The following is a 143175-nucleotide window of genomic DNA, read 5'->3' as shown; positions in this document are numbered from 1 at the left end:
GGATGAGACAGTGAGTCTGTTTACTGCAGAAATAAACTCGGATGTATCGTTAAATGTTGCTTTGATGCGCTGATGCATGAAAAATTGATTTGTAATTAATAAACTTGTTATAGAAGAAAATAAAACAGATAAAATGTGTTTTTGTTCTCTGACACTAATTTGTATAGATTGAGGAGAAACAGCTGGCTGTTGATGAGAAACATTAAGTTGCTGAGATTATCTTCCAGTGTTTTTCATGTCTCTAATTTTCCCACATTTTGTTACAACCAGAAACTTTTATTTTATTGGCATTCATGCAATAGAACAAAAACAAAATACATCATAATTATGATGCTGAAGGAAGCAGATAAACATGTCACATTTCATCTGATGTTAAAGAAGATTATTTATTTATTAAAGGAATTAAAGAGAAGAAAAAACTGAGACGCTGAGGAAAACGAGAAGCAAAGTGAAAAAACTTCTGGAACAAACATGGAGACTCAGAGACGAAACGGCAAACAGAAAAGCAACAAACTGAACTCCCCTTTACTCTGATGCCCACAAATACAATTCAATCCTTCTAGTTGTCCAGCGGAGTCTAACTGCAGATGTTCTGGTTCTGTTAGTCAGTCCGTCCAGTTTTTCATGTCAGACATTTACGCAAAATCATCAGATCCTCCCTTTTTATTCTTTTTTTTTTTTTTTTTGCAGGAATGCATGATTGTGCTTTAGCTGTCAAAAACTTTGGGTTTAAGTGATGCTAACTCCCACCTGCAGGTGGCGGTGTTTCTTACAGTTCTGGTCTGATATGGAGAATAATAAAAACTGAGCTGTTTCTGTTCGTTAAAGAATGAAAATGTTTGGTTTTGTTTGCGTCTGAATCTTTTTTTTTTTTTTTCTATATATGAATTTTGGACAAAATGATTGTATTGTTTTGGTTGTAATTACCCAGAATGCTGTGCTCTGTAGTCCACTTCCGGCTGTTGGAGCGGTCTCCTGTCGCGTGATGCTCACATTCAAACCGAACCCAGACCGAGGTTTGCAGGACCAGAGTTTGTCTCGGAGTCCAATACTTTCCAACCGAACCGGACTCTCTGGACAGACGGACTGGAATCGGATTAAAGCGACTGAACTGAGTTCGTGGGAATCACGGCGGCCATGTTGACCGGACAACTCCACGTCCACTCCGTGAGGTACATTCTATGTTTGTATTTCTTCATGTTGGGTCATACTTCAGTGCTTAATTATTGCAGATCTTTGTGAATTTGCTTCTGTCAGACGGTTCCGGGGATCAACCTCGAGACCAGGCGAGGAAATTTAAATCCTGGCTGCAGCTGCCATGTGACTCATGAAAGAAAATCCACAAAAGCAGAAATTTCCTCTGTCTGAAGCAGCTGGAAAAGACGCACTAATGAGTTTCCATATCCTGGATTGCATTAGTTATTATCGGGGAGGCGCAGGGAGCAGCACGGCTGCAGGCCGGGGCTCGTATTGTTCTTCAGGATGGAGGGAGGTTTACACGAAAACACTCAGCGGCGACGCCGCCCGGAGCTGCACTGTCATCATGTCATAAATGCAAATGAAAGCAATCACAAGCTTATGAGCTTATATAAGGTTAGACTGAGGTGGGCAGGCTGTAAGAGCTTAATTTCCCTCTGTGGATGAGGAATGTGTTGCCAGATATGCTCCTTTTATCATGCGCCATATTTTAAAGCCATGCTGGGAAAATGGGCTCTTTTATCAGCACATATCACACAGCGGGCTGCAGAGCGAGGCTCCCATTTCCTTTAATTAAGTTGCCTCACTTCACCTTATTTGCTCAAACCAACGCTCCTGTAAGGTGGAGGCAAATGCTTCAGACAGGAAGTGAAGAAATGAAGCTGAAATAAAGGAGACACAGAGTGAGTCAGTGTTTCTTCTGAGCAGTAATTAGCCAGCAGCTCTGAGGACAGCGAAGGAGCGTCTGCTTCCTCTTCAGCTTCACAAAGTTTCAGCTGTTTTATGGCGAAAAACAGGAACAAATTTAACGAGATCACAGAGAAGCATCGCCAAGCTTTACATTAAAACTTCCATTATTTTAAACTCTGCAGTAATAAAGGTATTAGAAACGGGTCCAAGGTGAGATAATTTCACCTCAAAGCCTGATGATAACTTCTGGTTTATGAAATATCTCTGCAGACGGAGAAATGAGTCATCGGGTTTCGTCTCTCTGACACCGACGCTGCAGCCCCTCAGTTCATCCATGTTTTCTACAGCTGCAGATGAGTCCATCCAACGATCCGACACACAGCAGCAGAGGAGCTAAACGGGGGAAGGACCAGGGTGATGTAATGGTCTAGTCAAAGTCCAGACCTTTGTTTAAAGGCAGAACGGCTTTGCAGGAACATTTCTGCAGGCCGTAGGATCTGACTGCAGATACTGCTTACTACTGCTTACCCTGAGAAACCCCCATCGTTAATGTTGAATGTTTTGATGATTTTCAGAAAGTTTTCAACAATTAATCTAAAACCTTTTAATAACTTTTAGTACGTAGATTTTTTGTTGAATGAACTGAATTGTTTTTCTCCAGCTTTGGATTCACAAGAAGTTTTTGTTTGTCAAATTACAGCACAGCAAATGAAAATAAGCTTCAGATTTTATGAAATCAAACTGACTCTCAGAGCGACTCCTGAGAGTCAAACGGCTGAGGATCAGAAATCCTCCGCCGCCGCCGTCGTCAGTGAATCGTGGAAACGTTGCCGTCTGATGAGATGAAGCTTTTCAGACGTTCAGCTGTCAGAGGCCAATCTGTGTGAGAAGCTCTGCGCTCTGAGAAAAGAGCTTCAACCAGCAGTTTATCATCAATATTCACATTATTAAATCCATCCACATGACATGAAGCTGTGAAGAGGCTGAAATCAGACCTGAGATTCAGGAAGCAGGAGCGGCAACTTCAGATGATAACCGGTGAAAAACTCCAGCATCTGGATCTGGATTAGGAATAATCCTGAACGCTTCAGGTCGGATCTAATCCCAGATGAGCAAACAGACGGCGAGTGTCAGGAAATCCAAACGTTTGAACTTCAGCTGTTTCTGTTCGATTCTTTCTTTGAGGTTCATTTCCTTGGATCTGGTGTTGGACTGAAGAGTTAATTTCAGGGTTTAAATGTTTATAATTTACAAATCTGAGCTATTTTTAAACTTAAAGCTCAATTATTAGAAAAGATCATTTATCCTTCAAACTGATTTTCATCAAGACCAGTAGGGGGCGCTGGAAGCTAAAAAGTTAGCAAATATGTTTAGCTGGAGCTAAATGCTAAAGTGCTAACACTGAAAACTGAAGCCTGCAGAGCTACACGATGCTAAATCACGTCACATGACTGCTAATAGCTTCAGCTAACCACCATTGCATCGACCAATCGCGTCTTCACTTCAGTTTGTTCATTTTTTTAAACTTTATTCAGCTGAAAGATTATAAAGTAATCTTTATTAACACTTTAGGATTATTCTGTTTTCCTGAGTTTTATTCTTGTTTCCGTTTGGTTCAGTTCTTCCTCTGTGATTCTGGTTTATTTCTTATTTTTAGTTATTTAGTGTTAGATTTAGTCCTCTGTGTACTCTCCCTCGCCCCCTGTGCCACCTTTTCGCTCTCTCTCCCCTCACACCTGCAGTCTGTCAGCCAATCAGCTGCTTCATGTATTGAAACGTTTCTCCTGCTCCAGTTTAATCCCGTCTAATCTAGTCCAATCTGCCTGGTTGCCTTTTGTTCCTGTTGTTCTGCTCCGTCTCCCTGCATCGTAGTTTTCATTTCATCATAGAAACATGAAACCTGATCTGTGCAACCAGCTCCTGTCTACAAACTCACAACTCCTCAGAAATTATCTGGTCAAATAAATTTAGAGGAAGTTGCGCTAAATGTTTTCAAAGTTAGCAAACTATGCTAGTAGCGCGTTACTGGACTGATTCAGACATTAGGCTGAAACCTTTGATATATAAATATAATTTAACTCTTATGACGGGTCAGAACCTCCCACCCTGCTTCACTGCATGCTGGTCCAGTCAAAGTAAAGCCTGCTTCAGGTCATCAGTGCTTTCATGTCTCACTTCTCGCCGTAGCGTTTTATTCAGCAGGGATTTCTGGACCAACAGTCAGAGCCAGTCGGGTCAGAACCAAAGAACCGGTTCTGTGTGAAATCGGACCTGGAACCGGTTTGGTGTTGAGTCGGCTCTCTGGGAGCTGCTTTCATCGCCACTGTCATGCAAATGATGTGAAAGAGCTTCAGTCAGCAGGAAGGATGGAAGGTTACGTCCTCACCGAGCGCTTTGCTCCACTCTTCAAACACACACACACACACACACACCCGCACACACACACACACACACACACACCAACACACGCACCGTGGTGAACCATCAAGCTGCTCAGAGACACTTGCAGAACCTGCTGAGTGAGAAGGAAGCCCACGTGGACGTTCGACTTGTAAACACATTAAAACCTGAACTCCTGCAGCTCGCCCGCTCTGACGCTCCTGACTGTGTTAAACAAGCCCTTAAATCATCTCTGCCAAATGGAGGGATCAGAGGAACGAGAGAGCGGGAGAGGAGCAGCGATTTCCCTCGCAGGCAAAAAGCCGTAATATCTGTATTGTTTTCATGGTGAAAACCTGGAATCCAACCCTCGACTCCCCAGAGGAGCATGGCTCACTCTTCTAAGCTGTTTGCAATTTCAAATAGATTTCTGAGTGAGCTTGCCTTGAAATATGCATGTGAGAGGAAGATTGTTGGAAAAGGAAGCAGAGAGGGAGGCAGGGGACCGTTCAGGGAAGGAGAGGCAAAAAAAGCAGCAATTATATTCTCTGCTTCATTTTAATGAAGTGCAGAAGTAATTCCCTCATGAAAGCTGTGGTAATTGCCCAAACAGTCTTATTATGTGACAATCATACTTAGAACAAAATGCAGTATGAAATTGGGAGGGATTGCAAATCAAATAGCATCATTTTCTGCAAAACGCCTGACAAGCAAAGATAATTAAAATAAGTGTCGTTTTTATTTTGGGAACAGAACGATTCTCTCTGTTGTCTTCATGTTCAACTCGTCCTTTGGTCACACGTCTCATTGGCAGCATAATTAAAGTACATGAAGAGATTTGGCTCAAACGGACGAGGATGTCCTGCTCACCACAATGTGATCTGCTAGTCTGACTCTAATCTGAGCGTCTGGACAAAATGCTTTAAGAGCCGGAGCAGCGAAACGAGACGCTCACAGTCACTCCGGTCTCCACAAATCCGTTTCCACGTCTTGAAGCTACGCAGGATGAAGTGAACGGCAGGAATTCACGTTATTTAGAGGAGGAAATGGTTTCAGACATTCATTTATAAATGAACTAAATAATTAGTTAGCAGGCTCACTTTGCACAGGCTAATAGTTTGTAGCTAAATATTTAGTATAATTATAATTATTTAGTTTGAAATAAATAACGTGGTGAAATTGTGACTTTAAAAAATCATCCCCAATTTTTTCTATAAATCACCAAATACTATTTATTTTAAAGCTAAATATTTAGTTTGTAGCTAAATATTTATCTTCAAACTAAATATGTAGTTTGTTAATTAAATACTTAATTTCAAGCTAAATATTTAGTTTACGGATAAATATTTGGCTACAAACCAAATATTTTGTTATATTTTGCTAAATATATTAAATATTTAGTTTGAAAGTAAATGTTTTGTTGGTAATCTACTGAAACAGTTTTATTTGTAAATGAATGAATACATTAAATGAACCCCGTACATAAACCAAGCTGCTGCTGTTACTTTATGACAGCAGACCATAATCTGTTAAATCTGCTCATGTTAGCAGACATTTGAGGAATAATCTGGATTTGAGGCTCAAAGTGTGGAGCATCAGCAGGAAGCTTCTGTCCGTCCCTCAGCTGATTGCTATTCGTCCTGCGACTCGCTCCGTTTCTCTAACTGACCATCAGAGAACACCAACCTGCTGAGTTTCAGCTCTGGATTATATTTGTAGGTCGAGAGAGCAATTAGAGACGATGATTAAATGCGATGGAAAGATTCTTCAAGTCCCCTCGTGGCCCCGGGCTTCAAACGTGGCGTCTGAAGCGGCGCAGCAGCGTCTGCTGGAGTCACACAGGAAATGATTCCCTTCCTCGCAGAGCCGGGAAGCTCAGTGCATTATTACTGAGCGCAGCTGAAAGGAAACGCTCGCTCTCTGACAGATGCTGAAGCATTTATCATTCATGTTTTAGGTGGAAGGTGCAATCAGATTTCCTTCTAGCTGCAAAGAGCAGAGAGTAAAACAAGCCGCGCTGCAACCAGCCGCTCGGGAAAACTGCTGCAGAAAGTCAGAGCTGAACGTCTGCAGGCAGGAGCAGCACACCTGGATCAGACCAGAGACACCGACAGCTGGAAGGACAGAGGAACCTGGACAGGAGTAAACTCTGGAACCAGCAGAACAACCTGGAACCAGCAAAACAACCTGGAACCAGTAAAACAACCTGGAACCAGTAAAACAACCTGGAACCAGTAAAATAACCTGGAACCAGTAAAATAACCTGGAACCAGCAGAACAACCTGGAACCAGCAAAACAACCTGGAACCAGTAAAACAACCTGGAACCAGTAAAACAACCTGGAACCAGCAGAACAACCTGGAACCAGTAAAACAACCTGGAACCAGTAAAACAACCTGGAACCAGCAGAACAACCTGGAACCAGTAAAATAACCTGGAACCAGCAAAACAACCTGGAACCAGTAAAATAACCTGGAACCAGTGAAACAACCTGGAACCAGTAAAACAACCTGGAACCAGTAAAATAACCTGGAACCAGCAAAACAACCTGGAACCAGTAAAATAACCTGGAACCAGCAGAACAACCTGGGACCAGCAGAACAACCTGGAACCAGTAAAACAACCTGGAACCAGTAAAACAACCTGGAACCAGTAAAACAACCTGGAACCAGCAGAACAACCTGGAACCAGTAAAACAACCTGGAACCAGTAAAATAACCTGGAACCAGCAGAACAACCTGGAACCAGTAAAATAACCTGGAACCAGCAAAACAACCTGGAACCAGTAAAATAACCTGGAACCAGTGAAACAACCTGGAACCAGTAAAACAACCTGGAACCAGTAAAATAACCTGGAACCAGCAAAACAACCTGGAACCAGTAAAATAACCTGGAACCAGCAGAACAACCTGGGACCAGCAGAACAACCTGGAACCAGTAAAACAACCTGGAACCAGTAAAACAACCTGGAACCAGTAAAACAACCTGGAACCAGCAGAACAACCTGGAACCAGTAAAACAACCTGGAACCAGTAAAATAACCTGGAACCAGCAGAACAACCTGGAACCAGTAAAATAACCTGGAACCAGCAAAACAACCTGGAACCAGTAAAATAACCTGGAACCAGTGAAACAACCTGGAACCAGTAAAACAACCTGGAACCAGTAAAATAACCTGGAACCAGCAAAACAACCTGGAACCAGTAAAATAACCTGGAACCAGCAGAACAACCTGGGACCAGCAGAACAACCTGGAACCAGTAAAACAACCTGGAACCAGTAAAACAACCTGGAACCAGTGAAACAACCTGGAACCAGTAAAACAACTTACTTACTTTATTTACTGCTCAGTTTATTTTTTGTGCTTTTGCAGCTGGTTTGTTGTGAATCTTTATTTGTTTTGAGCTTCAGATCCGTCTGAGTGACGACGGATCATCAGAGCAACTTTAGCCGTTCAGGTGTTCTGAGTTTTTTCTGTGATTTGTTGTTTTCACACATTCAGGCGGATAATTGAGGGCAGCCCCCTCCTCCCCCACACAGCCTCCATAACCTGCACATGTTATTAATGCAAAGTGGTTTTTAGCTCACCGTTATTCCCCCATAATTTACTCTGATGCAACAAATGGAGCATGGTGCTGTTATGAATTCCCCTGAATCGTTCTCAGGTCCTTCAGAGAGCGCCTCCGCGTCGCCCCGGGGTAATGATCCAGAGGAAATTATTGCTGGGAAAATATATCAGAATCATTTGTGAAATGATGAACAGTATCTGGCAGGTGGGCGAGTGTTTAACGAGGCCGTCGTGTTTCTGAAGGTCACAGAAACACACAGACTGAATCTGAGAGAAAACAGGAAAACCTGCAGAGCCGACAGCCTGAGGAGCGACCAGCAGCAGAAGACATGAGAACTCAGTCAGATGATATATATATATATATATATATATATATATATATATATATATATATATATATATATATATATATACAGTATATATGTATATATATGTCAACTTTATGCAGAACATCAGCTTGAATGGATATTATTCTATATTTTTATTGTTGCCCTGCAGCACTCTGAGGCAACGTTTAGACTTTTAACATAAAACTGGTATTTTTATTCAGTCATCTTGCCGTAAACATGAAGTTTGATTTTATGTTTCCGTGACGTCGATGTCTCGTTTTCCTGCAGGCTGGGAGCCGAGCGACTCCCGGAGGACGAACACTGGCCCTCAGGCTGAAAGGCCTCGCCTCCCCGGGTCAGTGAACCCTTAGCTTAGCTTAGCTTAGCTTTAGATTAATGATGTTCATGTTGGCTCATTGGAGCAGCAACGGTTTAGTTTTTTCCTGCAGCAGAACTTTATGGACACATGAAAACTCCTCTGGCTGCGATCTGATCAGAAATGCTGCAGTTTAAATGCGTAAGATGTGGATGTGGAGCGTTATTTTTATTTTCCTGCTGCTACATGTTGCAGCTTTAAGCTGTGATGGAGGAAAGTGATTTTTACTCAGTCTGATCAGATTCTGTTGGTTTCTCCCAGAATCGTAATCCTGATGTTTCATTTCTAACGATGGGAAGATAAAAGCACCGACAGAAACCTCTGAGCAGCTCCTGCTCTTATTCCCGACGCTGATCCATATGAGATGTAATGATGGAGATTTGCTGCTTTACATGGCAGCTGTTTACATAATGAGCCAAATGAAGAAACGTTTGGAGCCTGATTGGATGAATCACCTGAGAATCAGCCTGAATCCCGTCAAGCAGCTACAGAATCAAACCTGCCGTAGAAACAAACCGCCTGGTGTCCACAGGTCGAAGCATCCGGTGCTGTAACCATGGCAACGGGAGGGCTCCCTGCAGACCATAATAAGCATATTTAGCACCACTGGTTGGAATCACCTGATTAAAACTGGCTTTGGTCTCTGTCAGCGTTCTGTTAGAAACGTTGCATCTTCCACATTCTTGAAACGATTAATCGCGATTAATCGTTTATTGAAAAAGTTGTCAACTAATTTAGTAATTGATTAACTGGAATATACAAACTCAAAAAAAGCCATTTGCTGAGCGAACAATGCTGCCACAGCTGTACAAAAATACATGAACATTTTGCCTTTAAGATAAAAACATGTTTTTAAACAAATCTGTAGTTATTTATATGACTGAAACGATTAATTGATTATTAAAATAATCATCAACTAATCCAGTTAATCTGTAAATCTGTTTTTCACCTGGTTCACATTCTGTAAAAATAAAATCTAGTTATTAATCACTTAATCCATAAATAATCAGCAGATCAATTTGTTGATGTTCAGTCCTGAGTTTTTCTCATGTTGGCCAACATGATCAGTGGATCAGTGGAGGAATGCTGCTACTGACTGCTAGATGAGTTTTCATTTAATTGTATTGTTTATTTACAACGTTCAATGTATTTCTCATATTGTATAAAAAAAGGCTGAACTCATTAAATGTGCAAATTCTTTATGCGATTAATCATCAGAATAATCAATTAATCAATAACTAATCGTTAGCTGCAGCTCCAGTGGAAACGTCTGAGAGATTCAGTTTTTTAAACGTAGAGTCTCACCAGCCAGGTGTTTATCACAACGTTTGATCATTTCTGATTGGAAAATCAGTTTTAATATCTGATTATTGCTGATCTGAGCCCACAGCCTCTCCATGTAACGCATCATCAGCCTCTCCATGTAACGCATCATCAGCCTCTCTCTTCTTTTTCCGTTCCAGTTTTTGCTTTTCCCTGAACCTTCAGTTTGTTCCTGTTTCTCCGCATCAGCGCGGTGGTTGCCACGGTAACCTTTCTTTAATCAAACATGTCAGTGTGACAGGATGTCAGCGGGTTCGACGTGCAATTACAGCCTGTGAAACATTAACGGAGAATTCAAACATATCTGAGCTGCAGAGCAGCGGGTCGAGTTGGATGAGCCAATTAAAGAGGAAAAACGATGGAAGGAGGTTAGAGCAACATTTATCAACTCAGCGTTTAACGAGTTCGCCACGGAGACGCAACATCTGAGCAGCTGCAGAAAGGAAAGCGTTTCCTCTGACGGCATGAATGAAGATGTTTTCTTTGGTTTAATCAGAAACAGACAAGAAAAATATCAGGTGCTCTTGAAAACATTTCAGTCAGAGTTATCTTAGTGGACGAATCCGTTTATTGGGTCTGACGTAGCCGAGGAAACCCGGTTAAAAAGGTGGATCCAAACAACAACCAGAGTGAATCAGTATTTGGTAAAAAGTCACTTAAGTACTGAGTAACTGATCAAATTATCAATCATTTAATATTTTAAAATTACATCCTCAGATGGACCAAAATAACAAAATCAGGCGAAAGAAAATGTTTACAAGTCAGTTTCTTTTAATAAAAAAACTTCTTAAACTTACGAAACGCTGCAGTGTGTCTGAGTTTAATAAAACGTTTGTTTTTTATTCAGTGAGTAGAAATTGTATTAAATAAAAAGATACTTAATAAAATGACTCAATAAAAGTACAGCGCAGTAAAAATACTCCTAAATGTACATCTTTTAAAGAAGTTACTCACGTAAATGTAACTGAGTAAATGTAACTAGTTACTTCTGGTTAAGTGACAGTTTGCTAGTCAGATGAAGGCTAACCGGAAATGATGGCGATCTGAAGGTTCAGGGTTTCCTCACAAACCCAAACCCTCCCGTGTGTGTAGGTGTGTGTGGGGGGGTGGGGTGGGTGTGTGTGTGTGTGTGTGTGTGCGTGTGTGTGTGTCCACTGTGGCTGAATGGATGGATTGAAAATCGTCTGACGGACTTTGAAAGTCTCCAGGCTTCATTATGGTCTCAGCTCAGTTTCCTCAAACCTGGTGAAGAACAAAAGGATGAATCTGCGTTTTCAGCGACACAGCGACCCCTAGAGGGAGTAAACTGATGGGTTTTCTGTTTGGGTGACAGAAGTTTAACTCGTTTAAAATGTCAGAGTAAGCAGAGACTTCCTGCAGCTCCTCAGACAGAAAACAGCTTTTAAACAAATGAGTTTAAATCTGATTTGTCTGATTGTTGATTCATTTCCTCATTAACTTCACATGAAATAATTACAGGGTAATTATTCCAGTAGTTAGCTCCAGCTCAGAGGGCTGACAGCATGAATTGTTTTCTATAACATTAACAGAACAAATCCGTCATAAATAGTTTCATTTCTCAGAAATCTTTACCTCCTGTTCCCTCCGTCTCACCCCTGTTCCCTCCATCTCCCTCCTGTTCCCTCCGTTCCCTCCGTCTCCCCCCTGTTCCCTCCATTTCCCTCCTGTTCCCTCCATCTCCCTCCTGTTCCCTCCGTTCCCTCCGTCTCCCCCCTGTTCCCTCCGTTCCCTCCGTCTCCCTCCTGTTCCCTCCGTCTCCCTCCTGTTCCCTCCGTTCCCTCCATCTCCCCCCGTTCCCTCCATTCCCTCCGTCTCCCCCCTGTTCCCTCCATCTCCCCCCGTTCCCTCCATTCCCTCCGTCTCCCCCCTGTTCCCTCCATCTCCCTCCTGTTCCCTCCGTTCCCTCCGTCTCCCCCCTGTTCCCTCCGTTCCCTCCGTCTCCCTCCTGTTCCCTCCGTCTCCCTCCTGTTCCCTCCGTTCCCTCCATCTCCCCCCGTTCCCTCCATTCCCTCCGTCTCCCTCCTGTTCCCTCCATCTCCCCCCCCTGTTCCCTCCTTCCCCTCCGGGTCAAGCGCTCCATATCATCACATCTTCCTCCGCTCTGATGTTGGTTCAGTAAAGGTCGAACTGAAACCTATAAAACCTTGATGGCTTCGTTGCCCTGCGGTGCCGCGGCGCCGCCTCCGCTCCGTCCTGGAAGGTCGTTCGCAATAAAACGGCAGAGAAGAAGAAAAGATTTCAGAACCAAATATATCAGAGACCGATCACCGTCACCAAAGGCTCAGACCGAAAGTCATAAGAATGAAGACGCTGCGCCCTGATTGGCTGTTAGATCAGGAAGATCGTCTGCTGCTCAGTTAGAATAAAAATATCCTTTACTGTTACACAATGAGGACATTTCTGTTCAAATAGATTCATAAAAGGATGAAACAAATTTATAAAAGCAGGATTAAGAATAAAATAAAAACAGTGAGGGTAAAGTTTCAGATACTGTTCAGTTATTAAAGTAAATAGCTGCTTTTATCTAAGGAATGTGCAGCTGAACAGGTTAATCTGAAAATGTACACAAGGTGCATCTCAGCGTTAAAAGGTCAGTTTATTTATAACAAGTAACAATAAAAACAGCAGAGATGTGGATCCGTTTTCTGCCTCAGTGATGAGAGGAAGGATCTGCGGGAACGCTCCTCTGTTCACCCAGGATGCAGGACGTTTTCCTCAGAAAACCCAACTTTCACCAAGTATTTTTGTCCAGTTTCTAGCACAAATATCTCAATACTATCTTCAAAGTAACTTTTCAGTAAGATATTGGAGATTATTTTAAGTCAATAATTCTTAATATTAATGTAAAGTTCTGGTTCTGGTGGCAGATTTGTTTCATTTATAACAAGAGATTTTCTGGAATAATCTATTAACTTAAAACAATCCATCTTACTGAACAGTTACGTGAAAGTTAAATGTACTCTGACATCTGCACCACAGACAGAAATACTTGGTAAGATTGTGTGTTTTTGCAGTTTTGAATAAATTTCTTCTCTTAAGCAGATCATTAAAGTTAAGTGGATTGTTGTGGAGCTGAATAAGGAGTCATGTGAGATATATCCAGGTCTGAACATCCAGAAAACTCCAGCAGGTAAAGTTTACCTGAAAGTTTGGAGAAAAACAGAAAAAGTTCTGCAAAGATCTGCAGGAGCTGAGAGATGCATCACACTGAGCTGGTTTTCAGAAAGATGACAGTTTCTCCAAAAACAGAAATGGGTCAGAACTTTCCCAGCTTTTTTAGTCCCTGAATCAGCAAAGAGAACGGCTCGGTGTGAAGATCCAGACTCAAAACAAAGAATCTGATTCTGGGATTTTCATCTGGGTGAAACCCAAACTGGTGTGGAAGCAGAAGGAGCAACGAGGCTGGAAACCAACCTGCTGCGGATTAACTATTTAGACCTTAAGATTAGAAGATGGCCTGAATTATTAACATGGCAGTCACTGTTGAAACACACACACACACACCTGAGGTGATGGAAATGAGGCAGGACAGGTAGAAAGACGGAAAAGAAGCAGAAAGTCTGTAAAAAAAAATGAAGGAAAGAAGCAGAAAAGGTGATGAAGTTGTTGGAAATGTGGGCGAAGAGGACAGATGTTCAGATCCATCGGGTGTTGAGATCCATCAGGTGTTGAGATCCATCAGGTGATGAGATCCATCGGATGTTCAGATCCATCGGATGTTGAGATCCATCGGATGTTGAGATCCATCGGATGTTGAGATCCATCAGGTGATGAGATCCATCGGATGTTGAGATCCATCAGGTGTTGGGATCCATCAGGTGTTGAGATCCATCAGGTGTTGAGATTCATGGGATGTTGAGATCCATCAGATGTTCAGATCCATCGGATGTTGAGATCCATCAGGTGTTGGGATCCATCAGGTGTTGAGATCCATCGGGTGTTGAGATCCATCAGATGTTCAGATCCATCGGATGTTGAGATCCATCGGATGTTGAGATCCATCAGGTGATGAGATCCATCGGATGTTGAAATCCATCAGGTGATGAGATCCATCGGATGTTGAGATCCATCAGGTGTTGGGATCCATCGGATGTTCAGATCCATCAGGTGTTGAGATCCATCGGATGTTGAGATCCATCAGGTGTTCAGATCCATCAGGTGATGAGATCCATCGGATGTTCAGATCCATCAGGTGATGAGATCCATCGGATGTTGAGATCCATCAGGTGATGAGATCCATCGGATGTTGAGATCCATCAGGTGTTGAGATCCATCATCGGCTCAGCAGGGAATCCAGAGGATCCACTGGATTTCCAAACGGCGAGACGAAATGACAGAACAGAGTAAACTTTGATACCTGGAAGGTTCTGGATGAGTCGATGGAGTTCTGGTGGTCCAGAAGTCCAGAACCATGTTTAATGATTTCTGATGACATTCAGTTTGCTTCCAGCATGTTGGACTTTTATTGCTCTGGTTTAATATTTTAAGCTTAAATCTTGTTTTTATTGGCTGGAAGCAGGAAGTGATCATAATTAAAAAGCGTCAGCTTGTGATTAATGGATCTATATGATGTTTCACTTCCTGAACTTTTCTGTAATAATCAGATTTATTAATATTCATCTGCATGGCCAGACGGCCGTTCTTTATTAAAAACAGATTCTTGCTGCAGATGATGGAACCATTAAACATTATCGCCGCGTTCGTCTGGAAATCAAAGGTTCAATAATTCAATAAACAGATGATTTTCTGCTTTGATCCAAACTGAAGAATATTATTTTCAGACTATAAACCGGCTTCAGTCCAGAAAGAAACCACATGACCTTTGACCCCTTATTGTCTCTTCTTTATGTCAGAACTTCCTGCTCAGCTCTCTGAAGGCTCCACTGTAGGGTCTGGACTTTAACTAGACCGTTGCAGCATCTTAACTCTTTCTGTTGGTTCTGTCCATCAGCGTCCATCGTCCCTCTGTCCAGAGGACATTGTCCTTCAGAGCAGCCATGACCTTTGACCTTGCGGAGCGGCAGTGAGACACGATGCATTTAAACAACTTCAGCTCGTTTTGGTCCCGCCCCCATCCTTCCTGACCAATGGGAGCAAAGGTCGCCGCCCACATGGCTTTGTGTACAAAACTCAGTCCGGTTGTAAAACAGAGCAATGTGAAAGCAAACGGGTCAAACAAAGTCCGGTTTAATTTAGCTCAACCTGATATTTAAACTCAACAGAAATCAGATGAAATGTTTATTTTTATTTTTCCATCTTCTTCTTGTTTTTAGTGACAATAATCCCAGTTTTTTGTGCTGCTCATGAAGCCAGCAGCTTGTTTCTGCGCTGCTGTGGAAACGGTTTACAGTGAAGCTGCTCTCATTCAGGTCGGACTCTCCGTGTTTATACCGTCTCCTCTTCCGTCCGGTCGGGATTTCAGTTTGGCTTTGAGCAGTAATTGAAATTCCCAGGAGGGGGGTGGGCCGGCTTTGGGACCGCCTCTGAAGCCCCCCAGGTCTGTCCTCTCCGTAAACCCGGCCTGGAGCCGCTCCGGCCTCCGCGGGTCAACCAACCTTGACTCTGATTTAATCCAGCGCCAGTGGAGCGACGCAGCATTCCTGGTGGCGCGTGGTCGCTTTAAGAGCTCCTGGATGCAGACTCATCCTGCACACACACACACACACACACACACACCCCTACACACACACGCCCACACAGACTTCAAAGAGAATTAGGTTCAATTGACTCGACATTTAGCAGCTTCAAAGGCTGGGAGGACGATGCTTTGATGAGACAAACTTCAGCTGAACTTTCTGGGTTTGATACTTTTTATGTTAATGTGAGGAAGAAAAATACAACCAAACATTGTTTCTGATTTCTTATCGTTTTATTGATGCAGTTTACGATATTCTGAAGTAATCAGGTTTTCTATCAATTATTCTGATGATTAATCAATTAATCAACTTAGAAAGTGAAGTTTTTTCAACATATTATAACTACATGAAAAATGAAGATAAACAAATAATTCAGCTTATTTTTAAATATGAAAATAAACATTTTGCTGCCTAAAGTGCAACAGCAGCTCTTTAGTAAAATATTGATCATTTGTATCAAAGGATTCATCTGCAGCTTTTAAGTCCTTCAAACATCAACATGAGAAAAACTCAGGAATTTCTGCTGAACTGAACATCAATACGACATATTGATCTGTTGATTATTTTATTGATTGGCAGATTAATAATGAAAGAAAAATGTGTTTAATCTGAGATTCTTCTTAAATGCAAAATGTTTTTGGTTTTACTGCTCTGACTATATTGATCTTTAATCAGATTCCTTTTTTTGTCTGCAAACTTCAGTTAATGATTAACCGATTACTGAATTAGATGAGGATTATTTCAGTAATAGATTTCTAATAATTAATTGTTTCATCCCTATAAATAAATAACGATGCAAATTTAAGTTAAAAGTGATTTTAACTTAAATCAGACCAACGGAGCTGCAGCTGTGCGACCCAACAGAACCAAGCACCGGGTCGCTCCAGCTATCAGAATGTAACAGGATGGGAATAATCGGAACCGGGAGACCCGTGTCCGGATTTGTTTGGTCTGGTTCCGACCTCGCTGTGGCTCATGCTGGCAGCTTTCAGCGGCTGGTACCGGTACCAGCGCCTGCTGGAAGCAGATAGGTGGAAGTTTTAAGCCTGTTGGGAAATAATCCAGCCTGAGACGGATTCTTCATGACTGTCGGGTCGGGTCGGGTCGGCCTGCTGAATGTTTTCATCCACTCCATCTTGCGGTTCTGCTTCTAAACTTTACGTTGGGTTTCTGTAGAACCGAAGACCCTCCGTTGTTCCCAGCTGTTGGGAGCTTGCTGAGCTGGTTCCCAGCGGGTTTTAGTTTATCTGCGCTGAAATATTTTCTTCTTCTTCTGTAAAATATTCTGCGTCTGATGATCAGCGGCTGCTTTTCCCCCCATCAATTCTTTTTCACTAAGATCTCGATGCTCGGTTCTGATTTTTTGCTGAAATCAGATTTTTTAATTTTTGCTGCTTATTAAATGAAACTGCATTCAGACTCCGGTGTGAACGGTTTGGGAGCCGCATGTGCAGCGCTCTGCTTTGGTAATGATGGACATCAAAACCATTTCATGATGGCTCTGATTCGCCCATCCAGTCTAACATTGCTGTCATTAGGAAACCAGTAATCTGTCAGTCAGCGACTACATCAGAAGAAAACTAAAACTTTTCTCCTCTCTCTTATTCCCATTGAAGCCTTTCAAGCTTTTAGTCCCTCTTTCATTTAAACGTTGCATTAATTAGTGATCGTCCTGTTTTAGGGCCACATAGGTCTGAGTATCATCTGCATAAACAATGGAAAGAAATATTTTTCTTTCTGTAACTGGAGTCAAGGGGCAGGAGAAACAGGGAAACATCAGAGATCCAACCATCGAGCCCTGTGGGACGCCAAGAGTCAACAAAGACAAACAGGTAAAATTAACAAACCATTTTTAGGATTTGTCTGTCTTCAGCCGCCTGAGACCGGAAGAATAAATCAGATTTTCAATGCGTCCCTGGATTCTCCATCTCCACCGTCTGATTGTGGATTCTGCTTCCAAGGAATCGAACTACCGACTCCCAGGCCCAGATATTTCTCACCACAAAGTTTCAGTGTTTCTGACAGGATGGAGCAGCTGCTGTTTATCACTGAGGTTTCATTCAACTCAAAGCTGAAATCCATTTAATCTGAATGAGTGAGCAGAGAACAGGAAATATTGCATTAATGATAATGAGATTCAGTGCAGTTTTCCCTCAATGCATCTGTGAAGTGCATGGGAACATGTTGAGAGCAGCCTGTGGGAATATTAAAATGTAAAAGCTGAAGTCATTAAAAGAGTTTATTAGAACAAATCAATTCTAAACCTCCATTATTTCCACCTGGCAGCGACCAAACATCCTGAGGTCCTCAGGTTTAATGACGGCCGCCTGCTGGAGGGAACATCAGCATTTTTCATTTCACATCCTTCAGGTCCGCAGGAAAACGCTCCGCCCCGTTAAAACAAAGTGTTTGTAGGGATCTAATCCACGTTGTTGTTTCTGTTGATCAGTTCAGTCAGAGCTGGATGTGTTTCTGCACCAGTAAGAGGAACCAGTTCCTCTTACTCATTACTGGATAAGATCTAAAAAACAACATCCCAAAATTATTCATACCAGATTAAAGTTGATGTTTTCATTTAAACCATGTTTCTTCTGAATGGAAGTAAAATTAAATCTCTGACTGGACCTGGAGTTAAAGGATAAATCAGAAGAGTTTTCCAAGAACCAACAAGTTTCATGAGGATCTGGAATCTGAACTGCACAAAACTCCACTGCTGGAGGAAATCCATGTTGAAGCAAGTTTAAAGTTCAGGGCAGAACATCCGCAAGAACTTAATCTGGTCGGACGAGATCAACGTGACTCTGCAAAAAGCACCGTATGGTTGGAGGCGGCAGCATCATGCTGAGGGCCTGCTTTTCCACAAACCTCATAAGAATTAATGAAGAGGGACATTCTGGGTAAAAGTCTGATCCCAGACAGACAGAACCTGTCCTGGTGGACCGGCCCGGGTTGAATGGTCCAAATAACTGCAGATCAGAGAATCAGGCCAGGAGACATCTGATCCCCCAGACAGAAGAACAAAAGGATGATTTAATAAATCCTTCTGCAGTTGGACTGTGGATCAGAACCGTTTTCAACAACACCTGCAGCTCTGATGGTTCAGGTTATGAAAAATGCTTCTGCTCAGCAAACAGCTTGAAAGAGGTGGATGTGTCACGAGGCTCCTTCCTCTGAGCTGATCCCAGACCTGAGGATCAGAGGAAGAGAGGAGGGCTCACATCTCTGAAGGGGAAGTAAAGAGTTCCTCACAGCTGTGCATGAACTCAGGTCAGCAGGAACATGGGATTGATTTCACAGCTCAGTCCTGAAACGTTCAGGTCCAACAAAGAGCAGCTACAGCCTGTGGGGGCGCTGCGCCAAGAACCACTGAAGGAAACAACACAAAAACCAACGAAGAAAACACTGAGCCGCAACTTCCTTTTTCAACTGGAAACAAGATGGAGGCGTCAGATTTTAGCGGTTGGAGGATTTCTCTTTAGTCTTTGGCTGAAGACCAGGAGCCATTTCTGCTGCTAGCGCTAGGCTAGCACGTTAGCTTTGGTTGTATTTACCCAGAATGCCCTGTGCTGAAGTCCACTTCCTGCTTTTGGAGCGGTCTCCCTCCAACTGAACCCAGACTGAGGTTTATAGGCGGACCAGAGTTCACTTTTTGGTTTGCATCAGAGTTTGATTAAACATTCAAACGAGCCGGACTGGAGTTGGATTAGAGCGGACTGAACTGCGCTGCTGTGAATTCAGCCTTAAAGGGAGACAATTTCTATAACTTCTTTAACAGATTATTTTGCACATATCTGACCATTTAGACAAGACCTATTTCTAACACTGAGTCAGAAAGGAGTTGATGTTTTAAGTGTTTTGGATTTCAGGAAGGCCATCAGGATGGGATGGATCCAGTGTGGCCGTGTTGAAGGAAGCAGTAGTTTGGTTTGGTCTGAGCGTTTTGTTGTCGCCACATCTGAATCATGATGTTTATTCATGTGAGCCAAACATCGTCCTTCATTTCTCTGCCGGGTTCCTCAACCCGACTCGGGTTGGATGAACATGCTGAGAACCTGTTTAAGGTTTGGAGAAGGTTTTGGTCCAGGTCTCACTCTGACTGGACGGTTCCTCACCAGAACCACCCAGTCCAAGTTGGGTTGGGTGAACACAGTCAGCGTTCTGGTTTTAAAATATTAAATATTAAGTTAAATTTAAAATATTTCATGCATCCAGGCTCTGCAGCGACTGCCTGACTGGGCTGTGAGACACCAAATAAATGGCATCTTTTGGGCATCTATACCATTTAACACAGAGAACAGAGAAAAAACAGAGAAAACAAAAATGATCATCTAATCCAGAAACTCACTGAAACAGAAATCCAGAAACTCGCTGAAACAGAAATCTGATCCAGAATGCACCAGAAACAGGAACAGAATACAGATAACATGGAAAGACCAAAGTGTTGAAAACAGACCTGAAGAAAAAGAAGTAAGACTGAAACTCAAACTGGATCTTTTATAAAAGGTGAGAGAGCGCCATCTGGTGGCTGTCATGAAACCCTTCAGTGGATTTATTTCTGCAGCTTCTGATCAAAATGAACCAACTTCTCTTCTTCATCTCTATCATCCAACAGGTTTTACAAAACACAAAAACAGAGCAAAATTAATTTAAACAACTACAATTCTCATAAATCCAACCAGATCCTCAGGAAAAACATTAGTAATCAATATCTAACATCCACTTTAGAGCGTAGTGTGTGTCAGATGAACCAGCATCCAGCCTGTTGGTTGGAGTTTCATATCTGATAAAAATAAGGAAATATTAGTATAAAATGTCTGATCCAGTCCAGCTCTGCTTCCTGATTGGCTGAGAAACACCAGCTGGTGTTTGAGGAGGAGCTGAAAACCCATCAGGACAAAATTAATCAAAACCTCTCCTGACATCATGTCTAAAGGTCAGGAGGTCGAGAAAAGAAGGAAGATTGTTTTTAATCATCATGTGGATAAAAACTTAGATTTGTGTTTGATTCATCCAGGCTGCTGTTTATCATGGATATAAATGTAAATATTGATATTAATATTTATTTCTCATGTTGTGGTTTTAAATGTGTCAACTTGACCTGGTTTTCCTACGTTCTCTTAAGACATTCCCTGTTGGAATATTACATTTTTATAAAGCTGTAAATTCATGGACTCCTAGGCTTCCAGGTTCTGGTTCTGGTTCTGATGGAGGTTTCTTACTGTTAAAGGAACTTTTCCTTTCCACTGTCGCCACATTCGTGCTCCAGGAATTACTGTAAAGTCAAAGATACAATGCAAGCAGTTTGCTGCTGTCGCCCCCTGCTGGTCAGGAGGAGTGAACGCTGCTCTGCTGGGTTTCCTTAGAAACTTTTTATGTTTCTTTTAATAATAAACTGAACTGAACTTCATGCACTAACTGGGATCAGCTGGAGCGTATGGATGATTGGACTGAAATGATTTTTCTGTGAAGAGCGTCATGCTGATGGATGTTCTTGGAATAATCATGTAAACTATCAGGCAGAACCATGAGACGTGTCACATTCATCTCCTTTATCAGCCGAGCTAAATTAGGAAGGAGCACCTGTCCACCGCCACACACACACACACACCTACACACACACACACACACCTCAAAGCAGCAGGCTGCTCCTAATAATAACCAGGTTACCAGCGGATCACTGAGCTTCGCAGGCCGACATTCTGCTCTCATTCCTGTCTCCTCATGTTTGTTCATGTTGGTCGCGGCTCGCATGCCCGGCCTTTGTGTTCAGGTGATGCCTTCACTGACGGCTCAGAGTAAATAAACATACCCAGATCACAGAGAGCCTGAGCTCTTCCTGGTATCTTCAGTTCTTTTCTGGGTCATTACGCGTCATTTCTTCTGCAGTTATGCTGCCACTGGAGGACAAGATGGCTACTTCTCACTCTGCTACTCTTTCCTACTACTCTCCAGCTATTGCATCATCATTCGCTAATGCTGAGCCTGGTTCTGGTTTCTTACTGTGAGAACAGACAGTTCCTCTCCACGGTCGCCTCATGCTTGCTGAGCATGAGAGACGGTGAAGATTTGATATAATCTGCGGCTCTGGAGCTAAAAATCATAAAGGTCCAACAAATGATTTTAAATATCGGTTTTAGCTGTTTTTAGTGTTTTAGTTTTTTCATGGAGAAGCTGAATTACATTTTCACCAATCATATTTTTTAATCTTTAGAAATATCAAAATCCTATTGAAAAAAAGCTTTCTTCATGTTTTGCAAAGTTTTTATGTTTTTCTGTATATTAAAACTTAAAAATAAAAATAAATTTCTTGTTTTTATGTGACGGAACAACAGGAAGTAGAGTGGAACAGAGAAGGAAGGAAAACCAAACAGATTATTACAAATACAAAAGGTTTATTAGTTTAATAATATTATTCTTCCTATTTTGAATTTTGCATCACTTCCTGTAGATCAGCTGCATAAAATCCTAATTAAACCCTCAGAGGTTTGTGTAGAGAAGCTCTGGTGGATTAAATAAAAACTCAGCTGAAATTATGCAGTTATTGATTGTTGTGTTTCCTGATGTCTGCCGCTAGATGGCGCCAGCTGCTCCTGTAATCTCAGCTCTGCATATTTAACAGAGGAGGAAACCTGGGGGGCGGAGGGGGGGGCAGTATGAGTTATGTTTTAATTATTTTAATATTATTTCTGATATTTTTGAGGGTTTTCTGGTGAAATGGCTCCTCCTCCCTGAAGCTCAGACTCATCCAGCTGAAACACTGACGGTCTGATTTCCTGCAACAATCAGTCCCTCTGTTTCTAATTGGCTGAGGTGGCGCCCCCCGCCCCCCTCCCCTCTTCCTCTTCCTCCTCCTCCTCTCCGGGTTATTGTCACTGACAGTCGGATTATTCCTCAGCAGCAGCAGCAGCAGCAGCCTCTTCCTCCTCTTCCTCTTCCTCTGCTCTCCGGCGGACATGCGGACTCTCGGGGCGGATCTATGATTCCCGCAGCATCGCGGCTTCTCTGCACGGTAAGCGCAGCTGCTCCCGGTTCCTCCGGTTCCTCCGGTTCCTCCGGTTCCTCCGGTTCTTCCCGGTTCCTCCGGTTCTTCCCGGTTCCTCCGGTTCTTCCCGGTTCCTCCGGCGTGTCCGCGTCCTGTCTGTGTGCGCCCCTGGCCGCTGAGCCATGTGCGCCCGGGGGAACGGAGTTCTGCTGGGTCTGCTGGTTCTGAGGAGTTAAACTTCTGAGCTCCTGCTGAGCCGCCGGGGTGGGGGGGCTGGAACCAGGGGCGCACATTAAGCCCCAGTTACCCCCCAGGGTGGCATGTGGCCCCCAGATTTTCACCCCCCTCCCCCTGCAGTGGAGGTTTGGATCAGAGGGTTGCTCACCTGAGAGCTATCATCCTCATCATCCTCTTCATCCTCTTCATCCTCATCATCCTCTTCATCCTCAGCTCTGATGGAAACTACTGAGATGTTAGAGAATGTCTCCCTGCGGGGGGGGGGGGGGGGGGGGGGGGGGGGGTGTCAGGAAACAACCGATATTCTCAGCAATAATTAGGATTAATCTCCTTTTACCTCAGATTGTTGCCTCCAGGAGCAGCGAGTGAAATTTCGATTGAGTTTGTTTCTCTGTGTGGGGAAAACAGCGGCTGATGATATTTTCTTTTTCTCTCATCATAATCTACGTCATAGATCTGCTGATGATGAATATTTGACCCAAAACAAAATGTTTTACATTCAAATCCACAACAAAGTCTGAATCCGAATGTTTGTTGCATAAAGGTTTCTGAAGAATCTGCTCTGTTGTCGTTTTATCTGAATAAAAACAGGAACAATCTCCTCTCCATTTAATGATTCTGTTTAGATTCGATACGTTTTCTGCACAAGACGTTGAATTTCAGTCGTCTTGGTATCTGAGTGTGAAAAATAACAGCCAATATTTGGTAGGATATAATATTTAGGGTGTCCTGCACCCAAACGTTGCTTTTTAATAAAATAAATTTGGGATATGAAAATATTTCTAGAAAAATAACAGGGCTAATATCAACATTTGATATTAAAATTGGTGATAACCAATGTTTATAACATCATCAATATTAGAGTTTACTTATTTCTCTAGAACATGACTCCAAATTGAAAATTTATCTGTTTTACAAAAATAATTTAAAGGAAATTCGGCTTATAAAGCTGGAATATTTTCTCGGTGCATCGTGACACTCTACTGGCTAACATTTCCAAAGCAGCCAATCCAGGAGGACCACTATTTGCCTTGGTGCTGATTGGATGAGCAGAAATAAGGAAGGTTGTGGATGCTAACCTCTGCAGCAGCGCTAAGACTTTGTGTATTTGGTGTTTGAACTGCTGAAGCAGGCAGGGAGCCTCCAGCTCTGCGCCAGTTCTGGTACTCCGTCCTCCTCACTTCTCAGGTTTTACATGTTTGTTTTCATCAGGTTCTGTTTCTTTATTGCCTATTTTTCATTGTTTTACTCCAAACTGGTGAAGCTGTTGGTGGTTCCAGTCAGCTGTTCTGGTTCAGTTATAAAATAAATGAATTTATGTCTGTTTAAAGTCAGTGCTGCTGTCTGTCTGTATCGGATCGGTACCGGCTGATTCTAAGCCTCAGATATCAGAAATGAAAACAGTGGATCAGAGGTCTGAGCTTCATGCTCTGACCTCTGACCTCTGACCTGGGCTTTGACCGAACTCTGAGTCATCATGTTCCTGTAAGAAACAGGAATAATAGAAATTCATTCTGTTCATGTTTCTGAAACCATTCAGCCCAGAGCCTCATGCTGGTTCTGTACCGACCCGGACCTGGTCTGTACTGGTCCCTGTCTTTAATGGACCCAGTCTGTACTGGAGTCCCAGTCTGTACTGGTCCCAGTCTGTACTGGTCCCGGTCTGTACTGGTGCCGGTCCGGTTGTCGGTCTGTACTGGTCCTGGTCTGTACTGGTCCCGGTCCGGTTGTCGGTCTGTACTGGTCCCGGTCTGTACTGGTCCCGGTCCGGTTGTCGGTCTGTACTGGTCCCGGTCTGTACTGGTCCCGGTCCGGTTGTCGGTCTGTACTGGTCCCGGTCTGTACTGGTCCCGGTCCGGTTGTCGGTCTGTACTGGTCCCAGTCTGTACTGGTCCCGGTCCGGTCGTCGGTCTGTACTGGTCCCAGTCTGAACTGGTCCCGGTCCGGTTGTCGGTCTGTACTGGTCCCGGTCTGTACTGGTCCCGGTCCGGTTGTCGGTCTGTACTGGTCCCAGTCTGAACTAGTCCCGGTCTGGTTGTCGGTCTGTACTGGTCCCGGTCCGGTTGTCGGTCTGTACTGGTCCCGGTCCGGTTGTCGGTCTGTACTGGTCCCAGTCTGGTTGTCGGTCTGTACTGGTCCCAGTCTGAACTGGTCCCGGTCCGGTTGTCGATCTGTGGCGATCCTGACTCGCCCTCCGTCGTTCGGTGCAGGAATCCTTCCCGAGTCGGTTCTTCGTGTCCGTCTGCTGATCAACCGGATGTTTCCCGTCGGTCCAGATGGTCCAGAACCAGCTGACGGAGTTGTCGGATCCGCCCCGCCGAAGAACCGGCCGTGTGTGACGGAGATCAGCAGAAACGTTCCTTCAGCGTGTTTCAGTTTTCACTGTCTGGGTTCCTGCTTTAGGTTTTTATCCTCAGCTTTAAAGAAAATATTCCAGCTTCTGTTATTTCATCTCCAGCTGTTCTGCGTTTCACTGGTTCTGATAGTTTGGTTGGAAAAATGAAATAAAAAGTGCTGAAAACCAGCTGAACCCAGAGGGAGGAGGAGAGCTGGACTTTTTAAAATATGATTTGTGTTATTGGAAGACATTATTGACAGTCTGTAAACATAAACTACTGAGTCTTCAAAAAGGCAAAAAGATAAAATGCAATAAAGCAAATAATTTTTTGCACTTCAGTTGCTTCCACTGTAAGTAATCAGCCAATGTAATGTTTGTCATATTTTAGTTAAATAAAAGTATTGCCTAAAATGGAAAATGATAAATGAGTATTTATGACATGAAGTTTTCTTGTGATTTCTGATTCCTCCTGTTTGTGTCGCAATGGCTGCCGCTGGATGCAGCGTTCTGATTGTGTGATGGCTGCAGTTACAGCCACACAAATGTGGTAATATTCACTCTCACCACACGCAATAAGTTCATTTCACTTATATTTGGATTTCTTTAAGTTTAGGATTTAATTTACAGAATAACTGGTTTTGTTTAGAAAGCAACACATAACATTGTATTCTAGAATAAGTGCGCACATTCTAGTTTATATTGTTGTGTTTTGCTTGATTTAATCTTTGTTTTGTTTCTGAGTTTAAGTGCTGGCTGCCCAATCCTTAGGAGAGCAGAGAGGTGGAGAAGGGGTGGAGCAAGCCAGCTGACACTGCAAATTGGTTCACACCATTACTCATCATCCAGAGGGGGGGAATGGGATTTGCTATGTTAGTTTCAGTTAGGTTTCTGTGTATTTTCCCCTTTGTGTTTTGTATGTGGCCTGATCAGCCAGTATTTAAGTCCCCTTTTGTCTCTGTTTGAGAGGTCTGTTTTTTGAGTTAGTCTGAGTGGATGTCTGTTACTTTGACCTCTTTTATGGGCCCAAATTTTGTCATTTTTTCTATTATTTACCCAAGTTTTGTTTTGGGTTAAATAAAAAACAACTATTTTGACTTTAAACCGGTGCCTGGCTGTTCCTTAACTGCTCGGTCCATCACAGATTGGCTGGTTGTTTATCTCAAGTAAGGATGAAAAATTCATCTGATTGGATGGAAAAGAGCTGTCTGTGATTGGCTGGTGGTGTGGCTCATTTACATAAACTTCACCAAGCTTCAGATACAGAGCTGAGCCACAAGCAGACGGATCGAGTGTGTGTGTGTGTGTGACGTGAAAACACACAAACACACTTGTATCTAAGGAACAGAGATGCTACTTAAACTGGGAGGAAGCTGGAGTACCCAGAGAAAACCAACGGCTGCAGAAAGAGCCCAGGCTGGGATTCAAACCCACAACCTTCCTGCTGCCAGGCGGCATCATTTATTTGAGAGGTGTGAATAAAATGTGATTTGTTGGTGATGTTTGGTTGGTTGGAAGGTTCCAGTCAGTATTCTGAGGAAGTCGGAGAAGCTGTTTGATATTCATCACCACTTTCTCTGTTTTCTTTCTCAATCTCGTCAGCACTCCTGAGATGAAGCACAGATCTCAGAACCAAGCATGAACTCAGTCACAGCAGCCAACATCACAGACTGCATATCAACCAGACACACACACACCCGCACACGCACACACACACACACACAGATGCTGTTTAAGGCTCAGGTTTAATCTGGTCCGGTTCTGGATGCTTCATGCGTGTTTATGTGTGTTGGGGGGTCAGGGGTCACGTTTAGTATTTCTTAGTAATGTTCTATTTATAGAGCAGATGAAGGGGGGGGAGGGGGTCCTGCACTGGGGTCTGTGATGGAACCTGACTTAGATCTATACCTAACAGATCTAGATCTGTAGATCTGCATGCTGTTCCTCCTCATCAGGCCGGAAGTTGAGCTGCTGTGAGTCTGAGTCTAATCGCTGGAAGATGATTTAACTCGCCTCGGAGTGGAACCAATCACAGATACTGAATGCATGCATGTTTGCATCAAAGAGCCCAGATAGCGATCAGCGCCACGCATGCGCAGCGGCGCCGGCCCGGGGCGCAGACGTGACTCCTCGGATGCCTAAACAAATCAGCGCGGCTGCTTTGGGTATTCAAATCAGTCGGATGTGAGGGAGGAAAATGTCAGGGAGGCGAGCTGCTCTCCGGGAGAGGTGTGTGGGGGGGGTGTGTGTGTGTGTGGGGTGGGGGGGGGGGTTGCCTTATAAGAAAACAGATTTAACAAGCTCTGATTGATCAAAACATTTCCAGTCGGAGAGGCCGGTTTGTTCTGCTGCTCTGGGGAATCGCTGCATGATCTTCTGATTTATTCTAGATTAGTAAAAGTTCATAAATGTAGGGAATCAGTTTCTGGAAGGAAATGATGCTGCCCCCTGCAGGGGGGAGGATCACTGTTTCAGTCAGAGCGCTGAGCTCAGCTTCCTGCCTCAACTTCTCCTCACCAGATGAAGGTTTGGCAGATGTGTGTTTATGTGTTTCCTAATATTCACCTATTGCAGCAGCACAAAAAGTGAGTACGTAATATATGAGACGCATGGGGCGCCGCGCTAGAGGGGTGCCAAAATAATGGTGGAAAATTATTTCTAATCTGCCTTTTCTTTACTGAGCTGCTGGTTGTTTGTGTGTTAATGATCTGACCAATCAGAGGCGCTGATCCAGACGCCGAAAACGCTCCGGCTGTTCAGAAGCAGCTGCAGGCCAGACGCTTCGTTTGAATCATGTTTTCTGATGATGAGGCGTTTTTCACGCGTCTCTGATGCGTCACAGTTTAACACCTCCTGTCATCATGCAGCATAGACCACTCTGACCCAGACAGAACCAAAACCCAGTAATATCTGTTTGACCTTATAATAAAATAAGTTAATACCAGAATAAATTGAGCTGAAATTCAAACAGAATCGATGGTTCTAGATTCTGATGACATGGAAACCTTCAGATTTATAATCTGTTTATCCGATTCCATCGGCTCTCATTCATATCTCACATATTGTAAAAGTAACGATTATTAAAGCTGCGATTATTAATATCCATCCATTTCCTCTACCTCCATGGGAGCGTCTCCTCCTCTAGTCGCCATAGTAACCAGTCCGTCATCCACTGGTTTCTCAGCTCCAGTTTCTTCTTTAAAAGCCGTTTCGCTAACCGTACTCCGTTCAGTCCTTTTTAACCAAAACCATTTCCTGTTCTGCTGAACCACAGCAGTCCGTTACAGAAACAGAATAACAGTAAATATTGATTACTGATTTGACCAGTTGTTTGTTTGTGGGTTAATAAATATGGTTAAAATGGAAAACATGGAATTTTGACAATAATAAAACGGGTTTTCTGCGGCGCCTCGCCTGTCCAGCTGCAGGACGCTGTTAGCCGTCCAGTCGGTTCTGTTCTGGTCCCGGTCCGGTTGTCGATCTGCTGCCTGTTGTGGGTTTTTGTCTTTAAAGTGGCCGATTGGCCTTTTGTTGTAAACTGACTTTCTGTCACCATCAACACTGAATGAAGCTTCGACTAACTGAGTTTTCCTGCTACAATCACTGCAGTTCCTCTGATAAACAGCAGGTGATGCTGTTCAGAACGACAGGGAGCAGTGGCAGCAGAAGAAGAGTTGAACGGTTTGACCTCTGACCTCTTCCTAACAGGAAGCTGGACATCGTCTTCCTGACCTTCAGGTCTGACCCGGTTCTGATCCAAAGCTGAACGTTTCGTCGTCTCCAGGCAACCAGAGGAAGGTCTGGTTCCACAGCAGAGACGTCCGCTTTAGGTTTTTATCTTTCCTGCATAAAACCAGGTCAGTTTTAATTAAATTCAGAAATGTGATAATTGGGTTTGTTTTCTGTCGTCTCCTCTGTGACTCCAGAATAAACCTCATTTCATACAGCTTCAGTATATTAATAACTTATTTAATATTTTCCACTGACTTGAGTAAAAAACTGACCGTCACATAAAGTTTTAGGTTTTTGTTTTAATATGATGAGGAACTAAAGAGCATTTTTATTAATGTTCTATTCATTTTTAGCATTTTTTCTCTCCTATTGATCACCTTGAAAGCTGAGATATTCTGACATATTTCAGGATAAAAGTGGTTAATAAATATTTTTAAAATGTTTAATGTTGCAAGTTTCAGACGGTGGATTTAAAAACACGCATGAAGCTGCAGGAGTTTTTCCTGTCTCTGCTGGACTTCTGAGGTTCTGCTCACTGAAATCAATCGGCTCATTGTTCTTAGAAATATGTGAAATTATTGAAATCATTTTCTGAGCCTCCAGTCCGGCCCGGTCCGGGTCAGCACGGTTCTTCAGTCTTTGGACATTCGTCTTCTGAAAACTCATTTTCATCACCGATAAATAACAACTGGAAGCTGCAGGAAAACTCCCACAGGCTCTCTGGGACAAATGTTCTCCAGAACCGAGCCCCAGCAGAACCCTGTGAACGGTTTCTGTCTGTAGCTGTAACGCATCCAGCCAGCTCTCTGCATGAAATCCCACATTTCTGTCATATTTGTGAAGCGCTGCTGTGACTCTGCTGCAGAGCCTGGAGGAAGACCTGAAGAGGCGGAGAGCCTTTTATCCTAATGCACTTCAGGTCTCCAGAGGCGGGGGGGGGGGAGAGAGAGACGGGAACAGAGAAAAGGCTTGGAAGAAGAAGAAGGAGTGATGTTTGGAGGAGGAAAAGAACAGGAAGCTCAGTGACAGATGATCCTGACGGAGCATCAGATGAAGGTCAGAGGTTAATCAGTGATGGGGGGAGGGGGGGGTGATGGTCTCAGGGGTATCAGGACTCAGAGTTCAAACATGATCCTTCAGGAGACGATCTGAGGACGAACCTCTTCCTGACGCATCACTGGAGCAGATCTGTTATCTGAGTCAGAACCACACAGGTTCTGGTTCTGGTTCTACAGAGTGTGAGGGCAGCGGGGGTCAAAGGGCAGCGGGGGTCAAACTGAACATTGACCCTGGCCGGCTGCCAGTGAGTCAGAGCGATCGCTGCTTCCTGAAAACCAGAAAAGGCAGCGTGGTTTTATTCTCTAAATAAGAGATAAATCTCCGTCTGAAGGTTCCTGTGATTCTGTGACCGTCAGCAGGAGGAAGACGGGGCGGGTCGGAACCAGAGCGTTTATTCTGGATCAAACTGCTGCTCTTTAACCCGGACCAGTCGGACCATCAGATCCCAGTTTTCCGACCGTCGCTCCCTTCCTGGTTCCTGTAGAACCGGTGATCTGCAGGGCGATCCGGTTCAAAGAGACGCTGAATAAATCATTTTCTACTTTAATCTCTGAACTTGTCCCAAACTGGAAATGTGTTTCAGTGAAGAGATGAAACCTTGAAATGCCTTCAGGTCTCAGGCTCTGATGTTGGATGAATGGATGAAAAGGAAGCCATCTAATAACAGATTAATATTTCAAACTTAATCAATATGAAGGAGACACTTTAATGTCTCTGTTCTGCTATGGAAAGCAGACTGGAGTCGATCATGACTATCACCTATTGATTGAATCATTAAATAATTGATTTTGATTCGAATTAGGAAGGAGTTCAAGGTTCCAGGATGTCGATGCGTTAAAGTAACTCAGACCAGGAGTCGACGACCTTTACGACCCAGGAAGCCATTTTACCTGCTGCAGGAATCATTTTTAAAGAACCAACGTCTCCTTTGGGATGTTTTAGTGGGCTGCTTGCAGCCCAGGACCCTCATGTTGAAGACCCTGCTGCTGTTCTCATGACGTCCATCTTTATGATTTCATATCTTCAGGCCAGAACCAGCTGACATGATTTCCATCACATCTGGTTTCTCAGACGTTTCCGTTTCCCTGAAATATAAAACGAGTCGTGATCCGTCGGCGTGAAGCTGCTGCCGCCGAGCGCTCAGCTTTTTATTTACCCAACGTCCAGGAGGACGTCTTCACTCACACCTCACAGTGAGTGTGTGTGTGTGTGGGTGGGTGTGTGTGTCTGTGTGTGTCTGGACGTGCCTCTGCATTTATTGCAGTTAGTGTGTGTTTGATGTATCTGACCTATGCTTGACACCGAAGCTCCGCTGATTCCATCTATCAGGCCCGCTTCAATCTCCGGAGTCTGGGTGAGGCCGGTGTGTGTGTGTGTGTGTGGGGGTGTGTATGTAGGGGTGTGTGTGTGGGTGAGAGTGTGTTTGTGACACAGCGATCCTCCACAGAGCAGAGATTAGAAACCTTCATCACGTGTTTCTGGGTAATTAAAGGAACGTCCAGCCGTGTGTTTCTGATCTCAGAGTTTCAGTTCTGATATGAATCCATAAGTTTGTGTTTCTGCCTTATAAAGTATCTTTGCAGTGTTAATATTCCTGTGTGCAGATGGTAAATATCAGAGCAGGCTGCCTGGGCTTTAAGCTACAATATAACGAGATGAGTCGGTTTCATTTGGACCCATAACGGGAACCATCAATAATAAATCTCAGCAGAATCTAAATGCATGTTTAGACTTAATCTGAAACTGGAAATATTGCCTTTGTTATGCAATAATCAGCTGAATTAAACTAAATAACTCAGATTTTTATAAACATGTCTTCAACATGGGGGTCTCAAACCTGAGGAGGTTCACAGATGTACCTCAGTGGGGTCACAGGGACCCCACCTCATGACCTCAGTGGGGTCACAGGGACCCCACCTCATGACCTCAGAGGGGTCACAGGGACCCCACCTCATGACCTCAGAGGGGTCACAGGGACCCCACCTCATGACCTCAGTGGGGTCACAGGGACCCCACCTCATGACCTCAGAGGGGTCACAGGGACCCCACCTCATGACCTCAGTGGGGTCACAGGGACCCCACCTCATGACCTCAGAGGGGTCATGAAGTTTCAGAAAAGACACTTTTTAAATATATATTTCTAAATTCAAGGTTATTTCCTTTAAATACACATTAACATGAATCCAAAATGAAACAAATTAAAGGAAAAAAATGTTTCAGTCAGAAATGAACATATTTAAAAATCTGTCCTTTACATTAAACATTCTGCAAAACGTTCATTATTGGGATTCAGAGTTATTTTTAAAATAAAAACATGACATATGAGGAAAAGAAATGTTTTAGCTCTACGTTAGACTTGAACTACATTCCTGGATAAAATCCGGTTGTTGCTCCGTCTCTCCACCAGTTTCTGGTTCCAGACTGAAAAACGTTAAAAGCTTCAGGTTTAAACGGTAATAAAATAAACGGAGAGATGAGGCGTGTGCAGATCTCCTGCCTGACAGAATAAAGTAAAAATGAAACAATAAGAGAAAGAGTAAATGCGCATGCAGCACTTCCTGCCAGCTGAGCCCAGAACCGGAGGAACCGGGCCCAGCAGAACCTTTAATAAGGCTCTGATTAAAGTCAGAGCAGATTACTGGTTTACTACTGGAAACCAGCAACAACCATCTTCCTCACAGATCAACCAGAACCAGGAAGCCGGGTCCATCAGGCTGCCATGACGACCCGGCTTAGCAGAACCCACCAGAAACTTTTTATGCCAACAGACATTCATCCACATCAGGACAAACGATTATTTTAGTAAATAATTATTCTGTCAATTCATCAGATAAACAAACTGCCACATTCTGCGGAGTTTTATTGTTATGCAAAATTATAAATACATTATAAGATTCAAATAAACAATTTAATAAATTTTTAAATAAAAAAATAAACATTTTATTACCTAAAATGCAAACACAGCGCTCCTTTAGTGAACGTTTGGTCATTTGTAGCAAAGGATGAATCTGCAGCTGAAACAGGTGAAAAACTCAAACATGTCGGCTGAACATCAGAACAGTGTAGAGATTATTTATGGATTTATTAATTAGTAATTGATGCTTAATAGATTATTTTGCTCCAGAAGCTGAACCAGGTGAAGCTAAACCTGCACCAGAGGAGTTCTGGTTGCAGCAGATTAACAGATAAAGAATGATTTTCAAATTAAATGTTTTTATTTTCCTGATGCTTTCAGCTAATGACCGAGTTAATGATTAATCAATTACTAAATTAGCTGACAATTATTTCAATAATCAGTTCATCACGATTAATAATTTCATCCCTAATTCAAATATTACCATAAATTCATACAGTGATCGGATTTGTTCAGTGAAATTTTTTTACGTTTCTCCATAGTGATGCAAACTAAAGATGGAGGATTTCTGGTCTGACCGCTGCAGATGGAGCATCAAACAGAAACTAAACTTTCAACTATTTTAATAATCAGACCAAACTGGGTTCAGAGACGAGGTTATCAGAGGTCAGCTGAGGTTGTTTTGTGGTCCTGGTGTGGTGCTGAACAGCTGTACTGTCCGTGTTCAGACACACAGGTTGTTGTTTCTGTGCAGCGGTTCACGGCTCAGCTGCGTCTGGCGCCACAAGGCCGATCTTTGTGTCGCCGTCTCTGCAGTTCAGTCACGTCTCTCCCTCCATCAGCCGTCCGGCTCCCGCTTTATGAACCAGCAACAAAGAAATAAAAACTCCATCATCACAGGAGTTGGTCTGTTTTCTATAATGGAGCCAAGAAACAAAACACTGGTTTATTTAATGAAATGAGTTTCAGACCTTCAGTAAACGGCAGCAGGTCGGATGTTTGTTCAGGTCTGATCCGGTTTCGTGTTCAGATTCTGGAGTCGTTTTACACTCCGGTCCAGCAGGAGGCGCTGCTGTTCTGGTGTCAGCCATGTTGTGACTGAGCAGTTTGTGCTGCTGTGGTTCCTTTATACAGATTAATGTAAATGTGACAAAGAGCTTAACTCCTTTAAATCCATTGTTTGTTTAGACTAGTGGTCAGTTATCAACAAACTGAGGAACATTTTCAATTCAAAAACCATTTCTGCTGCTAAATATCAGAATAAAGAGACGGATGAGCTCAACAACAGATATTTATTGTTTTTAATTTGTTCTTCAGGTTATTAAGTCATCAGATTGTTTTTTCTTTAAAGAAATTCTTTAGAAATGTGGACACTGACATTAGCGTTAGCCGCTACATGTTTAGCACTGAGATGCTATTTTAGGTTTGAATAGCTTCGCTCTTAGGCTAACTCTTTTTAGCACAACTTGAACCCAACAACAGCCTTTTCCGGCGTCCAATCAGATCGTTTAAAAGCAGAAACTAACCCCCAGGGGACCAGAGAAGCGATTTCGTCGTTCATGCGCTAACTACTGTTGGCAGATGTCGCTTGTGCGTCAGATTTACGGGCGTACTAGAAACACGGAAACACAAAGGTTCTGCTCAGGACGTCTTTATATAAAAATAAAAATGTTAATGTGTTAAAGTCTATATAATCAAAACTTGTGTTGAAGTCGCAGCCGTAGTTTAGAAATGCGTGGAGGAATGAAATTAAATCTGTCCAGCTAACCCCAACTCCTTTCAGTTGATTTCCAAAGCACTAACTCACTTTCCAAAAATAACTGATTCTGGTTATTAATCACAGCACCAAGACCAGTTTATTCTGAAGTTTTCTAACCTGCTCATGAACTCGCCGTAAAGGTTCAGAAAATGTTTTTCATCAACATAAACATATTTATAATAGATCAACTGTAAGCTGAGAAGGTTCTGCTGCTGGCCGTTTACTGATCACACGTTTCTGTTCATATTGATGATTACAGCAGAGCCACAGGCTGGTGGAGATGAAGATCTTTTTCCTCCATCGCTGGCTGAACCTCTCACTTCAAACCAGCCGAGTTCAGAAACCAACCAACAGATTTTCCTGCCTGGATAACAGAAAACGCCTTGAAGACGAGTTTCCACCTTCAGCTGATGTGTTTGTGTGATGATATGATCCTCCGCCATAAATTTATTTAACACGGAGCCAACAACATTCGGCCTTGTGCGATAAAGATGAGGAATATTTCCATCGGCAGAAAGCAGCAGACAGACATAAAACCGGACCGGAGGCTGATGAGATGCAGCCCAAAATGAGCTAAAGGCTCTGGAGAGGTAAACGCAAAACCAGCCGGCGGAGAAGATGGTGCAAGAGAGACGCCGCAAATGAGGGATGAAAACTGATAAAGTGGAGCAGCAGGGTGGAAGGAGGTAAAAGTGTGTGTGAAAATGACAATCACTGAAACGGAGATAAACAGAGAGCTGGAAAGCAGGAGGAGGGAAGGAGTCGCAGTGACGGAGAATCCTGATGAGCAGGCTTTGGAAATTCATTCCCTCTGAAGAAGAAGAACCAATTCAGGAGATGGAAAAGAAAAACCACTGAGGAAGATGAAAGGATGGGAGAGGAGTAGCTTAAGGGGAGCTGGCGCACGGACAGGTGGCGCTTCGCCTCCGCCGCCGTTTAATCACCTAATGCACAGCCTGGAGGACAGGGGGCGGGGCTAATGGGAGCTGGGGATGGATGGATGGATGGATGGATGGATGGATGGATGGATGGATGGATGGATGGACGGACGGACAGACGGACAGACCATCTTCTCCAGCCTGGGCTTGTTTTCTCCAGATGAATCCTTCATTGATCCTTTTAGCACCAGTAAATCATACTGGGAGTGCTTATGGCAGACGTCCAGATTTAAATGGTTTCCGGCTGTAGCTCACTGGTTGCCTTTCAAGTCAAAGATTGTCGGTTCAATTCCAGCTTCGTCCTCTGACATGTTGATTTTCATTTAAAGAGGGAGTTTGATGTCAAATCGGATTTGATTTGATTTTTTTCAGATTTCCATCAGGTTATACAATTATCCAAACATCAGAAACAAACCTGGAGTGTTGCTTTGATTGAGAAAAACTGTAATCTCTATGGCAACCATTCAGCTGTGCAAAACGTCAGAGTGGACCTGGCTCCGCTCCTCCCCCACTCAGCTCCTGCAGACTAGCCAGCAGCAGTTAGCAAACAGCTGCTGAGCTCATTTTAGGAGCTACTTCTGTAGTAAAAACGATAAAGGGTGAACAGAGGAGCCATGTTGGGACAACTTCCTGGAGGCGGAGCTTCAGAAAGAGCAGGAGTTTTTAAAGAGACAGAGTTTTAATTTCAAGGGCTTGCATCAGGAAGTAAAGTAAGTGTTAAGTCAAATTTGATGTATAGCATTTTTATAACATGTAGGTAACATTATTATTTAACTATGCTACATAGAGCTACAAAATGGCTCTATGTGCCTGGAAAACGTGTAATACTGCCCTTTGACCCCAGGCTGCCTCCTGCCTGCGTGACGGTTGGTTCTCACCATCAGCGAGTCTTCAGGGGAGAAACTGGGACTTTTAGTTCATAATTAACAGAATCCTTCATCCTTCCATCATCTTCCAGTTTTCAGAGAATCATGGAGGCCAGCCGGTCCTGATGGGACACCAGTCATCCGTCACCTTGGCAACGGATGACGGTTGCCAAGGCGACGGATGACCCATTCGGACCCATTCCGAATTCGAAAATCTGACTTGATCTTCATTAACATCCCGGCAGACTCAAGTCATCTGCAAGAGCTGACAGTGTGTCTAAGGGGTTTCCAAAGTGCGGCCCGGGGGCCATTTGTGGCCCCTGAACTGATTTTGTGTGTTTTCCAATAAAAAGGAAAAAATCCCTTCAGTTCACAGCCTGTACAGGTCAAAGTTTAAACTGGAATCGAACCCTGAACTTAATGGTTCCGGTCAGCTTCAGTTGAACTCTGAGGCTTCAGCTGATTTGATGTGAAGCTTTTGGATCTTCAAAACTTTAAACTCAGCAGCTCAGATGCCGACTTACAGCTGCTTCAGCACCAAACCAAGCAGAGCCGTCCTGGACCACACAGCTCAGCTTTCAACAACAACTGATCCATTAAATGAACTTTTCTCCTCTCTGGTGCTTTCTAATGTTTGGAGTCCAGATTAACTTGAATGTGAGTTGAACACTGAGGATGAAGAAGTGATCAGAAGAAGAAGAGTGAATGGAAGGAAGAGCATTAGAGGCGGCCGTAAAGAGCTGACCGACAGTCTGACCGCAGGATGCACTTCCTGGAACGGATCGATACGAGCTGACCGAGCCCTGCTGGAACCACTCCAGAGCCTCAGAGTGTGTGTGTGTGTGTGTGTGGGTGTGTGTGCGTGTGTGTGTGTGGGTGATGTCATAATGAAGCAGTAGAGATGGCGGTGTCTCCTCGCGGCTCCTTGTTTCTCTGTTCAGGTTCAGATTCTTTCCTCTCGGGTTCAGGTCTATTAAAGCAGATTTATCTGCTGATCATCGTCTCTCTGGCAGCCAATCAGAGCGCTGCATCGAGTTTTTATTCTTCTTCTCCATCAGACCTGCTCTCAGCTCTTTGACTCTTCCTAAACTTGTCCTTCTATTATTAGAACAAGATGTTGTGAAGCTGCTTCTGCTCTCTTGGCTTCGTTTATTCAGAAACAATTACAGCGAAGGAAGAAAGAGGAGCGGTTATTAGGAGGCGCCGTTTAAGCTACGCAGTCAAAAATGAACAGCAGCAATAATTTGGGTTATTAAAACTCATAAGAGTTTTCCATTTTTTAAAGTCATATTTTCACTGTGTTCATTTATAAATGTCACAGTTTCAAACACAGCTACATATTGCTCAAAGCTAGCTAAATATTTTGTTAGCATGCTAAATATTTAGCTCTTTAGCTACATATTTAGTGAGAAATTATTACATTTTGGTGGATTTTACGTCAACTGAAATAACCAAAATTATTGCTGTTCATTTTTGATTGCATAAGTTTAAAACCGACGCCTCATAGTTCGTCCTTAAATAAATGAAACTAAATCCAGTTTAAATGATTTCATCTCCTCCATCAGCAGCAGCATCATAATGAAATGTGGAGCATTCGGGTCTAAAAGGTTTCAGGTTTTTCTTTCTGCTCAGAACTGAATTTACAGGCGGAGTTTAAACAGACGGTGAATCCGTCCCAGAACCCGAGCGGATCCCGGCCGCCGCGACTGACGACATGAATAGTTCAGGACTTTGGGCCGTTTGGGCGTCCAAAGGGAAAATTTGTCCTAAAAACAGGAAGTGGTTCTGAGCTCATGGAGGAATCTGAACATTCGGACCAGGAGACGGACCTGGCAGCTACACCTCATTCTGCTGTTTTTATGTGGGGCTCACTCCTCTTCCTCCCAGGTCCTCCTCTTCCTCCCAGGTTCTCCTCTTCCTCCCAGGTCCTCCTCTTCCTCCCAGGTCCTCCTCTTCCTCCCAGGTTCTCCTCTTCCTCCGAGGTCCTCCTCTTCCTCCTCATGCTTCCATCTGAGTCACTGAAATATTTAAGAAGGCTTGAGCTATTTTGGGAATGTCTGTCATTCAGCCTGCAGCCTGGAATCACAACAGCACCGACTCCGGACCTCAGGATCCGGTGCTGGCAGGCGGCGCCGCCACAGATCCCGTTATCTGAACGTCCAGAACCTGGAAACGGTTTGGATCGATGCGGATTCTGCTTCAGCGCAAGATTTAAAATGAACACAAGCCAGGTCCAATGAAATATGCAACATTTATTTTAAAGAGGTTTTATTTTTATTGTAGGATTTTAATCTTTACATTTTAGAACAATTATATAAAGCAGGGAAAATAAGTATTGAACATGCCGACATTTTGTGCTATTAAGATCAAATTGAAAGCAGATTAACAATCCAAGAAATCTGAACAAAATGACCCATAAAAGTCAGCAGGAGCTGAAACCAGAGCCTGGCATGATCTGGTCAGAAAATACATCGCCTGAACCCAGTTAAAACCAGTAAAAAACAGTTAAAACCAGTAAAAACCAGCTGAGCCCAGTTAAAACTAGTTGAAACCATTTAAAACCAGTAAAAAAACAGTTAAAACCAGTAAAAACCAGCTGAGCCCAGTTAAAACTAGTTGAAACCATTTAAAACCAGTAAAAAAACAGTTAAAACCAGTAAAAACCAGCTGAGCCCAGTTAAAACTAGTTGAAACCATTTAAAACCAGTTGAAACCAGGTGTTTCTGGCAGAAGAAGAACTGTTCAGCTAGAATCATCAGATCCAGGTTCTACATAAAGTCAGCGACTCCTTTGTTCAGCCGCCGCCGTTTTAAAGGCATTTAAAGCTTCAGGACGTTGGGATACTGGGAATACTGGGAAGAGACATTCTGCTCAGAAAGGTCCAGAACTGGACACAGACACTAAAACCCAACAGGAAAGTTTGGAGGTGGACGCATCATGCAGCGGGCTTTTGTCAACATTTAGGACTGGTTAAAAAAACAGGTTGAAATCACACCTGAGCGAAGGAGAGGAGCAGCTCCTCCTCCAGTTTTCATTCATCGCACGATTTGTATTTCAAAAACAAATTGGTTTAATAAAAACACACCAATTGAGAAATGAACTCCTGTTTTTTTAATAAAAGGTTTTGGCACTAAGAAGAGGTGAAGTTTATTTAGCAGAATTGAAACTTTTTCACATCATGAGTCACATGATCAAAAACCGGATGTTTCCACTGGTGGAAACCACGAAGAAGGCGACAGGAAGTGGCAGAACTATGGCACAGTGAGCTTTTTAATAATTTATCGTGTGAACGAACTTATTCACGTGTGATTTTAATTGTATTTCTTATTTAATGGAGAAACCACAACTGTGAAAAGTATACTAGAACTTTGATAAATGTTTTTACTTCTCCTTTAGCGCATTTACTCTTTTTCAGAAAAGCCAAAAATCTCTTCAGGTGAGCATAAAAACTTTTTTTTTCCCGAGTGTGAGGAAGTTATTCTGTATTTTGTCACTTCCACCAACTTTTCTAAAACGATACTACAAAAATGCACTTAAAAAACCTTAATGGGAGCAGTTACTGTGAAGATTTTTACATTAATTTTTACCAACTATATGTAGCTTAATGCTAAAATAAACCTGGCTGATTCCACTACATAATTTATCATCTGATTTCTTCAGATTTTTTTGTTGAAGTTGATTCTCTGTGTTGTTTAAAGTCTGACTCTCATATCAATAGTTACATTAGAAGGATTTCATTATTCTCTCCATACTATAGCTGCTCTCTTTGTTTCTGTATTTTAATCTGAGTTTTACCGTTTAGATGTGAAAGCTGAGCAGGAACGTCTGAACCATCAGACACGATTCAGAAATAACTTCAGAGAAAAGAACGAAGCAGCAAATCTGCATGGAAATGTCTTTGTGTTTTCTGAAGCTCCGCCCGGCAGCGCGGCGATGCTGGAGGTGAAGACATGATCTGCGTTTCTGAATCCAGTTCATGATTTTATTAACCAGTTCAGTAAATTATGTCATAAATGTCTTTATGAAGCTGCAGCAACAGAACATTAAATGCAGACCTTAATGAAGGAGAGGAAGTTGCAGCGTCCCGACGCAGTTCATGTTAGAGAAGACATGCTTTTATTTACATATTAATGTTTATGAAGAGAGAGATGTTTGGGCCGCAGCGGGGCGGAGCCGGGCCGGGTCGCTGCGGGGCGGAGCCGGGCCGCAGCGAGGCGGAGCCGGGCCGCTGCAGGGCGGAGCCGGGCCGCAGCGGGGCGGAGCCGGGCCGCAGCGGGGCGGAGCCGGGCTGCAGGTTTACATCAGAATTCATGTGTTTGTCGTGTTTGAGCCACAGAACGACGGCCGTCTCAGATATTTTCCCTCCTGGCTGAATTTGTTTCTGTGCATTTAGGATTCCGAGTGATGAAAGTGTAAAAGGACGTGATGTAACGCCTCGGGTTCGCTCTGCTTCGTCTGTTTGCTCATTTGGGACAAACTTATTGACTCGACAGCATGGATTTTTCATCCTTCGGGCCCTCAAGGTCGATGTGTTTTGCTTGAAAAGCGGCGCTCTACTGCTCGTGTCTTTGTTTAATATAAATGCGGTGTTGTGCAGAGTCATCGACTGTCAGCCTCAGTTTGTCCTGCAGCCTGCAGAGACAGAAACAAGAAGACAAACCGAGGCGACTTTCTGACACTTTGAGTCCTCAGTCAGCAGAATCTTCCTCTGCGTTTCTCTTCAGGGTGAACGTTTCCTCCGAGCTTCACTTAGTCCCACATATTCTCGGCTCATCTCCTGGTTGTTTCTGCAGAAATCCAGATTCACCCAGGAAAATACTGTAAAAGCTGTCGAGCAGGAGATGTTCAGAGTAATTCGTCCCTCGGTTGAATTCAATCTCAACTTGTGCAGCAATATTGCATAACTCTGCAGATTAATGGAGCGTGGCTGAAAGAATCAGAGGAATGAAATAAACAGTTGGTGCTGCTCGACTGTCGACTCGTCTTCCAGATTAAAGAGCAACGATTCCCTCACAGAGAGCAGAACAGTATTAATATTTGCTCATATAATATGTTTTGTTTCCTCTGCTGCTGTTTGCAGATCCAACTCAAACTGAACACAGCATCGCTAAGACGGAAATGTTTGCTTGGATTTTCTGATTGTTTATATGAAAACCAACAATTCTTACAGCTGAGGTAATATGTTGATCATGATTTGATCATCAATATATTCCATGTTAGTGCTGTGCAGCTAAAATAACATAAAACAAAAGTTAAATGACAATTAAGACAAGAAATTAAAATGTCTGAGTGCCAAAAAACCAAAGAATAGAAATGAGATTTTAAAATGTCTGCAGCTGATGTGAAGAGGAAGTTTGTTCCAGATTAACAAACAACGACTACAAAGACCTGATCTGCTCTGAGCCGTAATCTGGACCAGGGATCAGAGGATCTGGACCTGGACCTGGGAATGTTCTCATTTAAAAATCAGAGAGGAAGGAAGGCACCAACCAATGCAATGCCTTAAGAGCAACTAATAAATCTTAAAATCAGTTCTAAAGCCAACCAGCAGCTGCTGTAAAGAAGCTAATCTGGAGGATTAGAGTGTCTGAGTGCCAGTTGTTAGCGATGCACTGACCCACTGTCCTGAGGTATCTGATACCGATCCCAATCAGAAAAACAGCTGAACTGACTTAAAACACTTATTTATTTTTTAAACACAGACATAATTTGCAGAGTTATAAATTCATTTGTTAACTGAAATCCACCAATAAGTAGAAGTTTGGTCAAACCTGTAAAACTTTAATTAGTTCAGTCGGTGCAGTTAGCAGTAAAACAGCCAACGTAAAATAAATGAGGCAAAAACAGGCTGACGACTTTAGTCAAACTAGTAAAAATAAACTAACAAACGATCAGATGTTCAGAAAATGCAATCAGGAATCCTAAATATAATGTAAAATAAATAAAGCACTCAGTTGAAAGAACAGAATTAGACTGAATAGATCTGGATTTTTTATTATTCAGAACATTGCCACTGATCTAGAATTATTATCAATATCTGCACCGATACAGATATTGATATGGAATCGGTGCGTCTCCAGAACTAAGGTGTTTTGTAGAAGCTGTAGCCATAGCGACGGACTGAAACCCGGATGAGGACGATTATAAGAAGTGGAGACGAAGGGAAGGCGTGGACACGTCAGCTGCGTTCTCACTGCAGGCGAATGCGACGGTCGATGTCACTTCCAGGTCTGGATCAGATCGGATTGGAGTCAAAGCGTCGCCTCCGATCCAGCTGGAGAAAGTTTTGGCAGCTCCACAGATTGATTTATTCTCAGCATCTGCTCAGGGGCTGGGTGTGTTCAGTGACCTGGTGACATCATCGTAAAGTGGGGCTGAGTGTCACCTGCGTAGTCATGGTAACTGATCTGGTTTCTTGTCACAACCTGAACATGCAGATATGAAACAGGAGGGTTCCCAGGACTGAGCCTTGGAGAACTTGGGATATTTTTTGTGCTCTTTTCTGTCTGTATGGATTATTATTATTATTTTTATTGTCTATTTGCTACTTACAGTAATCAGATGAAACGTAATTTTTAATGCATCATTTATGGCTGCAGTTATTGATGATTTTTCCATTAAGATGAGCAAATATCCGTTAAACCTCTGTGTAATGGAGTCATGTGAGCTGCATGATGTTAGTGGCTGTTAGTGTAGGGGTGTGTGTGTGTGTGTGTGTGTGTGTGCGGGTGTGTGGGTGTGTGTGTGTGTGTGTGTGAGATCTGAGAGCTCCTTCCTGCTAAAAGCTATCGATCCAGCCGTCCCTCCCGTCCGTCTCTCTCCTCGTCTTCGTCCGTGTCTCTCGACCCTGGGGGGGGGGTCGTTACCGTTGGAGACAGAAGGATGGAGGCATCGTATGACTCGGCGGCATGGGGGGGGATCATTGGAGACGTGTTGGTCGGGGTCGGGTTACGCAGGATAAAACCCAGATTGGAGAGCAGAGGTGCATGATGGGAAGTGACAGGAGGACGCTGCTGCTGATGGGAGTAATTTAACACTTCAGCTCGATTGAGGATGAGGAGAGGACCTGGAACCGTCCTTCCTCTTCGCCTCGCAGCTCCATTACGGGACGTGTTTAATATCTGGGTCCTTATCTTTAATATCCAGTTTAACCTTTGACCCTCAGCTCTCCTCCTCTCCGGCAGAAGCTGCAGTTTATCGGTTCATTAAGTATAATCACAATCAAATATATCGATCAGTATTTAGGTTATTATGAACCAAAAGCAGCTCTAACCAGCTGGGTTTTTAGTTGAGATTTGAAGGTACTCAGTGTTTCGGCTGTTTTTCACTTTTCTGGCAGTTTGTTCCAGATTTGTGCTGCATAGAAGCTGAGTTCTGCTTCTCTGTGTCTGGTTCTGGTTGCAGAGCAGAACCAGAACCAGAACCAGACTTGGTTCTGGTTCTTTAATCCGTTCAGTGATTTCTAAACTACCAGCAGTAGTTTACAGTCTGTCAGTGAAGGACTAAAGGTTGGTGTGCTCTACCTTCCTGGTTTTAGTCAGAACGCCAGCAGCAGCGTTCTGGATCAGCTGCAGCTCACTGAGTTACTAATGAGGAGGAATATCAGAACCAAGATAGACACCAAACTGGGTCCAGTCTGCTGACAAAGTTCTGACCCGGTCTAAGGCGTCCTGCTGCCAGATCTGAACGAAGATGAAAACATTTCTATGTTCATGCCAGCAGATAAATCCATCCTGTTGGAAGACCGACCTGAGCAGAACCAGAACCACAACACCGACCTGAGCAGAACTAGAACCGCTACACCGACCTGAGCAGAACCAGAACCGCTACACCGACCTGAGCAGAACCAGAACCACAACACCGACCTGAGCAGATCCAGAACCGCTACACCAACCTGAGCAGATCCAGAGCCGCTACACCGACCTGAGCAGAACCAGAACCGCAACACTGACCTGAGCAGATCCAGAGCCGCTACACTGACCTGAGCAGAACCAGAACCGCTACACTGACCTGAGCAGAACCAGAACCGCTACACCGACCTGAGCAGAATCAGAACCGCAACACTGACCTGAGCAGAACCAGAACCGCTACACCGACCTGAGCAGAACCAGAACGGTTCCACTGAGCTCTGGACTCGATGTGGAGAGTTAAACTCATCATTTCTGTTTCTATTTGCTGATCTTCGTCTCCATCCACCAGGAGTTGAATCTGATTCCCTCTCAGTGTTTTCTGTTCAGTCTGCAGATTATATAATAACTGCAGTTTAATGTGGTTGTTTCTGATAAGTGCGGAGCGGTGGAGTGGCTCCTGACTGAAGTGGTGAAGCTCTGATTGAACGCTGACCTTCCTCAGATGTTCTGCTTTCTTCGGCTCCAGATTCCCAGTCGGCCTCGGAGCCGCAGCCCGACTGAAGGACGTGCTTAAGGGCTCATTTAGCTGGAACTCTGCACCCAGCTATTACTCTGTCATCCACACCTCGCTGCAGTCTGACTGATAAGCTGTGAAATGTCACTTTGTCTCCCTGTGTGTGTGCTCACTCGGCTGCAGCGCTGCTGTTTGTGATTTTTAAATTTTAATCCGTGCCGCGGGGGACGGTGAGCCCAAATCCTCCTTCCCAGCAGAGCAGGAGATAAAACGGAAACGTGAGTGGAGACGAGTTCTCCAGCATCCAGCAGCTGATGCTTACCTGCAGGTCCTGGAGGTCCTGGAAGTCCTGGAGGTCCTGGAAGTCCTGGAGCTCAGAGTCTGAACCAGGCTAACAAACAAATCACTGATGTTTGAAAAACCCGATTAGCTTCATATCGTTTTCACTGTTATTTCAGCCAAACAGATCAATTAATTTCAAACGTGTTGGTTGATGCATCTGCCTCTCATACTAAAGTTGCTATTAGAAGAGCTTTGATACCATCTAGTGGTCGGAGTGTGAACTGCACGTTGTTCATGGAAGCGCATGACAGCAATGGGCTGACAGCATAGAATGTAGCCGATTTAGCTGATAAGCTCCACAAATAGTCTTAATCCCTCATTATGCAATAAAAATATATATTTAGGTTTAAATATATATTTAGGTTTTCTAATGTTTTCTATATGTAACATATTAAAATAACATGTGACCAAAATTCTGAACGTTATTTCTAACTTGGGTTTTGAAGCTTTTCAGCGACACTTGGCAGCATAAAAGAGTAAAAGCATAAAGAATATAAAATCAAGATATTATTGTAGAAATAGTAAACTATATGCGTGTATTTTGATTATGTAAATATGAATTAAAATAATTTAGATTATGAGAAACAATCTATAAATGTTGATGAATAATTTTTTTCACAATACCTTTTTTTATCATAAAACAGATGTTAGAAGCGTCTGATGCAGTTCAGTAATTGGATTTTTCAGTATTTATGTTTTCATATTGGAAACACTGCAGGAAGAAAACCAATTATGATGAAAAAATATATGTTAAAATTTAATTTATAACTGATTTCATTTTCCAAAAAGCAGCTGGGAGCTGATGGGACTCTGCAATGAAAGAACCTTACTGCATGTAGCTACATTAATAGTTAATTAATAGCTATTTTTTCATTTTTAATTAATAATGAACAAGTAAGAACTGATCAAAAACATACATGTTGACTCAGTTTCACAGTTTTGTTTGAGCAAAAACAGCATCAATAAAATAATCAGGATTTAAGACTGAACTCTGCTTCATTCCTTAAGCGTCTACATTATCCAATTAGCATCACAGCTAAAGAATGCAGGATTCTTTTTTTAAAATTACAATCTCTACAAGTAATACACTTTTTAAAATTAGATATAAATGCATTGATGAGTTAATAGAACTGTATCTTCACTTTGTAGTTTTCATCATGAAAAACCAGGATTTATTGGAACAGTTCCTGCTTAATGTGAGGAGACTGAAGTTTCCTTAAAGTTTCTTCTGCCAGATAAATGGGAGAAGATCAAACCTGCTCAACTTATGCTGACACCTGAGCTCCATGTTGGAGAAAATTCCTGCACAGCGTGGAGAAAACGAAGCTTCAAAAAGAAGCCTGGAGCTTTATTTTATTCCACAAGGGAAAACAAAAAGGATTTGATCTGAGATCAAAACGAGATGAGAGCGTGAAAAGAGTCACTGCCATGTTTGTGGACTAAATTCAGGCCGTCATGTGCTGCCAGAAATAGAAAAGAAGAAGGAGAGACGGGTCGAGCTGGAGCAGAAACATTCCCAGCATGGCGGAAAAAATCTCCAAATGAGGAAGAAATGAAATCTAAATGTGTTTGATGTTCCTGCTTCTCTTTAAATATATAAACGGTTTCCAGTCGAGGCGTTGACATGACGATGAGTGGCTGGGCAGGAAGGAGACCTGGATTTGTTTACTGGGATCTTCTCAGAGGACAGTTGGCTGCTGAAGACTGAAGTAGTGCTGGGCCATTTTAGCAATTTTAGCTTTTTAGCAATTTTTGGTTGTTGAAGATTTAATTTCTGGAACATCTGGATTTTTCTTTCTTCTTTTTCTTTTTAACCAATGCGCTCCTCGGTTTCCAGAGTTCACTGTATCAGCACGCCAAGGCGGCCATCTTGTTTGACAAGCTTTTTTTATTTTTTTACAGCTTTTATTATTTGGACTTCGGTTAATTCAGGTTAACTCTATGACAGAATATTACAGTCAGGCAATACATTTTTAATTTTTTAATTATTACAAAAAATGTATAATATTACCAGGATAAAATTCTGAAATTAGGAGACTAAAGTAGTAATTTTATGACTACAAATACCTAATCTTTTTAACACATCAGCGCCAAACTAAGAGACGATTGAGTCTATTTTGAAAAAAGAGTCGCAGGAACTGAGCTGCTCAAATGGACTTTTTCTCATAATTTTAATTCTGGTTAAATTGAATCATTATTCTGCTAATATTATGACTTTATTCTAGTAATTAAACAAAAACTCTCATAGCCTGACCCTGATACTCTGCAGGGATGATTGAATTTATTTTACTCATTTGTCATTTCCTTTTAGAAAAGAAAGTGAACAAGAAAAAACAAAACAAAATTATAAATCGGATCTGGTATGAAACAATAAAATTTTATTTTTAAGCCGTATCGCCCAGCTGCAGGCTGAAAGGCAAATATCCAACTGCTGTCCATCACTAGTTTGCATCCAGGTTCTCGTTCTTTCAGATCCATGTCTTCTGGATTCGGTCCAGAGTCCAGAACCACCTGATTCATTTAGTGTCAGCTGTTAACGCGTCTCGGTGTGTTCGCTGCCTTTTGTCTCCATCCCATCAGAAATCTTCTCCCCCTTTAGTCTCTTTAGCTCCTGCAGCTCTTCTCAGCTTCGCTCCAACAGTCTCCGGTGGTTTCAGGAAAGTTTTCCCTCCTGCTGGTTTTAACAAAGCTGATGAGATTCATGGAGCCATTAAAGACCAGAGCGGCTCAGCAGGAAGCGGCCGCCATTAATTACAGTCGCTAACTTCTTCCACTGTATTCAGAGCCGCGGCGTCGGGAAGGAGATTAGGATTAGATTTAATGTTTATGAAACGACGCTCCTCGCTGCGTTATGATTTTATGATGTGAACTCGCAGCTGCTGTCTCTGCTGTAACTAATCCTTTAACTGAGGAGAGAAAACATTTCAGGAACAGTTTGATCTGATTCTGCTTGATGAACGAGAAGAAAAGGATGAGTTATCGTTCTGAGAAGAACTGATCTGCTGGATCCCAGAGCGACGTCGATGAATGATCCGTTATGAGCCTGACAGACACCACTGGATAATTGGGGACGATGTTGTGACAGCGGGATAACGAACTGCTGTCGGCATGTCGGATCGGCCAACTCAATCAGCCGCATTAAAAACTAAATTCACCTGCCATAGAAACTCCAGCATTTATGTAGAAAATGTGATTCCTCTTAGAGAGGCAATACATGCATTAATTTAAGATTATTGAAATAACACCGAATGCAACATCAATACTACAAAGAGCTGCAGTAAACCTGGCTAATTATCACTCAGATTTGGTAAAGTTTGATTTAAATGCAACAGAAAATGGCGTTCAGATGTTCTGGTGACCCTGTTCACGCAGCCAGATATCTGATAAACTTTTATCTGATCTTTCATCCACATATAAACTCTGCTTAATAAAACGAAAAACGATTGATCATAAAACCTGCAGCCAAAGTGAATATTTGCAAATTCTCCTTCTTAGCATTTGTGTGGAAACATGACATGTTAATGCAATAAATAATGCTCTGCTGATGTCACGTATGTGACCATAGTTTGGTCATGCAGTGGAGGAAAGATGGCGGCTATCAGAGAGCTGCTGATTTCTACATTGGTTCATAAGCTTTTCTGTTTTTATAAGCCCAACTTTTTCAATTTGTTGAGTTGCAAAGGAGGGATTGGAGCTCAGCTGCTGTACAATCCAGGCTCAACGCAGCTCAGCCTCCTCATTGGTCCACATGCTGGTTTTACAGGGATCCACAATTAGTTAGAACAAGACTTTATTTTAGAAATATTTATTTTAAATGTCAAAACAAAACTGTAATACTGTAGGTTGTTTGGTTTTTATAAATGTTAATGAAATATTGTCACATGGTAGTCGCCATGTTGTTTACGCTGCAATGCATTCTGGGTGCTAGGACGATTGGACTAGCTCCATACAGCCAAAATAGCGATGAGTAACTTCAAGAGTTTTCAGTTTGGACCGGAGGCGTTGAAATGATGAGAATGTGGTAATGATTGAGGAGGAGGAAGAGGACAGGGTTGTCCAGCTGCTGCTGCCTTCAGCTTCATGAATGAAACCATGAACGACACGTACCTCTGGTCGGACTGCGTGGTCCAGTAAGTGGTTCTGTAGCTCTGTGTCCAGTCCGGTAACAGCTGTTTCGGGTCCGGTGTCGGTCCGTGTTTTCACATTCAGTACCAGCGACAGTAGCATTAGCTCCGTTAGCATCTAAAAGAGCTTCCAGCGCTTCCTGCTAATGTTTCTTCCGGTGTCTGTCACTCAATATCCGGTTTAGGCGCTTTGTGGATAAAAACTGTGGGCACATAATTTGGTTTAAGCTCGTTAAGGTAAGGACACCGAGGCCTAGAAGGTCCAATCAGCAATTTTTTACAAGTAACTTGGAATCACGTTCCAGACAAAAATCAGTAGGGGGCGCTCCATCTTCCATCTGATGTCTCTTACGTCACCTGAACAGATTCACTGCAGCCTCTCCCCTCGGCTCACTATCTTTATTTTCCTACTACTCTCCTATTCTGCAGTCGAACCCAAAACTCTGCAGATTAATTAAAACTAAAAGACTTGTATTTTCAATGTGTTTTAGAGAAAAAGCTTTGGTTGATGACTGCTTTTTTCCTTTAATTTTATTTAACTTTTACTACAACTTGTACAACTTGTTTTATGAATTCCTCAGATTGCTGTCGGCTGTCTGGTGTTTGTCTCAGTGGGAATAAAAATAGTTGGTGCTAAAGATAAAAAAACTAAGTGGTAAATTTAAAATCGGCTGAACTGTAGCTCTGAACGTCACTGCATGATGAACGGATGAAACGTTCATTAAAACATGAATCACTGATTTCTTCAGAGGCCGTAATGATCCTCCATCAGAACCGGTCAGCTTCATCTGGACCTTCATTCGTATCCCGTCCCTCCTCTGTTTCTGTTTCTACATTTATGTAGCAAAGAATCAGGCTTTAATTAAAACAGGTTGATTCATTATTCATATATTTATCTTCTAATCTTTCCTCAGTTTCTGAATATATTCATGTTTTTATTATCTTCACCTAAAAGCTTCTGCTTCTTATGGAATATCTGATAATCCTGGATTGTTTGGGATTTTTCAGATGCCTAAATATGTCTGAACTTCCTCTATTCATTATTGAAGTTTTTCCACTTTTTTCTCCTCCCTGAAAAGTTACTTTTAAGTTACTTTAGTCTTTTAGTCTTATTTGATGTATACTAAGACATCAGCAATAGAAACTGGATACTTGGTAAGACTCGATGTGTTTTTGCAGAGATGTGTTTCTGTGTTTGGTTCCAGGTTTGCAGAGTGTCAGATTCACATGGTTGTTGTTTCAGATTAAAAGTCTCTGCTGGTTGTTGTACCAGATTAATAGCCAGCGACTGTGTGTGTGTGTGTGTGCGCGTGTGTGGGTGTGTGTGTGTGGGTGGGTGGGTCAGGGTCGTGACTCTGTGTGTTTCTGATCAGAGACAGACAGGACGCCTTGTGTTCCCCTCAGACCTCATATCTCTGATAACACACACACACCCACACACACGCACATTGACATCTGGAAAAGGTCAGAGGACGTGTGTGTGTTCCCACCTCTCAGCCGGTTTACCGGCTACAACAACACGAGTCGACCCACCAAAACCCTCTGAGGAACGCAGAGCGGCGATCCGGAGATTCCAGCTGTCTCTACTGGGTCCGCCTCTGCTGTGCAGCAGTCCGTCTCTGTGTCCCTCTGTCCGTCTCTGTGTCCCTCTGTCTGTCTCTGTGTTCAGCAGCTGAAGAACAACAGACTTACTGGAAACATCTCAGATGCTCTTCAGCTGAACTGGGAACCAGTTTGGTTAGTGGGAGCAGTGGAGTTTAGTAGTGAGAGGAACTGGAAACTTAACGACTCTGAGTGTAAATCAGCGCTGCTGCTTTCTGTCTGCTTTTGTCCCCAGCTGATAATCTGGATTCCAGGAATTTTACACTTTTTGAACTTTGTCACCTAAAGAAACACAAAATTCAATGAATTTTATTGAGTTTTAATGTGAAGAAGGTGTTAATTAGTGGTGGGACCAGATTAAAATTTTAATGGATTTAATGTCACAGCCTGTAACTACTCTAAAATTATAGATAAAAAAAAAATGTAAGTCAAAAACCAATTTTTGCTGGTAAGTTGTTGAATAAATAAACAGATATTTATTCATTTGTTCTTCAACCATCAGATTGGAGCAAAGTGTTTTTCTATCCATTCATCTTTCCGGAGTTTCTCTGATCATTCATGGAGCTGCTTTAGAAATGTTTATTCTGGACGCTAGCATTAGCGTTAGCTGCTACGTGCTAGCATTGAGATGCTATTTTATGATAGGCTAACTCCTGGTAGCTCAACTTGAACACAAACATGGTCTTTTCCAGCGTCCAATCAGATCGTTTATAAGCAGAATTGAAGCCCAGTGGACCAGAAGACGCTTCGTCGTCCACCGTTGCTGTTGGCGTGTTAGCTGCTGTTGTTAGCTTGTGTACCAGAAATGCACAAATATGAAGGTTAAAATGGGAATCTTGGTATTAAAAAAAGTGATTAATTGCATAAAGAAATGTATAATTTAAAATCTATGTAATCAATGAATCAAATTGTTGTGTTAAAGTCCCGGCCCCAGTTTTAATTGAGTCAGATGATCATCAGTGTTTTTCTTCCTGCAGGGTTCTGATCCAGAGATGTTGCCACGCCTTCACACCTGATCCGTCAGATTGGTGAGTTCAAAACTTTTCAACATCCTGACGAACCTTCAGCTGATGGAAACCTCTGAGAATACGTTTGTTCAAAGACTCGCTCTTTAAGGCGGTTCTGTTGCCTCGGAGAACTATTTATCAATATTATCCTCCATACTAACCAAATGATTTTTTTATGGTGAAAATACTTTTTACCAAGTAAAGTAAAAAATAATGGAACCATGAATCCTGAACTTTGCTTCAGCTCCTCTGGATTCTCTGGAGTTTCTGCAGGACTTTGACTTTACTGCGTTTCCATCCAACTGTCATGCAAATTTTAAGCAAACTTTTAAAATGTCAGGGTACGAATAATGTGATTTAGTCAGATATTTACGCTACGCAGGGCTGGAGTAAACAGGAAGTCTCTAACTCTCCCACTTCTAACTTCCTGTCCTGGAATCAGACATTATTGAACTCATGGTTGTGTAGTTTATTTGTATTTATAAAATCCAGTCTGACATGTTGGACCAGGAGGTAAACAGTGAACCCGATCGGAGCATCACTGCAATGAAACAGCACGCATTCAATGGGACAACCGTCTGACTGAAACTCAACTGTAAAACACACACACACACACCCCCACACACACACACACACCTCTGGTGGTGACCCACCCGGCTCCCCTGGGTCACCACCAGAAACATCCCACTTTCTGAGGACTTCAACATGTTCACATGGGCTACAAACAATCTAACAAACATTTAATATGCAGAAAACATGTAACATTTTACAGTAGAAACTCGTTACAGTCGGTCTGACTAAATGTGATTTTCGCCATGCAGCTGCGATGACGATGGAAACTGATCCCTGATCCCCCCCGTTCAGAGCCTGGCGGATCGACCCACATTGCTGAAAGGTCAATACTGACATTTATAATGAATCTGACAACTTACCAGTAGTTCATGTGGAGATTCAGCGTATTTTCACACCTGAAGTCCGGTACCTCATGGTTCTGGTTCCTGAGGTTTGGTTGGACAGGAGAGTTTGACACGCCGACATGTTGCATTGCTTCAGTCAACCGGTTTGCTGCAAGTTGTGGTCACAGAGCTACTTAAACATTTTGTCAATGACAACTTTAAATACTCATAGCTGAATGTCATCAGCATAGAAAATGAAGAAGAATATCAGAAAACTGGCTGATATTTTGGCCTGGAGGGGAAATAAACAGTAGAATGAGAATATGTCCTGAAACTGAGCCCTGTGGTACGCCGCATGGCAGCTTCTGAGACTCTGAGATGATCTGGTTTGTGAAAACACTGAAGCTTCTGGCCGAACGACTAGAGGTTTATGTTTGTCGTTATTTCTGTTTGTCTCGTCTGTCATGACGTGCTGCTGCTTTTCTTGGTCAGGTCATCCTTAGTGAGGTTTTGATCTCGGTGAGTTTCTAAATAAAGTTTCATAAAAAATGGTAAAACATATTGTTTCATTGATGGACGGACTCATGTTGCGATCCACAGCATCAAATCTGGGATTCGTGTTGGTTTTTCCAGCAGGAAGCAGCAGCTTCATCCTCTAGAGAAACTTACCGCAAGTGTTCTTCATGCGGCTCGTTCACAAATTGTAAAATCCATATTTTCAATCCTTCATTGCTTCCTAAGTTTGTCCAACATGAAGCGGCAGGAAGAGCTCGTCTCCATCTTGTTTGGGATCAGCAGCTCTGGTTTCCTCTTTGTTATTTTCTCCTGTTTCTCTGCTGAGGTTCCAATAAGAGAGCAGAATAAAAGCTTCAATGAGAAACTTCAGAGCTTCTGCATCTGAAATCAGATGGATTTGGGTCACGCTGTGCAGAACTCTGTCGGAAGCAGAAAGATTTTCATATTTAACATCTAAAGTTGGTTTTCTGACGTAACATCAGCTCCTCTAAACGGGTCTGAGAGGAGGCGAATCGGCTCCGATTACAGATGAAGCCTGTCAGAAAGTCCGATCCGTTCCCAATTACTGGCAGAAGAAATCCCTGCCAGGGCTGGACGTGTGCAGAGCGGACGCTGAGGGACGGATTGGGGACACGTTGGACAGGATTAGTTCCTCAGAGGGCAGAGCGGCGCGCTGATCAGATATTCATCCCAAATGAGACATTTTTCCTTTGGCTGCTGTTCCCCCGGCTGCCGTGTTAACCACATCCCTGACATTTCATCCGTCCTTCCGCCGCCGCGCTTTGAGACGGACGCTGCAGAGGAGTGAGGTCATCGGGTCAAGTGAAGCAGCAGTCGTGTTGGGCGAGCTCATTTCCTGCAGACGCTGCCGCTGTTCGACCCGAGAGCAGCAGATTGTGACGGAGCGACACGTCTTTGTGTCAGACGATGGATCCTGCTGCTCCAGGCGACTTTTTAACGTCTTTGGTGAAGGAAACATGATGCATAAATTAAAATGTAGATATTGTTTCTAACGTGGACGGTTTGGCTGCACTTAGAGCTGCTGATGAACCTGAAGGCAGCAGAAAGCTTCTGCATAGAGTCAGATGTTGCACTTTGTGACTTTATCAAATAAAAACATCTCAGATCATCTCTGAACTCCTCCTGGATGGTTGGAAGCAAAGTTACTATAGTTAAATAAACCTAACCAAAAAGTGAAACTGAGAAAAAATAAATAAGTAAAAATGGTAATTAATGGGGAAAAACTAGAACATACTGATACTCCATATATAATATCCTTTCAAACTGATTATTTTTTCTTTTTTCCCCACATAAGCAGTTTGCATCAGCGATTGGCCGATTTCAGCACTTCATGTTTATCCTGGCGGCTAAGCTAGTCTACAAAATGGCGACAGCTACATTTGGGAAAAAACTCCAGAGTTAGTTGATGTTCAATAAAAATGTAATCCATTTTTTGCTGAGTATTTATTACTCAATCGACATACAATCCCAATAAAATACTTTTACGTAAAAATGAACTAAAGTATGAAAAACCAGAAACTATCCATCCCTCCATTTTCACACCTTTGTCCCTGGCGGGTCAGGAGGAGCTGCTGCCTCTCCAGCGAACGTGTCGGGCGAGAGGCGGGGTCACCTGGCCAGGTCGCCCGTCTGTCGCAAAACTAAAACTACTTTACCTGATAATAACCAAAACTAAACAATATTTAATTAATATTAAGTAATAAAAACTATGAAACCCTAAAAACTAATTGAAACTAACTCAATTAGAGAAACAAAAAGTAACAGCAAAATAAAACTAAATTATAGTGAAAAAGCCTAAAACTATGATAGTCCTGGTTTTTATTTCACTCTTTGTGTCAGAGTGAACACAAAGAGTGAAATAAAGCAACGCACACCTGGACCGCTGAATGAACTGGTTCTGTCCAAACGGTCAGAACCGATGGCACCGATCTCCTCTGGTCCATTGCAGAAGTTTTTTTGGACAGAAACATCGTCTTTGCCTCCATTGTCTCGCTACCTTGATGAGCAAGCTCTGCACTGGTGGCATCATGATTAGGAAGAGATTAATGATGAAGAATGTTGGCATCAGCAGCAGCTTCCTGTATATGAGGCTTTTTAAAGTTTGAGTTTTGAAAACGTTTTCTACCAACGCGTCTCCCTGCAGGAAGCCGCCGGGCCTCATCATGTCTGACTGAAACCTGGATCCGTTTTTATATTAAAATCTGTAACCTAGCATGAGTTCCAGTGAGAACTGCTTCATATGAAAGCACAGCTTTTGACGAATGGCTGCGCAGCCAATCGGGTTAATGGATCCTGTTATCGGCGCTGGTGTCAGGATCCCAGCTGGATAATAATGACTGCTCTGCATTTGCGGAGCATTTAATTCAATAAAGAGTCCATTACTTCCTGCCTGTTAGCCTGCAGCCTCTGCAGCCTGCTTCCCTCCCTTCACGTCTCCATGTCAGCCTCTTACTCTTCTAGATTTCATTAGGCTGACTCCTCATTAGGAAACTGGATTTCTGAGGAAGAAAGGCGACCGAAGCCTCCTGGCCTGCTTACAGGAGCATAAAATGCGACGTTTGGCATTGGGTTAATCCATTAGAGATTCTGCTTTCATGGAAAAATTCTCCCTTTTTTACAGAATTTAAACAAGCCATTAAATATAAAGCTGTTGTTGCAGATGCTTCTATGGTTTCCATGAAATGTTCATCAGGATTTGGTGGATGAAGCTGACGTCATGGTGACGGAGCGAAAATCTGCAAGAAGAAAAGATTTGCAGGCCGTCGGGTGGAGTGGCATCGCAGCAGACGCTTCACAGCTTACAGTCCCCAGCTGCAGCCCTCCGGGGTTCGATTCCTGACCTCACGACCTTTGATGCTTGTCTTCTCTCTGTCTCTCTGTCCATTTCCTGTCTGGTAGCTCACAGTAAAGGTCAGTAAAGTAACATTGTCAAGAAGGAAATTCATCCAGACCTGGAGAATTTCTGAAACCAGTGTTGGGCGGCGCTAACTAAAACGTCAGCAGGGCTAACTGCAAAGATCATAAACATTAACACTGCTAAAGCGCTACACCAACATGGCATTTAGTTTCAACCATGTTGTTACAACATAGCATAGCGCCCTCTACTGGGTCTTATTTGTCATTGCACACCTTTCTGTTTGGTTTACACTTCAGGACTTTTCACTCATGCTTTCAGTTTTATAGTTGTTGAGTTTTGCTAGCTCTGTTGCTTTTTACCTTAATTGACCGTGATAGGACTTCAGTCAGAAATCATGCAGGATATTAATGAAAGCGTGTCGATGACCGCTAACACCAAACTTTCCCATATACCTCAGCTCATAGCATATGAAGAGAGCGTTTTCAGTGTTTCAGGTATGAAACTGAGTCTGAAAAGCGTTTCCCTTTTTCTGCAGGAAGCTGCAACATCTGGATTCCCGTGTTTAAAAAGTCATGAACGCTCTGACTAAGCTTCTTATTTATAACAAATCAACAGAAACTGAGCTGCTGTTTCCATATCTGACAGAAAGTCAATCATACTTTTTTCATTGGGCTGTTTTATCTGTTTTTTTTCTGCTGCTGTTTGATTTTTCTTCATCGCCCTCCTCCTCCTCGCTCATGCTGCCCAGCAGGGAGTCAGACAGACGGATAATATCCATAGATGAGTGATGGAGTGGCTGAAGGACGGGATGAGTTGGAGATGAAGGGAACTCCAGATCCTTCTGGCAGAAAGGTTTCCTCTGCAGGAATGTTCCTCACCTTCCTCATCTTCTTCTTTGAGATAAATTTATCTCCATTTCTACGTCTTGCTGGAGCGTCTGGACGTCTTCGTCCTGCTGTTTGTCTTCTGATGCAGACAGAGGACTGCATTTCTAAAGTTATACAGCAGAAAATTAACAGCAGTAATTTGGGTTGTTTAAGAGGAAAAATGGCGGTTCATTTATCAATCAGTCATATTTTCAACATGTTATTTACTTATTTATGAATGTCACAGTTTCAAACTAAACATTTAGTTAGCGTAAACCTAAATATTTAGTTTACAAACCTAAATATTTAGCTTTGAACTAACTAAATATTCGGTTTGGAACAAAATATTTGGTTTACCAGCTCGGTTAGGAAGATAAATAATTAGCAAACTAAATATTCAGTTTAAAGCTAATTATTTAGATCTCAAACTATTTAGTTTTAAGTTAAGTATGTAGTCTGACACTAAATATTTAGTTTACATATTAGCTATATTTAGTTTATTTAGCTCTAAAATAAATATAAATGTGAATTTGAAAATCACACATTTAGCTGCAAGCTAAATATTTTTGTAGGAGCTAAATATTTAGTTTTTTTAGATAAGATAGATAAGATAAGATAAGATAAATCTTTATTGTCATTGTCACAAGAACAACAAAATTTAAAAAGTGCCATCAGTCAGTGCATATGCTTAAAAACAAAAAATAACTGTCTCACAATTTACCCACAATGTAAGAAATAACAAATAACTGGTAAAAAACAAAACAAAAAAAAACTAATAAATAAGAACAGCCACATTCTCACATACATCATTCATGATGATTAATGGTTGTTTTTGATTGCATTTAGTTTAGTTTAGTTTGAAAGTGTGACATTGGATAATAACAAATATAAATATATAATTCTGAAAATTGAACTGTCATATTTTTCTCTTCTGACAGACTAAACAACCCAGATTATTGATGCTAATTTTCTCCATATTCAGTTTGGTTCTGAACATTGTTCCTCAATAATTCAGCTCTGTTTATCCATCCCATAAAGGAACTGTCAGATTTAAACCTTCTTCAGCTGTCAGAACCAAACTGTGGAAGAGACTTGAAAAGGATTTCTAAATGTGGAATCCGACCCGAATCGGGTTGCAGATCCTGGATCTGGATCTTTAACCAGAGGAAAGCCGTTTATTAGAAATGATGATAAAACGCTGCAGTTCTGCTCCTGTTGGCTTCACAGCCTCTGCTGCTGCTGTCTGAGCAGAAACGTCCTGAAACAACAGAGGAAGAAATATTCTGGTGAAGCTGAAGTTTCTCCAGCCGAAGCCGAGGAGGATCTGGTTCTTAAAGGGGCAGTATCACGTGAAATCGACTTTTTAAGCTTTGCATCATGATATAAAGTTATTCCCTCATCGGAAACAGACCTAGAATGTTGCCTTGATTCTTTGATGCATGTTTGAGAAATTGTTAAATCTCCATGGCAACCATTCAACTGTTCAAAACGCCACTGAGCTCCTTCAGACTAGCCAGCAGCAATTAGCAAACATCTGCTGAGCTCATTATAGGAGCTACTTCTCAGAGCAACGCTGGTAAAAATGTTAAAGGGTTAATAGAGGAGCCACGTTGGGATGACTTCCTGGAGGCGGAGCTTCAGACAGAGCAGGAGCTTCTTAAAGAGACAGAGGCCCAATTTCAAGATGTTCAATTTGATATGTAGCACTTTTATAACAATTGAAGGTAATAGAGTTGCCTACTGCAATAACTCTGAAGAATTTGAATTAATATGAGTTACAGCAACATTTAATGAAAGCATGTTTGAATTGTAATTGAATTTGCCTATAAAACACATAATTCTGCTCCTTTAGTCTGTTTATATTTGGAGGATAAAGTGAAGCGAAACATTTTGCTGCCTGTTTTTGCAGGTCAGTTCTGTTAAGCTCGGTTTCTCCTTCAGTCAGTTCCTCCGCCTGGATCAGAACCACGATCAGCCTCCTCCCTGCCGGTGCTTTGCGCTGAAAGCCGATCTCCACTTCTTCCACCCAGGATTTGGGTTTTCTCTCTCGGTCCGGCACTGTTTAAGCCACTGGAACGTTTCTGACTCCTCCAGATAAACTCTGCTGAGTCTGAAGCTGCTCCTGATTCAGATGCTTCAGATGTTGGTGCTCTGCTTCAGACTCAAGCTGTGTGAGTGTGTGTGTTTCTTTGCATTAACAGTGAGTGTGTCCATTCCTGCTGTGAGTCCAGCCGTCCCCCCGGTGTGTGTGACGCAGACTGTGGGCGTGTGTGTGTGGGTGTGTGTGTGTGTGTGAGAGTTCCTGTTTGCTCCGTCAGCCCAGCCGTGTGCATGCAGCACATGCTTCACGCTCTATTTGTGTCTCAGTTGGTCTGTGTGTTCATGCCAGTTGTGTTCACATTGCTGTCTGCTGAGCGGTGTGTGGGTGTGTGTGTGTGTGTGGGGGGTGTGTGTGTGTGGGGGTGTGTGTGTTGAGACATCTGAAGGGCTTTAGTAAACACAGTGACAAACAAACCCTGTTTCAGCTTTAGCCTCCTAATCATCTGCTCATAATAAATATCGGCCCATAAACCTGTCAGATTAATAATAGCAGAACCAAGGAGTAAAAACTACATACACCCCATGACCCAACAGGGCCACCATACTTCACTGTATCTTTCTTTCTTTGTGGATAAATGCTGGTCTAATGCTGCTAAAAGCAGCTCTAACTTGCTGCTTTTAACCTTAAAGGAGCTCAGGGTTTCTGCGGTTTTTCAGTTTCCTGGAAGTTTGTTCCAGATTTGCAGAGCATACAAGCTGAATGCTGCTTCTCCATGTTTGATTCTGGTTCTGAACCAAGCATGGTTCTGGTTCCAGAAGAGCTGAGAGGTCTAGATCAGGGGTCTCAAACTCCAGTTCTCCAGTTGCTGTCCTGCAACTTTTAGATGAGCCTCTGCTGCACCTGAACAGAATAATGAGGTCATTAAGGCTCTGGAGAACTGATCTACACAAGGAGGAGGTCATGAAGCCGTTTCATTCCAGTGTTTGTACCTGTGGCACATCTAAAACCTGGACTGGAGTTTGAGACCTCTGGTCTAGAAGGTTGCTATGATGACAGCAGATCTTTAATGTATTTGGAGGCAAAACATCTTGACTTTGTTTTTTCTCCGGTTGGATCTTTAAAGCCTTGAAATGACTGTAAGTTGATGGTGGCAGCAGCTGCTCTGTTAGTTCTGATATTTTCTAAGCTTTATTTCATCATTCTCTGTTTGGGCAATTCTTCCCTCTGGTTCTGGATGCTGAGCAGCTGGAAGGATTTCTGCTTTTACTTTTTCTACTTTCAGACACCAGTTATGATGCGTAACCGTGGCAACAAGGTGGTGTTTTTATTCAACTCGGAGCAGCTGATTAGCATCTCAAAAGCTCAAATAACACCTGAACTTTGACTCCAAATCCCAGCGGAGTTGAAAAGCTTCATGGATTCAGAGAGACAGGAAGTTGCATCATCTCTTCCAGACAGAGTTTTCCATTTATCATGGCATTTAATGAATCTTATCCCCTACTCCAACATCTAGCATGTCAGGACAGACAGTTGTAAAGCAACAGTCTTCAGTCAGAGGCTTCTTCAGATTTGCTGCAGGCCTGACTGCTACTGGAGATCCTTCCAGCCAACAGCATCACCATCCACAGCGACTCTCTGAAGACTCTCTGATCAACATTTAATTTCCCTTCAGGATAAATAAAGGATTTCTGAACTGAATTTGCTAGCCTGAATCCGGCGGCCATCTTGTTTCTAGAGGAGAGGATTTCTCCTCCAACCCTCCCAGAGCGGTTCAGTGTCTCTCTGTTTCTCTGTCATGACCTTTAACTCAATCCCACTGATGGCGTTCTTAGTTATGGAGGAAAGAGAGAGGAGGAGGGCAGTGAACGTGTTGCAGAGAAGAAATGAGCAGAATGTGTCTTCACACCTACGGAGGAAACGAAGAGCTCACTCTCCAGATTCTTCTTGGAGGAATAAATGAGTCGGTGTGTGGAGGGTGGAGTGGATTTGATGAAGGTGTTAATTTGTGGATCCGTTGCTGGCGATGGCAGCTGTGTGGAGACGCCCTCCTGCTTCCTGGATGACCTTTCATTACTGTTAGCATCCTGCCATTATCCCGTCCCTTTAATTACAGTCATCAGAACCAGCAGGACCGGGTCGTCCGAGTCCGGCTTTGTCTTTTTCTCTCTCATACTTTGTTTTTAGCCGTTGTGTCTGCTGCAAACTTCAGCCTCACACACAAGCGATGATGTCAGCCTATTTTATAGACACACACCTCTACTTCGCTGCTGCTCAGCCATGACATCATTATCTCACACACACACACACACACCCACGCACACCCACACACACACACACCCACACACACACACACCCCCACACACTTAATGGAATAAGACACAGCAGGATCATAAACCTGGATTGTGTCCCATCAGGAGCTGGATGATGATCTGATGAACGATGGGATGTTTGTTTGTGTTCCTGGGACATAAATAAATCAGAATAGCTCTGATCTCATTTCTCCTTATTAAAGCCGAACGATTTATTAAACAGAAGCAGATATAATATCTGAGCTTGTTGCTGTTGAGTTTTTTAATTTAGGTTTAACATGGACTTTAACTTGTTCATTTAGACGAATTAATTGCGTTGATGTGTTAAAGTTGTTGACATAATTATTCGTTTGTTTTTACACTTCTTTCAGACGATTGGGGTTAATTTCTGCTTCTAAGCCGATCTGGTTGGACGCTGGAAAAGACTACTGTTGTGTTCAAGCTGTTCTAAAGGAGTTAGCCCACAGATACAATATTCTGATTCAGGTTTCCATCTCTTCCTTTACTGAAGCCGGTTTCTCTGCATCCTCCCAGGCTGATGAAAGGTTATTGCTCTGAGTTACAGCAGCTCGACATGCAGTCATAATTAAAGAAGACTCAGATCCAGACACTGACAGGACATTTTTACGCTCAGTTTGTCCTTGAGGACTTTGCCCAACATGGGTCATTTTTTTAATCCAATCAGCGTGAAGACACCAGTGGCTGTCTCTCTGTTTAATCCAATCAGGTTTTGGATGCAGTTTGTTGCCGGCCAGAATGAATCAGGGCCGTCCACCTGGTGTTCAGATCCAATGAAATCAAATCATGGACAACCGTGAAGTCGTGTCTCTGACCGTCTCCCGCAGTTCTGATCTTCTCTGCCGTGATTGGAGGAACGAACAGACTCCACCAGACAGAAAGAAGTCAGTCAGTCATTCGTTCATTTCCTGTTGGAAAAGTTAAAAACTAATTTATTTTCAGAACCGACTGAAACAACAGTGAAGTAAACAGCTTCTCTGTGTTCGGTCTCCATGGTAACAAACAGTTGTGTAGTAGTTCTCATGTGATGTCACACTTCCAGGAAATCTGTAGCTGGCAGCCATCTTGGTAGGTAGTTGCTATGGCAACAACAAACAAGCCACAAGCTTAGAATTAGCTCTCGATTTATTTCTATCTAACGTATAAACAATATAAGTACAACTATTACTTGATTATAATTTTTGAGTACTCTACCCCCCTCTGTGTAGTACTAAGATAAATATCGATGATATTTACTGTGGTAATTGCTTCAGAACTAGCAACGTTAGCACAGCTAATGTACTTACTCTGCCAGTCTCCAGAACCTTCGTTCGTCCTTTACAAATCCATTTAAACACTGATTGTATAGATGTCAGGCTAATTCTTTGTGTTAAGTAGTGAGCTATGGACTGACATCAGAGGCAGTTGGTCTACATCGTCTGACATGTTTCCATTCTCCGCCTTACACGGGTCGATCCTGACAGCAGCCATTTTGTGTATGTTATTCCACATATTTTCTTTTTGTTGGTCTGGAAGCCATGGGTCCGCTGTGCTTTGTGCTGCACTTGCCTACCAAGATGGCGCCGATCACGTCTGGTTCAGACTTGTGGGAACTATGTGCAGGCGTTCCTCAACACTTCTGTTACTGAACCATCAGGATGTTCAATCACTCGCCCACCGCTTCACCGTTCCCTGGTCTGTTCAGCTAAAGTCCTGATTGGTGTTCCTCTCAGATGGATCAGAACCTACTGGTGGACCAGCATTCCCAGTCGTCCAGGTTTTAATGGTTGTTTATTCCTCGTCTCCACCAGCGTTGTGTCCATCACAGAGTATCGCCGCCAGCATCAAACCTGATTCATTAGTAGTTACAAATAAAAAGGAATAATTAGACTCACAGTTTTCTTCGTGAAGATTTTGATTTCTCCATTTCTTCCACACGTTGCAGCAATTCAGTTTTAAAATGAGGGATTATAATCCAGATTGTTATGATGATGTAAAATAGATGAGGATTTACCACAAAGAGCAGAAAATGAAACATGTTGAGCCTTAAAAATATTTGCTGATGTGACTCTAAGTCGTCTTGATGTCATCTGGACGAGTTTCAGTGGTGACCTCACAAATTCAAGGTTCATTCAGTACGAGGCCACGCTGTGGGAGTGTGTGTGTGGGTGTGCGTGTGTGTGTTATATGACTCAGAGGGAGAAAGGCTGAAGCATCTGAAAGAGCCTCAATAATTTATAATGTTCTGGATTTACATCTCTCTCACACACAGGTTGCAGCGGAAAACTAAATGAATCTTTTTCGGTACCTGAAGTAACGAAGCGCTCACACACATCCACGTATCTGAACGCTGAGCCGATCCGTTAGCTCGCTGCTGTTGCCGTCGTTAAGCGCCGTGGTTTCCAGTCAGACGGAGAGAGACGCGTCGTCATGAGAAGCTGCTCGTCTCGCGTGCCAGACAGCCTGCATGCTGACCTACTTTGGTTCAGATTCTGTATTTTTTATGAGGCTGGAAGAAGCAGACGCTCTCAGCACAAATGGAGATGGATACATACGGCTCAATGCAATCAATACAATTCCATCACACACACACACACACACACACCTGAAGCTGACTTGGTATGAAGCAGAAATCTCTTCATGAATGTCTGTATTCACATGCACACCTTAATGCCACCAAGGATCCCGGTTGGCATAGAGACAGACGCCTGAAGGACAGACTTTCAGACACGAAGCATAAAATCACAGATGCTCAAGGAAATGTCAGCAGCTTCCTGGGAAAATGATCAAAGGAAGTCATGATGCGTGGGACACACACACCCACCCACCCACACACACCAACACACCCATAGGCTGCATGCAAACCACAGACAGCTTCTCATTAGCGCGCAGCAATGGCTGCCGGTTTTATTTGTTTGTTTCTACCTTCTTTGTGTAAAAGGAGAAGCTTAAGAGTCTTCACAGCTGAGTGGCATTTCAATGGCCGACAGCTTTTTCTTTTTTTCATTCAGGCGCTTTCCACGCTCCGCTCCCTGTTAGCTCATGAGCTACTGCTCAAACTCTGGTCATTTCCACGTTACTGCAACAGAACCAAACACACTGGGCGGGGTTCACACCAGAGGAGATTTAACTGGGAATGTTGTCTAAACTCCCAGCACACTGGGAGCAAACCAGTTCATACTGGTCTTAAACTGGGACCAACGGCCCAGAGGCTGAAACCTGAGCTTCTGGATTCACTTTCACTTTCTAACAACCATTTCCAGCCTACAAACATGTTTTGCTCCCTCTAGTGGCAGACAGAAGAAATGCTGACAGTTTCTGCAGTAGAAATACAATTTGACCAGAAGTTACATTCATGGCTTCTGGTGAATCTGCTGCACCAGATTGGATCCAACCGGCAACAGAACAGAACCAGCCTTTATTTTTTTTAAAGTAAAGAAATCCAGACGTACCAGCAGCAAAGCGACAGGCAGATGGAAGCGTGCTAATAAAATATAATAAAAAGATTAAGAAGAGACTTTGCAGTCGGCAAATTTACAACTGCAGTGATTTAAAAACAGTTGGATTCACAGAAATTTTCAACAACTTGTGCATGAATATTTGTGAGAAAAAAGTCAAACTGTGAAAATAACAGCTAAGACTGGCAAACACTGTACTGACTTCACTAATTTACTAATCACACATAAATTACATTTCAGACCCTAAAACCTTTTTGTTTTTACAGCAACATCCTGGTGTTCGTTGTCGATCATGTTGATGATAAACCTGCGCTGAACTGGGCCTGAACCAGGTCTTTGACTTGGTAGCAGGTTTTTCCCTTCTTACCAGAAGGTGGCAGCAATGCACCAAGCTGTTTGGCTGAACTGAATTTTATTCTCTACAGAAGGAAAATCTAAATAATCTGAAGGGTTTTTTTTCTTTCTGCTTCCTACAGAACAAGAAACGGGATAAAAACGATACTTCCCCTTCCACCAGTCTGACCAGTCTGACCAGTCCAGTTCCATCATCCAGACCTGGAACCCAGCCGTTGTTTTTCCGGGGCTTTCCATTGTTCCTCAGCGGGTTCTTCAGAGGTTCCCCGTGGTGTTCTGCTCAGCTCCTCTCGCCTTGGCGCCTTGAACCTTCATGCGTTTCTTAGCGGCAGACTCCGCCCACCACGCCGCCGCCGCCTGGACCATGAGCTGTGAACAGGAGTTTGGAGACGGGGCCATGGCGGTCACGCTCACGCTTCGCCTCCTCATGCACGGAAAGGTAAAGAATCCATGAGAGCAGGGCCGGCCCCAGGCATAAGAGAGTTAAACAGCTCCACACCACCAGGGGGCCCCCAAGAGCCCACGCTAGCATGATAATATATTTAAAATAATATTCAAACCAAATGCTATTACACATGGAAAAACATTTTCTATAGTAATTTTGAGGTTGTTACTCTCTGCCTGTTGATGGCTGCTGTCACTGTTAAGGAAATATAAACTTGTTTACTGTAAATCTAGTGTTGGAATCAAAATAATTTGGAATATTTAAATAACTCTGCATCTCAAAATCCAATTTTTTTTGTTTGCTACTTCTGTAAGGTTAAAATCATTAATCATAAAAACACTGAGCTAATCACAAATAATGCTAAATAATGATAGCAGCTCTGTTGCACACAAAGACTAGCTTAGGAATGATGAAGCACCTTGTTATGAGGGGACCCAAATGAAAATCTGCTTAGGGCCCCAAAAAGTTTTGGGCCGGCCCTGGATGAGCGCGTTGGTCCAGGGTCGTCCTGAAGGAACGCCTCCTGCTAGCTTACATGAACCCGGTGCTGCTGGAGTGAACACAAATCCAGGCTGAACAGAATCTTTTCTAACTGCTTGTTTTTCTTTCCTACACAGGAAGTTGGGAGTATTATTGGAAAGGTGAGTTCCTGACGGCTGTTTCCTTCACAGTCAGCAAGCTAAACAGCAGCTGCGTTTCCATTACATGCAGAAAACTTTAATATTCCGCTAATGTCAAAAAACGCAGGTGAGGTTTTTCCATTAAGTAAGAAACACAATTTAAATACTTTCTAATGATATGTTATTAAAAAACATGCTGCACCATCCTCCTCCTACCACTTCCTGTCTTCTTCATCTTTTCTGCCAGTAGTAATATCCGGTTGTTGATCATGTGACTTGTGTGATATAAAAAAGTTTTTCTTTTGTGAATACACTGATTTTATTACAGCCATAAAGCCATCTCATCCTAGCACAAAAACCTTCTATCCAAAAACGTAACTTTTTTTAAATAGCCATGTTTCCATTTGGTGAAGTTATTTTTGTAATTCTAAATGTTAAAGTCAGTGGAAACTGAGCCACTGCCATCCTGGTGAGGCAGGATTTCTGTTGAGATATATCAGGACCACATCATGGAATCTGTGTAGCGAATGGAAAACCAGGATAACAGGAAACGTTCCTCCTTTTGGCTTGTTAAAGCTGCAGATCTGAGCGCCGTTCAGTTTGATTCTACGGCACGAAGTTGGTGTGAAACGCTCTTTAATGGTGTGTCAGGTTTCCAGTCAGGCTGTCGTCTCTCTGAGGAAGCTGCTCCCGAACACGCAGAGAACGAGACGTGCAGGCACAATTATTCCTACATATTACAGGAAATTCTCCTGAAGCCTCTCTCAGGTGATTTCCTGCAGCAGATGTTGGGATTCTCCTCGTTTTCAGGCCTGATTTTCTAAAGCCTGAAGCAGAGCAGAGCGTGGTTCGTTAAGACCAAACAGAAACAGAACTGCAGATTCTTCCTCTGCTTGTTTACAACATGGACCTTTTTACTCCTCAGTGTGTTCCCGCTCTCGGAGCTCATTTTTATGTCGGAGTCGGACTCTCAACCTGTTGGCAGGTTGGAGTTTAAGGAAAACTGCTGCAGGGCATCCAGGTTCAGGAGGCCGGAAGCATCGATGAACCGAGAAAAACTCAACATAAAACAGCATCTCAGTGCTAAACATGTAGAAGCTAATGCTAATGTTAGCATCCACATTTCTAGAGAAGCTACATGAATGATCAGGACTTCCTGAAACAATAAATATGTTTGCTGTTGAGTTCATATTCTATTTATCCAATAATTTAGCAGCAAAAAGCATTTTTGAATTAAAAATGTTGCTCATTTTGTCAGCATATGGTTTTCGATTAATTGCAATCAGTTCATTACAGACCCTTCAGTTAACTTGATTAAAATTTCAATAGATTCCCAGCTCTAGTTTTTGAACTAATGAACTACATGGTTCATCAATAACTGCCTAAATATGGATCATATGTGAAGGTTTTCCCTTCAGCAGCGTGAAGGTAACAGATCAAAGTTGATTCAGTGATTAAAACATGAGCCTGGTTGGTTTTCAGTCACACACGAACATTTTATCTTCCATACAGAGAATCCGTCTGAACAGATGAATTTTATTAAACCTTTATTATTTCTGAGCTCCTCTTTCAACACTCGTCCCTGAAGCCTGTCAGGATATTTATGTCATTTGTTCCTCTTCTCTTTGCAGAAAGGAGAAACCGTGAAGAGAATACGAGAAGAGGTAAGACCTTCATCATCTCCCCTCCTCATCCTCTCCTGCTGATCCACGACAAGCCTTCATAAGCAGCCTGCATGTGTTGGGCTAATTACCGCCGCCCTGCCCGTCCTCGCTGACACCGCGACAAGTCGCAGGGTTTAGCTTAATCTCCTCTAATCAGCTGGATCCAGCATCATCACAGATTCTGTTGGGTCCCGGAAAGGTCCGGTTGTCGGTTCTGTCAGTGAGCGCGCTCAGACGGGCCACAAAGCTCGATCTGTATTGGTTCTACAAATGGAAACAGGAATAATTGAAGGTGTTCAGTATTTAAGAGCTCCTGCTGTGATTCTGCAGAACATAATGTGGACACGCCGAGCTGACAGGAGCTTTGTGGGTGTGAGTGGGTGTGGGTGTGTGTGTGTGTGGGGGTGTGTGGGGGTGTGTGTGTGTGTGTGTGGGGGTGTGTGTGTGTGTGTGTGGGTGTGTGGGTGTGCGTGGGCATGAGTGTGTGTGTGTAATTCCCTGTGGCATGTCTGCCTTCTCTCTTTGCAGTAGCTTCCATGTAAGAGAGACAAAAATTGGTAAATCAGACTAAAACCGGATTATAAAAAGTAGAAAGTTGGGAAATATTAACAGCTTTTAAAGAAGAGATTTTTTTCCCACAATGCAGTTTTTCCTGTTTGTGTTTTACTTTACATTCATAAAATCATAAAACAAAGTTTAGACATGAGCTCAAAACTTCTAATAAAATCTGTTAGAGACTCAGTCCAATCTGCTGAAAGTGTCTGATGGATGCAGGAACAGTTTGTCATCAGGAAGAACAGGTCAGAGGTCAGAGGTCAGTCCTCTGAAGCTCCTCGACTGAGGTGAAGTTCATCTGGCTTTAAACTAAAATTACATCTGTTCTTCTGTTCAGCTGAGAGTTAAAATTGGAGGAGAAAATTATAAATATGAAGACATGCATATGCATCTGCAGATATAAGAGCCTGTAGATTAATCTTGGTTGTCATGGTAACAGAGATCAGTGCCATGCGATACCTGCTGTGAATCATTATTTGGTTATTTGCTCCAAACTCGACTGGAGGTGAACTTGTTTCCCAGCAGGTCGGCTCAGTGAGAAAAGAGGCGGGGCTTAAACTTTGCTTACCTCAGCACTTTGTAATTATTCTCTGCAGTCGCAGCTAAATGCTACAAGTTAGCCTCCTGAAACTTTAACTTTTACACCAAATACGTCCCAGATTTAGTTTGTAAACTCTGAACTCATCTGAGATCGCGGCTTCAGGTCAGTCTGTAATAATAAAGCACTCAGGGCTCAAAGTTTCATCCAGAAACATCATTTTCTCCAAATCTGGACTGACGGGACCTTGATGTCAGGTCAAAGGTCAACCGGTCTGGAAATGTTAAAGCAGGTGGACAAGACAAGACAGACGTTGAAGATTCATTACAGACATGAGGATGAAACAAGTAGTTATTAGGCTTTAGGGTGAATATCTTTTCTCTTTCTCACTTTAAGGAAATAGGAAATGGGGGGATACTATGTGTTCTCCAGTCACATAGGCACATTTTATAGCACAATCAGTAACTATGTTGCCTTCAGTTCTTAAAAATCCTTTGTACAACAACAAATATGGCTTAAAAGAAACATTACTTTGTAATTTAACGGGTTGAAATTGGGCCTCTGTCTCTGTAAGAATCTCCTGCTCTTTCTGAAGCTCCGACTTCATGATGTCATCCCAACATGGCTCCTCTATTAACCCTTTAACATTTTTACCAGTGTTACTCTGAGACGTAGCTCCTATAATGAGCTCTGCAGATGTTTGCTAATTGCTGCTGGCTAGTCTGAAGGAGCTGAATGGGTGAAACACAGCTGATGAATGCTCTGTAAAGCAGAAGTTTGGTTCAATGGAGATTAAGGGATTTCTCAAACATGAATGAAAGAATCAAAGCAAAACTCCAGGTTTGTTTTTGATGCAGGAAAACAAAGTGGAAAAATACAAAAAGCAAATTCTATACGATAAAAAAATCTAATATTTACTTTTTGTTAATGTGAAACATCAACCAGGAGTCTGTAACCTTGTGCTTTTCATCAAACATTCAGCATCACTGATTCCACTTCCTGTTAACTTATCAAACTAACCAATGAGTGCAGCTGTATTTCCATTAGAAGCAGCAACATGAGCCGCATCGCGCCGCATCATGTTTATTTCTATAACGCCTCCTTGATCAGCCGCCGCGCTCGCATCGCCTCAGAAGACATTTATTTGCAATCAGGCTGCAGCTGCAGCTGGATGAATACTTAAACACTGGAATCGATAAGTTGAAGTGGTTTGCATTCATCTCGGTGAAAGCAGAACTTACCGGTGACTGACGATGTGCTGCACGCCTGCTGTGAATACCAAGGTTTCACGTACCGGAGCAAACGATGCCGAGAGTCTCTGAGCAGCGGCTGCAAAGCTGAGATGATCCGTCTGCAGCGACGCTCAGTCAGCTCAACATGCACTGTAAAAACAGCATATTTACATCTAAACCACACAAACAACAGTCTTCCTCTTGCTAACAATCTGAGGTTCTAACATCAATTTACCCCAGAAACATGAATTAATCATGAATGAAATGTGTAAATGTTATTTACGCTGCATGCTCCCCAGATAGGAAAAGTTATTTCATGAAAAAATTAAATTAACAGTCAAAGGATATGAGAGCAAATACATCATGAAAGTTGTTTCAAGCTGAAAGCGTGCCTGAATCAGCTTCTTCTGCCAAGTTTAAATAACAGGAACGACGTAGAATATTTAGTTAGACACTGAAATAAACGTCTGCCTTGCAAACCGAAGGTCCTGGGTTCAAATCCCAGCCTCCCTGCATGCAGTCTGCAACAGACTGTTGGGTTCATTTACTCTCAGGCCAAAGCAAAGTAGCCATGTGTTGCTTTCAAACCTTCATCTTATTGGCAGAAACCAACAGCTGAAGGTGTGGATAGCCGGCCAGGTCGGTGTGTTAGTCAGCTGTGAGTTTCCTCCAGTCCCAGAAACGGCTCTGATTTATTCTGCAAACAAGCTGAATTCAAACACAAAGTTTACCTTTTTAAAACCTGGAAGCTGTAAAGCATGGAGGGATTTCTTCATGACTTCACCTGATATATTAAGCAAAAGATGAGAGTCTCTATTTCTTTCAGAAATGTATGTTTTTTCTCCATTTCTGGTTTTGCGACTTGTTTTACTGTGGTGCTTCATATTTACTGAACATAAACGGCTCAATAAACCAGGATCGTCAGCCTCCGTGTCTGCAGACGATCATGTATGAAAAAGTTATTCTACAGATGAAAAGGAGAAAAAATGAACAATAATCAAACAAAAGTTTAAATTTGCTGTACAGAAAAAAAACAGGTAAAGAAAACCTACAAGACATTACAAGATATCAATCAATCAATCAATCAAATTTTATTTGTATAGCACATTTCAGCAGCAAGGCATTTCAAAGTGCTTTACATCATAACAAACACAGAATCACAATGCAATATAGAATCAATCATTAAGTCAAGTTACATCAATAAATTTGTAATTGATTACATTTCAAATACAATTCTAAACAGGTGGGTTTTCAGTTGAGATTTAAAAGAAGTCAGTGTTTCAGCTGTTTTACAGTTTTCTGGAAGTTTGTTCCAAATTCGTGGTGCATAGATGCTGAAAGCTGCTTCTCCTCGTTTGGTTCTGGTTCTGGGGATGCAGAGCAGACCAGAACCGGAAGACCTGAGAGGTCTGGAAGGTTCATACAACAACAGCAGATCTTTAATGTATTGTGGTGCTAAGCCATTCAGTGATTTGTAAACTAACAACAGTATTTTAAAGTCTATTCTTTGAGCTACAGGGAGCCAGTGGAGGGACTTTAGAACTGGTGTTATGTGCTCTATCTTCCTGGTTTTAGTCAGAACGCCAGCAGCAGCGTTCTGGCTCAGCTGCAGCTGTTTGATTAATTTGTTGGACAGACCTGTGAAGACGCTGTTGCAATAATCAATACGACTGAAGATGAACGCATGGACGAGTTTCTCTAGATCTGGCTGAGACATTAGTCCTTTAATCCTGGAAATGTTCTTCAGGTGATAGAAGGCCGACTTTGTAACTGTCTTTATGTGGCTCTGGAGGTTCAGGTCAGAGTCCATCACTAATCCCAGGTTTCAGGCCTGATCGCTGGTTTTCAGTTGTAATAACTGAAGCTGTGCATTGACTCTAGATCTATAACTCTAGATTGTTCCTCTTTAGGTCCAAAAATAATAACTTCAGTTTTGTTTCTGTTCAGCTGGAGAAAGTTTTGGCACATCAGATATGCGTTAAAAAACCCTGAAATTTTAAAAACAAAAGCTGAAAATTTCTAATTTAAAGCAAATATCTAAGAACTCAAACATTTACTGATAAACTAATATGTGATCTTGAGCAGCTGTCATGTTTTCTGTCTGGATTTAAAGACTCTGGTCCTCTGACATCAACTGTGACTGGTGCAGTGCATTCTGGGATTTAGAGTTTTCACCAGGCTCCTTTATCCTCAGTGTTGTTATCCGCAGGTGAACTCAGATGGCCGTCTTCATGATTTCAGCTCAAATTCTGTTAATGTTGCAGCCAGGAAGTTATTTTACTACAAAACTATGAACTGATTAAAAAACAAACTAACAGATAACAAGATAAAGGACAACTGGAGCAGGCTCTTTTTAAAAGACGTGTGGCATACTGAGGATTTAAATCTGGGAGCGGCAGATGAAATGAGAGCAGATTGTTTTTCTCGGTTATTTCAGCCTGACAGGAAGCATGAATATTTAAATAGATATTTTCTCCTCAAGGACAAAAAACACCTTAAGATACGCTTTCACCTCATTTCAAAGTTGCTCTTTTTTATCCCTGCAACTTGCAGCCTTCGTCTCTCTGATGCTGTTTATCTAAACTCAAACTAAAAACACAAAATACTATTAATTTTCTCAAGCAAGCTTCACATAAAAACAGCTCTTCCTCGTGGTTCCAGCCTGCAGGAGCGGATGTTTCGGTAAACAGGGAAGCACGCAAACAAGAGAAGACGATGTCCGTCTTCATCAAGTCAGAGGAAGCATTACTGTCAGGTTGCTGTTCTTCATCTCCGCTCCACAAACAGAGATGTCTGCACACATCTGGAGCAGCAAGAAGCCGGACGCTGGCAGCATGGCGCCCTAATAACCAGAGCAGAGCTCAGTAATCCAGTTGGATGACATGGCCGTCCGTCCTCACTGCGCTCCAAATCAAGAGTGATGAAGACAAGCGTCACACACAAACAGCAAACTGGGAACACTGGGGAGGAACGAGTGGGGGAGCTGGACGGAGAACCATCAGGTTCCAGTTCCTCTGGAGTCGATCAAAAACAGGAGACGGGTAGCAGGAACAATGAAATCCTCATCAGGTGAATTGTACCTGATCCATAAATTCATCTTCCATCATCGCTTGAAGAAACCGGCTCAGAAAAACCACACTGACTGAGTTACTAAGGTCACCAATAGGGTCGTTATGGTCAATTGGTCAATTGGTCCACTAAGGTAACTTATTTGCAAGCTGCAGATAAATCTTTGAGGTTCTAACATTCCTTCTGGCCCGTTTCCACGTGTCTTTAAACTTTTGTGGTTTTTGTGCGAGTCTGAAGCAGGCGACGTTCATCCTGAAGGTTTCAAACCGCAGGTCGCTGCGGACTGTCATGTGGACACGGAAACACTGCAGGTTTTTATTAAACCCTGAAGCTCTGTCCATGTTTCCATCAACATTTTTTATACAGATTTGAAGTATTGCAATAGAAACGGTTGATGGAAATGGCAAAATTCAAAATAACGTCGTCAATGTTGCATAACATTTTTTGTGCTTGCTTGAGGTTCTAAAAGGGAGATAGAAACAGATTTACTAAATTAGTTCTGACATAGCAAACATTTACCAATTTAACTTTTGCATTTTAAAGTTCAAAGAAAATTTACATGATGATTGGATGGAAATGAGAGGCAGGGATCTAAACGTCTGCTTTGCTCTCAGTTTCTGCTTTAAATTCAGACTGAGTTCATTTCAGCAGCTAATGGAGGAAGAGTTGATTGACTGTTTGCAGTTTCTCCATCCTGGACTTTTAGGAGTTAAATGGAACCAATGTCTCCCTTCAGACCAAAACACAGGAGACCTCTGAACTGGAGGTTGTCATGGGAACAGACTGCATCTAACAAGATGTGCATTAAAAAGGTGAGGAAACACTGTGAAACTATTTCTCACTCATGGAACCTGTGGAGGTAAAAATGGTTTCTACAGCAAAGCTTAAAGTTCAGCTTCTCTGCAAAGCAGGAACAATTCAGAGGGTTTGAGTTGATAAAGACAGGAAGGAGAAACTTTCAGTTCCATTAGCATTTCTTTCTCTGGGTCGGTGTGTTTGGGTTCTTTATGGGTCGGTGTGTGTTTGGTTTCTTTATGGGTCGGTGTGTGTTTGGTTTCTTTATGGGTCGGTGTGTTTGGTTTCTTTGGGTCGGTGTTTGTTTGGTTTCTTTATGGGTCGGGTAAAGAAACCATAAAGAAATGGTTTATGGAAGAAACCCAAAGTTTGGTTCCTTCAGGTCAGCGTGTGTTGGGTTTCCTGACCGAGCCGAACCAGAACTTGATCGAAGGGGATCCGTCGGTGTAATCCTCTCCTGAACTTTAATCCATTCTGTTTATCTATAATTTCCCTCCTCAGCTCCTCCATCCTCCTCCATATGGTTGTTTCTGCACCTTTTCTATATCTTCTCTTATTTCTCCTCAAATGTTTGCACTGCCTTCTCTCTCTCCTCTCCTCCTGATCCTTTTCCTCACTCCTTCCTTCCTACTTCCATCCCTTCTTCCTTCTCCTCTTCCGTCAATAAATCTCTTCTCTCCCTTTCCTGGGACTGAATCATATCTTTGTCCATCTGCCATCATTTAAATCTTCCTGAATGATTCCTCCCTCCTTCATTCCTCCCTTCCTTTCCTCCCTCCCTCCTTCCAGTCCCTCTCTGCTCCTTTACGATGGAGCAACGTCTCTTAGATAGTGAGGAAGAAGTAACTCTTCTCCTCTGACTTCTCGTATTTCCCTTCCTCCCACTAATGTTATTTTTCTCTCTTCCATGTATCCATTAACATCCATCCATCCATCCATCCATCCATCCATCCATCCATCATCCGTCCTGCTCCTGTTCTGTGATTCCTTTTCCTTGCATAACTATCATCATCTCCTGTCTCTCCTCCCTGACCTCCCTGTTCTTTGTCCTCCCTAATTCCCAAAAACAAAAAATCCCCACCTTGTTACTCCTCCCCTGCCCCTCCCCATTTCTCTCCATCTCTTCTCGACCCGACAGAGCGGCGCCAGGATCAACATCTCTGAGGGTTCCTGTCCGGAGAGGATCATCACCATCACCGGTCCGACAGACTGCGTGTTCCGAGCTTTCACCATGATCACCTTCAAACTGGAGGAGGTACACACACACACACACACACACACACGCCCACCCACACACACACACACAGGCCCACCCCTACGCACACAGTTGTGTTTTCATCACTTGTGGGGACTTCACATTGACTTCCATTAATTTCTACAACCATCACATATCTAACCACTAACCCAAAAACAACAATTTCCCTCATGGGGACCAAGAAAATGTCCCCACAAGGAACAATGGTCCCCATAACCCCACACTGTAGACAGAAATAGGTTCCCATAAGGATATGAAAACCTACAAACATAAAAATAAGATTTTATTACTTATTTAGTTACAGCACCTTCCAAAAGTATTAAAGTCATTAATGACTAGTTGGATATGTTATCATTTTCTCCGTTAGCTTTAAAGTTTTTGTTTGTGAAATATAAAAACTCATAATTGCTTCAAAGACTATATTTTATTTTTCACCTATGGAAGTCGACATTTTATCACCTGCGCTCTGCATACTGGGCCAATGACGCTATAGCTAATGCCATTAGCAGGAGCTAAGATCATTAACTAGAGCTAATGATGTTAGCTCAGGGTAACATCATTAGCTCTAGACAGTTTTAGCTAACAATATTGCTATGAAACGGCTGATTTTAGCTGGAATTAGTTGAGAAATGCTTCATAAAATGACTCTTCTGTCGTTAGGGGTTCTGTTTGAGATGATTTTAAATGCAGCGGGTCAGAACCTGGTCCAGAACCGTGTTGCTGGGTGCAGAATCATCTGAGAGCTGCTGATGGGTGTGAATAAGATGAAGTGAGAGCGGAGGATCGATGCGGAGAGCTTCATAGAGCGCTGAGCAGGCGGCAGCTGGGACTTAAGAAGAAGAGAGAGACGGACGATGAAGAGGAAGAAAGATCAGCTGTTATGAAAAGTTAATGAGAGGAAAATGGAGAGATTATAAAGACAAGGTGTGAGAGTGATCAGGGGATTAAAGGTGTGAGAGTGATCAGGGGATTAAAGGTGTGAGAGTGAAGTTTTCCTGATTTCTCCTCAGAGCCTCTGCATCCCTCAGCTGATCTCTGCCTGCTGATTATGACTTTTAACCCTGAAAATGAAGAATTGTGATGTCACAGTGAGTTTTCCATGATAAGATATGTTATCCAGCAGGGTGAGCAGCAGCAGGGTGAGCTGCAGCAGGGTGAGCTGCAGCAGGGTGAGCAGCAGCAGGGTGAGCTGCAGCAGGGTGAGCTGCAGCAGGGTGAGCTGCAGCAGGGTGAGCAGCAGCAGGGTGAGCTGCAGCAGGGTGAGCTGCAGCAGGGTGAGCAGCAGCAGGGTGAGCGGAGTTTAACCTCAGAGATGGAGCAGAAACTAAAGCAGCCAACATGCAGAGGAAAACGTTCAGAACGTCTGGAGAACAGCAGAGAGCTGCAGGATGGATGGATGGATGGATGGATGGATGGATGGATGGGTGGGTGGGTGGGTGTCTCAGCTGATCTCACCTCTAAAATCAGCTGTGGATTTCCTTCCTGTCAGTGATGTCATCAACATGGCTGCTGTTTCTCTCTCCTCCGACCCAGTGGGTTCGGTCCAGAAAAATTGGTTCTGATGGAGCTGCCAGCTCCCAGTGCAGGTTCTAACTGGTTCCGTCTGGTTCTAACTGGTTCTGGCTGGTTCCGTCTGGTTCTGTGGACTTCAGCTGTTTCCTGTTTAATCTTTTTCTTTGCCAACATGAACTAAAAGCATGAAAGTTATTTTTTTCTCCATCCTCTCTCCTTTCCTCCGTCTCGTCTTCACCTCTAAATGATCCCTCGTTCTAAATTTACTCGTTTTTTAATCAGCAGGACTTCTGTCGTTCGCTGGGGTTTTAATTTATCTGCCCCCGCCTCCTGTCCGGTCCGGCCTCTTTCTTTAATTAAGCGGGTAATAAATAACGGCCCGGATCTGCAGCTCTTAATGCGATTGGCCCAATCAATTAAATGGAGGCGGAGTGAAAACGGCGGCGCTGCGTGGTCTGGGCCGGCCAGAACAACGTGATCAGAATAAACTTTCCATGGGTCCCAGTCTCTGTGCTGAACTGGTTTCCTGTTAAACTGGAACAACATTCAGGAAAATCTGGATTCCTCCTGATCCAATCGGACTGTTTCAACCGATCCTGAAGGAAGTTTTTTTCATTTTCGTTCCCTAATCTGCTGATAAATCTCAACTTCTGCCGTTTGTTTCTGCATTAAGATGTGAAGGAAAAGTTAAATTCCTCTTTGTCTTTGATCTCCTCCTTTCATTGCATAATTTTTTTATTATTGATCACGCTTTAACTCCGTCAGCATTTCGTGCTTTGACTTAATACCAGCCTGGAAAACTTTAAGGTTCTTTCAGTCGTCTGGAGGTTTTTACTGAACACAAGCTCTGATTTTACCAGATGAACATGAACCTCTGACTGTCCTTTAGCCAGAGGAAGCAGGTTAAAGGTCAGAGGTGACCAGGCCCATGTCTGTTGAACTGATGGACGGACTTCCTGTCTGTCCTCAGGACCTGGCGGCGCTGGTAGCTAACGGCACGGTGACCAGCAAACCTCCGGTCACGCTGCGGCTCGTCATCCCGGCCAGCCAGTGCGGCTCGCTCATCGGCAAAGGAGGGTCAAAGATCAAGGAGATCAGAGAGGTGAGTCTGGACCAATCAGAGGCAGGCTTATGTCAGGAGGAACAGGTGAGACAAACACAGCGCCACCTGGTGGTCTAGGATGGCATATTCAGAAATATTGACAGGCTACGTTCACACAGTCAGTCTTGGTGCTAAGTTCTAGCCAGGTGAATCATGTTTTGTGTGTGTGTGTGTGTGTGTGTGTAGACAACAGGTGCGCAGGTTCAGGTGGCCGGCGACCTTCTCCCCAACTCCACGGAGAGAGAGGTGACGATATCCGGAGGGCAGGACGCCATCATCCAGTGTGTGAAGCTGATCTGCACGGTAATCCTGGAGGTACGTTTTCATCCTGAGGCTCCATCATGATCCTGATGGGACCAGGAGACAAAATCATTCATAAAATCATTTCTGATTCAGGGATGACTGGTGGGTCAAGGTCAAGGGTCGATCACTGAGATTACAGAGTATCGCATCAGAAGAGACAGATGCAATGTTCAAACTAAGTTTTTACGCTCGCTTGAGGTGGTTTTTGAATTTCCTGAAAGAGTTAATGCACTACCAGTGTTGTATAGTAACGAAGTAAAAATACTTCACTACTTTACTTAAGTATATTTTGGAGTACTTCATACTTTCCTGGAGTATGAAAATTTTTGATGACTTTCACTTTTACTTCACTATATTTCCGAACTTAATTGCGTACTTTTACTCCGATACATTTTCAATGTGTGGTTTAGTTACTCGTTACAAAAAAGCGAGAGAGAGAAACGCAAGTGCTTTGACCCCACCTACTGATTAGCAAGTAGCAAGTAGGCTACCGAACAAAGTCCGTAGCCTGCTTGCCTGGGCTTGTTCATCACCACCAATAGGATACTTCTTCTTCTTCTTCTTTTCTATTATGGCGGATCACAAGCAACTTTAAGGTGCATACCGCCACCTACTGTACATGAGTGTGTAGAAGCATTACTTCATATCTATTAAATTCTACTTTTTAATTTTGTATTCTTAAGATAAATAAACAATGCTTTCCTTAATTTGTGAATATCTGTTATGTTTCCTTCATTTCCTAATATACCTTTAAGATTCCATTCATGCCCCATATTTCTAACTATTCCCTTTAATTCTTCCCTTTCGAGTTCATTTGACTTACAGTTCATCAATATGTGTTCTACATTTTCTTTCTCTCCACATCTCTCACATTTATCATTATTTTTCCTCCCTATTGTATAAAGCATGTCATTTAAGTAGGTATGACCTACTCTTAATCTACTAATTATTATTTCTTCTCTTCTGTTTCGTTCATTAATGCTTCGAATTCAAACTGACTTTTGTACTTCATATAATCTTCTTCCTTTCTTATCTTCATTCCACATTTTTTGCCATTTCTTGATTTCTTTACTTTTAATTAGGATACACCTGTTTCGCTTCTCCCATTAAACACAAAGCAAGTCTCGCAATCAGTAGCAGTCACATGGAAATTCTATCTTACAAAAACTCCCCGTCCAACTTGAAGAAACACATCGAGGTAACTTCTTATGAAATGGTTATAATCCTCCTGTTTCAGTAACTATAGCTTGGTCACTAGGCACTACTGTATTGTGAAATCTTGACCATAAATGAACTTTGTTTGGCATTGTTTCAGTTCCACACGTGGTGTATTTAGCTGAGGCCTAATGTTGACTGTAGCAGGCTACCTAGACTCCTCTGTTCAAGGGGGGACAGAAGTCATAGCGATAGCAATTTAGACTAAATTTAACGAATATAGGAAAGGCATGCAAGTTCAAAACCAGGTTTACAGATGCCAATAAGCTGCATTTCCCTCCCAATTCTTTTTTTCTTTTGCATAATGACCAGTTGTGTGCACCACCTACTGACTGTAGGATTGACTGATTCACTGATTTGTGAAGTAGAGTAATCGTAACAGCTCTTTTTCTTCATGTTGGCCGCATTTTCTGTACTATTTATTTTTCTCATTTTCAGCACTGACCTTACTTGAAGGGAAAACTTAAGGCTTACAAAAACTTTGTATTTTCTGTCCTGGAGGGTATACTAAGAAGCTGGTTCAGTTGTAAAGCAGGTTAAGTTAACCTTGTGCTATAGGGAAAGCACCTAATTTTCTTAACTAAATGATGCCTGCAGGTATATCTATTAGCAGGTTTAATTTTGCCTGCACTTGGTTGGGTACATTATTTTAAGTGTATTTGACAAGTTTACCAAAATATAAAAAATGTCATTCAAACTGCATTTGCTTTGTTTTACTTTTTACTTGTACTTTTCATTACATTACTTGAGTACATCCATTTTTACAGTAATTTCCATACTTAAGTACAAGAAGTTTCAAATACTTTAAGACTTTTACTCAAGTAACATTTCAGTCAGTGACTTCGACTTTTACCAAAGTCATATTTTGGAGAGGTACTTGTACTTTTACTTGACTCTGAGATTTCAGTACTTTATACAACACTGTATAAAACAATAAAAACAATGACACTGTTTCATAGAATCTTGTTGCCTATCTTTAATTTTTTTTTTAATGTCTCTTCTCTACCGGAAAACAAGCCATTTAAAGGTGGGATGTTCTCACAATCTGTGGAAAATAAAAATGAATAAAAACCAGAAAATCCTGGGAGTTTGTCTTTGAATGTGAAGATTCGACATGAAGATGACAGAAAAAGAGCTACAGAAAATAAAACAATTGAAATCTGTATTGCTTTAAATGAACCCTTAGCTTTTTCTTTACCTTGAATATGTTTATCTGTATTTGTTTTTTCTTGAGGCAGAACAAATGAGGCATAACTCTGTCGTTATACAGTGTGTCTGCGAATAAAGTTTTAAAAAAAACAACATCCGCCCCCCTCTCCCTCCCCCTCACCCAACAGACTTCTTGTGGCTTTGACGTGAAGCTGTGATGTCACTCATCCTGTCTGTGACATCACAGCCGCCTGTCTTTATATTCCCAGATTCCACAGAGAAATTCATTTGCAGTCTTCAATCTCAAACAAAACTCAACGATGGCCGGACGAAATGTATTGCTGGAGAACGTGGAAAGTTTGGAGAAGAGCTGCCGGAAGCTTACAAAAGACAACAAGAAGCTTCAGAAAACTGTCGAAGATCTGAGGCTGAAGATTGAGCGACTGAATGCCAGGAAAAAAGATACCTGGCAGGTAGAGAATGAAAGGCTGGTCAACAAAAATGATTATTTGAAGCAACAATTCAGGACTTTGAATAGTGAATTGGACGAGGCTAAAGGGACAATTGAACAACTACAATCAGAAAGCAAAGCCTTGTCCACCCATAATAGGAAGATACAATGGGGAACAATGGTCGATAAAAGAAATTTTAACAATTCAATGAAAGAGAAATCGCAACAGTTGTACTGGATTGGCAAGGTGAACGAAGAGCTCACTCAAGAAATTGCTGGACTTAAATTAAAAATGGACAGACTTAAAGCCAGGGAAAGGGAAGAAAATTCAAAGGCTGAGCCACAAGACAAAGAAAAGATGGACAAAACAAAGAATCAGACCCCGGAAGAAGAAACTAAAGAAGAGAAATCAAATATATTTCAGACAATTGGGAGAACGTTCATCAAAATGTACCAATCAGGGACTTTGAGGTATTGGGTGCCACCCTGGATATTTTAATTTCGAAAAAACATTAAATAGCGACCACAAAAGCAGGGCTAGACTCAGATGTAGCTTGAGAGCAGAGGCAGAAATCTGCGGCTTCCAGAGGGAGGGACGGACATCAGAAGACCGTGACCACCGCAGGCTCCTAGGAGTCTCACAGATCCTTTCCAGGACTGTGTCTCCGACCCGCCTGCTGGAAACTATCCGTCGGATAGTCGAACCTCGGATCCAGGAAGAGCAGTGTGGTTTTCGTCCTGGTCGTGGAACACTGGACCAGCTCTACACCCTGCAGGGTCCTGGAGGGTGCATGGGAGTTCGCCCAACTCGTCTACATGTGTTTTGTGGACTTGGAGAAGGCGTTCGACCGTGTCCCTCGGGGAGCCCTGTGGGGGGTTCTCCGGGAGTATGGAGTACCGGGCCCTTTGATACGGGCTGTAAGGTCCCTGTATGACCGGTGTCAGAGTCTGGTCCGCATTGGCAGTAAGTCGGGCTCGTTTCCGGTGAGAGTTGGACTCCGCCAGGGCTGCCCTTTGTCACCGATTCTGTTCATCACTTTCATGGACAGAATTTCTAGGCGCAGCCAAGGTGTTGAGGGGATTCGATTTGGTGGCCTTAGGATCTCATCTCTGCTTTTTGCGGACGATGTGGTCCTTTTGGCTTCATCAGGTCGTGATCTGCAGCTCTCGCTGGAGCGGTTCGCAGCCGAGTGTGAAGCGGCCGGGATGGGGATCAGTGCTTCCAAATCCGAGGCCATTTTTTTGAGCCGGAAAAGGGTAGAGTGCCTTCTCCGGGTCAGGGGGGTGTCCTGCCCCAAGTGGAGGAGTTCAAGTATCTCGGGATCTTGTTCACGAATGAGGGAAGAAGGGAGCGGGAGGTCGACAGGCGGATTGGCGCAGCGTCTGCAGTCAAGCGGGCGCTGTACCGGTCCGTCGTGGTGAAGAGAGAGCTGAGCCAAAAAGCGAAGCTCTCGATTTACCGGTCGATCTACGTTCCCACCCTCATCTATGGTCATGAGCTTTGGGTCATGACCGAAAGAACGAGATCGCGGATACAAGCGACCGAAATGGGTTTTCTCCGCAGGGTGGCTGGGCTCTCCCTTAGAGACAGGGTGAGAAGCTCAGTCATCCGGGAGGGACTCAGAGTAGAGCCGCTGCTCCTTCACATCCAGAGGAGCCAGTTGAGGCTCGGGCATCTGGTCAGGATGCCTCCTGGACGCCTCCCTGGTGAGGTGTTCCGGGCACGTCCCACCGGGAGGAGGCCCCGGGGAAGACCCAGGACACGCTGGAGGGACTATGTCTCTCAGCTGGCCTGGGAACGCCTCGGGATTCCCCCGGAAGAGCTGGAAGAAGTGGCCGGGGAGAGGGAAGTCTGGGCCTCCCTTCTGAAGCTGCTACCCCCGCGACCCGACCCTGGATAAGCGGAAGAAGATGGATGGATAAATTGCTCCTTCGAAGCTGGAGTCCGATACGCCTGCGGTTTCCAGCGGGAGAGACGGACATCAGAAGACCGTGGCCACGGCAGGCCCCTAGGAGTCTCACATCTTTTCCAGGACTGTGTCTCCGACCCGCCTGCTGGAAACCAACGGCTGACGGGACGTCCGTGAAGGGGGGACAAGTGAGTAGCGTTTAAATTAAAAAGTGAGCGAACGATTGAGGGTCTTTGGGGTGTAAAACCCCATGAATCCTAGGCACTGATAGGTAACAGAAGGACTGAAAAATCCGTAACAGAAGGACGGCGGAGTCCGCGTAAACTGAAAAACCCGTAATACCAAGTGTGTGTGTGAGTGTGTATGTACTTGGAGGAATTTAAATACCACTAGGTATTTGTCCTCATACCAAACGGCAGGAGTGGAAGTATGACAGAAAACAAAAATCAAATCAAAAAAAATATGAGTAGTGAAGGAATGGGTGAGTTAGAAAAGTGGATGGAGGAGCTAAAAAGAGAGAAGAAGGAAATCAGAAAAGTTAGGATAAAACAGGAGAGCAAGAAGAGTGAAGCAGATCAGGCAGCAGAGCAGGGAGGAGCTCAGGTAGGAGTTATAAGAAAAAAGCAATGTCAAATTTATTTATATAGCACTTTAAAAACAGGCATAAAACTGCACCAAAGTGCTGCACAAGAATGACAATAACACAAATGAATAAAAACAGAGTATCAAAACACTAGTTCAATTAAATGCCAAGGAATAAAAATGAGTTTTAAGAAGCGATTTAAAATGATCCAGGCTGTGGGCAGATCTGATTTGGAAAAGTAGATTGTTCCATAGAAGAGGAGCAACAACAGAAAAAGCCTGATCTCCTTTCCTCTTAAGCAACCAAATACAGAAAGAAAATAAAAAGAAGATTTTGAAGATACAGAGTATAGATAAATAAATAAATGATTTAGTAAACAAAATGAAAAATAATGAATTATCTAAAAGCTGGAAAGAAAAGTAGGTGAGAGGAAGTTCATGCAAGGAGGGAGTGAGGATTGTTTTGTGGTCTGTCTGACAGTAGAGAAGTCATGATCATCGCATAAGGCAAGATTTTGATGTAGTTTTAGTTTTCTAAATTCAGAGAACAGTTTTCTCTTTAGAGTGGCTTGTTTAAGTCAGCAAATGATTTATGAGGAATGAAATAATATGGGAAGTTTTAAACGTTTCACAACTGCAAAGAAAATAATAATTTGGTATTGTGATGCCTTGAGTGGACATCCAGAGAGGTTGACAAGCAAGTGTTAAGGTGCCAACCTGAACATTATCCAGCTGAATACCTCAATTTAAGCTTTGATGAGAGGGGGAGGATAGGGGGGGTGTTATCTTTACTTTTCCGACACACACTCGCACACATAATGCAACGTGATTGGATTTGGGGAGAAGGGCGTGATTAATTTGCCATACAAAGGAACCTGGAATGGAGTAGTGGAACGGAGTGGCAATGTAATCACAATGCACTGTAAGCTGTAATGTGTTTTGAGGCAGTTGACCAAAATCCCGGACGATTTTTAGGTCTGAAAAGTAGGACATGTCCGGGAACAAGAGGACGTCTGGTCACCCTACCACCGAGGTAACGTCTTATGAAATGGTTATAATCCTCCTGTTTCAGTAACTATAGCTTGGTCACTAGACACTACTGTGAAATCTTGACCATAAATGAACTTTGTTTGGCATTGTTTCAGTTCCACACGTGGTGTATTTAGCTTAGGCTTAATGTTGACTGTAGCAGGCTACCTAGACTCCTCTGTTCAAGGGGGGACAGAAGCCATAGCGATAGCAATTTAGACTAAATTTAACAAATATAGGAAAGGCATGCAAGTTCAAAACCAGGTTTACAGATGCCAATAAGCTGCATTTCCCTCCCAATTCTTTTTTCTTTTGCATAATGACCAGTTGTGTGCACCACCTACTGACTGTAGCATTGACTGATTCACTGATTTGTGAAGTAGAGTAATCGTAACAGCTCTTTTTCTTCATGTTGGCCGCATTTTCTGTACTATTTATTTTTCTCATTTTCAGCACTGACCTTACTTGAAGGGAAAACTTGAGGCTTACAAAAACTTTGTATTTTCTGTCCTGGAGGGTATACTAAGAAGCTGGTTCAGTTGTAAAGCAGGTTAAGTTAACCTTGTGCTATAGGTAAAGCACCTAATTTTCTTAACTAAATGATGCCTGCAGGTATATCTATTAGCAGGTTTAATTTTGCCTGCACTTGGTTGTGTACATTATTTTAAGTGTATTTGACAAGTTTACCAAAATATAAAAAATGTCATTCAAACTGCATTTGCTTTGTTTTACTTTTTACTTGTACTTTTCATTACATTACTTGAGTACATCCATTTTTACAGTAATTTCCATACTTAAGTACAAGAAGTTTCAGATACTTTAAGACTTTAACTCAAGTAACATTTCAGTCAGTGACTTGGACTTTTACCAAAGTCATATTCTGGAGAGGTACTTGTACTTTTACTTGACTCTGAGATTTCAGTACTTTATACAACACTGAGGGAAACATGTGACAAACTGTCTCATCCTCTGGTGGCTCTGTGCCTTACCAGAGGCACCAAACTATGAAAATGTGGAAGTCCGAACCCCGGCAGGTTGGCGGACTCTCAGCGTTCTGTGCTCCAGGCTAGTTTTCATCCATCACTTCCTGTTTATTGCAGCCATTTTTAACATCTGATGAAATCGTCTAAGTTTTGCAGCCTGGTTGATTTTCTCCAAACCTGTAGATGGAAACACGACTAACTCTCTTCTTTTTTGTTGTTTTTTTTTTTGCAACATTTTAAAAGTTTGCTCAAAGTTCACATGACAACTGGAGGGAAATGTGGCTTATTATTTTCACGTTTATTTCAATTTTTCCTAAATTAATGATTCACATCTGAGGAATTTGTTTCTTTTCTGCAGTTGGGTTCCTGCTGTTAGTTCGGTTCATGTTTTGTTTTTAAAAATCTCTAATGAACATTAAGAAATTCACAGACCTTATTCTTTAGATCCTGGTGATTAATTCAATTACCAGGATTCAAGTATTTCTTGTTTTTATGCTTTAGGAGAGGAGGAGAAACTTCAGGACGTAGAGGAGGCTAGAGGATGTTGCCACCGGTGGCACAAAGTCAAGTTTATTTATATTTAAAGGCAGAAAAGAGACTCAGCAGGAAGAACAGAAGTTCATAAACCTGGAAGAGCAAAATGGTTTTTCAGTCTGGATCAGCTGAGATCAGAGAAATGTGATTAGTTTGAATTGATTTCATTTCCCTGTGAGCTTCGATGCTGCAGACGGTTCTGAATTACCAGCAGGTGAAACATGTTTTTCTGCTGGAGGAGAATCATCCAGCCGCTCTGTGCGTCTCTGCTGTTTGCTGCGGAGCAGGTGAGCTACGGAGGCTTTTTGTGGTCAAAAATAACACAGTGAAGGAGCAGAAACCTCCGAGCTGACAGCTGAGCGCCGAGCTGAAGCTCATTACAACGCGCAGCTGCAGGGGGGAAACGCTGAAACTCTGAGTTTCATCTCACAGCGTTCAGCTGGAAACAGGGAAAGACTCCGGAAGCTCATTGGTATTCCCAGCGTCGGGATCTGGGAGGAGAGACGGCAGGAAAACGCTGAGCTCAGCTGGATTTGATTCTCCCTAAAAGCCGTTGCTGCTTTCATCGTTTCAGTTCTCCCTCTCAGATACGGAACGTTATCGCTGCCACTTTCAGCCCAGGAAAAAACATTTTAATGTCATTTATTGGTTTGAAGGGTAAACAACTAAAGAAATCTACGGAAGCCTTTTACTGCCAGAGCTTAGAATTAAATTCAGAAGCAGAGCACAACAAAAAACATTTCTGATTTTAACAAAATTTTGAAAATCATTATAATGAGATTTATATCTCATTGAAACCAAAACATTTTCTCTTTTAAACGATAAAAGTTGTAGAAGTAAAACATCAAGAATTGAATATCGTCTGGAAGAAACAGGGTGAGAAACGGAAAGTTTTAATGAGCTAGTTGTGCCTTTTAACAAGGATCTCATGATAATAAAAAAACTTCTTCATTTTAATAAGTTTTGCATCTCGTAACGTAAAAGTTTCTTGTTCTAACAAGATTCTTCTCATGAGTTCATGTCTGAGTTCTGGCAGTTCATACATCCTCCACTTCCAGATCTGCTGCAACCGGAAACATTTTTATGCCAATTAATAAAAACCAGTCAAGTCTTAAATCTTTATCAGTCTTACCTGCACTGCTTCGGTGTGGAGTGCGATAGATCTCTGTCGACTCGTTTTCTGACAGAGTTTCAGCTCCAGAACTCAGTGAGCTGCTGAACCTTCAGAGTCAAAGTTCATCTTGATTCAGTCAATGAGTCGCTGTATGATCGGTTACTACGACGCTTTGCAACAAGGAACATCTGCAGCTGCCAGATGTTTCTCAGATCTTCCATCAGACAGAAAAAATTAAATTAATTCAGCTGAATCGAGGTTTTGGTTCTTTTGGAGAGAATCGCTCTGTGTCGACGTGATGATGTGGATACAACCAGCAGAGAGGTTTTATTTAACCCGCCGGTGCTGAGCTGCAGCTCCGGTTCTGCTCCAGATCCAGATCCTCAGCCTGCAGGCCAGAAAGGGAAGAAATGAATCTGAGCCAAACAAAGCAGACAGAAAACACGGAGCAGGAGGAGCTTCTGCTGCTTTCTAACCAAAACTGGGTCACATGCAGCAAAATCTGCAGAAACAAACACTTCCTGCTTTTAGTACTGAAGAATAGATAGAAACTGGCGTCTGGATGTTTCTACATGTTTAATGAAGTTTCTGCTCATCTGTTTGTTTCCCTCTGCAGTCTCCACCGAAAGGAGCAACCATTCCATACCGGCCTAGTCCAAGTCCAGGAACGGTGCTGCTGGCAGGAAACCAGGTGAGGACGAAAACGAGGCTTTTTCTGTTTCTGCTTCTGGATCAAAAAATGTTCAGTCGACTTTCAGATGAATTCAGGAATCTGCCAAAAACATAAAATTATTAAATACTTTGCCACATTTCTAATTCATTTATTGGTTTATTTCTTCAGGGTGTAAAATCAGAACAATTTGACTGATGATTTGCGTTTCATTAAAAAAAAAAGTTCCTCTTTTTGCAAGACCTCAGGTCCGGTTCTGATCCATGATTTCTAGTGAAGGAAGCTGGCTCTTTAAATCAACTCTAATATTTAGTTCAGATTATTTCCTTTTATCTAGAATCCAGTTTGGTTCAAATTCAGCTGCAATCAGTCAAACTTATTCCAATCCAGCCATTCATATCATCATATTTCAGGTGATTATAATACAATCCAGTCAGATCCAGTTCATAATTGATGCTGATTGATTATTGATCTAAAGATGTACAAGTTTACATCTTTAGATGTGAAAATCCAAAAGAAGAAAAGTCAAAGTTAATACCAACGATAGATAATCCATAAATGGAGATCAGTAAATGATCTGCATCTTTCTGTTGACGTCTGTAGAAAACAGGGAACATTTTAGGATGGAATCAGTAAAACATCTGAGGAAAGAAAGAAAATCATCTGCAGCGTCATTAAATATAACAATAAATAAATAAATAAACAACATTTAATTATGAACATTAACCAAGAAGAAACTCTCTGCTTCTTGATTAAAGCTGCAGTCTGTAACGTTTATATAAATATGTTTTTACGTTTTTATTAAAAGTGTCTCCATGTGGAAACTGTTCAATATGCGACAGATAATCTGTAAAAAAAAAAATCAATTTCCTCTATTGAGCTTTTCACAGATTATCTGTCTCATATTTTACTGTTTCCACCTGGAAACTGTTTTATTAAAAAGTTACAGACTGAAAGATTCAAAACAAACAGGAAATCAGTTTGAATATCAAACAGAAATAAAAAGTGAGATGTTCTCTAAGCTTAGTTAGAAACAAAATTAATCATTTTCAGAATGAAATATCTGAGAATAAAAGAAAAAAAAAGTTGAGATTTGATTCATTTTACATTTTCCTCGTTGCTGCTGAGGAGTTTTTAATCCAACGTTTTGTCCGGTTCTGAAACATGAATTTCTTGACTTTGGACCCGTCTGAGCGTCTCAGAGAAAGTCGCTTGTGAAGCTGAAAGTTTCTGAAGTTTTTGTAGAACTTCTTTGACCCGATCTCGGCTCCGATGGGTCGGCAGGAAGCGTGAAGCTGCTGCAGAACTCGGGTCATCAGCACCTCTAACTGCAGCGCTGGTTCTGTTCCATCCCGGTTCTAGGTGTTCGAGGCCTCGGACTTTGGATCTCACCCGCTGTTCTCCGTGGCTCAGGGCGGATTGGACCTGCAGCAGGTGAGTCATCAGAGCCCAGCGGCCGACCTTTGACCCGAATGCGACTGTGTTCTGACTCAGGATCAGGATCTTTTCTGGTTGGTTGGTTAAATGCTCCCAATAAACCATGAAATAAATGTTTCTGATGATGTTTAATCACATTTACATGTGAATTAAACGGTTTTCAATGAAACAGTCTATTGGACCCATATGAACTTCAGTTTAATTTGAATTTACTCAGTTTGTTTATGGCGTTGATTCCCAGTTTGTTTATGGCGTTGATTCCCAGTTAATGTCGTCTCATGCAGACAGATCCAAACTCAGTTCCATCCATTCTAGTTACAGTTATAAATTATTACAGTCAAGTTGAGTTTAAAAAGGTTTCATGTCAGGAAACCCAGCAGAAGGTCGTTAATTTACCCCATAATGAGCATGCATGTGGCGACAGCGGAGAGGAAAAACTTCCCTTTTACAAGAAGAAACCTCCAGCAGAACCAGAACCAGGAGACAGAACATTTCTCACTTGGAAAAGGAGATTAATTATTTATTCATTTACATCTTTCAATGTATTTCTGTTATTTTTATTAAAAAGGCTTAAGTGATTAAATAAGACAAAAATCTGCAGAATCTACCAATTTTTTATGCAATTAGTGTAAAAAAAAGTAGAATAAAAAGCTAGAAATAAACATTCGGTTACAGTTAATTTCCATCTGGAACTTCAGTTTATTTTTCTGTATTTTGTCTTGAAGTTCTGCAGAATCGAACTGTCAGATGTTCGGTCCGAGGTTCAGATCTCATCTTCCTCCTGGCAGCGTTTGTCAGAAACGATCTGAAGCTTTTCTGCTGCCTTCATTAAAGATGCACACCTTCCTCCTCCTCCTCCTCCTCCTCCTCCTGCCTCGCTCTTCGTCGGCCATCTTTGAAACGGTCGTTTATGTGAGAGCGGGCTGCGTTCGATCTGAGCGCGCTCCAAAACGTTACCTGGAGTCAGATCAGCTGTTTGAAATGCGAATGATGATTTATGATGCGCTGAAAACAGAATCATCTCTGTGGTCGTTGAGACTCCGGGTTCTGCTGCTCCAAACGGGCTCGGATCAGAACCAGAGGCTTAACTTTCATTTCTCAGTAATGATTAATTTATGACGAACCATCCGCATCTTTCTTTTTCTGATGATTAATGTCCTCAGAACCGCTCTGCCAGTCCGGATCAGAACCAGAACCAACCCAGCTGAGTCCGGCTGGTTGTGGATAAGCTGCGGTTCTGATCTCACCTGATCTCAGAGGCAGAACCCGGTTCAGATTTCTGAAGTCACGCCTTCTTTCCCTGAGATTGGTTCTGATCCAGTTCCTCCTCCCACTCACAACTTGAACGAACGGAAGGCCGTAAACGCGGCGCTGCAGCGCCCCCCGCAGGTGGAGAACAGACCCGCTCCCTTACTTTTGCTCCCACCTGATGAGATCACTCCATCAGAATCAGCATTCTGTCAGAACCGGATCCGGAGTTCTGATCCATTCCTGATGTCAGAGACAAACTGAAGGTCCAGTTACTCAGAACAGTCCGGTACCGGATACGGAGAGGACAGGTGGACCGATTACTCTGACAGCTCTGAATGCAGCAGCCGCATTTAGCCACACAGCATGTGCGTGCGTGTGTGTGTGTGTGTGTGTGTGGGTGTGTGTGTGTGTGTGCGTGTGTGTGTGTGTGTGGGTGGGTGTGTGTGTGTGTGTGCGTGGGCGTGGGTGTGTGTGGGTGTGTGTGTGTGTGTGTGACAACCACTGAGGCTGGTTGTCAGTGAAAACAACAGGACTGGAGCTAATTGCGGCTCAGCAGCAGGAAGGTGGCGGGTCGGCGCCGGTGGAGGAGGAAACCGCAGCAGAAATGTTCTGAAATGTTTCTGAACCGGTTCTGGATTCTTCTGGGTTTTATTCACATCGTTCTGCATTTTTCAGCTCGGGTGTGAAAACTATTCTGTGACTAAAACGTTGAGTAAAAAAATATTGGAAGGAAAATCATTTTTTATTTAAAAAAATATATATATATATATATGTACATATATATATATATATGGAGGACTGCTCCTGTCAAAATTGGCAGTGTATGAAATGTAGAAATACGTGGTTTGATTAAGTAATTAATGTGCCAAATATTGCAACCAAAAATATTAAACAAATAGAAAAAACTTTCTTAACTAATTTTTTACACTGTGTATAAAGTGTTGCCAGTAGGGGGCACTAAGCAGAACTAAACACAGAAACTTTTTGTTTTTTCCTCCAGTGCTTCATGTGCCTCACTGGCCTTAGAGCTGCTTCTTTACTGGTTCCAGTAAAACCAGCTCAACCACTTCCTCTGCTGTAATCTGGGTTTCTGTTCATGGAAAAGTGGACATGTCCCGTCTCCATGGAGGACAGGGTCTCCGTAGAGGACAGGGTCTCCGTAGAGGACAGGGTCTCTCCGGAGTACAGGGTCTCTCTCTAGAGGTCAAACTGATGATCTCTGCTTTCTGTTCCTTCTGTTTCAGACGTACGCGGTTCAGAGCCACTACGGCATTCCACATTCAGAGGTAAAACCCGTTTCTGGGAGCGATTCCCGCTCAGCTCCATCATCTCATGGCTTCTGCTCTCCGTTTGTCTGTCAGTTAGTGAAGCTGCAGCAGCTGTCCATGCAGCATCAGGGCCTGGCGTCCATCAGCCAGGCGGCCACCGTCCTGTCCGGTACGTACAGGGGCAGCACTCTGTCTGCTTTCCATTTGATGCTGTTATGCAACCACCGCTTCTTTTCCCTCAAAGTCTTGCTTTTATGAGTTGAAACTGTCAGCAGGTGGCACTAAAGTTAACATTCCTTATGGGAAAGCAGAAAAGCGGTGAAAAACTGAAAGCAGAATAATATAAGCAGGTGAAAATCTGATGGAGTTCAAAATCCGGACTGAAAATCCCCAAAACATTTTAGAACAAACCAGGTTTTATTTGGGATTAAGGAACATTTTCCTCTTTTGTTTTAGAACCTCCGTTTGACTAATTAATAATTGTTCATTCTCACCAGCCAGGTTCAGTTTGCTTTTTTTCCGACTCCAGTCCGTTTGTCTTGAAAGTCCGGTTTGGTTGGTGAGGAGTGAATGCTAAGCTAACTCTGGTCCTCCAAATTTCGGTCTGGATTTGCATATGTGAACGCCAAGAGGACCAGAGGCCGCTCCACCAGCAGGAAGTGGACTACAGCACAGGGCATTCTGGGTAAATACAGCCAAAGCTAACATGCTAGCCTAGCGCTAGCAGCAGAAATGGCTCCTGGTCTTTAGCCAAAGACTAAAGAGAAATCCTCCAACCGCTAAAATCTGACGCCTCCATCTTGTTTCCATCTGGTGAAGAAGGAAGTTGCTCTCAGTGTCTTCAGTGTCGCTTCCTTCAGTGGTTCTTGGTGCAGCGCCCCCACAGGCCAGGAGGGGAACAGGTTGGTTTGGGTCAGAACCACAGCAGCTGGAGGTGGAGCAGATGATGGAGTTCTGGTTCCAATCTAAGCGAGTCCACTGAACCATCAGATGGAAAAAACCCAGAGTTCATCTCACTCCTTCCTGTTCCCCTCATGCTCTCTGCGGGAGAATAATTTCACTGTTGTGTAATCTCTGAATGCTCTGAATACTAATCTGTGTGTGAGAGCTTTGATCAGAAGCCTCCAGCTGGGCCGACGGTCCGACTGTCGAGCTCCTCTCTCATGTCAGCCGATGGCTTCGGGTTTCTGTCCACTTCAGGAGGATTCACGCTGTTTCTGGGGAACCGAGCTGGAAATCAAACGTGTGACGGAACAAACAGACGATTCATAAATCCATGCAGATGCTCAGCTGCTTCTGAAGCACTGAGGTGTTTGAATAAATGATGAAAGATGCAGATCTGTGATGATGTTCTGCTGCAGATAAAGAACAGCTCAGACTCACACAAAGGATGAGAAACGTTTGGGGAAAAAGAGACGGAAACAGAACGGAGAAAGATGGAAGAAGTCAAAACATAAAGAGAGAGACGACAGACAGGAGAAGAGAGCAAAAACAACTGCTTTTATTTTCTATTTCCAGAAACAAACCTCCATCTGGTCATGTTTCATGAAATGTGATCAGATCTGAGGATCAGCAGAACATCCAGCGCTGCTTCGAAAACCAAAGCAAACAGAATAAATCTGTTCAGAGCAGATTCCCAAACTTAAATCAGGTTTTTATGTTTCCACTGATCAGGAGGCAGTTGCTATGGTTACAGCCCTGCTGCATCAGCGGTTCTGAACACGGCCCACGGAGCCGCCATGTTGGATTCAGGAGGAGTTCTGGGTTTTCCTGCTCTGATTCCAGAACTTCTGCTGTTCCGGATGGTTCTCTCTGATCCGTCTCTTTCTGTTCCCCAGGAGCGGTGGAAGCGAATTCCCAAACCACGTCTCAGGAGCTCCTCATTCCGAACGATGTGAGTAAAACGTCCGGCTCAGCTGGGCTCCTCTTCCTCCTCCTCTTCCTCCTCTTCTGTTTCTCCAGAAAGCAGGATTCACTTCTCCTCCTTGCTGATGTCTTTCTGACCTGGCGTTGTGTTTATGATCACACACACCTGAACGCTTCAGTTTGTCCTGAACTTTATGTGAAGCAGGTTTAAAAATACAGCAAACTGCATGTACCATAACGTTTTAATTTTAAAGAACATCCTTGGATAACAGCTGGATGCTGCATATGATCAGATTCATTACAGCGTCACTGTCGTGTTTTATTGAGTGCCAAATAATATAATTGATCAGTTTTATGATTCACCAAATAACTAAACAGATTATTTCTGTCTGAACAACAAAATAACAAAAAAAATTCCTTCATTTTGTATTTTGTAAATCCAGTTGCAGAGCAACAGAAATCTGTCATTTTATTAATAACTTCAGCTAATCTGAACATTTCTAAGCCTCATCTTCAGACGCTGACATAACTTTGAAAACTGAAGTGATGTTGGACCAGAAGTTCTGCTCGGTTTTAAACGAGTTTAAATTATCATCTCTGTCTCATATTGGTCTCTTTTATTATCCGCCTGAGTTAAAACTCCAGAGGAGGGCAGCTAATCTGCGTACGGACTGCGGTAAGCTAGCATGCGTTCCTACAGATGTGCATAAGCCTGGATGTTTCAGAGGTCATTCTTCCACAGCGTTTTCCCTCTGAAGGGATAATCTCCACCTTTAAAGGATCGTTTCCTGCAGTGAAACATCCAGTGTGCAGACCTGCTTACATGTGAGAAAATATCTCCGGTTGAGAGTAACAGGGAGCAGAGAGCTTTAAGCTCCCGTGCATGAAAGTGTGTGATAGGTTTGATTGTGAGCTAGTGATCAGGGCCGAGCAGAGCAGCTTAATGACGTCCTGTAGCTCCCAGTTAGCGCTTTAGCAACAGCCCTCCGCCTCTTTCTCCTTCACTAAACCTTCCTAAATTACAGGGGCAGCAGGGAGTCGCCAAAAATAGCCGCAGGCGTTTTCTGCCTCGTCTGCTTTAGGCTGATTTCATCCAGACCTCAGAGGAGAACCGGCAGCCAGGCTGAAGCCTCCGCTCGGTTTCCCCTCTCTGTCTGTGAAGCCGGTTCCTCCGAAGTCACAGCTGGTTCTATTTAACGCCAGCAGGGGGCGCTGTTGGGTGGAACTGCTTTGGTTTCAGGAGACAGAAACTGTTTCCTGTGTGTTTTTTAATGTTTGTATCAAACCCGACAAAATACCAAACAACGTCACAGCAATTCGTTTTGTCAGGATCCAAAGGAGGTTTTGTCCTTCAGAATATCACTTTGGTAGGAAAACCTGTTTTCACCATCCAGCTCAAAATGGGATTAATTCATTATTTGTTTTGACAAACTTGCTTATCAAAGTTTAGATATGTTATTTTAAAAATAATCCCAGAAAGAAAACCTTCCACTTTTTAAAAAAATGTAATTTTACCTCATGATGGAGTGTTTCCTTCCCACTGTCTCCACATGCTTCCTCAGGAGGAGGGATTGCTGCATCAGACTCAACCAAGCAACTGAATCTAATCGATCTCGATTTAAATGTCTATGTGATGTGATTCTATTGGTATGTTGTCCAACTAAATGTCTGGTTTGGCCACTAATAACTATTCATAAATTCAAAAGGCAATTATTAGCACAATTAGTAATTTAGGTCAAAATTAAGTCAGAATAACATAAAACAGCAGCCAGACATTTCAGTTATTGTTTATGAGAACCGTCCTGAAAATACTCAGATTTTAAAATAGGTTTTAACACCTTAAAGGTTTTAAAATAACAATAGATGAACGAATAAATCTGCTTTGGTGTTTTCAAACAGCAAAACATGTAAGGAATAAAAACAACGTCTCTTTAAAACATACAAATTTATTAACAAAAATAATTAAAGTTTACAGGTAAATACTTTAATCATCAAACTCACTAAGCTACTAACTCTCCACTGAACTGCTGAGTAAAACATTGAAGGATCCTGAAAACTAACAAACTACTAAAGTAACTAAAGTTAAACTAAAACTGAACAAATAAGAAGAAAACCAATAAAATTATGCAATGACAGCTTCCCTCCGTCCCAGTCCAGATTCACTCGGATCCTCTGGATCTTTTACTGGACTGATGGATCTGTGGGAGCAGCAGGTGGAGACCCTGCTGAGCCTGGACCTTACCTGAGGAGCCGCGTTTCATTGGCTGATGCCCATTCTACCTGGTCACGTGCGTGGCCGTCTCACAAACACACTTAGCTTCCCGTTAGCTAAGTGCAGCATAATGGCAGAACTGATACAACTTCTACACCTTGAAGCCTGTCTGCTACACAGTCTTACGTTAATTAAACAGATCAATATGCAATGTGTCTGTATCTGACATACACTAAAGATTTTATTTTAGCAGAAAAGGTTTTGGACTAAACTGTTACTCGTGTTAGCCACGTTAGCACCAAGTACAGCTAGTCAGTCAACCATCGCTGTGTTCAGGGAAGCGCTGATTAATAATCGAGAAATAAATATCAAACCTGGAAACTTGATACCGTAACGGACTGAATGTTATGTTTTTAACGTAATCTTTGCTCGTCTTACGGGGCGCAGGCGGTTGCCACGGTAACAGGTGTGCTTAAACTAAAGAGAGAGAGAGAGTAAAAAGGTAGGAGTGGTTTTGAGTTGATCACCTGTTCGGGTTATTTTACCTTTGTTTACCTTTGCTGTGGCTCATTACAGCCGCTGTAGTTTATAAATGTTGGACTAATTACCTCGTCGTTTGTGAGTTTACGTCATTCACAACAAACATCAAATAGAATAAATATATTTAATAACATTTTAACAAACAAATGGCTTCTACCGCGATAATTATGTGAAATTAAATTAATTATATCCCAACTTCAGAAGATTTGCCTTTACCTTTACAGAGCTCTTTGGTTCCTCCTATCAGTCTGTAGCTTCTCATATTGAGGTCAAAGTTCAGATCTACCATAACTGACTGACACCTGCTGGCCTCAGGTTTGCAACCAGCTTGTGACTGAGAAACCAGTAACCTCCTCCCAGATGATGACATGAACTTGTTAGTTCCTCTGTCCATGTAGTAGCTGATATATTGTGAGAATCCGGTAGAAATGATGCACTAATCAGTCATGTTTACATAGAAACAACGAGCTGCCAGGCTTTGTTTGTGAGACTTGAGGTCATGTGGGTCGGTTGTGGGCGGAGCTTGGTAAGGTCCATTTACATTCATATAAACCTAAAACCAACAATCCAGACTGGATTTTCCCTTCCTCTGGACAGACTCTGCTAACACACCAAGCATCCAGGCTCTACCATCTCCAACATCGACATCCCAGCTGTGGTTTCCTGAGTCAAAACCCTCAGAGCTCAGAACAGACCACGCGTAACCAAACCTCTCTGGATTATCAGGAAGCTGCTGTTCCTCTCCTGAAGTCAAACTGGTCAGATTTTCAGACAGGAAGAGTCTTGACCCAGCCGTGTTTGGGTCCAGAACCAGAGGAGTGTAGGTCACCATGTTCTTCATGTTGCTTCAGATGTTGAAGGCCAGGTTGCCCAGATGTTTGGCCTGGTCTATCAGAGCTCCTGAGGGCAGCTGTGGATCCTCCAGCAGGGGGCAGCGCTGGACTCTTTCCACTGCAGCCTTGTAGTTGTGCAGGAATGAGACGTCTGCAGCTCTCAGCTCCTCCTCTGTGGCTCTGACTGTGTCTGAAAGAGCTGCTATCTCTCTGCTCAGAGCCTCCATCTTCTCCTCCATCATCCCTCTCTTCTGCTCCTCTTCCTCCCTCAGTGCAGCCAGCCTGGCCTCCTCTTCCTCTGCTAGAAACTGATGAAGCTTCTTAAACTGCTCAACAATCTGCATCTCTGTGTGTCGGGCCTGGACCTTCATGTGTTCTGCTGTCTGATCAAACTTTTCTTTAACTTCCTTCTTCAGCTCCAGTTTCTTCTTTAAAGGCTCCAGAAATGTTTCCAGATTCTCTCTGTGATCCTGAGCAGCTTCATCGATGGGTCTGAATCTGTGGTTGAATCTCTGCAGACAGAACAAACTGGCTGCTGATGATTAAGACAGAAGAATTTGAGTTTCTCAAAGTCCAGACTGCAGAGACCCTCTGAAACATTTTGGTTTCTCTGCAGTAGGAATGATTCAGACTCTTCAGAACCAGATTACAGGGTGGATTCAACTTCGAAGACCTTTTCTTACAAACCAGACAGTGTTGCTTCAGGTTCTCTCTCCACCAGTTCTTCAGACATTCCTTACAGAAGCTGTGGCTACATGACAGAACAACCGGATCCATAAAGACGTCCTGACAGACCGGACAGCAGAGATCCTCCTTTGATCTGGAAGCCATTTTGTCTCCGAGTGAAGCTGAAAACACAGAAGGTCCAGTCAGTCACGGCTCCCTCCCTCCTCTACTAACTTCCCTCAAAGTGTCTCTGAGTGTTCTTGGTCCAACTCACCTCCAGTGTGAGCAGCTTGAAGCAGCAGAGTTGGAGGTTTCCACTTTTCTCTCCTGCAGCTGGACTCACTGAGAGGAAGCTGCTAGTTTGGTCTGAAGGTGAATCTGATCGTCTCTCTGAAAGGAGCAACAATCACAAACTGATTCCTGCTTTAGTCCAGGTGTGTTGGATGGTGGGAGGAGCTTAAACCTTTTAGACCTGCTGTTTCACTTTCCACTGAGGAGCAGAACACCAGAAAAACAGCTGAAGTGCTGTGAATGAAATCCACTAATCCCAGAATGTTTTTGTGAACATTTCACCTTCAGTTTCCCTTTAATCTTCATCTTCTTTGTCTGATCTTCTTCACAGCTGATTGGATCAATCATCGGTCGCCAGGGAACCAAAATAAACGAAATCCGGCAGGTGTCTGGGGCTCAGATCAAGATCGGCAGTCAGATCGACAGCAGCAGCGACCGCCATGTGACCATCACCGGCACGCCGATCGCCATCAACCTGGCTCAGTATTTAATCACCTCATGGTAAGAATCAGCTGGACAGAAACACTCAGATGCTCCAACTGGGAGTCCTCACAGAAAACCAGTTCAGCTTCAGTCTGAAGACTTCAAACCAGCAAGTGGCCAAATGAGCAATAAGCATCAGGGATGAAGTGGGAAATGCAGGAGCCAAACCAAACAGAACCGTTTGGAGGAGTCAGTCAGTTGTTTAGTTCTTCATTAATAAACTGAACTGAACTGTTCATTCAGGACCTGAGAACTGTAATCCAGCCTGATGGTTTCCTCCAGAGCTAAAGCTCTTTGTGACACTCGGAGTGTAACTGGACAGAAATATGTTCTGTAAACGGTTCACATGTTCAGAGCCTTGATCCTCCCTGGGGGCCGAATCAAGGCTCTGAACTTTTCAACCTTTTGCCGCTTCAAGAATCTACAACAAGTGGGACACAATCGTGAGGTGGAACGAAATTTATTGGATATTTTAAACTTTTTTTTAACAAAAAACGGCAAAGTGGGGTGTGCAATATTATTGGGTTAGGGTTAATACTCTGTAGCGCCACCTTCTGCTGCAATTAGAGCTGCAAGTCTCTTGGTTTCGTCTCTATCAGTTTTGCCAATTCTTCCTTAAAACAGCTGGCGCTCAGTGAGGTTGGATGGAGATCACTTGTGAACAGCAATTTTCAGCTCTTTCCACAGATTCTGCATTGGATTCAGGTCTGGACTTTGACTAGGCCATTCTAACACCTGGATATGTTTATTTGTGAACCGTTCCATTGTAGGTTTTGCTTTATGTTTGGGATCTTCGTCTTGTTGGAAGGTAAATCTTCCTCCCAGTCTCAGACTCCACCAGGTTTTCTTCCAGAACGGTTCTGTAGTCGGCTCCGTCCAGCTTCCCTGTCCCTGCTGAAGAACACCAGGCCCAAACCATGATGCTGCCACCACCATGTTGGGCAGTGGGGCTGGTGTGTTCAGGGTGATGAGCTGTGTTTTCTTTTGCATTGTGGCCAAAAAGTTTTATTTTGGTTTCATCTGACCAGAACTCCTCCTTCCATGTTTGGTGTCTCCCAGGTGGCTGGTGTCAAACTTTAAACCAGACTTTTTATGGATATCTTTGAGAAATGTCTTTCTTCTTGCCACTCTTCCATAAAGGCCAGATTTGTGCAGAGTACCACAGATTGTTGTCCTATGGACAGACTCTCCCACCCCAGCTGTAGATCTCTGTAGATCCAGAGTGATCCTGGGCCTCTTGGCTGCGTCTCTCTGCGTTTCTTCTCCTTGTTCCAGATGAAAGTTTAGAGGGACGGCCGGGTCTTGGTGGATTTGGTCTGATACTCCTTCCATTTCAACATGATCACTTTGCTCAGTGCTCCTCGAGATGTTAAATCTTGGGAAATCTTTTTGTATTCAAATCTGGCTTTAAACTTCTCCACAGCAGTACCTGGGACCTGCCTGGTCTTCACGATGCTCTCTGCGCTTTAAACGCAACCTGAGACCATCACAGAGCAGCTGCATTTATAGGGGCCTTGATTACACACAGGTGGTTCTACTTATCATCATCAGTCATTTAGGACAACGTTGGATCATCCAGAAATCCTCCCTGAACCTCTGGAGTGAGTTTGCTGCACTGAAAGTAAAGGGGCTGAATAATATTGCACGCTCCACTTTGCAGTTTTTTATGTGTTAAAAAAGTTTCAAATATCCAATAAATTTCGTTCAATCCTCACGATTGTGTCCCACTTGTTGTTGATTCTTCACAAAATAATAAAAATTTTTGATCTTTGTGATTGAAGCCTGAAAATCGGCAAAAGGTTGAAAAGTTCCAGGAGGAATAAAAACTTCAGCAAGTCGCCGTATGTTGCATTATTGTACAGAAAAACACAAACAGAAAGGGCTGATGAGAATCTGACTCAGCTAGTCGGCTATTTCAGGATGGCTCCTCATGCAGCTACAGCGATAATAGAAACGGAAATAAAGCCGGCTCAAAGGTTTGTCATTAACAACATTTACGTTATTATTTGCATCAATATTTCCATCATGCAAATAACTGCTGCATGACGGACAGAGAGATGGAGAGAACAAAACTCTAAAACAGTCTCAGTTTGTTCCTCGTTTTCCTGCTGAAGGAGCTCAGACTCCCGTCAGCTCAGGGAAGGCGACACTTTTTATTATATATTCCAATCAGATTGAGTCAGTTGAGACGAGTGAACGGGTGAACCGTTCCTTCACCCGGCGGTTCGCACGCTGACCTCATACTGACATCATCAGTCTGATGACGTCTGATTCACACGGAAATATTTCAAAATTGTCAGCAAAATTTCACAAGCTGAGATCCTGCAGCCCCAACATTCAGATGTCAGACGGGAAATCCTGCTAAACCTCTCCGGACTAAATGTGAGTTCAGAGGAAACAAACATGGCCGACTGGAAGGAGCTCATCTCCATGTTTTTGTTGCCTCTCTTTCAGATTGGCTTCACCCAAAATTCAACAGCCAAGAAAAAACTTCCCATTTGTAGGTCAGAAAGTCTTTCAGACGTTTATTAATATTATTTTTGAGCCATCCAGATAATCAGGATCTCCTTAAGATTGTTGGAAGGAGAAAATTGGAACAAAAATCAGTTTGGAAGTTCTTAAATGTTGGTTCTTTCCAGGTACTCCAGCTTTCTCTGGACAAAGACAGTCTGTAGACACGATGTGTTGGTGAGTGGATGGTTGTTGGTCCTGTGTGTCTGTGTTGTCTGGTGACGGACTGTCGGCCGGTCCAGAGTAGACCCGCCTCTCGTCCAGTGACTGATGGACACGCGGTCATTGGTAAGTGGCGACAGATGGAGGACAGTGGACTTTGGCTCCAACTCTTAGGCGATTTTTCCTGAAATTTATCGGTATCGGTTTGGTTCTGTTTGTCCAAGAACAAAGACCCAACCCAGAGCTCAGTCTGAAGCACTGAGTACACCACCGTGTTCGTTTGTTGGAATGATGGTGTGAAGTTCTTTTCATCCGTCCTTCCTCCTTTTCCAGGGTGAATTTCTGCAGAACCGGGGTATTATCTCAGTGAAACGTTTCTGCATCATGTGTGACGAAGCTGCCGTGCTAACGTGTCTGTGATGGTTTTGTTTCCTCCTCCCTAAGCCCCCTCCCAAGCCATCACCCCAACTTATACAGCACACCCCCCATCCGTACAGCGAACCCCCTACAATAATCTGTTGCAACCTCCAGCAAAACACACCTGTCTTCTGATTTTCTGTTCTGTCAGTTTTTCATTTTTCTCTCCAAAAAAATCCTGTTTGGTTCCGTTTTGGTTCACATTCAGTTTTTACTCTTGTTTTTTTTAACATGTCTTTTATTTGACCCTCTAACCCTTCTCCATCCGACCCCCTCCTCCTGACCCCTGTGCTCCCTCCACCCTCCCTCCTCCACCTCCTTCCTCCAGTTTAGAGACCGCCAAATCCACCGCCCAGTCCTCCTCCATGTCGTCTCCCGTTGACCTGACCATGAGCTTCACCCAGCCCGCCCCCCCCGCCTCCGCCTCGTCCTCCTCCCCTTCCCCCCTGGCAGCGATGGGTGCTGCACTGCCCCACGCTCCGATCCTGGGCGCCCCCTACGCCCTTCCCCTCTCCAGCCTCCTGGGAGTGAAATCCATCCCCTACCTGGCACTGTCCACCCCTCCCGCCTCCGCAGCAGCAGCAGCGGCGGCGGCCGCCATCGGTGCGCCGGTGCTTCCGAGCTCGGTGCAGACGGCGGCGGTTCCCGTCCCGGCTCACGCGGCGGCCGCGCTGGCGTCCTACACGGCCAAGATCTCATCGTCCGCCAACGGGATGAAGAAGCCGGAGAGACAGAAGTTTTCTCCGTACTGATGAAGGAGGACGGCCGTCTCTGCGGTGGCTTCTGGGCTGCTCTTCAAACTGCCAGGGCCTCTGAACTCTGTCACTTCCTGTTTCCATCTCTCTCTCTTCCCCTCCTGACTGCTAGCAAAGATCACTGTGGGATTATTGGAAACATGCATGATTTATCTAAAATAATACCGATTCTGTGAAGCCAACAGTGATCAGTGAAGGTGAAGCGAAACCGTTTGGTGGCGTTGAGTCCGGTTCCGCCGGAGCGTAGCAGATTTAAAACGGTCGTCATAGTTTCAGAGTTAAACCAGCTGAACCTGCTGATCATCTTCACTGATGACAAGAAGGATCCTTTAAATCTGACAATCACCAAGTAGCTGCAGCGGTTACCTCTCAGGGTCAACGAGTCCGTCCCCCGCCTCTCCGTGGTTCATCCTGTAAATACACAACACCACCCTGATGTGCACCGTCACTGGAAAGAAACCATTCAAAGTCCGACCAGTATGAGGAAGAACCGGGTCAACATTCTGCTCTCCACTTTTAGCAAAGTCCAGTTTTAAACGAGGCGCTGACCATTATTTGATGCCGTTGCTTCATCCTGGGTTTAAATCCCAGCTGATCCACGTCAATCAGAGATGGTAACGTTTCTTCAGAGGTCTGAGTGTCTGGGCAAAGGGCCCGGCATGGTCGCTCCGAAGTCCAACTGTTTCTGGACGTTTCACGCGCACCCTTTACAGTCCACAGACCCACCGAGCCGAGCTCCTGTGAAACCCTCCCACTGCGCAGATTTCAAGGCTTACAGCCGTAAACAGACAGGAATGGATGTTACCAGTTCTCAAGTTCAGAGGAGGAAATAATGATTAACAAGATGTAAAACCTCATTTTATTTTCCTTGTTACTGGGGAGAAAATCAACAGAAACCATCAGAGGGACGTTTTCCCGCCACATCGGACCAGAACCGAGCAGCGGGAGTTCAGGGTTCTGGACTAACAGTTCCTCAAACTGTCCGTCCTGCTGGCTGAACAACCGGCTTCTGGAAGTTCAACAGAGCACAGACTTTTCCAGGGGTTGTGACAAGAAGAAGAAAAACAACGAAACGATTTTTGTTACTGCGACGTTGAGAATCGATTCCGTCAGTTCGGCTCGACCGTGCAGAGCCTTTAACTCCTTCATAATCATAAAACTGATCGTCACGAGATTCAAACTTTACCAAAAGCATAAAGGGTTAATCACAGTACCTTATTGTCACCACAAGGTGGCAGAAGAGTACCAAACTTTCTCCAAACTGCAGGAATAAAAGTAGCAAAGAAAGTTTCTGCCTTAAAACAGTTTGTTGATGCTTGAAGCAAATCCGCACCGCTTTCTGCCGGTTTGAACTTTTCCACTTACAAACACTTAATTTAACCAGTAAAATGTTATTCTCTCTTTAGTTGGTCCAATCATAAATGAGATGAATTACGTTTAATAAGCCAGCAGCCATGTTGGAGTTTGAGGTTGAGAAGCTTCATGTTCTGGCTTCAGGCAGCGACTTCTGAGCAAATCAACCGATTTGAGTTCAGGTTTTGTACGGAAGGCAAATCCTGTCCATGTTTTTATCGGCCGGCTCCACCCACTATCGTTTGGCAGCCATATTGAAAACTGAAACTGGAGGAAGTTGTTTAAGGGGGCTACATAAAATCAATATGAATTATCATCTTTTTATTTGTTTTATCAGCAGCTGTGGATGCAAAATGGTGGCTGATCTGGGACTTCAACAGTCTGCTCCTTTATTTCCTGTTTTCTACTGACAGCCATCACATATTCAGCATCCATGTCAGAATCTGCATCGTTTCATTTTCCAACAATCCCACACAGTAGAGCTTCTCTCTGGTTTCTCCTTCCTGGTTGGTTTCAGCAGCTCAGAGTCCGGAGGCGGCGGCTGCCTGCAGCCTGTAAAAGCCATAAAGACTTTCCAGCTCTCCTTCTGTCTGTCCTGCTCTGTGTCACACTGTATACTCCTATATTTATTATTAACCGTTATGAAATATTCCCTCAGAGTTTATATCACTGATCACTAACACTGAGCTGACTTTGTATACGACGTAAATGTACTTCCTGCTTCGTGTCTCGTTGGGTTTTATTGTAAAGATTTTTTAAGTCCTTTTTCTTTTGATTAATTCAAGTTGATTTAAATTATTTTTTAACTTATTAAGAGAAGTATTACAGCTATGGGATTATATGAAATTCTGTTTCCAATATGACTGTAAAACTGTATTATGTTTTTTAAGTGTGTGAACCAATTAACTTTTTCACTGTAACATTGATAATTGTCTAAGTTTGTGTTTCCACTCGTTTCATCCGACTGGATATCAGAACCGAACCCGAGAACGTTCTGAAAGCTTTCCTCTGATTCTGGACAGAACTAGAACAAGTAGAACTACGGCAACACAGCGACCCAAAATACTGAACAGCAAATAGATTCATTAGCAGTTATGAGGATTATTATGGATAAACAATAAACAAAACACAATAAATGGAATAATGAGATAAAGCTATATAGGTTCAGTCCATTTACCATAAATGAGATTTATGTTTATCTTCACAGAAGCAATTAAAAATGGCTGCTAATGACAACAAACGTGATTTTAACCTGAAGAGTGAAACTAAAAATTCCTGCTGAGCGAAGGCAGCAGGACAGAGCAGGTTCTGAAAGTACGGAAAAACAAAATGATCAAAACTTTGATCAAATATTAAAAAGCAGCTTTTCAATAGTTTGATAAATTGTCAGAATTCAGATTAAATGGAGACTCAAAACGAGTTTCATCCTGAAGTTGCAGTTTGGACTTTTACTTTCTAAACTTCCTAATAAAACGGAGATTCTTGCACAAACAGCAGCCAGATAAACGTCAGTAGAGAGAAACATCAATGCCAACAAGCTTTTATTAAAAAGATACAAATAAACCAGAAGCAACAGCTTTAATAAAACTTTCCATTAGATAATATTTAATGATCCAAAACACTTTGATATTATTCTACTTATTCTAGTTCTGTAGCAGATTTTCTCTGTTTTTGATTTTTTTTCTTTAATTTATTTGTTTTTCCGGATGAACTGAGGAACATTTCTGGATCCTCGCTGCTGCTGCATGTCTGCTTGGCCTCACTAACACACACACATACATGCGCACGCCTACACACACACACACACACACACACACCAGGCTGCAGCGTCTGGGGATCAAAGCAATACTGAGCAGCTTCAGGTTGAACTGGACGTGTTTCTGTTTGTATTAATAACTACTGATGATGATGATGATGATGATTAACAAGCTCACTTATTTTTATAAAGTCGCATCACTTCTTTCTTCTTCCTCCATCGTTTCTGTCGTTCCTCCTCCGTCTGCATGAGTCTGACTTGAATTGATGTCTATGCAAAAACAGTTCTGAGGTCCAGTTCAGGTGGACGCCGTCCGACCCGGTCTGGACCGGACCGGAACCGACCTGGTCTGGACCGGACCGATCCGGTCTGACCCGGACTGGACCGGACGTGTCGGTGGTTCTGCTTTCTTCCATCCATGCCATGTTCCAATAAACGAGCACTGAAAGAACCGGTTCCCCTCGTCTCTGTTTGTTCTGTTCAAAGTGTCCAGCTCTGACCGGCTCGGACCACAAACCCAAACCAAAAGGGGAACTCTGTCGTCATGGCAACGCTACCAGAGACAGACCCAGAGTTTCTGCTGAAGGAGAAGAGAAAATGTGAACATGTAATCCTCACTTAAAGCTAAATTTTGTAACTTTTAATTTTAAAAAAAAATATTTGTTGAAACTGTCACCATGTTGTGAAAGTATAATAACCAATCAGAGCCAGGAGGCGGGACTTAGTGCTGTCAATCACCCCACCCCCCTCTCTTTCTCTTTATGATGACAGATGAACAGTTTTCCTGTAAATGTAAGTTATCTGCCATTACCGCATTTATCAGCGACTACATGAGGTGATTGACAGCACTAAGCCCCTCCTCCTGGCTCTAATTGGTTGTTTTTCAGGCTGCAATAGCGGCTCAAAGAGGAGATTGATGTTTCCACAGATTATCTGTCTCATAATAAACTAAGACATGGAGACAGTTTTAACAAAAATGCAAACAAGAACATATTTTATAAAAAGCTACATGCTGCAGGTTTAATTAACATATGGATATGAATATTTTAATCGTTTTCAAAGATAAGAGAAACAAGAAATTAGGACACTTTGATTTTTATACAAAGAGCATTTTGTTGGCATTTATTACAGTATAAAATATAACTAATTAATTCACAGGATTGAAGAACAGAAAAATTAACATAACCCCCAGCTGCACATTTTAGTGTTTATATTTTATTTTTGTTCAGTTCCAACCAACCAACTCAAAACAGCAATAAAAGAAAATAAAGTGTTTAGCATCTTTTCATACTGATGTAAGTTGGCACGATACAAATAAAGATGATTTGACTTGACTGTCATATTTAAGCACAGAACTGTTGTCTAAAATTTCAGTTTTTGTAAATAGTTATGATGGGACACAGCAAATTCTTTCCCAATAAATCTCCATGTGTTAAAATCTCTTTTTCAGTTATTCTTATTTTCAACGATTGTTTGGCATTAGTGACCTTTTATTGAACATTAACTTGACAGGAAATAAAATGGCGAGCGACTGGAAATGGTGTGAAACCAGGAGTCCAGCGTGGCCCGCAGCCTGGGCTCAGGGCGCACCGGCGACCAACTGATGCACAACACTTATCATTATAGAGTTCTTCTTCTCTCCTCTGCTAAACTCGATAAATTCTTAGAATCAGCCAGAAATGAATGGCTTCAGTTCAAACCAAGTCAACAGAGCTGTGCATTTCATTTACCTTCAGGAAAAAGTTGAATATTTTTGGGGTTTTAGTAAAATCTGCCGTACTGTGGCTGAACTGTGGCTGCTTCTGTTACAGTGCTGATTATCACTCAGAGCTCTGCTGCCCTCTTGTGGTTAACATGCTAAGTTCTCACGTTTCTCTCTACTCTGCATCAACTCTAAAACCTTCACAAATTACACACAAAATCCCATTAATCACCCGTTTGAACAATCTGAGCTCTGCCTTACTGTTAGAACATTTTAGCAGCACCAGAACCTCTGATCGGGTCCAAACTAAAACTTTTGATCAGGCTCTAATTTTATTCTTTATGAAAACAAAGACTGAATCCTGGCAGGATTTAAATTTTCCTAGGAAGTGGAACAAAAATTGGTTACCGTCGCTTTAAAATCTTAATTGTGTTAATGTAATAGCACAGGTAGTGCTAGATTGGCTTCCTCAGTTTCAGCAACCGCTGCATTTTAAAAAATTACAGACAAATATTTTCAGTTTTTCTTCAAAATATTTCTTTAACAAATAATAAAACATGAGTGAATTAGCAGAAACATCTTCTAGTGATTTTCTTACTTCTATATTAAAATCTGTCATTTTCTGTTCAGAAGTTCCATTCTGGCTAAAAACTGAGGTGAACTAAATTTATATCAATTTTTTTCTTGTCATAAAAACCATTTTTTACTCAACCACATCTGTAGGTAACTGTAAAGTTCAGCATTTTCTCATTGAACTCACCAAAGTAAACCAGGCACAAATCAGGAAGCCCATGATTGGGTTGCATCACATCTGTTTTGGAAATCTGGGTGTGTTTAATGTAACAATTATGTTGAAATGTTAAATTTGACCTTAGATTAATTCTCCTTAGCCCAAAATATCCATAAACCAACACACTCCACTCTCCATCTTGTGCTGACAAGGCAATGAGTATCTATAATTCTTTTAATATATTTTTCAAATTTTGACAAAAATCAAAACAATCACAAAAAGTGCTAGTTTGTCTCATGATGTAACCGTTCCTTAAATGCCTAAGCTAACACCTGACCTTGCAAATATCAGATGGCAAACATCTGAATCACAAAAACAAAAGTTTTTTTGCAGTTAGAATGGACCACAACGTCCAGAATGTTAAATTGCACATATTTTCAGGAAATCTATGGAATATTCATAAATATGGTCAGATGTAAAAACCCAAGTACATTGTTTTAAAAAACCCAGTATGTGTGCTGCAGCTGCAAAGCCCCTTTGAGCTCGCAGGCTGTCAAACCTGCAGCTGCAATACCAGGTTTCATGTTGGCTCAGCATCTAATGAAATGTTCAAGGAACAAAGTATGAATATGCATACTTTGTATATTCATACAACGTCATACAGACATTGGCACAACACAAACACTTAAAATTGTTAGTAGGAAAATGGGTTTTAGAAACAACTTTGCAGTCTTTGAAGTGTTCCACATTAAGATGTCTTAATATTCACATGTGAACAGTTTCCGCTCCTGTATGAATCTTCATGTGGCTTTTTAAATTTGACTTGCTGTTAAATTTTTTCCCACAAACATCACAACTAAATGGTTTGTCTCCTGTGTGAATTCTCGTGTGGATTTTTAAATAAGATTTTTGTCGAAATGTTTTCCCACAAAAATCACAACCAAAAGGTTTCTCTCCTGTGTGGATTCTCATGTGAATGTTCAAACAGGGTTTTCGTCTAAATCTTTGTCCACAAAGCTCACAAGCAAATAGTTTTTCTCCTGTGTGGATTTTCATGTGATTATTGGAATCTGATTTATCACTAAATCTCTTTCCACAAATATCACAACTAAATGGTTTCTCTCCCGTGTGGACCCTCATGTGACTCTTGAAATGCGATTTATCTCTAAAGCTTTTTCCACAGACGTCACAACCAAATGGTTTTTCTCCCGTGTGGATTCTCATGTGCTTTTTTAAATGTGCTCTTTCGTTGCATCTTTGTCCACAAACATCACATCTGAAAGGTTGTTCTCCAGTGTGGATTCTCATGTGACTCTCTAGAACTGACTTGCGACTAAATCTTTTTCCACATGTTTGACAACAAAATGGGTTTTCACCTGTATGGATTCTCCTGTGGATATTCACAGCTGACTTGTGGCTAAATCTTTTCCCACAAAGATCACAGTTAAAAGGTTTCTCTCCTGTGTGGATTCTCATGTGTCTGTCTAAAATACACTTACGACTAAATCGCTCTCCACAAACATGACAACCAAATGGTTTGTCTCCCGTATGGTTTCCCATGTGAATGTTTAACACTGATTTATCACCAAATCGTTGTCCACAGATCTCACAGCAAAATGGTTTCTCTCCAGTGTGGACTCTCATGTGTCTTTTTAGATGTGATCTTTGGTTAAATCTTTGTTCACAAACATCACAGCTAAATGGTTTGTCTCCAGTGTGAATCCTCATGTGAGTGTTTAGAACCGATTTCTCACCAAATCTTTGTCCACAGAAGTCACAGCTGAATGGTTTCTCTCCGGTGTGGATTCTCATGTGACAGTCTAAACTAGACTTCCAACTAAAGGTCTGTCCACAGAGATGACACCCAAACGGTTTCTCCCCTGTGTGGAATCTCATGTGTCTGTTCAAGTTGGATTTTTGTATAAATCTTTGTCCACAAAGTTCACAACTAAATGGTTTCTCCCCTGTATGGATTCTCACGTGTATTTTTAGAAGATTTTCCCTCAGAAAGCTCTTGCCACATTCATTACAGCTAAAACATTTCAGATCCATTTGGGATTCCCTTGTTGATTTCAAATTCTTCTTCATTGTATATTTTTTGTTAACCAAACACCTTAAAGAAAAGTTTTCCAGCTGAGAATCAGGACCGTTCAAATTTCCCTCATTATCCTCACTGACATCTGTGTCTGAAGAGCTTCTATCTGCATTACAATCCAGGTTCCTCCAGTCCTCTTCCTCAGTTTCTAACTTCCCCAGGTCAACTGAATAGCTGACTGGAAGATCTGCGTCCCCTGTTTGCTGTGAGGAAACAGGTTTTTCTTCCTCGTCTTCCTCAGTCTTCCTGATGACTGTGGTTACTGGAAACCAGCTGGCATCAGTCTCCTCCTTCATACTGGGCCAGGGTTCCTCCTGCTCCTCCTTTATCTGGAGCGACTCTGGATCCGGCAAGTCCACACCAGGACTCCGTCCTTCAGGAAGCTCTTCCTTAACCAGCAGCATCTGCTGAAAGTCTGCAGGTAACAGTGGAAGATCATAATCTGCTATACAGAAAAATGCATAAATAAAATTATGGCTCTATGATCATAAAATGTTTTCTGAAATATGGGGAAGTTAATAGTGTTTTTCTGAAGAGTCACATTAGTTTTCTTGTTGAGAGAAATTTATTTTTGAAGGAACAGGGTTAAAATGGCTCTTTGGTTTGTAGAGATGGCTGACCCCTGGAGAAAGCAATAATTTAAAAAAAAGAATAACAGTCTTCCAATTCAGTTGGAATCAGCTTCAGGCCGACAGGATCAAATGGCATCCAAACTGTGAAACAGGCATTTAGTGTAGCAAGACTGTAAAAAGAAGAGGCTGTTGAAGGAACGTCTGCAGCACAGCTTCCTAACCGTTGCAGCAATTACTAAATTAAGTCATATTATTTAATGACGTATATGGATACTGAGTTATCTAACAGCTGCAGCCATAGTTAGGCCTGTCACGATAGCAAATTTTGCTGAGCGATTAATTGTCTCAAAAAATTATTGCGATAAACGATAATATTGTCTGAAGACCTTTTTACACTGATTTAATGGAAATGACGTAATAATGCATGCAATTTCCTGTCAAAGATAAATACACTTTATTTTCAATAGAATATTTAACACTTGAGCTGATAAACTAAATAAACAAAACAACCAAAAACAAAATGGATTCTCAGTCTCCATTAACAAAAAATGTACTTGATAAAAACTAAACAGCATAAAGCCAAAGTGGAAATAAATACTGCATTCAACCCAAATAGTGCAGATTATGAAGTCTGTATATTATGTTGCCCTTCAGTAATAATTAGATTTAAATAGAGAAGAGGGGCACATCGACTACCTGATGCAATATTTCACACTACATGATTTTTTGCTCCTACTTTTTCCCCATACAACAATCTTACACCTTTGGTCTTCCTAAGATTGTGCGGTGTGTTACGGTAGATCGTCGTTGCCGCTCCGATCTAAATCAGGGATTTTCCCCGACTGGGATCTTAACGCAGCCTGTTGAAAGTGACAGGCAGCCAATCAGAAAGCGCGGATTCTCCTCTGTGTTTTCTGAGGGGAAATTACGGAGGGGAATCCCAAACAGCTGAAACGGCGCAACCCGAAGTCCAGCCGACGTGGAAACAACATTAATGTTTATTCAACATGCAAAGAATATAGAAATGACAAGGGGAGGAGTTGGAGCGAAATTGCTACCGCAGTTGATAAACCCGGTAACTTTTCAGCTGTTCTTCGTTAACGTGACGTAAATAGGTTCTAATGATTTTCATTCAGTCAGGACTTTACGCTGACACTAGCCACATGCATTGCAGGTAGATTGTAGTAAAGCATTGATTAATACCTGGTTTTAAAATTAGTTAACTGGACTTGTAGCCATTGTTTTGTGCCCATTGTTGGACACCACACGGCAGGAACGAACCCGATCGAACCGTTATAGCTAGGATTTCTGTCGGCTAATGTGTGGTCTGTCAGGTTTTGAAAATGGGCCGACAATCGACCGACAGCTCTAAGATCCTGTCGTGTGCGCTGGGCTTTACACTGAGGAAATGAGGAAGGGAGGAGTCAGTGGAGAGCACCGGAGTTGAGCCTTTTTTCATTCGGTGTCATCAACAGAAAGAGAAAAAGGTCGGGAGAGACGATAATGCCGATAATTGAAATGACTTCGATAGTTTTAATTTATCGTACGATTAATCGATTTATCGTTTATCGCGACAGGCCTAGCCATAGTTGTTGCATGATGTTAGGAAATTGTATTATTATTGGTAAAAGCCTAAAAAACAAAGATTCACTGCAATCATATAATTCTGGCCAGCAGCCAAACCTTTTGCACCTTATTCTGACAAGAACCAATCAACTCCATTGTCTAAATCACAGGCGTCCAGAATGTGAAGTCGTGTGGGATTTTTTTGTACCCAAAAATGTAGAAAACCAAAACTTAAAAAGCTTTTATCTCATTTCTCTGTGACAAGAAAAGCCATTGGTTTGCTAATTAATTCGGCTTTGATTGCAAAGAAATGTTAGTTTCAATTAGGATGCAAATGTGACCTCAGGCCACTTTTATTACCCATCGCAGTACAATTGACCGGTAATCAGCACAGAAAGCAGAGACCGTTTCAGACCTGGCTGGTACTGGGTCTGAATGCCTGAAATCTGTTTTCTTCCCTTCACCAACAGCCTGCAAACAGTGTTTCCCAACAGAGAACACACACAGTGAGGGGCATATTGCTATGATCTGCACTGAATGCAGACAGGATTGATTTGAAACAGAATTTTAATTTGACAACAGAAATCTATTCGCTAATCAGGATTATAACAAAGTTGCATTTTAACTGGGATGGGCGCAGATACCTATACTTTAGAAAAATATGTGGTTTCAACCAGTTAATCTATCGCACCGTTACCTACAGATTACCGCATGCTAGCTGGCTAGGCTACAAACAGAATCACTGGTTCGGTTTATGTTCTTAATGAACTAAATAAATCCTTCATATACCTTAAATTAACTGTAACCAATCCTTCATATATTTGAAATGAGACTTTAAATATACAAACCGAGTCTCTGCAGCCGATCTTCGGGGTTGGAAACAGCCTCCATTTCGTGTTTCTGTTTTCATTGATGTCTCTGTTCCAGTTGGGCTTCAGTTCGTTTCACTTCTGCCCGGAAGTCACAAACTTTCCATCTTCCTGTGTCGTTTTCTCTCCCGGCTCCGGTTAGAAAACAAAAAACCCCAAAAACACAAACCACGGCGCTTCCACAGCCGCTGTGGTGTTGATGGAGTCTGTCTAGTAAACATTTTCTTCTTCTGTTGGTTTATACCGAACGAAGCGTCACCGCCACCTACTGGCCCGCGGTGAGCATGACTGGAAACATGTCGGTCCACAAACCTGTTTCTCTGAGCAAAATATCTTAATATAGTTATTATCCATGTATTGGTTAGTAGCAGTCATTTATTCTGGAATTCTTATATTACAAGGAGATTTTGGAACAAATGTAATAACTATAATTTGTAATGTTAATTCTGGATTTTCACTGATATGAGCATTTCTTTTTTTAATGAAAAGAATACAAACACCGACAGAAGACTGGCATTAATCTAATTACTATGTTCAGCTACACCCCTGCCATACTTTATTACATTGTGTTGTGTTCCTCACTTCATTTGTATTTGTAGGTTTTCTCAATAGCAAAAAAAAAAGGTTTCTCTTAGCTAATAAAAAAATAGCTGACTTTTTCACAGCTAACCATTTAGAGTAATGGCTAAATTCACTCTTTCCTGTAATTTACTGTTAAAAAGCAGAGGAAGGTTTAATTACATTTATGTCAGTGACATTTTATAAGAGATACTTAGAAGGTTTTTTGCACATTTTAGTAAAAAACACCAACTTGAATAAATGCTAGTCTATTCTACCATTTCTAGTTAATCTGCTAGTAAATAAACATTTGAAAAAGTATTTAAGTCACACACTTTTAAAATGAGATCTCTAATTTGTACACCACTTTCACTGTTCTAATATTTTTAAACTGTAGATATTTTGCTGGAAGTACTTTGCATCAATTTTACACAAATTATTTTAAGTATTGAGTTTGTGAAATAGAAAGACTTTTTTCCCCACCAACAGTTGAACTAAAGTAAACCACACTAAAGGTCTAGTTATAATTATAGACACCTGCTGTTTTACCGTACTATATTTACCAATTACATCTAAAAAATTATGTAATATTTGGAAAAAGTGTCAGTCATTTAAAATAACTGAATGTGGACACAATTTCATAATTTTTACAAAGTAAATCAGATGTTATGATCAGTCAGTTCAAACATTTCCTGGCTACTTTCTCGACCCAAATCCCACATCTGTCAATGAGTGAGCAGAAAAAGTTTTATTCCCAAGTTGCTGCATGTTTATATGTACCGGAAAAGAAGAAGACATGGCTTAAAAAAATAATAAATACAATAAAAATATTCATAGTATTGATTGATTCCCAGCAGAGTAACTGGTCACCATAATGTGTCGTAATAATAGCGACGCACCAATGGTGCCAATGGACACCGCAGTCTCAAACATCGGAGGAAATTCCTTTGAGAACATCAGAGCTGCTGTTTGATCACTCAGTTCTCCATCGGTAAGATTTTTGCTTTATCCTCTGTGATGTAGAGAGGAAACATCCTGTCAGTGAAGGTGTGTGTGAAGGTGTGTATGTGTGTGTTAGTATCCAGTCCAGATTCACTCTGATCCTCTGGAGTTTCTTCCAGATGAATATCTTCCTCTGGACAGACTCTTCTAACACACCAAGTGCCCAGTATTCACCGTCTCCAGAGACACTGAAGAGACTCCAGTTAGTCTCTTCAGAGTCAGACTAACTGGAGATGATCTGTGTTTTAAACAGATAATCTCCAGTTTCCTGTTTAAAACACAGAGTTTAAATCTGACCAATAAGGTTTCATTTGCAGTTTGAGTTCTTCATGTTGAGGACATCAGAGCTGATGTTTGCTCACTGAGATCTTCATCGGTAGAATTTTGAGAGGATCTTCAGTGTTGAAGAAAGGAAACATCCTGTCAGTGAAGGTGTGTGTGAAGGTGTGTATGTGTGTGTTTGTGTCCAGATCAGAGAACGACAGCTTCCCTCCGTCCCAGTTCAGATTCACTCTGATCCTCTGGAGTTTCTTCTGGACTGAGAGAAATGTGAGAGGAGCAGGTGGAGACCATGCTGAATATTTACCTTTATAGAACTGCATAACCAACAATCCAGACTCTACCTTCCCCTTCCACTCGACAGACTCAGCTAACACACCAAGTTCCCAGTCTTCACTGTCTCCAACATCGACATCCCAGCTGTGGTTCCCTGAGTTAAAACCCTCAGAGCTCAGAACAGACCACGCGTAACCAAACCTCTCTGGATTATCAGGAAGCTGCTGTTCATCTCCTAAAGTCAAACCGGTCAGATCATCAGACAGCATGAGTTTTGGATTTGCCGTGTTTGGGTCCAGAACCAGAGGAGTGTAGGTCACCATGTTCTTCATGTTGCTCCAGATGTTGAAGGCCAGGTTGCCCAGATGTTTGGCCTGGTCTATCAGAGCTCCTGAGGGCAGCTGTGGATCCTCCAGCAGGGGGCAGCGCTGGACTCTTTCCACTGCAGCCTTGTAGTTGTGCAGGAATGAGACGTCTTCAGCTCTCAGCTCCTCCTCTGTGGCTCTGACTGTGTCTGAAAGAGCTGCTATCTCTCTGCTCAGAGCCTCCATCTTCTCCTTCATCATCCCTCTCTTCTGCTCCTCTTCCTCCCTCAGTGCAGCCAGCCTGGCCTCCTCTTCCTCTGCTAGAAACTGATGAAGCTTCTCAAACTGCTCAACAATCTGCCTCTCTGTGTGTCGGGCCTGGACCTTCATGTGTTCTGCTGTCTGATCAAACTCCTCTTTAACTTCCTTCTTAAGCTCCAGTTTCTTCTTCAAAGGTTTCAGAGTTTCCTGAAGTTTCTTCTTGTGTTGCTGAGCAGCTTCATCAATAGGCCTGAATCTGTGGTTGGTGTGTTTTTCTGAATCTCTGCAGACTAGACAAACTGGCTGCTGATGGTCCAGACAGAAGAGTTTGAGTTTCTCAGAGTGCAGACTGCAGAGATCCTCTGAAGCATTTTGGATTTTTTGCTGTAAGAATGATTCACAGAGTCTCTTCAGAGTCAGACTAACTGGAGGATCTTCTCTGTCAGATCTTTTCCTACAAACAGGACATGAAAGTCCAGGTCTTGCTCTCCAGGAGTTCTTCAGACATTCCTTACAGAAACTGTGACTGCATGACAGAACAACCGGGTCAACAAAGATGTCCTGGCAGACCGGACAGCAGAGATCCTCCTCTGATCTGGAAGCCATTTTGTTTCCTGGTGAACCTGAAATAGCAGCAGAGAATATAATTAAACAATGATCAAACTTGTTATGATTCTACCATCCTTCCTGACCACTCACATCTTCTGGGTCTAATCTGCTCTGCATCCCCACAACCAAACATGGTGAAGCAGCATTCAGCTTCTATGTACCACAAATCTGGAACATACATCCAGAAAACTGCAAAACAACCGAAAGAGTGTTTTGCCGAACAGACCTAAACCTAAACAGGTTTGGCTTCTAAATACTAAAAATCCCACTTGTTTAGAGTTTTTTTTTATTCACAATAACTGTCTGGAACATTGAAAAAAAACAAACAATACCAGATAACTTTATTTCAGTGTTTTTATGAGTCCTGAGTATTTATAAGATGGGTTCCTTCCGTCCAGCTCCAACGTTGCCGTGAAAGACTTAGAATGTCACTGACTAATTCCTGGAGGAAACATTTAGCAAAATCTTAGATAGCGAGTCTAACATTTCGTTGCTACATGGAGAGAAAGGCATCCACGAGGACAGCTAAGCGGGGTCCTTCATCAGCAACATCTGCAGCTGATAAAGCTACATTTCTGTTAGCTACTAGCTAACAGAAATTATCCACCGGGTTACATTAAAGGGGTTCTTCCGTAACGCAGGAAATCAGATTCTGGTTCTTTACTCACTTGAACCTAAAGTTCTGATCCGTCTTCAGTCTGCGAACCTCTCCGTTATTCCAGATCTTCTGAGTATCTTTGGAAAATCTCCAGCTTCCTTCTTCTTTCTGTTTATTGGTGATAACTTGGCGCATTACTGCCACCACCTGGTATGGAGTGTGGACAACAGCGTCACTTCAGGTTTAGATCCTAAGAAATGTGTCAGTTTACGAGAACATGGCCTGACAACTTTTACTGTTTGGGTTAAATCAAAGTAAACGGAATGAAACTGGTTTCAGTCTTCACTTTTCAGACAGGAAATAATAGGATATTATAGAAGTAATAGGATATTATAGATCTGCCTGTGCTTCCTCTTTACTTTCAATGTTATTTTCTGCTTTATTACATAATTTTTCACTAGTTAAATCAGATGTTATCAGCACTTGAGTTGTCTTTTTACCGTTTTTTATTTAAATCTACTTTCTTGTTTCCTCTCTCCAGCTCTGTTTAGGACAGCAGTACCTCGCACAGACCACGCCCAATTCACACGTCTGTCAATGACTGATCAGAAAAAGCTTTATTCCTCTATTTAGTACATAGATATGTATGAATTGTTCTTCTATACAGTACTGTTACAAAAGAAGAAGACAAGGCTGAAGAAATGCAAATATTCATAGTATTGACTGCCAGTAGAGAAGTTGGTCACTATTAAGTGTCAATCAGAGGGACAATCTGGTGGAAGAAACTTTCTTTGTGACGCCACCCAGAAGCTAAAAGTCTAAGCTGCTTGTGTCCAGCATGTGTGGGGTCTGCAGAGATGTTGACGTCAGACACATACAAAGACTGGATGAAGGAATGGTCAGGTTGATTGGTCGTTGCAGGATTTCTGCCATGGCTGTTGTTCCTGGCAAAAAGTAAGATGTTCTGGATGGAAACACGCTCCACCTGAGCTCCCAAAGGGTTTACTGTAACTAACCACCTCCTCCATCCAAAACCAGCAAAATGTGTCCTTTATCTCTTCATCTACATTCTTAGTGTCTTCCCGTTTACATATCTCTGGTCCATGTTCAGTCAGACATTGAACGGCACACAAAGCAACTGCTGGATCTGAATCACAGTTTTCCCATCCCCACCCTCAGTTTGACTGGCTAGAAGACCCGTCTGGTGGTTGGGACTGAAAGCTGCGCCTCAGTTATATCAAGAGAAATGTTTGCTAAAGCAAATTCACATACACTTTATTAATCCCAAAAGGAAATGAAATGTTGTTGTAGTTAGTTAATTCAGGTTCTTCCAAGAGTTACTGAAGATGGTGAAGGCTGTTGGTAGGAAAGCTCTTGTAGCAGTCTGTGTTACAGCGAATGTGAAGAAGTCTCTGACTGAAGATCCTGTTTTCTCATCCTGCAGAGGATGGTCAGGGTTGTCCATATTTCTGGGTGAACCAGACATTTCTGTCTAATGGTTACAGTACGGCGGACATCCAGGACGGTGCCAGAGTGCCATCAGCTCCGTATTTCTCCATGTCACCTCAGTCTGGTACAGGCAGGCTGTTCATCACAGCAATGAGTGGATGGGCTCAGGGTTTCTTCAAAATGTTCTCAGATAAAACAGAAACTATAATTTCTGCTACTGGTCCAGAGAGCAGTAGATGGTCCTGAATACACTTCTGAGTTCCTAGCCAAGTGCGAACCATGTAGACCAGTTAGGTCTCCAGAGATCTGTCCATACAGCATTCAAGAACCAGAACAAAACAAAGTGAGGCACCTTTTGGTTTCTATGCTCCTCAGATCTGGACCAAACTGCCTGAAAACCTGACATGCCTATACTCTTAGGCATCTGACATATTGAGTTCTCCGTTTAATCAAACCTTGATGAATGTATTTTAGATGTTTACCCTTGGATTTCTTGCCAAGCATTTTGAAATGTTTTCTGGGTGATGGTATGAGACAAACTGATCCTGCAGAGTCAGTGCCAGTCTAAGCTTCACATCATCCACTTTATGTCACATTCAGTTTCTGGCTTACGAAGCAGATCTGAAGCTGAGCTGAAAACAACCAGATGATCAGTCAGATCACCTCCAGTTTCCTGTCTAAAACCAGAGTTTAAATCTCATCAAGGTTTAACTTGGACAGAGATGCTGTTTTTTCACTGAGATCTCCATGGATAGGATTTTGACGTTGGCAGAGACAAAACATGGAAACATCCTGTCAGTGAAGGTGTGTGTGAAGGTGTGTATGTGTGTGTTAGTATCCAGATCAGAGAACGACAGCTTTCCTCCGTCCCAGTCCAGATTCACTCTGATCCTCTGGACTTTCTTCTGGACTGGTAGATCTGAGAGACAAGCTGCTGTAATCCGTGCTGAATATTTACCTTTATAGAACTGTATAACCCAAAATCCAGACTGTATCTTCCCCTTCCTCTGGGCAGACTCTACTAACACACCCAGCAACCAATACTGACTGTCTCCAATATCGACATCCCAGCTGTGGTTCCCTGAGTTAAAGCCCTCAGAGCCGAGGACGGACCACTCTGGTCCAAACCTCTCTGGATTATCAGGAAGCTGCTGTTTCTCTCCAAACGTCCCACTGGTCAAATCGTCAGACAGGAAGAGTCTTGACCCAGCCGTGTTTGGGTCCAGAACCAGAGGAGTGTAGGTCACCATGTTCTTCATGTTGCTCCAGATGTTGAAGGCCAGGTTGCCCAGATGTTTGGCCTGGTCTATCAGAGCTCCTGAGGGCAGCTGTGGATCCTCCAGCAGGGGGCAGCGCTGGACTCTTTCCACTGCAACCTTGTAGTTGTGCAGGAATGAGACGTCTGCAGCTCTCAGCTCCTCCTCTGTGGCTCTGACTGTGTCTGAAAGAGCTGCTATCTCTCTGCTCAGAGCCTCCATCTTCTCCTTCATCATCCCTCTCTTCTGCTCCTTTTCCTCCCTCAGTGCAGCCAGCCTGGCCTCCTCTTCCTCTGCTAGAAACTGATGAAGCTTCTTAAACTGCTCAACAATCTGCCTCTCTGTGTGTCGGGCCTGGACCTTCATGTGTTCTGCTGTCTGATCAAACTTTTCTTTAACTTTCTTCTTCAGCTCCAGTTTCTTCTTCAAAGGTTTCAGAGTTTCCTGAAGTTTCTTCTTGTGTTGCTGAGCAGCTTCATCAATAGGCCTGAATCTGTGGTTGGTGTGTTTTTCTGAATCTCTGCAGACGAGACAAACTGGCTGCTGATGGTCCAGACAGAAGAGTTTGAGTTTCTCAGAGTGCAGACTGCAGAGACTCTCTGAAGCATTTTGGATTTTTTGCTGTAAGAATGATTCACAGAGTCTCTTCAGAGTCAGACTAACTGGAGGATCTTCTCTGTCAGATCTTTTCCTACAAACAGGACATGAACGTCCAGGTCTTGCTCTCCAGGAGTTCTTCAGACATTCCTTACAGAAACTGTGACTGCATGACAGAACAACCGGGTCAACAAAGATGTCCTGGCAGACCGGACAGCAGAGATCCTCCTCTGATCTGGAAGCCATTTTGTCTCTGAGTGAAGCTGAAACAGCAGCAGAGAAAATGTTTAAAGAAGGGCATTTGTGAATAAAAAATGACCAAGAATGAATATAATTTGACTGTTCATCCCTTGTTGGAAGACCAGATCTTAAAGTTAAATAGATTTCTCATACAAATATTTGTAAAATAATTATTTTGTTTTATCAATAGCCATCTGTTGTTCCACATTGGGACTGAATGGTGAAAAATATTGCTTAAGAATAAATGTATTTTATTTTACAACTCAATAATTTAGAAAAAAAGAATCTTACTAGGAAAATTATACCAGAGATTTCCATATTTTGTTTTAATGACATTTGCAACCACTTGAGCTTGAGTCACTGGATCAAAATCAATCATATTTGATCTCTCCTCCTATCAAAATTTTACTACATAAATTTTTCTAATAAAATGCAGCTGTTTGTCCAAATGAATGAATGATTAATTAAATTAGCCATTTTCTTAAAAACCTTAGTTGTTCAGCGTGATAACCGACTTTACAGAGTAAGAAAAGACACATTTTCTATATTATGCTAAGTTTTTGCAGAGGAACCAAGCCTCCTCCTTAAAACACTAGGATGGCTAGGTTTTCGATTTCTCCCCAGACTGGCTGAAACAGGGCCACAAGACCCTGTCCAAACTGACGACTGATGGCTCAAATTAGCCTCCATTCATCCATTCTTCTATGCTTCTATTCTTCTATTGTACATGTGGTCGTTGACCGTCAGGCCAGAAGGTAGGAGTCTGAATAGTCCATGTTGGGGGTGGGTATCTATGATACCAACAGGAGATCAGATCTCCTGTAGGTAATGCTCTTCAGTCTAGTTTTGAAGCATACATGAAGTGTTTTTGGAGAGATGTGATCTTTTGCAGCTGATGTTGTGCTGCATTATCCAGTCTAAGTCTAAGTCGAAGTCTAAGTCTAAGTCTAAGGAACAATTGTGCAACTGTGAGATGCGTTGAGGCCATTACCAGGGTACTTAAGGGTACTTACAATCCATTCAGGCCATTTGGACAATCTCTAGACTGCATAGGAGTGTTGTCTACGTGGACTACCTTCGGCCGTTCTAGTGTTCTTTAAAAAAAATAGTAATAATAAAAATCCCCCACATTTTAAAGTTTTTGAAGTGACCAAATTGTATATGATGGAAGTGCATGAATGTTGTAATAACACAAAAACTCAATCTTCACAGCGATATGTTAACAGTTTAATTTAACACTTTCATCTTTTCTGCTTTTTTTCTCACACTATTTTGTTGGCGTAGTATTTCCGGTCTCAATTATTTGTATTTATTCTTTTTTTCCATGTCAAAATCCACTTTGTTGTTCTGATCTGGGGCTTTTCATACAGGTTTTAAAATATTTCATATAGATTTAAAGAAAATATTTGTTTTCGTTATTTTATCTTTTAAGATAATTTGTCTAAAATGTCAGCTGATAAAGTCTGTTTTTATATCTACGGCCAACAAAAATAACTGAACAAATAAAAAGTAAATAAAACCCACTGTCGTTTTTGTTAGCAAAAACAAATTAACAAAAAACACGAATAACCAAAAACCTGCTCTTAGCAACCAGGTCAGTTTAGCTTAGCTTGTATCTCCGAGTTAAAACTCGCAAAAAACTTCAGCAAACAAACTCAACCGTCCAGAGAAACAGCAGGACGAGCTGGACGTTAACCAACTAAAGCAGAGCCGCTCAGTTGTATTCAGACTACAACTTATAATCTTCACTAAAAGCTATAATAGCAACCGGACAACGGCAAAACTTTTAACAACAAACGTTCATAAATGAAGGCTACAAACCTCGACGCTCCTTCACCGCCAGTTTTTCTTTTTCTTGATGTTTTATTGGCAGTTGGCAAAAATCTAAACACGCCGTGTATCTTCTGCTTCTTCTTCTTTTTAAATTTTTCTTCTTCTTCTTCTTTTTATTTTTATGGCGGTTGGCAAACAACTTATAGGTGCTTTACCGCCACCTTCCGGATTGGAGTATGGATCAGACGTTTACCTATTATAATCTCCCCATAATGCCCGTTCTTCTTAGAAAACAAACAATACTGCTAAAATCTACATCCCTAGATGATCTCTGAAACAATTCCCTCATATCTAATTTATTTTTATTCCTACTTAAATCTCTAAGTAACACCTCTCTTTCCTGAACATATTTATTACATTATAAAAAAATATGTTGGACTGTTTCTAATTGTCCACAATAGTTACAACAACCTGTACTATGCTTATTAATTATTTTAAGAGTACTATTTAATCCTGTATGTCCAAATCTTATTCTAGATATAACATCTTCTTCTTTTTTAATTCTATTACATTTCCTTAATTCCCCAACTTTTTTTTGGATGCTATCATAAAACCTAGCATTGCCTCCTCTATCCCACTATTTTTGCCATTTCTTCTTGATATACATTTTAATAATAAACTTTACCTCATTTTTATTTATTTTACTCGCCGTCTAGCTTCTTCTTCTTCTTTTGAGTCTCAATGGCGGATGGCAAACCATCTTAAGATGCACCTACCGTGTGTGATAAATTCCCTCATGTCTGTGTTTTATAGTACAACTGCACTAATATTTGTACAAGGCAACACAAGCTGAAAATGTGCTATATAAATAAAATTACCTTTACCTTTAACTATTGGCTATTCAACCCGAATATGACTTTATACCGCAAATATGACCACGAATATGACGTGGAATTAGGTCTGAAAATAAATAATTATCCATGGAGAAAATTTAAATAAAAAAGTTAACATTTTCAAAAGAAAAATTTGTAATTTAGTCTTAAGTGGTAAGAAAACCACAATTTTCCAAGACTAAAGGTAAAAGGATTCAAGCGCATTAATTAATAGTAATTCAAGAAATATATCATATTAAAACTAAATTATTTTGTTATTATGGAGTCAGTCATTTTTATGGAAAAAACTCCAGACATTAGTTGGAAAATATCTTCTCTACAATCCGGATGAGTTTTTTATTTTAGATAGTTTAGATGTTTTGTCAGAATATCGAGGAAAATTACATTTCTTGTAATTCCTGACAGAGAATATCCACATTTTTCTGGTAAATGTGAAATTAATTTCTGAGTTTTTTAACAGAAATGTTTATTCTTCAGTGGATTATTTATTTTGTTTTACTGCAACAATGAGTTGCAGGTAATTTTTTTATCCATATTTTCCCTAATATTTTCCTCGATTTATTTTTATTTTATTAAGAAAAAAACTGTTTTTGAACAAAATGTCATTAATTTTGGACCAAATTAATGACATTTTCTTCATTAATTTAGTCCAAAACAATTTTTTGTAATAAAATTTTCAATTTTTTAACAGTACTTAAACATTTAGCAAATTTTGTACATTAAACAATCTGATTTGTTTTGGTTTTTTTTAAACTTCTGAGCTCATTCCTGAACTTTCAGTTTTACCTCCTAATACGTTAAATCACATGTCAAACTCACGGCTCATGGGCCAAATTCAGCCCGCCAGAAGTTTTTTTGTGGCCCTGTAGACTTGAGTTTTTAAATATTATCAAATCAAATCAGCAGTGTTGTCTGTATAATAACAGATTGCATGAAGATGAAAATACATTTCATATTTAATTTAAAGAGGAACTCAAACTGTCTGCCCCTAGTGGCATTGTTGCTCTTGATGTGTCTGAAAAAGAAAATGAGTTTAAAATCTCGACTTTAATTCATTCCAATTAGTTTCAAATGCAGAAATGAGGCTTCAGTTGTAAAAACTCTGGTTTTATTTCAGAAACATGTTCAGTTTTAAGATGAAACAATAAAACATCAAATATTCCTCTTTTTAAAATGCAAATCGTTAGTGACCATCATTCATCCTGATCTGCTCATATCTCTGACTCATTCCCATAAAAATGTCCAATTTGCTTCTTGAGTTTTTAATTTGCTGAAAGTTTTGGGGTCAAAAAGTTTTTTTCTGCTTCATAAATCTGCAGTTCGCTAATAAAACCAGAACAGATGGAAACACGGAGGCCCTGCTGGGAGTTTAAAAAACGATCCCGAACAAGCAAGACTCAAAACGGATCAACAGGAAGTTTCAACGTAGATGGGTAGAGTTTCTCTCCTGGTGCATGCTGGGAGAATGGACTGGAATGCTAAGAACACCAGAACACAGCGAGGAAGAGGAGGAACACCAAATAAAAACAGGAAAGGATTAGCTTCAAGTTTCCGGAAACATCTTGCGAGTTTCTGGGATGAATAAAACCGGATAAAGTAAGAAGCTTTTAGTGTCGTGTTTTCCAGCTTCCTGGAGCAAAACCAGTTTAAGTGTTTCTAAAGGTTCCTTCGGGCCGTCTTCATCCCGCCGGGTCGCTGAGGAACATGTAGTGTAACTGGCTGGAATTCTTTTAAACTGAACCAAACACTGAACAACATGGAGGAAGCCCTGGGAGTCAGTTAGTGTCGTTGACAATCACAATGACCATGTGCTCCTCCTCCAGATTACCCACAGTCCTCTTGGCCGCCTGCAGGAACTGCTGCGAGAACTCCCCGGGCGGGAAGGCGTACAGCATGGCGCCCGGGGCGCCCTCCTTAGCGGCCGGCAGGCTCACCACGCCCGCCGCCTCCTTGTTTCGCAGGTAGGTGACCAGGTGGCGCAGCAGGCGAACCTGCAGGCCCGGCTCCAGCCCCGGCGCCTGGCGGTCCACGGGCCCCTGCAGGGCCAGCAGGATGGCGAAGCCGTCCGGGCGGCCCAGCTTGATGCGGCGCGCCACTTCGTCCAGCCGGGCCTGGTCCATGCGCAGCCGCTGGGCGATCTTCAGCTGGCTGGGCTGGCTCTGCAGCTTCAGGCTGTCCTTCATCACCGTGTGGAAGTAGGCGGCGCCGCCCTCCAGCAGGAACAGGTCTGTGGGGAAGCTGCTGTTCTTCAGGGCGAAGAAGCCGCGCCACAGCCTGGACAGGGCGCCCTGGGCGAACTCTGACAGCGTGCTGGGGGAGGCCGGGGCGTCCGCGGCGGGCGAGGCGGCACCGGCCGCCTCGGCACGGTGGTGGTGGTTGTTCAGGTGGTCGCTGGAGGACCGCTTGCTGTGGTGGCGGCCGGCAGGAAGCTCTTCTTCGTTGGTGGCGGAGTGCCGTCCAGCGCCGCTGTCGGGGGAGTGGTCCCGCGGCTCCGTGGTGGAGTCGGGGGCGCGAACCCGCGCCCGGTCTGGGCTGGCATCAGGAGACACAGCCCCTCCTGGACCGCGAACCCGCGACCTCCCACGCTCCTTCTCCTCTGGCGGCTTGTCGGCGGACAGGCTGCGGCTCCTCCTGCGGGGCCGCCTCTCCTCCCGCTCCTTCAGCCACCGCTCCCGGCTCTTGCTGCGGCTCCGCGCCGCCCGTCCGCTCCGCCCGAAAGCCTCCACCCCTCCGGCTCGCCGCTCCAGGCTGCGTGTGGGGCTGCTGGGAAAGTCTCTCTCCAGCAGGCCTCGATCCCTAAGAGAGAGGAGGCTTTGGGGGGGCGGGGAACGCTCCCGGCCGCCCCGCAGCTCCCTCTCCAGGCTGCGGTGGCGGCTGTACGCCTCCCCCAGGAGGTCGTAGTGGGCGGAGAGAGCAATGGGAGGCTGGTACCCAGGAGGGAAGGGCCGGGAGGGGCTCTCCTCCACCTTGGCGAAGTCCACCCGGAGACGGTGCTCTGGGCCCCCCAGGGGGAAGCCCCTCATCTGGGTGCAGGCGGCCTGGGCGGCGTCCAGGCTTTCATACTGAATGTAGGCAAAGTTGTCCCCTTTCACATAGTCGATGTTCCTGATGCTGCCGAAGCGGTCAAACTCCCGGGCCAGGGCGGTCAGAGAGTTCCCAGGGCCCAGGCCGCCCACCCACAGCCGGGTGGTGGGATTCGCCTTGCCGTAGCCGATCTTTATGGGGTTCCCGCCGATCAGCCGGCCTTGCATGGCCACCTTGGCCCGGTGGGCCATGTCCAGGTTCTGGAACTTCACGAAGGCGTAAGCCCCGCCCTGGCCGCGGGCCGGGCGTTTGATCACCACATCCTCAATGATGCCATACTTATCAAAGCCCCGCCGGAGCTCCGCCTCCGTCACGTTCCCGTCCAGGTTCCCGATGAACAGGTTGCTGGTGGCTCTCTGGTCGTCCTCCGGCTTTAGGTCCTCCACCACGGGCATGGGGGGGAACCCGAAGGGTCTCCCCCTCTCATCCAGCATCCCGTAGTAATCCAGCAGCCGGTCCCGGTCCCGGGTCAGCGCCAGGCTCTCCAGGGCGTACTGCCGGGCCCGCAGCTCCCGCAGGCTGTTGACGGCGGGCCCGGGCGGGGACAGGGAGCGCTGCCGGTAGGGGTACGGCGCATGCAGCGGGAGGAACCCGACGTCCGGCGGGGTCACACTCCGCCTCCTCACGTACATGGGCTCTATCTTCAGCTGGCGCTCACCCAGAACCAGGCGGGATGACTTGGCGTGCCGGGCCTCCTTAGCGTCCTCCGGGTGGCGAAAATTCACGTAGGCGATCCGGCCCAGCTCCGGGGTGTGGGACAGCTTCACGCTCACGTCCCCGAACTTTTTGAATTCGTGGAACAGCGAGTCCTCCACGTCCTCGTCCGACACCTGCGAGCCCAGGTTGCTGATGAGCAGCGTCTTGTACTCCAGCGTCCCGGGCCTGGCGGCGGGCGGCTCGGCGGAGCGCAGCGGCGGGCGGCCGAGCAGGCTGAGTTCATGTCGGTGGTGGAGCTCCAGGGCGGCCGCCCGCTCCTCTCTGAGCCGCGGCTTCTCCCGCTCCCTGCTGCGGCTACGGCGGTGATAGCTCCGGCTCTCCGCCAGCAGCAGAGCCAGAGGCGGCGGGGGCAGCTCCTCTCTGCGGGCGCTCTCCCGCTCCCTTTCCCGTATCCGCTTAGCGATAGCTCGGGACGGGCTGCTCTCTCTCCCGGCCTGCCTCTTCATCTTTCACCGAAGGATGGAGCCCAAACTTTTCGGTGCCGTGCAGCGGGAATTCGGCGCTCGGAGCGGTTTCCTGGAGTGTTCGTGGAGACGAGGCGGCTGGGGACGGCTTCAGGGAGAGACGCGCTTCCAGGGCGGCCGCTGATTTTTGGCACATTTACGGTAGAAACGGTTAGAAACGATGGGAAACATTTCAGCATCACAGGAGCTGCACCAGGGCCGCCATCTTGGACAATAGGAATGTGCGCGTTCCCTGAGGAGGACGGAGGGCGCGGTGACGCAAAGGCAGCTGACGTCATGACGTTACGATTTAATTTCAAAACATTTGTCGATTGTGATTAGAAACTGACACATTTCTGCTAAATTTGAATGAAAAAAAACCTATCTTTGAATCTTTTGAGGAATCTTTCTGAAGAATCTTTTAAATTATATTAGACTTTGGTTGCGTCTTTAGCTGCCAAGAGCTGGGAAATGATTTCAGGCGCAGAATGAGTCAAGATTTAAAACTCTTATAGCAGTATATTTGAGATATAACTACATTTATCTAATTAAAAACCAAAATATTTTTCGTTTTAACGAGAAAGATTGTAAGTAAAACAGCAACACCTCGCAGGATGTTTGTTGTTTAGGAGATATCTGTCAGAGGACCATATTTTTTATGTCTTGTTACAAGAAACCTTCTAATTTTGTTCCCAACGCTGGCTTCTGTATTTCACAAATTTTCAAAACGTATTTCTTGCTTGTTGAAGTACGGAAGTATTTTACTGTCAGCCAATAAATTCAGAAGCAGTACAATGAGCTGTACATCTTATTACCAGATTTAAAACTCGCTTTGAGATTTATTAAACACCAAAGTATAAAAAGGCTGTAACAAGACATCTCGCAGGGATGTTGGTGTCATTTAGAAGTGGCGATTTTTTAAATGATTTTTAAAACATTCTAATCGGTCAGATAAATATTTTTATATCTTGTTACAACATGAAACAAACTTTTAATAAGATACTGATCCGTATTTATTTCCCAACTCTGGTCCATACCTTTTCACAAATTTTCAGGATGCATATTTTATGCTTGTTCAAGTATGGAAGTCTAAGGCAGTAAAAGGCTATTGCTTTGAATATATTATTCCTAGAAATTGCCAGGATTGATCAAATGTTTCATATCTTCTTGTTTTAACAAGATATAAAGGAAATTTATTTTAAAAAAGACAGAGTGAGAAGGAGCCCCATTGTGTCCTTTCGTCAAACTATTTTATATCTTGTCAAAACAAGAAGCTCAAATTTTAAAGAAATCCTGCTTTTGTATCTCTGACTTCTTTACTTTTCTCCAGTTTTCAGGATGTTTTGCTTGTTAAAGAAAATAATTCAGAAAATTAAAAATAGAAATTTAGAAAATTTCAGAGCATAAAATACAAAACGTAAAACAAAACGTTTTTGCTGGACTGGTCGATCCCAATGAACAGGTAAAGATGTTCGCAGAAAAATGAGACAAATCATCACCTGGAGCTTTGGAAAGGAAATGTTACAAGGCACAATGAGCTGCAGGAAAGGATTTTAATTGATATCTGAAATGAAAATTTAAATCTTAACATTTATGCTGTTTTCTGGCTTAATGTCCACTTTTTATATTTTTACTGGAGCTTAAATGTTTCCGGAATGTCAAATTCTTAAACTGAAACATTCTCCCAAAGATGATTTTAATTCTTAAATAAAAAATAAAAAAAACGAGCTGCAGAAATGAAGAGCTGCATAGATATACTGTCATCTGTTCAGTATATCTTCAGAACCACAGAACCGGGTTTAAAACTCAGCAGTCAGAGGTTCTGAAGGAGGGAAGCCAGAGAGCAGAACCAGATCATTTTATTCACATAAAGTCAAAACAACAAAGTTTGGAAAAACCTTTAATACATACAGAAAATCACATAAAAGAGTTGGACAAGCAACGAGATTCTATTAAACAGTCACTGCTTTTAAATTGTTTTCTGTTGTTTTACGCTTGTGCATATGTATTAATTAGTTTTATTTTGTGACCAGGTTGCTGTGTGTTGCAGACTTCTGCTCAGGTCCCTCTTGAAAATGAGATCTAGATCTCAACGAGGTTTACCTGGTTAAATAAAGGAAATAAAAAAAAAATAAATTTAACGGAACCAGGAATACAAACCATAAACGGGTCACTTTATGTTCTGTTAACTTCCTGTCTGAATGTTAGTCTGAACGCCCTTTCAAAATAAAATATGTTGGGCTGTATGGCTGTTGGCAGTGATGGTGGTTTTAATCCAAGAAGAAACTCGTAAATAACGAAGCAGAGGAGACAGGAAGTGACTCAATGTGTTTAATGGTCTGACTGGTTCAATTGGAACAGAACCAGCCGAGGTAAGAACCAGTGAAGTGAGTCCGAATCGTCCTACAAGTCAGAACCAGGTTTTAATTCAGGTGTGCAGTCCTGTAAACAGTCAGCAGGGGGCACTGCTCAGAATCAGAAACGTGTTGGGGCTGAGCTGACTCCAGGATGATGAAGGTGAGCTGCTGCTAGTCGGGGATTCTGAGATGCAAACAAACTCGGGCTCTTATTGTGAAAGGATCGGAGGAGCAGGAACTTCAGTTTAAAGTACAGTAGAAACTCTGAGCCTGCAGAGCAGACCGAGACGTGCTCTTCCTCCTCCTGGCAGGACTTCCTGTCTGCCCAGAGTCAGTGTCCCCGCCGCTACAGGTCTGTCCGTGCCTTGGCGGCTGCAGGCGCGTACTTGGGCATGAGCTCGGTTATTTTGCGGATGAAGTCTGACTTTTCGGCGCAGCCTTTGCACGACTCGCCCCACTCATCCAGAATCTTCTTCAGGTCCTTGACTTTCAGCTTCTTCAGGTCCACCGTGGTCAGGTCCAGCTGCTTGTCTGCAGGCGACAAACAGACATGAAGTACGACAGAACCGACCCGCCTTGACAGAACCGACCCGCCTGGACAGAACCGACCCGCCTGGACAGAACCCAGCTTACCGTATCTCAGCTCGCAGATCTGACTGTCCTTCTTCTTGAGCTTCTCACAGATCTTGTCCACCGGGACGTGGTAGCTGAGCGGTTTGGACACTTCGTTTACCATCTTTGTGGCGGCGTCGCTCGTCGCGCCGATGTAGTAACACTGGACAGGTGGATGAGATGGGAGAGATCGGATCAGAACATGTTCCAACATCTAAACCACAGGCGTCAAACTGAAGCCAAATCCGGCCAGCCAAAGCATCGTATGTGGCCCTCTAGAGAAGGAGGTCCAAAACTTTTAACCTCTGACCCCGTTGGCAAACCCACAGACGATGTTACAAAATACATAAACAGATTTTAGAATTTTCTTTTAAATTTACTATTCAATAATCATTACATTTAGCAAAACTACAGACTCATTTAAATGGCTGTGTTCTGTGGTGGAAACATTTGATCAGATAATATTGACTACCAGATAATACAACTTTGTCACAATACTCTCTTTTTATAAGAAAATATGTCATTAGTTTTAACACAAATTTTTCTTTATTCCCACTTTTCTCATATTTTGTTTCTTTGATATGAATGTCAGAAATAACATTTAAATTATTTTAACTTATTTTATTTCGAAAAACAGAAAAAAACATTTAAGATTAAAAAGTTGGGGTTTAATTTTTTATTCATGTTTTTTCTCATCCCTCCTACATTTTGAGGCTCCCACAGCGCCCCCTGTTGGGAACCTCTCTGAAAAACACGGATGTAGAAAAAGAATATTTCAAGCAGTTATCAACTATTTTCATAATAAAGCTAAGTGAGCTCAATAATTTCCATTCTGATTAATATTATTTGAAGAGAAATTTTGTTTAAATACTGCAAAGTTCCTAGCACATATTTATAATTAGCAGTAGAAAATCAGTGCATCTAATTAAAAAAAAACACAATCTCTAAGTCACTGATCATCTTTTCTGAACATCAGAAAAGATGATCAGTCATTAATTTTAAGAAGAACTCATCGACTGCAGAGACAGCAATTGATTAATATTTATAGTGATGCACAATATATCGGCACTAACATCAGTATCGGCCAATATTAGACATTTTTTAACATAATATCCGTCTTGGGCCGATATCAGCCAAAATTTATTTTCATCTTGTTGCCTTTTGTTTCTGGTCTTTTTTTCCTAAGGTGTCAAAATGGTATAAACATATATATCTATATATATATATATATATGTAAATAATCGCTAAATATTAGTTATTGGCCCAAATTTTCTTACTGGTGTATCCCTACGTATTTAACTGTTAATAATGGGTTTCATCAATACATTCTGGCACAACCAGCCCTGTAAGAACTTTTATGATGCTGATGTGGCCCAAAATGAAAATGAGTTTGACACTGATCTAAAAACAGAACCTGAAGACAGACATCTGACATCTACTGTAACTCCCTGATCAGCGATTTACTCACAAATCTGTTCTCTTTTCCTTTGGTGTCACTGCAGCTCTTCAGCAGCTCCTTCTCAATATCGGCGCTGTTGGCGTTGGAGTCCTTCAGCGACTCGTAAAACTTCCCCAGGAAGGAGACGCACACTGGAACAGACAGGAGATGAACACGGTCAATCTAAGAGAATACTGACGAGTCCAGAACCTGAAGACTGAGATTAGGATTATCGTTGGAAAACTACGAAGATTAATCAGGAATATTGGACTAAAACGACCTGGGTTTTATCAATAAAATAACACTTTTGATTTGACATTTCTTTAATGCAGGGGTGCCAAAAGTCGGCATCTTGCACGTTTTCGTTTTCTCCCTGGTGGTAACAACCTTATCAGCAAGTCAATGTTCTTTTTGACCTTTTAACGAACCATCATTTGGTCCAGGTGCGTTAAACCAGGGAGAGAACTAAAACATGCAGGATGCCGGGCCTCCAGGACCGACTTTGGGCAGCCCTGATTTAATGTTTTCAGGAAACAGCATTAAGGTTGTCCCAGGCTGGAAAAAGATCCAAACCCTGAAAGTTTTAATCCATTTGAATAAAATCTGCCTGCAGACAAATTCACTGCAAAACTTTGTTCAAAAGCATCTAATCTTCTCATCCTGGTACAGTGGCCTTGAAATGACCATCCACCCGATGATGCATTGATCCAGTTCTGGTTCTGTGATCTTTAATGGGTCAGCAGGGGGGATCAGCAGCTCCATCTCTGTTCTTAAACCAGTACAGTTCCAACATCCACTCCCAGAACGCAATGTTCACATCTAAACCTCGGAAACATGGCAGCTCAGTTGGTGATGCATTCACTGACTGATTTGTAAATTATTGGCTATAATTTCAGACCAATTAACAGCCTTCCGTTAAAGTAGGGGAAGATCTTAACTACTAAACTATTTTTACTTTATTTGCTTAATTCTTTTTACTTTTCGTCCTCTATCCCATTTATAATTTCCTTTGAAAACCATAAACCTTCATGCCTGCGATGAACACGTTGAAAAATGTGGTGGGGGGATTAAGATTTCCTCCTGGATTTAATGGTGCATTTCGTCACCAAACTTCGTTCAGATAACATCACTTAGGAAGGTGTTGATTTCTCCTCTTTGATCAAGAAAAACGTGAACACACAGATCTAGGATTTAGTCAAACATCTCAAAAACCAACAAATCGGGTAAAGTTTGAATAATTTTCTCTGCTGCTGGAAAGTTTCTGGAGCTCAAAGCTGGTTTAGCCATTGCTAACAGCAGCTAGCGTCTGGTCCTACCTTCACATTCTCCTTCCTTCAGGCCTTCAACAGGTCCCGATAAGAGGGCGAGGGCCAGAGCCACTGACCACCCGCTCAAACGCAACATTTTTCGGCTTCAATAAAGTCAGAAGGACGTCCGTGGAACCGCTGTTGGAGACCGACAATCTGAACTCATGAGTCTCCGCCGCTTCGGAGCTGACGGACGCCGGTAAAACTGGTGGAGTGTCAGCTCCCGCACACGCGCCTCTTGATTGGTCAAAGCATCCACAAACCTACACGCACTTTCCTCTGATTGGATCGCGGCGCCACTTTCCGGGGACAACGTCCAGTTGTCGTGGTCTGATTGGTCCACAGCGATACAGTGTTGTTAAAATGAGAGGATCTCCCTAGAGGAGGAAAAAAAATACATAAATAAAAAAAGAAATTTTAAACCCACTTTGAGAATGAAAAGCAGACACACTTTGAGATAAACATGCCTATAACCAGATTAAATTCGCTGAGATAAAACCTGTTATAGTGAAGCGACAGAAAGGAGCAACAAGCTGAGTGCTCTTATTTATTCTTGATAAATATATTAAATTTATTTATTTTTTTTACATTTATTTGTATAATTTTACTACATACACTCAGTCGTGAATCATTTTAAGTAGAAAGGCAACAAGACCAAACTGGGAAATTGTGCAGACATTTAAATTTTACAGTTATGGCTGAAAATAACTGTAAACAGTTCTGATATTTTTATGATTTTAAAACATATTTCAGATGCTAAATGATGTAAAATCACAATCAAATTATGGAGTGTTACACTTATACTTCATATCAGGTTTAATCTGCACTCAGGACTTCCTGGTCTTTAGTGTTGGATAAAAGTGAAGAAATAATTCCATAACTTCTGAGCTGAGGCTATGAAAGAGTCCAGTGATCCGGACTACTTTCTGCTGTTTTAGAGGAACATTTGAACTCTGACCTTCAGGTGTAAGAATCCTACTGAACCTGCAGGAAGAGGCGGTGCTGTGTCGAGAGATTTAACTGTAAAGTCTCAGGTAATCCTGAAATCAACAGATTATTTTATGAAGAAAAACAACAACATTGCCAGTGGATCATTCAGCTTCTTTATTCACCCAGGAACCACAGACAGAATCCCAGCTGGGATTAAAACTCCTGCGAGTTTTGGCAACTTCATTTGTAAACTTGAAATCTGGAAAACAGAGTGATTGACAGAAGACACAGAAACCAGATGAAACCTACAGAGACGCTCGGCTGTGGCGCGATCCAGTCAGTCTGAAGGGATTATAATCCAGATTAAGACAGCTTTAATCTAACCCAAACCTCTCCTCTGTGACTGCTGAAGGTCTAGGTGTACATCATCTCCGCCATGTGCGACATCTTCTTGGGGATGTAGAGGTAGTACTCCATGTAGCCGGAGAGGTCCTCTATCGTGATGTCATCGACGTAGGCGCGCGCCTGTTCCGAGCAGGACCGGGGAGAGCCGGACGCCAGCGGCGATGCGGTGCTGCTGCCGGACCCCAGCGGCGATACGGCGCAGGGGGCGGAGCTGCCGCTAAGAGTTCTGGCCTCATCTTGCTGGACGCTGCGCAGCCCTGTGAAGGAGTAAACCTCCACGCCGTTCCAGCCGGGCCCTTGCTGCCTGCAGCCGCAGCCGGATCCGGCTTCGACCTCGGCGCCGTCCTGTGAGCCGGCAGCAGCACCGCGATGGCAGCAGCAGGGGGGCTGCGTTCCCTCCGTGCAGTGCAGCTCGGATAGAGCCCGGAAATCTGCGGCATCGGACCTCAGCGGCGCCGAGGCTCCATCGGGGGAAACCTTTTCCTCTCCGGAGTGCCCGCCTTCCCACCGTGGAGGAGTAGCTGCCGTGGCAACCTCTGGCGACGGGCCCACCCCCCCCACCCGGGTCTCGTAACTCGGACTGACTCCAAAAAGAACAGGTGAGCAGCGGCCCGGCATGGCGGAGCAACGCCGCTCCGCCTGGACCGGAACATCGTCGGCTGCAGGGTCCGACACGGCCAGTCGCTGCTGCTTCAGGCTGCCACCAGGGGGCGCCAGAGGCGAGGCGGCGCTGCTGCAGTAGGTGAACCTGGGCGGGTGTAGGATGGGCGACTTCGACCGCCGGCGGCGCTGGCTCCGCGATGACGTTCCTCTGGAGGTTTTTCTCGTGCAGCTGAAGGAGAAAAGACGGGAAGGATGGAAATATCTGCCGGTTCTGGTTCTGATCAGATGGATTAGTTCAGATGATAGAGGAGCTCATTGGATTATCTGTCTCATATTAAACTGTCACATCATGGAGATAATTTTAACAAATATGTAGAAAACATATTTTTAGAAAGATTACAAACTGCAGCTTCATAGAAGCTCTGAGTTGAGATGGTGAGAAACTTCCTGATCTTCTCTGATCCAGCAGAACCCAGACTGGGCTGCAGGTCCAGGCCGGGTCCACCTACCAGTGCCAGGTGTCCTTGGAGTTGCTGAGTTTGGCCTTCGCTCCGCTGGCGGCGTCCAAACCGACCCGGGCCGGCGCTCTGGGCGTCAACGAATCAGAAACGCTCTCAGCTCCGGACAAACTGGACAAACAGAAGAGAAATCGTCTTGATCCGAAATGTTTCCACAGACTGCAGAGAGGAACATTAAAGCAAAAACTAATTTTCACATCCGGTTCTGATCCAGATTGGATGAGGGATTCATCAGCAGGAACCAATCAGGAGCCTCCGCTGGTTTTCCTGATCCATTTAGGAAAAGCCGAGACGAAAAACCTGAAACTAAAGTAACAACATCACACTCCAGGGTCAAAGGTCGCCTACCTCTCAGCGTCGACCCTGAGCTTCTTGAAGGCCGTCTGCAGCGTCTCCTCCTCGCAGTCTTTCCCTCCTGCCTCCATGGTGGGAGGAGGCTGCTCCGACCAGCCCCCCAGCTGCAACACAAACGCCTCGTCAAAACTATTCACACGTTCGCTTTCTACTGGGACCGAATCCTCGACCCGCTCGGCTCCCACAACGACTAAACACTTCCACTTTCTCAACCGTGACCCTTGAACCCATCATATAAGTTATGATTCGCCCACCACATGGCGGCGCTGTTTAGCTGATTATTATATTCCAGTCTTCTTTTTCCTCTCACTGGGAGCAGTTGCTATGGCTGTTACTATGACAACGGACTATCGTCAGTTTAAGATTTTCTAAAATCTTAGAGATTTTACCACTTTACCCAATCTGGTCTGAGTTTTAATCTGTACAATAAAACATTTTAAAAGCTTTCTTTAAAATATGGTTTAAAATATTTCAAGGTTTTCAGATTTAAAATCTGAATAACAAGGCCTTAAAGTTTTTTTGTCTTTTTTCCCCAAATAGAATACATTTCCAAAATTCTACTTTATGTTTAAAGTAAATTGTGTAATATTTCAATCCTGATCTGAATGATCCAGATCACTGTTGGAAACATTTTCCTCTCAGTTCCACTGAATAAAACTTGTTTAGAGCCACTAAGGTGATCCAGCCTTTAAAAGAAAAGACAACTTATCATTTCTGATAAATATCTACTGAACACATTTTTTATGTTTTTAGCTTTAACAGAAGAGGATGGACAACATTTGTTCTATGGGAAGTTTTATTATTTTCAATAAATATGAACAAATATTGTGATAAGTTTATAAGACAATGTAATCCACCTCTTTTATTTATAATTAATAACATTCTTTAGTTCTTTATAATATTTGCTAAAGCTGAAGGTGCCACTGTTGAAGCAACATCCCTGGTCTTTTAAACTAAATTTTTTTGTGCTTTCATACTTGAACTAAAAGTTTCTCTAAACAATAATTAGGTTTTAAAGAATCTATTAAAAAAAATGCAGAATAATTCAGTCCCGGATCGACTAGTATAGGTAGTTAGATCTGATCAAATGTTGCCTAAATCTGTGAAATGTGCTTTTAGTTCGGCTAACTTTAGCGCCCCTGTTAGCATGCTAATGAAGCAGCTAACTAGACGGAACCTCTGCGGTTCTGAACAGCTTCAAATTCTGAATTGATAGACGGGTAGAACCCCCAGCACTCACGGCTCAGGTTGTCCGGGCCACGCCAAGCACAAGTCCAGAAGAGTCCAGAAAATTCTGGCTGGTTCCAAAGAGGCTAAAGGGCAGAAGCTAATGCTAGCTCTGTCTCCGCCAAAACACAATCCAAAAAAAAAAAACAAAAAAAAAAACACGGCAGACTCAAAACCCGGAGCAGGTTCTACAGAGCCGCTAATGGACCGACACCAGCGCTAAATATCTGCAGCAGCCAAATATTCGGGGATTTCGAACCGGATCGGGACTTTTCTCCGTCAGAAGCGTCTTGTTTACAGTCGAACCGTCTGCAGTGACTCTGCAACAACTGACGTCACTAGCCCAGAAACCAACCCGACGAGCAGTATGGAAGTCCCCTAGTGCCGTTAAAATGTGCTTGGATTTTAAACCTTATTTATTAATTAGTATTAAAAATATTTTATTCATCCTGTTTGTTTTACCCTGTACTGTTATTATCGTGTTCTTTGTTTTATTATCCTACATTTATACACCTGGAATAAAAACAACTATATGGAGTTCTACAGGTGCCTATTTTATGTTTTAAATATATTTAGTTTTATCAATTTAATCAAAATTGAAACTAATGTAACATTGATGAATAATGTACAGAATATATTAATTATTCTATCTTTCAAAATGTACTTCACTTAAACTTAAGCAATGGCTGCAGCTAACAATTATTTTAGTTATTTGATTATTCTATTGAGTATTCATAAAAGCATCACTTTTGTGTAATATTTTGAAGGTTTCTTGACAAATACCACAGTATTGTCTGATTATATGTCAGTCAAAAATATTACAAACTATCCTTCAGATCTACAAATACACAGATTTTCTATCTTTCTCTCTTAAGTTCCTTCAGATACAAAACTTAGGACATTTTTAAATCAGCTTGTCATTTGATTTACTATTTTTAGAGCTAAATATTCTTCTTATTGTTGTTAAAAATTCAAATATAAAAACTGTCAGACATTCGGAAAGGTTAAAACTCCTTATAAATATTATTTCAAGTAATTATAGAAATTTGGTTCAATCAATTGAACCAAAAATATAATTTTTAAATAGATGTAAATAAATCTGTGTGTGAGATCAGGACTTTTGGAAGTAGAATTTGGTCTTTGTACATTTGAGAAAACATTTACATAATAATTAATCCAAATAATTCAAAAATAAATACTTTTAAACACTTGAAGTTTTCATATAAGTGTGTTATCTTCAATTACTCTTTGAAGCATATAAATTAATGAGTTTCAACAACATTTAATTTTCCTTTGGGATTAATAAAGTATTTTTTATTTGAATTGACTTTTAAATATTAAGTATATCTTAGTAAAAAAAAAAAAAACAGCTGTCCACAGCACAATTCATCACAGTAGATTGAAAAAAAAGAAACCTTTCATGCATCTTTGCCATCGCTGTTGATCATGTTGCCATGGAAACAATAAAAGCACGCCAGTTTCCAAGATTATTGCTATAAATAACAGCATTTTAAAAAGTTATTTACAGTAGTAATTTTGCCCTCCGGAGAAGTACATAAATGTTTGTTTTCTTTCTTCTTCTTCTTCTTATTTTTTGCTGCGCACCACTGAAAATGGCCACCAGGGGGCAGCACCTGCCCAGGTTTTTCCTACTGGAGCTGCTCTGTTTGCTCTGCAGGGTTACAGAGTTAACTTTTTTTTGAGAATGGCCCAGAATGCTTCGGCAGGGTGTGCCTGTTTTCCCTCCGGGATCAGAAACAGAATCAGCAAACAGTGAAAGAACTTACAGTAAGTCGCCAAACCTGTTCCATCCTCAGAGAACCGCGAAGAAGAAGAGGAAGAAGAAGTAAACAAAAGGTGGAGAACTGTTCTCATGTTTATCTAACAGAGATTTCTCAATCTGTCACCGTCTCTGGGGGACTGATTATGCCCCAGAGGAAAAACCTTCCAGGCAGGAACTCATGTCTGCTTTCCCAAAGTGACTCTTTTTATCCAAAAAGGAACCAATGAAAATGTTCAGATCTGACAAAACGAAAATGAATTCAGCTGCTGTCCAATTAGTTCAGGTCTTCATCAAATGGAAATGACATCTCAATCTTACGGTGAAAAAATGGGTACGTGTCAATAGGTGGCGCTGTTCTGTGTAAAACAAAGCCCTGAGCCTGAAGGAGGCCTGGAAGTTTTCTTTGGTCTCTGATCAAAGCTTCTGGTTTCGTTTTAAATCTGTTTCTTCTTCTGGCTGCTGTCTCTAGGGGGCGCTAAAGAGGATCAACTGCCACCATCTCAACCACAGCATCTCTGCAAATCCTGTCATTCATGAACCTCCTCTTCCCTCTGCCATGTCCATATTAAAGCTCTGCGGCCTCATTGTCTCTGCCTCACTGTGGTGTCTTCTGGGAAATGTAGTTCCATGGGGACTTTGGTCTCCCCTCATTGTTCCACACACCTCACCACTGTCTCACTGCCACAGCCCTGTTAGCACAGCTAGCTACCAACCTCTACTCTGTTTATTAAAGTGAGACTCACTTTAAAATCAACTCTTTTTTGCCTGACAAACTGTCTTAATATGTTACTTAGATTTCAGTCTTTTTGACATACTTTTTAATTTGTTATATTCTGGAAGAGAAAAAGTCACCAGAAGGTCCGAAAAGTCACTAAATACAGCAGCAAAGTTGCTAAGATGGCAACCATTCTTTCGCTGGACTTGGCCACACCCACTCATCCCAAACTGACCACGCCCCAAATATATTTTCTCCCATTTTTGTTAAATTTTTCGACATTTGTCAGGGGGCGGGGCTAGGCTCTCTTTAAAGTCACAGTAAAAAAACTCAACATTTCCACCTGCTGGCTAAGTGAGCCAGCTGGTTTATGTTTTCAGAATCAGATGAAAGTTTTGCCTGGGAAGGAAATTCTTTTTTATTTTGGAATTTGCTGAGAAATAATCCAGACGGCCAGATGGAGAAATAAGGGAAATACAAGTTTAACAACAGAGGAATTCCTTCTTTATGATGATGAGAATCCCAGTTTATTGTGTTTTTACAGCTGCTGTATCATCATAACGGCGGTTTTCCATGTTTGGCTCATATATCTGGTAAAAAAAAAAAAAAAAAGATGCACCAATTAATAATCCAGAAGTGGAAATGTTTCAGTTTCCTTTAATAAAACAAAAATGATTTTCATATTTTAGTCCAGAATCCTTTCTTTGAAGGACAATTTACAGAGACTTCATAATTCATCTGGTTTGTTGTTTAGTTTATTTATTTTTGGATATTTATAATGTTTTCCAGTTCCAGTGTTAAATGTTCGTTAGAATTTAAAGTTTATTGATCTTTGAGAACAAGTTGTTGCATTATTAATATGCCATTATGTGAAAACACCAACAGTATCATTTATTGCAATAACTTCTGGGACAGTTCATCGTCCAGCGACGCCTGTTATCGTGACAGGACTATCTGCTCTTCTACACATGATGGAAATTTATTTTGCTTTGTCACAGTTAAATCTCCTTGTTCTGATTCTCTGCCAGTTTATATGAAAAACTCACCAGATGCAGTTTTTCACTTAAAGGGAAATAAAACCATCCAAACCACATAACTGACCTGCATCTCATCTAACTGTTTACATCCATGGTTTTTAATCGTGTGAATAAACTAATTCACATGTAATTTTAATTTCATTTCTTATTTAATGGAAACACTGCAATTGTGAAAATGTATTTTTTCAAGATTTGCGCATAATTGAAATGGAGATGCAGGAATTTTGGAGGAACATAGTGAAAATGAGTTTCAGTGTTGCTGATTAATCAGGCCTGACACGGTGACAAAGTGTGATGGATGATAAATTGTCCCAGAAATGTTTGAGACAAACAATAATATTGTTGTTTTGGGAAGATTAACATAATGGTAATGCATAAACACTTTCTCAAAGGTCAATAAACTTTAAATTCTAATGAACATGTGATGCAGGAACTGGAAGACATTTTAAATATCCAAAATAAATAAACTAAACAACAGAAACAACAAATAAAATTAATTATGAAGTCTCTATAAACAAAACAGTCATTCAAACAAAGAGCAGGTTGAGACCAAAATATCAGACTGACAACTTTTATCATCCAGTTTTTGGAAGAAAGAGAAAAAACATAAATCAAGCAAATGGAAATTATTGAACTGGTTTTAATTTATTATGCGATTAATTGATTTTTGACAGGTTTAGATTAAACCTCGAAAGCCTTGAAAACCATGCAGAACCGTCAGGACTGTTTATGAACCAACAGGTGATTTTCTGAAACTAATTCTGTGGATCTGAAAGCGAAATGTGCAGAGCAGCGTCTTACAGTCGGTTAGTTTCCTGTCAGCAGCTGCAGGAAATCACCTGCAGATGATCTGACGGCTGCTGCTGCAGCAGGTTTCCTCCTGCCCATGTTTGTCTCCGCGCAGCCACAGAGAAGCAGAAGAAGAAGAAGAGGGGAACTCCGCCCCTGAAGCCCACCGAGGAGCAAACATCCTGACTGATGAGAAAACGTCAGGACTTTCTCTGCCTCGGACTTTCATGTCGCTGCAGCTCTCAGAAAACAAAGCCAGGCGTGAAGCTGGTGGGATTTTTGGCGCCGCTCAGAAAAGTCTCAGAGAAACCAAACAGATGCTGCTGTGGTTCCCCAGAAACATCCGGCCGCTTCATGTGGGCCTCGTTTATCATAATGAGTGGACGGGGAAGTACTCAGAGCTTAGCTCGAGTTAAAATTCCTCGAAGTGAAAGGTGTGGACTGAAGCGCGGTACTTTCACACAGCGAAGGCTGCGAGTTTTGCTCTGACTGGCCTGTTGATGTGGTTCATCTCTGATGGCAGCAACAGACTCAGGTCTGTCTGGATGCTTGTTCTCTAGCTGCAGGTGAACCACGACCCATTAATCACTTTCTGCCTCCTTCTACTTGTTCCTGGTTTTGGTTTCTGTTTTAAAGTGTTTGAGATCCAAAATGTTTTTCTTTCTTTAATCAATGTGAGGAACAGAAAAGAAGTTCATCTGTTTGACTCCAGGTCATGTTGCTTGTGCGTCAGGTTTATGGTTGAACTACAAACGTGCAACTTTTTTACTACACAAAAGACTCAAAAGATTTGCAGAGAAAAATAACTTCCCTTCGCTCTGATAGTACACAAGAACTAGAAATGAGCATGAAGTTTGTGTTTGTCATCTTTAATGTTACTTTATCAATTTGATTAATTTATCACTGTATTTTTGTTGTCGGTTTTTGATAAAATAAACTGACAGATTGAACAAACTGCTTTCAGAGCCAGCTCTGACATGCATATGTCGTCAAAGTCTTCATGAAATGTGAAAAACAAAACGGTTCTAAATGTTTGTCTCTTTAAATGGAACCAACCAATCGCAGGTGTTTCACAGCCTCCAGGTGATTTATGACCTGGTTTACCTGTCCAACACGCAGACATGCCACTGATTCAGCTTGAAACCAGAACTTTGAACACATCGTCATATATTTGCTGAAAGGCCCTCCACAGGTGATGTTTGTATTTCTGTAAGACTCGGTGTGACCTATTGACCCCTGCCTGATCAACCTGGTCTGGAATGGAACAACATGGACCCGAACGTTCTGGCTCTCATTCTGAAATATTTACTCGAGTTCAAAATCTCCTCGACAAACAAGAGAACAATGAAAAAACAGTTTCCCTCCAATCATCAACCGCATGAATCCAGCAGGAATGATGAAACTTCGAAGGAACGAGAAACTGAGTCATTATGAGCAAATAAACCCGGAGCAGCTTATAAGTGAAAAATTAGGTCAAAATTTGGTCAACAGTGAAAGTTTAGAAGATTTCTAAATCATGCTTTGCATCATGGGATGTCGTCTATAAAGTTAAAAAAAACCTTTGGATTATTTAGCTGGTTAAAAGATAAATGGATAAAGTGTCACAGTTTAAAATTAAATATTTGATTATCAAAATTAATGTTTAGTTTGCTAGCTGAATATT

General features: G+C 42.6%; 7 protein-coding genes across 8 annotated transcripts; 1 reads left to right on the top strand and 6 right to left on the bottom strand.

The window, feature by feature from the left end:
• The first annotated feature begins 22231 nt into the window (after window positions 1-22231).
• Window positions 22232-104948, top strand: pcbp4 (poly(rC) binding protein 4). 2 transcript variants are annotated; one of them, XM_032548406.1, is made up of 15 exons: window positions 22232-22528; window positions 51691-51741; window positions 65158-65474; window positions 66098-66121; window positions 67732-67764; window positions 75092-75208; window positions 77691-77822; window positions 78009-78137; window positions 87709-87783; window positions 89125-89196; window positions 91695-91736; window positions 91812-91887; window positions 93557-93612; window positions 98458-98627; window positions 102028-104948. In XM_032548406.1, the coding sequence occupies exons 3-15, from the start codon at window positions 65349-65351 to the stop codon at window positions 102449-102451; spliced, it is 1476 nt and encodes a 491-aa protein (XP_032404297.1). In that variant the 5' UTR covers window positions 22232-22528; window positions 51691-51741; window positions 65158-65348; the 3' UTR covers window positions 102452-104948. The 2 variants fall into 2 exon arrangements, with proteins under 2 accessions (XP_032404297.1, XP_032404298.1); XM_032548407.1 differs by having other exon boundaries at window positions 22238-22528; window positions 101727-102131.
• Window positions 104949-106669: 1721 nt separating this feature from the next.
• On the bottom strand, window positions 106670-113377 carry LOC116709750 (gastrula zinc finger protein XlCGF57.1-like). The gene is made up of 2 exons (XM_032548405.1): window positions 113077-113377; window positions 106670-110505 (listed from the first exon to the last, which is right to left on the bottom strand). Exons 1-2 carry the CDS (start codon window positions 113117-113119, stop codon window positions 108761-108763), a joined length of 1788 nt encoding a protein of 595 aa, XP_032404296.1. The 5' UTR covers window positions 113120-113377; the 3' UTR covers window positions 106670-108760.
• A 1006-nt stretch (window positions 113378-114383) lies between these two features.
• Window positions 114384-117178, bottom strand: LOC116709753 (nuclear factor 7, brain-like). Its single transcript, XM_032548409.1, has 2 exons — window positions 117056-117178; window positions 114384-116401 (listed from the first exon to the last, which is right to left on the bottom strand). Exon 2 carries the CDS (start codon window positions 116382-116384, stop codon window positions 114999-115001), a length of 1386 nt encoding a protein of 461 aa, XP_032404300.1. The 5' UTR covers window positions 116385-116401; window positions 117056-117178; the 3' UTR covers window positions 114384-114998.
• A 1675-nt stretch (window positions 117179-118853) lies between these two features.
• Window positions 118854-122577, bottom strand: LOC116709752 (nuclear factor 7, brain-like). The gene is made up of 2 exons (XM_032548408.1): window positions 122349-122577; window positions 118854-120550 (listed from the first exon to the last, which is right to left on the bottom strand). Exon 2 carries the CDS (start codon window positions 120531-120533, stop codon window positions 119142-119144), a length of 1392 nt encoding a protein of 463 aa, XP_032404299.1. The 5' UTR covers window positions 120534-120550; window positions 122349-122577; the 3' UTR covers window positions 118854-119141.
• A 1707-nt stretch (window positions 122578-124284) lies between these two features.
• On the bottom strand, window positions 124285-127973 carry rbm15b (RNA binding motif protein 15B). The gene has a single exon (XM_032548404.1). It carries the CDS (start codon window positions 127438-127440, stop codon window positions 124969-124971), a length of 2472 nt encoding a protein of 823 aa, XP_032404295.1. The 5' UTR covers window positions 127441-127973; the 3' UTR covers window positions 124285-124968.
• A 1307-nt stretch (window positions 127974-129280) lies between these two features.
• Window positions 129281-133379, bottom strand: manf (mesencephalic astrocyte-derived neurotrophic factor). The gene is made up of 4 exons (XM_032549826.1): window positions 133161-133379; window positions 131875-131996; window positions 130428-130569; window positions 129281-130325 (listed from the first exon to the last, which is right to left on the bottom strand). The coding sequence occupies exons 1-4, from the start codon at window positions 133246-133248 to the stop codon at window positions 130141-130143; spliced, it is 537 nt and encodes a 178-aa protein (XP_032405717.1). The 5' UTR covers window positions 133249-133379; the 3' UTR covers window positions 129281-130140.
• An 855-nt stretch (window positions 133380-134234) lies between these two features.
• On the bottom strand, window positions 134235-137505 carry oser1 (oxidative stress responsive serine-rich 1). Its single transcript, XM_032549825.1, has 4 exons — window positions 137202-137505; window positions 135956-136065; window positions 135599-135718; window positions 134235-135318 (listed from the first exon to the last, which is right to left on the bottom strand). The coding sequence occupies exons 2-4, from the start codon at window positions 136030-136032 to the stop codon at window positions 134496-134498; spliced, it is 1020 nt and encodes a 339-aa protein (XP_032405716.1). The 5' UTR covers window positions 136033-136065; window positions 137202-137505; the 3' UTR covers window positions 134235-134495.
• Between the last annotated feature and the right edge of the window lie 5670 nt (window positions 137506-143175).

The sequence above is a fragment of the Xiphophorus hellerii genome, chromosome 20, assembly GCF_003331165.1.
Source record: "Xiphophorus hellerii strain 12219 chromosome 20, Xiphophorus_hellerii-4.1, whole genome shotgun sequence".
NCBI lineage: Eukaryota > Metazoa > Chordata > Actinopteri > Cyprinodontiformes > Poeciliidae > Xiphophorus > Xiphophorus hellerii.
This window is presented reverse-complemented; position numbering and strand designations above follow the sequence as displayed.

Coding starts and splice junctions, on each gene's coding strand:
- LOC116709752 (XM_032548408.1), bottom strand. CDS start 120,533: ATGGCTTCCAGATCAGAGGAGGATCTCTGCTGTCCGGTCTGCCAGGAC.
- oser1 (XM_032549825.1), bottom strand. CDS start 136,032: ATGGAGGCAGGAGGGAAAGACTGCGAGGAGGAGACGCTGCAGACGGCC. Junction 135,719..135,955: donor CTCAGGGTCGACGCTGAGAG/GTAGGCGACCTT, acceptor CTGTTTGTCCAG/TTTGTCCGGAGCTGAGAGCG. Junction 135,319..135,598: donor TCCAAGGACACCTGGCACTG/GTAGGTGGACCC, acceptor TTTCTCCTTCAG/CTGCACGAGAAAAACCTCCA.
- LOC116709750 (XM_032548405.1), bottom strand. CDS start 113,119: ATGGAGGCTGTTTCCAACCCCGAAGATCGGCTGCAGAGACTCG. Junction 110,506..113,076: donor AGATCGGCTGCAGAGACTCG/GTTTGTATATTT, acceptor TGTTACCTGCAG/ACTTTCAGCAGATGCTGCTG.
- rbm15b (XM_032548404.1), bottom strand. CDS start 127,440: ATGAAGAGGCAGGCCGGGAGAGAGAGCAGCCCGTCCCGAGCTATCGCT.
- manf (XM_032549826.1), bottom strand. CDS start 133,248: ATGTTGCGTTTGAGCGGGTGGTCAGTGGCTCTGGCCCTCGCCCTCTTA. Junction 130,570..131,874: donor AAGGAAAAGAGAACAGATTT/GTGAGTAAATCG, acceptor CCACCTGTCCAG/TGTTACTACATCGGCGCGAC. Junction 130,326..130,427: donor GATCTGCGAGCTGAGATACG/GTAAGCTGGGTT, acceptor TGTCGCCTGCAG/ACAAGCAGCTGGACCTGACC.
- LOC116709753 (XM_032548409.1), bottom strand. CDS start 116,384: ATGGCTTCCAGATCAGAGGAGGATCTCTGCTGTCCGGTCTGCCAGGAC.
- pcbp4 (XM_032548406.1), top strand. CDS start 65,349: ATGCGTTTCTTAGCGGCAGACTCCGCCCACCACGCCGCCGCCGCCTGG. Junction 65,475..66,097: donor GCCTCCTCATGCACGGAAAG/GTAAAGAATCCA, acceptor TTTCCTACACAG/GAAGTTGGGAGTATTATTGG. Junction 66,122..67,731: donor TTGGGAGTATTATTGGAAAG/GTGAGTTCCTGA, acceptor TTCTCTTTGCAG/AAAGGAGAAACCGTGAAGAG.